Source organism: Lissotriton vulgaris, chromosome 5, assembly GCF_964263255.1.
Source record: "Lissotriton vulgaris chromosome 5, aLisVul1.2, whole genome shotgun sequence".
NCBI lineage: Eukaryota > Metazoa > Chordata > Amphibia > Caudata > Salamandridae > Lissotriton > Lissotriton vulgaris.
The window spans coordinates 1,189,246,483-1,189,390,661 of record NC_141693.1 but is presented as its reverse complement, the minus strand read 5'-3'; positions in this window follow the sequence as shown (position 1 = coordinate 1,189,390,661).

Genomic DNA, 144,179 nt, shown 5'->3' with positions numbered 1-144,179 from the left:
GATTAGGACAACACACTGACACTGATATGTATTCTTATGTATTTTTTGTTTGCATAGGTACACTTGGAAAATTCATCATGGCTTCCTGATGAAGGCTAATAGCCGAAACGCGCGTAGTAATCTTTAGCCATGTTTTTAGATTAAAATGTTAGTTGGATAAATACCCAAAACAAAGTCTCCGTACAATGAATTGTAATGTAATTTACTGTAACCTAAAAAGAACAAACCTGTACAACATTATGTATATGTAGATTATATATCACAAATATATAGGAGACAAAAACGTATGTATTTTAGACCATTATCAAATAAAATAAATATATATTTTTGTACCATGCATATTGTTAACCTATAGTTATTACTGTCTGATGTCAGTTCATATGTCCATATGATGTCCTTGTTCCTAATTTCCTGTTTTTCCAATTGATTCACATATCCCAAATTAGGAACTGTAGTCGGGGATACCCCCTTTTTCTTCCACACATTATCTCCACAGCCTGTCTGTGCGGGTGTTAACTTAGTTTGTTTTGTTTTTTATACCCTTCCCACATCTAGTACTGCACACCCTGATACCTACTTTGCGCATCCGCCTCACTGGCTCCATCAATGGTCAGTCCTATTGTTTCTCCCTCTTTCACTCGCACTCTACTTCCATCAGCAGAACACACCCCCCTTCTTTATAAAACATTTTTTCTTTTTCCCACCCTCTTGTTCTCCACCCCCACCATGGACAAACTACTCACTTTCGGGTTTTCTGATGAAGTGTTTGTCTCCATGGTGGGAGATCTAGCCACAACAGAAAACCCAGTTAGCAAAAATTTACAAAACAACACTGAATAGCCGTGTACTTTGATCTATAAATAAAGGTTTTCCCAAAAAAAAAAAAACAATTCTTCATGCCGCATAATAACTAGATTAGGTTAGTTAATTTATTACAACGCCAAAAATAACTGGACATAGACAGACACCTCAGCACGAGGGTATAAAAATAGAACTGAATTAGCATGTAGCCAAATCTACGTATCCAATTTTGACAACGTAGCAAGCAGGAAGTAGGATGCAGAGAATCAAGAAGCATAAGTGCAAGTTTTCCTGCATAGAGGGTTGATGAATATGAAGCATAAATCGATCCCTACTCTAGCTCAAGGAAGACATCTATACATAAGCATTTTCAATGGAAAGAGAACAAGGTGTCAGTGTGTGAAGTCTTCCTAAAAAGGCCCCCGACCATCAATGGGTCAAGTAGCATAAAGTCACTAGCAATAGAAAGAGCTTATTTGAAGATGCTCTCTATCTGAGGTTAAGAAAGAAGTGAGGACCTTTCCCTAATTTCAACAAACAGTTATCCAAGGTAATATTTCCCATGATACACTTCACATCATTCCATACATTCTGGGTTCTGTTCGAGTGTATTTTTCCATGATGATGTGCATGAGCCTTCATTGCATCAAGTTGTCCTTGGTTCCCATGCCTTCTCGAATGTGAAACCGTCTCTGTCATTATCACCTCCAACCCGTGTAATTGTAACTTCTTCTCTGCTTGCCTAGCTCGTTAAAACAAAGACATTATAATTCCTAAAGAATGCATACTTGACCTGCAATGGAAACGTGAGAAAGAACAGGATCTGCAATGCATATCAAATTCAACCATTAATTCTAAAGCAAGAGTTTCCCAGGACTTGCCTTTCAGGCCTATGACTTTGGCTAACCTAAGATGTGTCTCTTTCAACAAAACAATTGCTTAACCATTATTAGCATTTCAATTAATAAATGTACCTACTAATTAGAAAACATCAATTGTCGAGCACATTTAATAAGTGAGTAGTATCAGCTTCACAGCACGAGTTTCACATGCTAAAGTTTTCTGCTAGTTACATCTCATTCCTTTTGTTAATTCTCCATGACATTTATCCATAAACTAAAGCACGTCACGTAAAAGCGTTCATATTTTTAAAATTCTAATACCTCATGTTAACATATTTTACACGATTATATGCAGATGCGTTCTACACATGATTATAATGTACCCCCACAATTTAAATGAGATTTCCGCTTCATCAGCTGCATATGGGTCAAAATGGTTGGAGTGGTGCGAGCTAAGGGGGTGCTTAATTTTGTATTGGCTCCAAGTATGTGCAGTCTTAATTATTTCTGTTAATTGCCTCTGTTCAGCAGTGTTAGTAGCAGCAGCTTGTGAGCACGGGAATCTAGGGAGAGTGCAGAGACAATGGTAGGCTGCATGGTATTCTGTAGAGAGTCAGGCCTCAGAGTTAACAGTGCGTCAATCCACATCATGAACTTGGACACTGCACTCATTTGAGAGGGCTGCAAATGACTGACTCTTGGCACATTATACAAACATGGTCAGCAAATAAAATCACTAAAGTGTAAATAGGGGAGTAGCCAGAAAAACGTAAATCCCCACACATGGACCTGCACCATGAATAGCTACAACAAAATGGTTTCTCCCCATCAGGCTATCCTTTCTCTTTTCACTCTCCTCTATGAGCACTCTCTTTCTTTAATCTACTCCTTTTTCTCTCGCCCACCTCTCCCTATGTTTTCTTTCACCTTCTGCATCTTCTTCATTTAACACCTCTTCCCTTCTCCTTTTGTCTTACCCTCCTTTTCTACTCATCTCTGTCCTGCCTGCCTCCATTCTATAACCTGCTGCCCCTTCTTCTCTCACCTCTCCTTTCTTGTCTTGCTCAGTCTCTTACTTCAAATCACGTGTTTCTCTCTCCCTATCTCTTATTGATCTCTCTATTCTATTTTCTCTCTTCTCGTTTCTCAGCTCTAACTCCTCTGCCCCTTTTTCTCTTTCTTTCCCTCACACACATCCTTTTGGCTTTGTTCTTCCCTCCCACTCTGCTGCTTCCCTTTTTTCTCCCTCTCTGTCTCCCCTTATTTCTGAACAGCTGAAATAACAGTAAATATGTTTTAGCCAATTGGGTACCTCTGATTTGTGCCATTTGTTTACATAATGGACTAAAAATAAATGCAGTAAATAAACAAAAGCTATACATTAGACAAAAAAGGCATGTTTTGTATGCTTCTTCCATAAGGGTGAAAAGTAATATAAATACCCTGTGGCTGAAAAATATGTCTTAAAAGGCATAAATGCTGTTCTAGCACTTCTAAAATGATCGTTATGCATGTCTGGTTTTAAAAAATGAATGACATAGTTTCTGCAGTCTTAAAAGCCTGTTAGGAAAGCAGTTTTCGGCCTTATTTGAATTATAAATTACATTAAATACTTTTAGCATTTAGACCAGACATATTTTGATCATAAGAGAACCAAATTTGAAGTATGTATAGCAGTCTTCCCCCATGGACAAATCATTCCAGCAAGTCACATTATTAATGGAGAGGAGGGAGAGAAAGGCAGCTATAGCCTTTTAAGTTCTACTGCTAAACACATCTTTCAACCAGTGGTGCTGGAACACTAAGCTGGAAGTAGGGTTTCCTATCCTGTGGCCTAGCTATAATGTCCCAATAGGGCTCCAGGGACGGGGAAATCTTCGCTACCAAGAAGCGACCTTCTAGGGAGGTGGGATCTGCATCATTCCAGTTTCGACGTGCTACCATTTCCCAATACCTTTTTTTTATGGTGTCTTTAGTTGGGAATTGGGCCAGCTCTGCGTTCTCCCATAACCCCTTCGTGCCCATTTTTTCCAGTGATCTACACAAGTCCTTTAGCCAGCCTATCTTATGGAATTTGTCAATTTTGATTACATCCAGGAAGCCCCTCGCATAATGCGCAAGTTCGGGAGTAACCCAAATGCGCCTCCAATATAAAATAGGTTGTAACCTAGCCATATCAGATATGGCTTTCCTGCCCAAGTCATAACGCAGTGACTTCATGGGTGTACTTTTAGGGAGGCCAAAAAGGTTTCGCAGGAATTTGTTTTTGGCAAGCGTTAGTGGGGCCAAGTTGTCATAGCCCCATAGCTCGGCACCGTAAAGCGCTGCGCCAAGAGCTTTGGTCTCATACACCTGGAGTGCTGGCAAGATTGGTTTAGTCAAAGATTTTTTGTGTTCAGCACTTATGGCCCCGTATTTTTGACGGAGTTTAAGGGCCGCCATTTCTGTGTGCTTCCCCCATTTTACTCCCTTTGCTATGTGGATTCCCAGGTAAACAAAATCCGAGACCATTTCCACCCTTGTCTGCACATCACCTGTAGGAAACATGTCCATCTGTTCAGCCCTAAACTAAACACCTATCCTCCTGTTATGCGTTTTCCACAGTGTTTCTTTCCAGCATTGCTGGCAACACGTCCCATCCGGCCATTTTTTGACAACTACCCACCTCATATACAGGTACCCTTTCATCAAAACTACTTCACCGTTGTCATATAACCCCACATTTAACAAATAGCATATGCATATCTATATTTTGCATTATGTTCTCACTACAGTGAAGAACCTCTCTATGAAGCTATAAAAGAGCTACAGCATTAAAACCTCAATATTATACTAGAGGACACTGCAGCCACAGTTTTTAGTAAGCACACATTTCATTTACCTAATTATACATTTCCCTTCATATGTTTGTTTGCAACCTTCCCAACACCCCGTTTCATTTCTTCAATCACTACCTCCAACCTTTCCTATGGCTCCATCATTCATGTTCCCGGTTCAGTTTTGGTTCTTCTGAGACCTTACCCTATGTATCTCCTAAACTGTCAGGACACAATGTGAATTTATTGACCTCTATGGAGAACGTAGACTCTGTATTAGACTAAGAAGATAAAAAATTAGTCAGGATGCGCACAAAGTTGAAGCAAATATATGCCATCAAACATGTATATATGTATATAGTAGGATAGTTTTTTGTACTCTCAGGGCAATTTCCCTTTTGTTTTTAATTACGATCTTGTAAATATTGAACCACTGTATGTTTTTGTAATCTTGTATGATTAGGACAACACAATGACACTGATATGTATTCTTATGTATTTTTTGTTTGCATAGGTACACTTGGAAAATTCATCATGGCTTCCTGATGAAGGCTAATAGCCGAAACGCGCGTAGTAATCTTTAGCCATGTTTTTAGATTAAAATGTTAGTTGGATAAATACCCAAAACAAAGTCTCCGTACAATGAATTGTAATGTAATGTACTGTAACCTAAAAAGAACAAACCTGTACCACATTATGTATATGTAGATTATATATCACAAATATATAGGAGACAAAAACGTATGTATTTTAGACCATTATCAAATAAAATAAATATATAGTTTTGTACCATGCATATTGTTAACATATAGTTATTACTGTCTGATGTCAGTTCATGTCCATATGATATCCTTGTTCCTAATTTCCTGTTTTTCCAATTCATTTCCACCCTTTGGCCATCCATAAAGAAGTTCCCTTTGAAGCTAGCGTGGGGATTAAATAGCATGAGCTTCGTTTTAGCTACGTTTACTTCAAGCCCACGATCAACACAAAAACCCTCAAAAATCTTCAAAGCATGCTGCAGACCACTAGGGGTTTTAGATATAATGAGCGTGTCGTCTGCAAATAATAAAATTGGCGTTTTCACTCCATCCAGAGTGGGAGCGTCTACAGAACCAGACAACATATGCTCCACTACACCGTTAATATACAATGAGAAGAGCTAGGGGCCATGGCGCAGCCTTGGCGTACACCCCGTTCTACTTGGGACTCAGCCGTGACTTGCCCATGGCTCCCCCACTGGATTTTAGCGTGGTTTGACTTGTGTAGTCTCAACGCTAGTGATAGAATTTCCAGCGACATTCCCATGTTGGCTAGCACTTTCCATAGCAGGGATCGGGGGACTAGATCGAAGGCTGCTTGAAGGTCGATGAAAGCAGCATAGAGGCTGCATTTCCCCAGCTGCACTACCTTCCAATGGAGCAATATAAACCGAAATATCTGGTCTCTGGTACTGGTTAGCTTGCGAAAGCCAGCTTGTAAGGAGACAAGACATTATTTTCTTCTACCCAGACCATGATTTTCGCTAGGATCATTTTACCTATCACCTTTTGCACTGTGTCTATTAAAAAAGGTTCACCAATTCAGAGGTATACTAGTTTTTAAACAATAAAAATTTGATAAAACAAATTCAGTCAGGGCTATTATGAGTAACTGATCTCTTGGCATTATTCCGAGCAGCTGCTTCCAGGAATCTTGCAACACCAAACATTACCCGGGTACTACTTAATAGTTGCAAATAGGTCAAAGCGGGTCTAACTTGTACAAACCCTGCCTCCCTCAGTAACGGTTTAAAAAAAGTTTTCCTGATTTCAGCGTAATGCTCACAAAACATGATAAAATGCATCGTATCTTGGATAGAGAAGTTGTCACAACTACAGGGTAGAGAAGTTTCCGGTTTACCCCAGACTGGAAAATGGCCTAACGATAAGTGGATTAAATTGAACCTAAATCGGATTAGGAGGTGCCGATGAAACGGGATTGTGACAATTTTTAAATAGATTCTAATGACAATGATGTTAATAAAGCATAATTAGCACTAGCACAAGGTTTCATCAGTTCCCGTTCCTCACGCTCCAGAGCTAACATACCCATGGCATTCTTCTTTGTCCAGTATATGTCTTCCTTTTTAACCTCATAGCTGCTATTAAACATTCCTCCCCAGTGCTGCGCTGTCCATTAGAACTAGTGCTGAATGGACGTTCAATGGTCGTGCGCAGCACTGGGGAGGTAGTGCTGCCGTCGGCCAATGCACCGAGGCAGCACTTAAGGGGTTAATGAGCTCTGGGGACAGATAAATTTCAGGGTGTCCGAGTTTTAAAAACATTTCCTTTATGTAAATTAGCCAGGGTACCCTATCTACCCTCTCTAGACCATTACAATCTCTCAAAATCAGATGGTTCAGTGAAATCTCTTGGTTCAGCCAAGTCTTAATCCAACTAATCAGAGGGGCGACCTTCAGTTGATCGCTCACATATCCCAACCCCAATTCAGAATGGATAGAAATTGTGGGAGTAGATTGGGGGACCGCCAACAGGGATCATTGAAATTTATTCTCGGCAACCTGTATCTTTTCCTGAGGTATATAGCCCCATAAGGAGGCACCATATGAGGCTATTGCCAAGCATTTTGATTTATACACATTTAAAAGTTCCTGCATAGGTCTCGCCCCCAGCCACTTTGCAAAGCCCATAAGTGCAATTGTTGACCTAGCAACAGCGTTCGACTTTAACTTCTGCTGAGGGCCCCATGTACCTCTTTTATCGAATAAAACCCCAAGATATGTAAATACAGGTACCCTTGAGATTTCTACACCATTACAAATAAACCGTTTAAGATTTTGCCCCCTTGGGCGTTTACCCACAATCATAACATGAGACTTGGGGTTATTGACCTTCAAATCTAAAGAGCCCATAAAAGTCCTAAAGGAATCCAATAACCTCTGGAGACCAAGGCCCGTCCTAGCCAACAACACTGCATCGTCCACGTACAGGAGGACCGGTATTACAGAACCTCCTATACGCGGAACGTCCAGTGAGGCGCCCTCCAAGTTCTTGTCTAGGGCATTAATATACAAGGTAAAAAGAAGGGGCGCCAGGATGCAGCCCTGCCTGATGCCCCACCTCGAGCTAAAATGACTGGTGCAGCCCCCCTCCCTGGTAACCCTGATTGATGCTAAAAGCCCTTGATGAAGAGCAGCTAAAAAGTTTACTAAAGATGGGTCAATCCCTATGCTTAATAAAATAGCCCAAAGCTTCGCCCTGTTCACCAGATCAAAGGCCAAAGAAAGGTCAATGAATCCCAAGTAGAGCAACCCTTCCTTAGCCTGGGTGTATTTACTACATCACCGAGCTCATTAGTACTGTGAAAAATCTAAGTGTCACACAAAGATCAAGGGGCATATTTACAGGAAAATGACACAGCGCAGCACTGCAAGTGTGCCTGCTTTGCATGGATGAATATTTATGTGCAGGAAGGGACACCTTCATGCACAAAGAATAATTGACTCATAGTTTTTCCTCTTTTTATGTCTGTAGCACACATTGAAAGAGGAAAAACTATGAGTAATAAAGGGGGGTCTCCTCTTTGCACCAGTCTACACCTCCCATGAGAAGGGGTTATAATCTGATGCATTCCCAGGTTTATGAAACATGAAAATCTGGGAATGCACCAGATTCCATGAGTGCTGAGTTGCAAAACCCACAGCAACACCCATGGAATGCCCCCTTCATGCAGAGTAATGTGTGAATGTGGGCCTGTTTACAAGGCAATGAGATTCCACATAAGGATGGCTTTGCGTGGCCCTGTTAATATGGACCAGCTCTCTGCGCCACTGGAGCGCCAAATAAGTGTAGAAAACGAGCCTTACTTATTCAGTAAGGGTCTGGTATGTGGCTGGTGGTGGGTTTTGGAGCACACTGTCACATATACTATTAACCCTTTTGATGCTGATGACGGGCTTAGCTAGTCATCAGCCACGGGTGGCGTGTGCTGATGACGAGCTGAGCTCGTCATGTAACGCGGCTTTTAAAAAAAAGCCGCACAGCGCAAAAATCGCCGCAGCAGCGATGCGGTTAAAGAATGGTGTGGTCTGCACAACTTGGCTCAGCAGTATTCACTTCAACTGTTGATTCACTGAACTCAGGTGCTTTAGGAAAAGAGGATTTAATGAGTACAGTACCCCAATCTTCATCTGTATCTGATAGAAATCTAGCTGCAGAGGTGGCAGGCTCCTCGGCCCCTGTACTAGAGATGGATACGGAAACAGAAGGAGTGATGAAGATGTCCGTAAAAGACATGCTAAACTTAATATTGGATGAACTAAGAGAGATCAAGAGATCACAAAACGTGGAGCTGTCTGCAATCCATCAGAGGTTGGATAAAATGGATAAAATTGAAGAGCTAGTGTCCACTTTTCCAGCTCGTCTAACTGAGGCAGAGGAAAGGATTTCCTCTCTTGAGGATCAAATGGTTGCAGTAAAGAAAGAAACTGTAGACGTATCCAAAACTTCTAGGGCTCTTGAGAATAAGCTGGATGATTTGGAGAATTACAATAGAAGATCCAACCTACGCATAGTGGGGGTCCCCAAAGGAATTGAGGGGTCAGATATGCTTCAATGGGTTTCTACATTTCTCCAACAGGGGGTGATTCCGGAACACAAAGGAGATTTAACGATCACCAGAGCTCACCGAGTTCCTGCACACCTCCCCTCGAACTCCACGCTACCTCGGACTATCCTCATTAACTTTGCCGATCTTAGGGTTAAGGAGCAAATTCTATCCAGAGCAATTCGACAGAGACAGTTTCCGGTGAATGCCACAGTGAAATGCCGGATTTTCTCAGATATGTCTGCAGCTGCAGCAAGACGAAGGAAAGAATTCGTTAAAATTCTTCATCTTTTCAAAGCCCATGGGGCACAAGCAATGATAGCTCAGCAGTCAAAACTTAGAGTGCTCTTTAAAGGTAAATTCTATATGCTATCAGATGTAGAGGCAGCACAGGAGCTATTACATGGAATTCAAAATGGCTAAATTCGGACATAAGATAAACTACTTGCATGAGATATTTGGATTTTCTTTTTAATCATTTTTTTCTCTCCACTGGATGATGTATTTCATACACTATGTGGGGGTGGGGGTAGGATAGGGCAGGAAGGTTGAAGAGGTGTATCAACACGACACCTCAAATGGAAGGGAGAGGTTCCTGTGGCGTGCGTGGGAGGAGGGAGGTAGAGCGAGGAGGGTGCCACAGATGGAGGAAGAGGGAGGGGGGTGAAAATAGTAAAAAAATACAGTTCTTGGCACAATTCTATTTTCTATGTTCACTTTTTGGTTTGCTTGCTGAAGATAAAAGTAGTTTTTTTGATGGACTCAGAACCGAGTGTACTTTGTTTAAAAAAAAAAGGGTATGATATGCAAAGAGGGAGTAATCTTTTTAGAAAACTTTAGTAAACACTATTAGAATGATTAAAAATGGTATAAAAATTGTTTCGTTCAACGTGAACGGTCTCAATAATAAAAATAAATGCGGGCAATAGAGAAATGGGTCTTAACTGAAAATCCTGCAGTTATTCTCTTTCAAGAAACACACATCCCTCTTTCAAAAGTTGACAATTTTTCTATGTTTAAAGGGTGGGCCTCGTATCGGGGGTTCTCCTTTTTTTCTGAGTCACGAAGGGGAGTAGCACTATTCATTAATAAGAATATGGAGTTAGAGATTTTGCAATCCAAGGCAGGGAGCCGGGGTCGATGGTGTTGGGCAACATGTAAATTCAAGAATAGGCCTTCCCCTATCACATTTGTAAGCTTTTATGCTCCAATTAACGATAAGTCGAAAATCTATGAGGAAATGTTTCAGTCTCTTTTGTTGGTTGGAGGAGATATTGTGATTGGGGGGGACTTTAATATACTTATGGACCTGAACTTAGATTCTAGCACGGGTGGTAAAAAACAATTGAAACCTAAAGCATTTAAGTCCATTTCGAATAACGTAAGGACTTTAGATCTTGTTGATCCGTGGCGATCTATAAATCCCCATAAAAGAGAGTATACTTGTTGGTCGGGAAGACATAGGTCATTTTCTCGTATCGATTTTTTCCTGACCTCCTCAAAATTCAAGAATAGCTATCAAAGAATTCTACATAACGGCTTTTCCGACCATGCATTGTTAATATTAGAATTGATGTTTGAGGAGAGCACAAATGCGGTAAAACGCTGGGTGTTTAATAAATCATACCTGGCTGATGTAACATGGGTGACCCTATTGAAAAATGAGATTAATGACTTTATTGAACGAAATATGGGAACTGCTCCTATTCATGTGGTATGGGACTCACTTAAGGCGTTTATCCGGGGGATTGCTATTGGAAGGGATGCGCGGGAATCAGCTGCTTTTAGCTATACAAAGAATTTACTACAGAAGAATATCCAGGATCTGGTAGAACAAATGTATCATAATCCATCTGCTAGGCTAAACAATGAATTAAATGCTGCAAAACGTGAACTGAGCTCACATTATTTTGAAAGAAGTGAGGAAATTTTCTGTAGGCAAGCCCAAAAAACATACGAACACAGCAATTTTACGGGTAAATTTCTGGCATGGCAGGTCAAAGAACAAGCGGCAGCTAATCTAATTTATTCTCTTAAATCTCCAATTAATGATACTGATACCTCAGATGCAGCAGAGATAGGACAGATTATGTTGTCTCATTACGAGAAAATTTATACTTCGTACCATATTACGGATCAAAACAGATTAAACAATTTTTTAGACAAGCATAATCTTCCCACTCTCTCTCAGATGGACCAAGCAGCAATGGCACCTTCATTTTCGGAGGATGAACTAAAAGCTGTAGTTAAATCTCTGCCACATGGTTAGGCATGTGGACCAGACGGTTTCCCTGCAGAATTCTTTGTTATATTTTTCACCTCCCTATCTAAACTATTACTTTTATTATCCATTTCCATGTTGGATGGTGGCTCAATCCCACCAGCATTCTATGATGGGACTGTGGTTAGTTTTTTGAAAAAAGGGAAGGAAGCAAATGATCCTAACTCATATAGACCCATTACTTTGCTAAATTCGGACTATAAAATCATTACTAAATTACTTTCATTACGTTTTAATCATATTTCTTCGCAACTGATTCATTCAGACCAAAATGGATTTATTTCAGGTCGACAACTCATCACCAATACTCACTATTTGGTTGAGGCCTTAGATTATTTTGAAACATGTAAGGTGCCGGCTTTAGTTTTTCTTTTAGATGCAGAAAAGGCTTTTGATTTGGTGGTCTGGGATACACTTTTTTTTATTTTACAATTTGTTGGAATCCCCTCACAAATTATAACCTTAGTCAAAAATCTGTATCACGGTGCAAAAGCCCATGTGCTTATTAACAAATCCATGGTGGGTTCAATTTCAGTGCAAAGAGGGACAAGGCAGGGATGTCCATTGTCCCCTGTTCTCTTTGCCTTCTTCATAGAACCACTGGCGGCGGCAATCCGGAATTCTATAGATATCCTTCCACCTATGGCCTCTATGGATAAAATCAAATTATATGCAGATGACATAATGCTTCTTCTTAAACCAGAGATGCATTCACAAGCACGGGCTCTTTCTGTTTTTGCTGAATTTGAAGCACTTGGAGGGTATCGAATCAATAGGAGGAAAACCGAGATTTTAATCTGTGGTAGTATAAACCCCGAATTACACCCGGATTTTCAAAACTGCATTAATAATAGACCCAAAAGATATTTGGGTGTCTATTTTATGCCATCTGTAAGTGAATTGTACTTTTTGAATTTTGAACCCTTAATAAAAAAAGTTCGCGATCTGTTTTCACGATGGAATACCCTACCTTTGTCCATTCTAGGCCGGGTGGCATTAATTAAGATGTCGGTTCTCCCCCTATTTCATTTTTTGTTTTCCACTATCCCATGTTCATTACCGGGCTTTTTCTTTTCGAAAATTGAATCGATGTTCTCAGCTTTTGTCTGGGCTAAAAAGACACCTCGAATTGCTATATATACTCTATATGAAGAAAAAGAACAAGGAGGTCTCGGTCTCCCAAACCTTAGAGATTACTACTTTGCTTATTTTGCACAGTATCTCTCAAGATTCAAACATCCAATGTCAAGTCAAGTACTGTTTATAAATTTCTTTTTTGAAACAATATGCAAAGAAGCCAAAATCTCTTCTCCATTACCCATACCTAAATCTCCTAAACTAGTCCGATACAAGGTTTTAAATTGGTTTTTTTAAAAACGAGATGCCATGTTGAAGAGATACTCACTTTCTCTCTTTAGTTTAAAAACTCCATTTAGTGATGCTATTTTAGGTTTGGGTATTAAAATGGGGCCAGAAATTATACAAAATTGGGTCAGACTGGGGTTTACATCACTACTGAATTTCGTGGAAAATGAAGCTTGGCTAACTCCTACCAAGATGCTTTTTCTAACTGGGGGAAATTTTCTTCTTATGGGTTCTTATAATCTACTATATAAAGTTTTTGTTCAAATTGACTTAGTACAGATCAGTCAAGCCTCAGATTTATCCAATGATCTCTTTTGGTCTTCACTATTCATGAAACCAGGAAAATGGAGAAGAGTCCTAGCACAGAGTAGAGAGGAGGATCTGAGTACTAAAGCAACTAAAAAATGGCAGAAACATGAAAGTCTCTACTTAACAGTCAATATGTGGAAAACATTAAATAAGTTTAATTTCTCGGTATTGAGAGGCGCTAACTGGAGGCGAATGCTGTTTTTTAGTAAATGGCTGCTATATTATACACCTGCAGTCATTGCCAGAATGTTTAGTAATTCATCTCCCATCTGTTTTAGATGTTCTCGACCAGATTTGGCTAATTGGTCTCACATAGTAGCTTTATGCCCCCGAATTGGGGCCTTCTGGGAGGGCATTTTTTCTTTGCTTTCACTTGATATGCAATGTACGATTATTAATTATGAAAGACTGATTATATTTGGTTTTGATCCAGAACTTAATCTGGTTGAGTCACTAGCAAAACTGGTATATATTATTGTAGCGGTGGCCAGATCACTGATTCTTAAGTATTGGAAAACAGATGTAGTACCCTCTTTGGATGAATGGTATGAGAAAATGAAGAGAGTAAGGAAAAGTGAATTTGAATATGCACAAAGGATTGGGGGACTCCGTAAATTTGAAAAAATATGGGGGACGTATTTTGATTAAATCTCTATGTATGTTTTTGATATGAAATTTCTTCTTTCAGGCTTTATTCTTTCTTGAGATGATGCTATATTGTTGTATTTTTTTTTTCTATTTGTTCTTCAGCTTATCATTCTGTTTTTTGGATTTTCTGTAATGATTGTTATGAATGAACTGTCAAGAACTGAATAAAAACATTTAAAAAAAAAAAAGTGGTAGCACGCTGTATAGACAGCACATTCTACTTTGAAATGGCCACTTATTGTACAGGCATTTCACTGATAAATCTGTATAGCACACACATGATAATGTGTGGAAATAGAGTTTCAGCAAATCTTTGTCATTAACATAACACCAATTAATTGATTTCTTTAGTGGGTATTGAAATCTCTGTTTCCGCTGCACTTTAAAAGGGCTATAAAAGAAAGTATTTTTTGTTTATCATGACTGCTGATGCATATGGAAATATTTGTACAGTTCATTTACGGGTATTTACATTTAGTTGTGTGTTTAAAAAAATGACATCCTAGAGCATTTCCTTTCACACCGGGAAAGTTGTCAATGTGTTCTCCCTTTGCAGTCACAGAAAAGCAATCATCAAGGTACACATTAAAAGAATAAACATCAATTTGAGAGAAGACATAGCCTTACATTTGACCTCGGTCTCTAAAAATACAGCAAATGTGACAAGATAAAACTAACATTTTCATAGCTGCCATGTTTTCAGAAAGTAATGTGTGACATTTCCACTGTTTCAATGCACTTATGAGTGACATTCAACGTCTAAATGGGTCTAAATGCGTGATACTTAGAGTGACACTTTTGCGCAAATTACACCAACAATTAAATGCATTAAAAAATATCAGTATGAGAAATTAAACTCTTGTGAGCAATAAGAAGCTCCAAAAAGAACTCTAAAGTGCATCTTCCAGGTTATATTCCAGATTATTTTATGAAGTTACCTAAAGATGAAAGACCACCAAAAGAGTTATAGAAAAGGTTGCACTTTAGGCCAATCGCCTCAATTGCACAATTGTGCTGTACTCACGCACTTGTGTCACAACCAGAAGTAACTACTCCTCTCTGCAGTGCTAGGCCGAGCCAGGGAGTGCGTCTTTGGCCTGCATTCTGCAAGAGGGCAAGTGAACTCACAGGGGAGGTGCCACTGTAGGCTGAGCTGCTGAAGGTGTGGCTGCCTGCTGTTTCACAGTGGGCTGGTGCTGACTAAGGCCTGGTTTCATACTTTCTTGCCTAGTTGCTGCACACGCAATGCAGGTGAGCTCTGTGGCCGTACTAGGGGGCATATTATCAACCACCAGCGATAATTATCGCAGGCCGTACAAAGCGATAGAAATATTATCGCTAGCTATCGCTGAATATCATCGCCTTGATAAAGCTATATTTACCACGCATAGCGCTATGGCGATAATATTTCAGCGATAGCGGTGTTTTTAATGGAACATCGCTGGTTTTCCAGCGATTTTCCATTGAAAACAGCAATAAAATTGCTGATACAACCCTGTGGTCGTATCAGCATAATCCATTCCCAAGTATGCCTTCATGAGGCATTTAAGAGACGTTAAAATCCTGAGTTAAGGCTGAGGTAGCACGATTTTTTTAATCGCTGCACCTCCTTGTTAATATCGCAAAGTTGCCTTCACGATGTTACCGTGTTTTTTTCACAGCCAAGCCTTCTTGGCATCTCATTAGCGATGCGAGGCTGTGAAAAAACGGGCTCTACATCAAAGAAACACGTGCTAGCGTGTCCTTGATTATATTGTGAAATAATTATTGCTGATTTTCGCCCAAAAACAGACGCTAAAGCGCAACAATTATATTGCCAGCCCTTGCTAATATGCTTGTCATCGTTGTCCAACCAAGTAATGGAGTCACTGGCAGACAGGGTTGCCACCTGTACGGGTTTCTACTGGCATCACCTGTATTTTAATATCCCGGCTGCTGCAAACATTTACAAAATCACCTAAAGCCGCTATTTTGAGCCTTTATCTGAACATAGGTCCAACAGCAACTGTAAATAGAAAGCCCCTTTAATTGTGTGCTAGAATTGGCTAATAATCCATGACTAATAAAGTAAAAGAAGACCGAAAAGTCATATTACAAAGATTGCATATGTTTTCGTTTTTGGTCCTATTTAGTATCATAGACTGACCTTGCAGACTATTAAAATAACAACAACCGGTCAGTGTTTTTCTCCTGGAAAGGTGGCAGCTCTAGTGGCAGACCTGCGATGACGTTTAATTGTGCACCCACGTCAGGTCAGACCCCCTAAACATTCCCCGAGGTGAGGGCAGGCTTACTGGAAAGTTGTTGTCACAGTCCAGCACTTATGCACTCTGGATCTTCTATTTTGACGTTCTAATGAACACCCCTTATAGACTAAAACTACGTAGCTCAGGAGAGCAGGAACTCAGGCCTGAGTTGCTCTAGCAAGTTTCTGAGTTTTTTATTGAAGACTCAGCATCCAAAGTTATCGTGCTTTTGCGCATGGAATGTTACTCAAAATTATGTTCTGCGCTCTGGAGGAGCATGCAATGTTCACCTTTCCATTTCTAAGTATGTATTCATTTAGCTCACTTCAATTGAAGGACTGCCATTGGTGACAGCATAGATGTGAGTGGCAGGACAGGTATTTTTACTTGTCACTTGCCTCTCCGTTTTAGGTCTCACCTTAGACAATGTACGGCCGTTCGCTTTTGTGTCTATTACTCCTTGAAACACATCTAACAAGCATTTGCAATGCAATAGGTCTCGCATTATTTAAGTTTGAGCTGTTAGCATTGTAAATGGCAATGTTTTTTGCTTTATGCTATAGTTATTTTATTTACATAAAAAGCTACATATAAAGTATTTGTTGTTAAAGTTATTTATGCAGTATCTAAATTTAGTTTGCATAAAAGAGTACAAGAATATCTTAGGAAAAAAGTCAAACATTTTAATGGTAATTGACCAAATGTTCATTTGTACATTTTAATTTCAAAGAGGTAAGTGTAAACATCAGAAATATATTGATATGCCTAAGGCTACTCAACCCCGCAACCACAAAAAGAGCACCTTGAGATTGTTAAACCGAGCCCAGTACACTCACATTCGATACCTGGACTCACTACACAATATACTTCTTTTTTGTATAATATATCAAGAGCCATCTTCCTACAATCGCATCGTTAACGGAGAAGCATAATATGTAAAGCCATCATCATTACAAAAACAACCAACAGCAGCTAATCCGTTAGCATATTATTTTTAAACTCATTATTATGAATTGTTCAACGTATGGGTCACACTTAAGTGCATCTTGGGACTGGGAAATAGGCACGCTACCAGCGATAGTTCAAATTGTTGATGAATCCACACTACAGGCCAGCTCTATATGAGCCACTAATACTGGAGTTAGGCCTTCATTGCATCTTGATGGGACCACTAGTAGAGCTGCCAATTTAGAAAATGTCCTGTTGTTGCAGAAAGCATTCTTTTCATATCTAACTAGGTTCAGTCACTAAAGTTATTACCTGGTGTTTATGTGCTGCATAGTCCGTTGAGCCGAGTAGCTTTCAGCCAACATCAAATCTTTTGTTTCAGAAACAAACTAAAAATGCATCCCTTACTTTACGACCATGCACTGCCCGGGCATGGACACACACGTACTGTGTGCCCTCAGTCGAGGACTGTGCCAGCCGCGCCCCCTCCCCTCCCGCAAGGCAGCATTGTGAAAGAAACACATAAATCCCCAGTCCTCAAGTGTGACGTTCAAGCATTTTTTTACTACCATGGTTTACAATTCAGAGAAGGGCTAGGGGGCTGAGGAGTGGCCGGCAGGGCTGAGGAATGGACTAGTGCACGAAGCATGTTGGCTCCGGGGCCAGGCGGAGTGGGAGGGGGCCGCCCGCTGTCACTTACCGAGCAGCAGCAGCTTCAGCTCCCGGCGGGCGTCCCGCTTGTCCCTGCGGAGCTGCCGTTCGATCTCGTCGTTGATCCGCCGGGCTTCCTTCGCCTCCTCGCTCAGGCAGCACGCCATGATGGACTCCAGAGTCATTTTTTCTCCCGACATCCCACCCAGCAGCAGCCACCACCTCCGCTACCACCACCACCCAAAAAAAACAGCGAGAAGCCCCCGGCCCCCGGCCCCCACACACATACCACCGTCTTGCTTTTTTTCCTCAGGCAAACGGAACATCGCCGCCGGCCTGCGACCAGGAAGTCAGGCAGGCCGGGCGGGACAACCGGAAACAGGAAGTAGGAGAGCGGGAGCCTACCCCGCCTCCCACGGAAGAGCTGCGGCTGTTTGGAGCACCAGAGCAGGCAGGAGCCTACCCTGCGCCCCGGTGCCGAAGGAGGGAGGAAGAGTCCTGCTGCCGGGCCCTGCAGCTGCTGATGAGAGGAGAGCCGCCGCACGAAGGAAGCCGGTGAGTGGGGCATGTGTGTGTGTGCGCGCGCGTGCGGGGGCGGGGGCTGTGTATATGTGTGAGCGTGCGTGTGTGTATGTGTGTTGGAGTCTGTGTGTATGCGTGTGTGTGTGACTGTGGGGGGGAGGGGGTGTGTGTGTAGGTGCGGCGGCGAGGGGGGGAGGGGGGGTGTGAGTAGGTCCGGCGGTGGCGGCGGCGGCAACGAGGGGGGGGGAGGGGGTGTGTGTGTAGGTCCGGCGACGGGGTGTGTGTGTGTGTGCGTGCCTGTGTATGCGTGTGCCTGTGCCTGTGTATGCGTGTGGCTGTGCGCATGCGTGAATGTGGATGCGCGTGCAGGCAGCTGAATCCAGCCGGGGAGAAGCGCGTGACAGTTTCTTGTCCGTCATTCCCCCGTGTCAGCTCGCTATAGTTCTCCACCTGGACCGCATCCTTCGGATGCGTGTTCCAGGCTCGACCTAAAAAGGGCTTAGAGGCTACCTTTTCTTTACCATTGGTCGGTTCCTTCGTCACTTTCATTTCGTTTGTTTTCATTCGTTAGCAACTAGTTTAAATTGTCCTGTCAGTCCTCTGTAACCAGGTACATCATTCCATCCATGTGTAACATAGGTGATGATCTTCTATATGTTTTATGATTATCTTCTATATGTACAGAAGGATGTTTGCGGTGCTGGACATGGCCATTGAAACCCAAGAATACATTTTGATTCCTTGCATATGAATAGCTCCGGGTAAAATATAAATGACGTCGTCATGGTTTGCGTAATTTCAGGAATATCGCTTAATGCGTTTCATGTAAAATTTACAAAATAATGCTGATTGCGCTGCTATTCACAGCACAACTGTATTGTGGGAACGATTTGAAGAACCAACAGACAAGACGTTGATGCTTACTGCAATTGTGTTTTTTACACCATTTTTGTAGTGTGAAATTTGTTTATTTATATGAAGAGTTTTATATAGCGCTGGCTAGACCCGGAGGTATCAGAACGCTTTGCATGAGGATCAGTGAGTTACAGGTTACAAAAATTACATTGGTTACAGTTACAGTTACAAGTATAGGCATAAAAGAAAAACATGAGATTATACAATAACATAGGTTATTAGCACGTTGCATAGCCAAGACACGTCTTATGGGGAATGGAAAGTAGAGGGGGAAAGGTAAACAGGAATGCAGATAGAGTTAGGCAGAGCAGAAGGGGGAAAGTACTTCAGGGGCAACAAAGCAGTCAAAGAGAAAGACAGACAAAACCGCGAAGAACCGTTGAAAACACTGTCCGATGTCCGGCTGGGTGGTTGACGGCCGAGGGGGTGAACTAGAGCCAAACTCCTCTATAGCTGCAGAAGACAGCTCAACCGGGAAACGACCAATGGTACTAGAGCTCCGCAGTAAGAACAAACAGTTTTGATTTTCACCCATGGGGCATCATCATAGGTCAATCGAAGGCATTGGTCCTGGTGTAACTGGGAAGCAACATCCGCCTCGTCCTATAGCTAGCCCAATGAGAGGAGAGGTGGAAGAGACAGATCCAAAGTCAGCAGGTCTTTCCCATTCCCAGAAGCAGCAGTGAGTGTTGGACTTTTGTGCACGAAAAACCTTTAGTTCTTCCATTGAAGCCTGAAGGTCCCCCTTTAACTCTGTGCACAGATACATTGTAAATATTTTCAGGGAAGCCAACAGGTCTTCCTTGGTCAGTGCCATGCTGGCTCCGTCAGACCCTTGTTCAGGCACCTGTTTCTTTTCTCTACGGGAGTGAAGAATTGGGACACCTTTGTCAGTCCCTGCTAGGAGTCACCCGACCCCACTGCTGACTTGGGCATCTGGGCATTGCAGCACTTCTCCATTGGAGGCCCATTGTGCACCTTATTATTATTGTTAAATGAGTGCACCCTACTCCTCCCGGTATCTTCACTGGAGCGATCTTTCACTCTCTGCTTTATTGGCTTATGGCAGCACCAGCTTAGTTATCTCAAATCCTGCAGCGCAAAGCACACTATATTCCTGCGGTACAGGTAATCTATTCCGGCTGCTGTCGTTTCACTCAGGTATCTCATCCACCTCACGCTCACCTCTTCATTTTTGCCAAGTCACTTCTAGCCCTCCACTGCATCTCTTCATGATTGCAGGCGCTAGGATCAAACAACCGGTGATCTCATTTCAACCACAGCCAGGCCTGCACTCACCCCGCTGCCCGTTCACCTCACGCTGCGGAGCCTTATTTCCTCGAGACAGTTGGGCTCACCAGTGCCAGCCACTCCAACGGTTGATTGGCTCCTACCTCTCTCTGGACCGATTTGTCTGTTCAAGAGGGTACAGTAGCCACACTTCATGCGCAGTAGCATAAAGTCTCCATCTGCCGCCATCACCGTAGGGGGACACAGTACCAGCTCTCTCCCCTTGATTACTTCAGAGCCAGACAACCCACAGTTCACAGCTGCTCTCCTTTCGCAGCCCAGTCAGGCCACATGGGGCACTGAGGGTACCTCCGTGCATGCCAGTGAGTTGCTCCTCAAACTTCTCCTCCAATGTCAGGGGACAAACACCTCACCAGCAGGGTTTTTCAGTTGCAGCTCCCCCAACCAGTGATATCAAAAGGGCTGTTGTGCTCCGTTCACCAGGGGTGCCTCTGGTCAGGCGCATCATAAAGTCAGGCGCATTTCATAATTAAGAGTATGATTGTTGAGCACTGATACAGATCGCCATTACATTTAACAGATTCACGTCACTTGGGCAGCTCTTTGGGTGGCAGCCTTGACCTTGAGACCGAAGAACACTCAGTGAACAAGACCTCTTTTCTATCAGTGAATACAGACAAGTGTGACTGCATCTGCCTTTTGCATGCCACCACCCTTCTCTTGAATTGGAGGTCCCTCCCAAAGTAGCAGGGAACCGGCTGGGACCATGGGGGCATTTTGGCTCCCCCCACGGTCCCCAACATTATATTTGAGCCCCCGGGGAAAGTGTCCCCGGGATTATAAAAATTAATTATAGAGGCTATTTTTTTTTAAGGTAGATTTACCGTACGCGTACCATGCACGTACCTACGACGTACGGTGCGAAGTCTGTAAGTCGTCCCGTAAGTGTCAGGCAGGCACTTACACATCCAGTTAAACTCCCAAAAAAACACTGCTGTACCCACCACTCATATAGCCAGTCAGTGACTGAGACGCTCAGTCACACACCCATAAAACCATTTACACACCCATTTACTACATACAAAAACTCACATAGTTATTCACACACCCATAGAGACACTGTCACAGCTACTCACATAGCCTATATAGCCATTCATGAACCCAGCACTCAGACAGTCAGTTACACACACTCAGTTATGTTCCCCGCTGCCCACCAATAAAGCCACTCATATACCTATTTACAAACCACACAGCCACTCACACACTGAGTCAGACAGTGACAGCAGCATTTACACATCTACTCACACACCCACAGAGCACTTACATATCCATCACTAACAGAGCAACTGGCACACACAGTTACACACCTAAACACCCACTAACACAGCCAGTTATAAATCCATACAGCTACGTGCATCTGAGGAAACTCATACACTCATGCACATACACTCATGCACATATCCACTCAACCACTCACACACCCAGTCACCCACCCATACAACTACTCACATACTGTATTTATTGCTTGTTAAGCGCATACCCCTTTATACACCCATAATCAGATACTTAAACAGCCTCTTACACACAACCACATCTGTAGCTACTTGCTTGCATGTAGTATGTGATGTAATGTAAAGTTAAATATATTCCATATTTGCTTTTCAAATATATGCGGCGGATCTTGCGTGTTTTTTTACAGGCAAGATCAAACTCATCCAGGACTCCTTTCTATCGAGTGGACCGGTCACGTTGCCGGTGCCCGAGGCGGGTACGCCTTCCCCAGTCACGCAGGGCGCCATATTGGCTGAGTTTCCATCTCTGTCAGCCTCCGCCTCCCTAGCGCTCATGAGCAACTTAAAATCTGGGTCTCCGCTTGACCCCTGCCCAGCTAAGCTCCTGGGTAAATTGGCGGAGGTGGTTAATCCGCTGGCTCACCCTCTTCTCAACCTTTCGTTGAGTTCAGGAGAGGTGCCGCCAGCATGGAAGCAGGCAATGGTCATCCCGTTGCTTAAAAAGCCGGGACTTGACCCGAAAGCCCCAGCCAATTACAGGCCAATTTCGCTGCTGCCGGCTTTTGTAAAAATCTTGGAAAAGCACGTTCAGTCGGTGCTCTCCAATTTTCTGGAGTCCCATGAGATCTTACACGACTCCCAGTCAGGCTTCCGTTCAAACCGCAGCACCGAGACCGCGCTCCTGGAGGTTTCGGAAACCATTAAAGGGGTGCTGGATTCCGGGGGCAAAGTCATGCTGGTGTTGTTGGACTTGTCGGCGGCTTTTGACACCGTCCCCCATGAGGGCCTGCTCGCAAGACTCTTTGAGATTGGCCTGCGGGGGACGGTGCTCAAATGGTTTTCTTCCTTCTTGGCCGGCCGCCGGCAAACGATCTGGACATCATCTGACACCGCTGTAATGCCGCCTTTGGGAGTCGGGGTCCCTCAGGGCTCTATATTGAGCCCGACCCTCTTTAATATCTATATGGCCCCTTTGGCGGCGGTGGCGGAGTCATTTGGTGCCCGGATTGTGCCGTATGCCGACGACACCCAGCTCCTCTTCTTATGTGAGAGGGGTGCTGACTTTGACGGGGAGAGTATCCAGAATTGCCTTGGGGCTGTGTTCGCATGGTTCCAACTGCACAGCCTCAAGTGCAATTCCGATAAATCGGAGGTACTCTTCTTTGGGTGCGATACGGAGCCCAGTTGGCAGGCCTGGTGGCCCATCGATATGTTCCCTCCGTCCGGCTCTTCTCCCATGGCTAAAAACTTGGGGGTTAAGATGGACAAGGGGCTGACGATGAAAGCCCAGATCCTGGGGGTAACCGGCACCTGCTTCGGCCTGCTAAAAATGTTGCGGAAGCTTCTGCCTCTCTTGTCCGAGGAGCACAAGAGGCTGACGGTGCAGGCCCTGATAGGCTCCAGGTTGGATTATGCCAACAGTCTGTACTTGGGCCTGCCAGAGTATTTGCTGCAGAGGCTTCAAGTTGCACAGAACGCGGCGGCCAGGGCCATCTTTGGCCTAAGTAGACGCACCAGCGCCTCTGGGTTGCTGGTGACGCTACACTGGCTACCCATCCGCAAACGGATTGCCTTTAAGGCTCTGACCTTGGCCTATAAAGCTCTCCATGCTGTGGGAGCTAAACATCTTCAAAAGAGACTTACTTTTTACCACCCTACTCGCTCGTTGAGGTCGGATTCTCTACTTCTTGCGGCTGTTCCGCGCGTGAAGAGGGCTCGCCTAGGGGGCCGCTCCTTCAGTCTGCTGGCTCCACAGATGTGGAATTCATTACCGCTCCCTTTGCGGGGGGCGACTACTCTTCTTGATTTTAGAAGAGGCCTTAAAACCTGGCTGTTTTCTCAATAGGTTCGCCAGTCGCTCCGTTTTTTTCTGTTGACCTCTTAACTGTTTTTATCTGTGTTGTGTTATTCTGAATGTGTTATTCTTGAAACCTGTTCACCTTACCTAAAGCGCCGGGATACTCTTTTTGAGTAACCGTTGCGCTATACAAAAAAATAAATAACATAACATAACATAACATATTTAAAAAGTAATGGGAGGTGGAATGGTCCAGTGAAGGAAAAATTAACAACTATTCTTTTTAATAGCATCCATAAGCTGGGCAACATATTCTATTTTAGTGCAACGGGCATACGGCATCTGCCACAATGTGTCACCATTTCTTGCAGTTTTATTGAAACAGAGGGAGTGGTATGTGATTTGAGGGGAGAGGATGTAGGCTCACAGCTAGAGCTGTTGACTTTGAAACTGGCGAACCGAGTTTGAGTCTCGGCAACGACGCTCAACATCCTGTGATTCTAGGGAAATCACTTAATCTCCCCTTTCCTAACAAAAACAAATGTGCGCTATTGTAATGAAACTGGTGCCATGTAAAGCGCTCTGATACCCGATATCTTCGGGTGTAGTTTACGCTATATAAAACTCTAAAAAAAAACATTGGCAAACTGAAATGTTGCTTACCTCCCTTTCCTCTTTCCTCTATTTTGCATTTTTTGAGTACGGTTGTTCCACACTCTTGATGTGGTTGCTGCTATTTTTTGTCTAACAATACCTAACAGTATTTCTATAATTATATAGTGTTTTTATTGCACACTGGCCTTAAATATGTATTATACAACTTCTTAGGAACGTTGCATGTATTCAATGTGCACATTCTAAGATGACTGGCGATGGTTTGCAGTCCATGTGATGATGGGAACTTTGTGTAGTTTGCTTGCGTTTATGCCTTTATGTGCACCGTCGCTTGTTGCCCTCCACGATGTGATCAAGACCTCAAGTCAGTCGAAATGCATAATTCAGTTCCAAGGAGTAAAACTTTCAACCACCGACTTGTGCTTTGAGTGAGAATTAATTTTGTGAAAGTGGATATTTACCCCCAGCACAATCTGCTAGCACCATGCTCCACCCCTCATGGGTCTTAGGCTCCAGGAGGAGCTTCTTCGCTTGTGGATATATTTACATGATGTCGGACAATGCAAAATAAAGGAACTTAGAACTGGAGATTACTGGTGTCTGCATCTGGTCTTTTTGAATGAATTGAGTACAGGGGGTATATATATTACCTACTGGCGGTCGCCAGTAGGTAGTTATAGTTAGGACCTAGTTTCCATAGGAAATCCGCAACATTTTATTTGGAATAACTTTGGCGCCGGTCGATGAATCTTCGTGAAATTCTCCAAGAAAATGGCCTGCTCTGCTTCACTCCTTCCCTGAAAGTTTCGGGGTGATTCATGAAGCGGGGGCTGGGAAAAAAGGGTACCATAAAATGTACGATTATGAGCCTGAGCTGCATGCTGATTGGCTGTCTACCGAGGCATAAGAAAGCAGTGAAAGAACCGCAAAAAACACGCGAAGGGTGCAGGGTAGAAACATCCTGACCCCCTAGGCCTGCTCAGGGTTTTTTTGTTTTATGTAAATCGCGGTGTACGCGTATGGCAGGCGTACGCGGTGAAAAAAAACTAAGCCCGCTTTATTGTTAATTAGCTTTAACTGTATGCATGCGGGGAGCTCATGGCCCCCCCCCCCCCACCCCCGGGACATTTTTTTATTAAAAACACCTGTGTGGGGGGCCCAAGCCCCCCCAAACGCCCGGGTACCGCCACCTCCCCGGGGATGTAATATAGAAAATAGGGGGGTCCGTGATGGACCCCCCAGCCCCGAAGACCACCACCCCCCGGGGTTTTTGAATGTTGGGAGGGAGGTCGGCGAAATCAGGACGGATGTCGAGATGTGGACTTGCAGATCCTGTTGATGTGCTTGCTTGAACTGGTGGAATCTCCTCCCTGACTCTGGTGCATGCAGCACAGGTAAAATTTACAGGGTGTAGGTTTTTGACATGCCTCAGCGTGCTTGCAGTCCCGAAGGAATAATGCTTGTTCGGATTCCCTCTAGAGAGCACAACAGAGCAGATTTTACAGGTCACTTTTACAGCATTTACCTTTTTTTCACCCTCTGGAAACGATTTTTTTTCCAAATTAGTGCCTCCTTTCTTTTTGTGGGTGGATCTTCTGCCACAAATTCTTCTTTCAGGGGTGTTCTGAAGTGGATTCTTGCTGGGCAGCCATAATAAAGCAATGAAGACACAGCTCCTTCACAAAAAGGTGTTCCATCAATGAAAGTCAAAGAAGAATGATTAAAATGGGTGGGGTCTTTCAACAGTTGGAATAGGAAGGGTTATGAACCAATCAAACATGTTCTTTTAAAGTCTGGCTTTGCGTACGCTTACGGGGCTCTTACGATGCGAGTACGTACGACGTACCGCCGCGATTTGCGTAATTGCTTTTAAAAGTAATATACGCTTATTAAAAGTTAAAAAAAAATATTTTTATGATTATCCCAGATAATGTCTTCCCTTAATATTTACATTAAATACATAAATATATATTTTTAAACAATTAGAAACATTCACGCAGTACGCGTACGGAGCGCCGCACAAACGTACATGATATCACGAGGAAGCGCCGATGCGACGTGTAACGTCAAAACGTATTTGTAACGTATGCGCGGGTACGCGCAGAGTCTGATTAGCCATACAAAGTTATATTACGGTGAGAGGAGGTCTGCCACTCTTTCACAAGGATGATATCATCAGTGATGTCATTTGAGATGTCATCAGTGATGTCATAAGTGAAGTCACTGACCATGTCATGAGTGATGTAATATGTGACGTCATCAGCAGTGCATTGCGGGCGCACAAGTTATAGTTAGCAGAACTTACTATAACGGGGGAATTTCAATGGTTTTGTATGAGTGAAATGTCCAGCTAACTATAACATGTGTGAAACCTATGTTTTTTTTCAGTGAATTTCTAAGGTTTTTTAAATGCTAATTCCTAACTATAACATGTGTGAAACCTATGTTTTTTTCAGTGAATATATATATATATATGTTGAAAGGCTGTATGGGTGAGAGGGTGTTTGAGAGGCTGTATAGGCAAATAAGTGGGTGTGTACTAGCTGTATGGCTGAGTGTGTGGCTTTGTGAGTTGCTGTATGGGTGAGTGACTAGTTTTATTAGTAGCTGAATGGGTGAGTGAGTGGTTGTGTGAGTGCTGTATGAGTGAGTGGCTGTGTGTGTGAGTGACTCTATGGAGCAGTGAGTGATTGTGTGAGCACTTCTATGGGTGTGTGAATGGTTGTATGTGTACCTGATTGGCATACTAGAGGTTGTATGTGGGTAAGAATGGGTGTTTGAGTGATTCTATGGATGATGTCATCAGTGATGTCATTTGAGATGTCATCAGTGATATCATCAGTGATATCACTGACCATGCCGTGAATGATGTAATATGTGAGGTCATAAGCTGCGCATTGTGGGAGCATTAGGCATAGTTAACTCAGGTAACTATAACTTTTGAATTTCTACAGTTTTCTATGAGTGAAATCTGAGCCTAGCTATCACGTTATAAACGTTGTTTTTGTCTGAATTTCCAAGGTGTTTTTTAAATCTATTTCCTAACTATAAAGTGCCTGTACATTTTGGATTTTTAAGTAAATTTGTATGTTTTTTAAAATTGTATTTCCAAACTGTAACCGCTAACATTTGACAGTACGTGTGTGAGAGAGCAAATTAGTGTCTCAGTGTGTGTAAGAATATCTAAGTAGATTTGTAAGTGGGTGTGAGAGAGTATGAGTGGGGCTGTAATTGGATGTGTTGGTAAACTCACCTCTGCCGGCAGAGCAGTTTATCAGCAAAGTCTCCTCTAGACTTCATTCCCCAGCCACTAGTGCACCAGGAGGCCCCTGTGCGGAGTGGTTGTAAAAGTGGGTGGGGCTTCTAATAACATCTCAGTAAATCAGCACTGGGGGACCTACCAGCTGTGACAATAGCCGTTCTTGGACCCCAATGTAACTCAGCAGTCAAGGGAACTTCATCGCCCAACCAGTAGTACAGCAGGAGGCCCCTGTGCCCAGTGGTTGAGAAAGGGATGGGGCTCTGACCACATTTCTGTAATCCATCTGTGGGGTCTTACTTCGACCAACCATAGGGGTTCTTGGACCCCAACAACCCTCAGCAGCCAAGGGGACTTCATCACCCAGCCAGATGTTCCCCAGAGGCCCCTCTGCAGAGTGGTTGAGAAGGGGAGGCTCCGTTGACATTTCACTAACTTGGCTGTTTGAGATATATTATTGGCAACAATAGGGGTTCTTGGCCCCGAACAACCCTCAGCAGCCAAGGGGACTTCATCACCCAACTAGTAGTGCACCAGGGAGATCCTTGAAGAGTGGTTGAGAAAGGGGACAGGGCCTCCGGCGATGTCTTAGCAATCCAGCTGTGTGGGACTTACCTTTGGCAACAATAGGGGTTCTTGCCCCCCAATGACACACAGCAGGCAAGGGGACTTCATCCTTTAACTAATAGTGCACCAGGAGGCCTCTATGCAGAGTGGTTGAGAAATGGGGTGGGCCTCCGAATACATCTAAGCAATCCCACTATTGTGGACTTACTTGTTGCAACAATGAGGGCTCTTGACCCCCAACGACCCTCTTCAATAAAGGGGACTTTATCTCCCAAGCAGTAGTGCACCACAAGGCCCCTTTGCAGAGTGGTTGGGAAAGGGGATGGGGCTTCCTCAAATATCTCAGTTATCCCGCTGTGGGGACTTACTTGCTGCGACAATAGCAGTTCTAGACCCCCAATGGGGGGGGTCAAGAACTGCTAAGGATACTTCATCACCCATTCAGTAGTACACTAGAAGTCCCCTGTGGTTGAGAAAGGGATGGGACTCTGACCATGACTCAGCAATCCCTCTGTGGGGACTTACTTGTAGCAACAATAGGGATTATTTTCCCCCACAAAGACCCTCAGGAGCCTAGGGAACTTCATACCCCAACCAGTAGTTTACCAGGAGACCCCAGTAGAGAATAGTTGAGAAAAAGGGTGGTGCCTCCGATGGCGTCTCATTAATCCAGCTGTGAGGAACTTACTTGTGGCAACGATAGGGGTTCTTCACCCCCAACTACCCTCAGTAGCCAATGGGACTTCATCCGTCAACCAGTAGTGTACCAAGAGGCCCCTGTGTAGAGTGGTTGAGAAAGGGGGTGGGGCCTCCAACTACATCTCTGCAATCCTGCTGTAAGGGTCTTACTTGACACAGTAATAAGGGTTATTGGCCCCCAATAACTGTCAGCAGCCAAAGGCCTTCACCTGCCAACCAGTAGTGCACCAGGAGGCCCCTGTGTGGAGTTTTTGAAAAAGGGGCAGGGCCTCTAAAGCAATTCTCACAAAGCTCATTTCTGAACTTTATTTTGCCTCATTCTGCCACTTCTACATTTAATCTGCCTCTTTCTGCTCATTTCCCCTTTTTATCTTGCCTGTTTCTGCTAATTTCTGACCTTTATGTTGCCTCTTTGTGCTCATTTCTCACCTTTATATTGCCTTTTTCTGTTTATTTCACACCTTCATTTAACTTCCTTCTGCTCATTTCTCATCTTTTTTGCCTCTTTCTCCTCATTGCTGACTTAATTTTGGCCCTTTCTGGCTGTGTCTCACCTTTATCATCTCTCATTCTGCTAATTTCTGACCTCTATTCTGCCTCTTTCTGCTCATTGCTCACCTTCATCTTGCCTCTTTCTGCTCATTTCTGAACTTTATTTTGCCTTTTTGTGCGCTTTCACATCTTTATTTTACCTCCTTTTGATCACTTCTCACAACTATTTTGCCTCTTTCTGCTCATTGCTGACCTTCATTTTGCCTCTTTCTGCTCGTTTCTCACCCTTATCATCTGTCCTTATGCTAGTTTTTGACCTCTATTCTTCCTCTTTTTGCTTGTTTCTCAGTTATCTTTCCTCGTTCTGCTCATAGCTGACCTTTATTTTTCCTGTTTCTGCCAGCTTCAGACCTTTATTCTGCCTCTTGCTGCTAGTTTCTGACTCTATTTTGCTTCCTTCTGCTCATTTCTGAACTTTAATCTGCCTGTTCTGCTAATTTCTTACCTTTTTTCTACCTTTTTCTGCTCAGTGCTGAACTTTAGTCTTCCTCTTTTTGCTATTTCTGAGAAGGAGGGGGGCTGCATGGCCCCCCTCCTTCTCTTTGCACGGACTGCCTCGGGTAGGTGGGACAGTGCAGGACTCCTCCTTAAAAAAACATAAAGCCTTGGAGAGGTGGTGGTGTCAGGTGCGCCGGGGGGATCCGCAGTCTGTTCTAAAATTAAGTTAACCCCAGGACGGTTTTGGTCCCTGGAGCACGAGGGGGCCTTTACAGCCCCCTAAGCACTTTTTCAAAAGCCCCAGGAAGGTGGTGGTTCACAGGGTTCACTGGGGTCTTTGAGGCCCAACACAAATCAATTAATTGGAAGCCCCGGGGAGGTGGTGGTCCCTGGACCATTTTCAATTCACTGGAGGTGAGCCCTGTGTGCCCATCTCCATTTTTTTATTAATACCTGGATGCCCCCCGACAGCAACTTGCCCACGTGGAGCCTATTATGAAAGCAAGTTCTGGATCGTGATGTCATTAGTGATATCCTTTGAGATATCATCAGTAAAGTCACTGACCATGTCATGAGTGATATAATATGTGAGGTCATGTGCAGTGCATTGTGGGGGCGTAAGTTAGAGTTATGGATGGTAATTATAACTGATAAATTTCTATTGTTTTGTGCAATTAAATTCAGTACTTAACTATAACTTCCCTGTAACTTGTTTATATTACAGTGAATTTAGAGATTCTTTAATTTTGGTGCGTAGATGCGTGGATTCCCGTTTAAGGATCTTCATCCCTCAATATATATTTGTTCCCCCTTTAATATCTATAAAACTACTAAAACAGTGTACACCAAATCACAAAATGCGTACTTTCTGGACCAAGAGCTGGTTTTATTGCAAATATTGTGTATTTAAGTCCAGCAGTTCAGGCTGTAGTTATGTTCAAAATCCCAATGGGAATTAACATGGAAAAAACGTGTTTTGGGACTCCATTTTTTCTCAATCCCCACTTAAGGGATCACCCCATTTTTAACACAGCAACTGAACTGACTAAAGTATACATTTAGAAAATATCATGAAGCTTAGTCAAGCAGCACAAAGGTCATTGACAAAACAACAAACACTGTTTCTATGGAAATTTCTCTGAAACAATGCCCTTATTCAAGGAACATCTTGGAGCTCTCACGGTTTCAAGTCTTCATTTATTTTCTGTACAGACAGGTTTTGCCTTTCTCAATGTCGGAAACCACTGAGACTCTCACATTGTAAGTTTTCTATACACGGAAACACATTCCCAGTGGTCAAACCATTAATCACTGATAAAGTACCTCTAGTTGCCTGGGTTGCATGACTCCAGACACTTTGAATGCTGTGAATGTGGTTTAATGGTAGCTAGCACTCCCCAAAGTGGATACAATTCCACAATGCAGAGTAATCTGTTGTATGCTCGTTGATTTTATAGCATGCTTCAGAGCGGAAGTGTTTTAGAGAAAAAATCTGTTTACTCCCTTGATCGGCTGCTTCTTGCCAAATTAGAGATGTCACACCCCAAACATTTGTTATAGGAACTGGCGCTTGTGCATTTATAGTTTAGATTTGGTGCCAAGTGTGACTCCCATTTTCCCAGGCTGGCAACAGTTCTGGTAGTCCTCCTTTAACACTACCAACAAATACCACTTCAGACTGCCGAACACTTTTCAGACCAGGTGCGTCCTTGTCGTACAAGTGGCTGAAGTAGTAAATTTCTCTACAACAAAGCTTTCATTCAAGGAACACCTCGGAGCACTCGGGGTTTCAAATCTTCATTTATTTTCTGGACAGATGGATTTTGGTGAGGATTTCGCCTTTCTCAATGCCAGAAACCACAGTGAGTGTCACATTGTAATTCTTTATACATGGAAACACATTCCCACTGATCTAACCTTTAAAGTCACTGATGACGTACCCCATGTAGCCTAGGTCACGTGATTCCAGCCATGTTTGAATGCTGTGCACATGGTTTAATGGTAGCTAGCTCTCCCCACAGTCGGTACATGTTTCACAATGTAGCGTAATCTGTTTTATGCCTGTTGATTTTATAGCATGCTTCAAAGCAGGAGCATTTTGAAATAAATGTCCTTTCACTCCCTCGATCGTCCGCTACTTGCCAAGTTAGAGATGTCACACCCTAAACATTTGGTATAGTTACTGGCGCTTGTGCATTTAGTAATGTAGACTTGGTGCCAAATCTGAATCTCCTTTTCCCGCTAGCAATGGCTCTGGGAGTCTTCCTTTAACACTACCAACAAATGGTAATGATAACGTTCCCCTAGTTGCCTGGGTTGCATGACTCCAGACACTTTGAATGCTGTGCATGTGGTTTAATGGTAGAAAGCACTCCGCACAGTGGGTGCAAGTTCCTTAATACAGAGTAGTCTATTTTATGTATTTATGCAAACATATATATAAATATACCCAGTGCGGGCAGGGAAACTGCTATGTCCCTGAGGTGGGCACCCTGTGACATAGCTGGAGCCTGCCCTGGGGGATGGGGTCTCCCAGAGTTATTAATGGCTTTGAAGTGGGACTGTCCAGCTCCTGTCCCATTTGGTGGCATGCCCAGGCCCTGGGGTCACAGGGGTGTAGTCGGCCCAGGAAGAGTACCTACGCAGCCTCCCTCCCGTTCAAAATATTGGTGATACTCCGGGGGTGGCCATCCCCATAGCTGAAAACAGCCAGGGAGTGGGGCTGTGTCCACCCCTTTGCCTCAGATTTGTTAAAAAAAATTTCTCCGGGACCTGGTCTACAAAGGGGGCCAAATAAAATACAAGTGCTGAGTCCCGAGCCCCAAGATGGCTGCCAACACTCCCTGGTTGAAGTGTTGGCAGCCAATCAGATACCACCATGAGATCCTTCAGATCTGTTGACCCTCTGCATCCCTAGAAATTTATATATCTTTCTTCTTTAATAACACCAATAATACTGAAAGGATTTACACCAAATTACAAAAAGAACTCTTTCTGGGGGAAGGGCTAGCTTTCTGCCAAATTTGTGTAATTCCGTCTAGCGTTTCGGGCTGTAGTCATGTTCAATATCTTTAAGGGAAACTGCGTTGGAAAAATTCATTTTGGGAAGCCCCTTTTCTTGGCCCCTGTTTGATGAAGCACCCCAAAACTTTCAAAACAGCAGCTGTAGTGAGTGGCAAACTAGTTTTGAACATTTTGTGAAGATTCATCATACAGCTACACCATATATTTATCTTTGCATTGTAGAGGCATGTATGGTAAAGGTATATGCTTGGTAAAGGCATTGCATTCTAAAGGCATTGATGTGTGGTAAAGGTATGCGTTGAATTGCAATATAACCTTAGTTGCATGCATGTTTGTATGAAGGCATGTGTGGATGTAAGTGTGTGATGTATATGTGCGTGTGTGCATGTGAATGCATGGGTGTGAGTGACTGTGCATGTGGGCAAATTTGGCCCTGCCCCCCACTTATGCTCAAATTACAGCCTGCCACTGTTTTTACCTATCTCATTTATGTAGGATACTAGCTCTGGGAAGGAGATAGAATAAAGCCATCAGTAGCCCAGACCTAAAATGTAATATAGTGTATATGAACAAGTGCCAATGACTAAAGTATGTCTAGGTGTTTCTCTGAAACCAACAAGAGTAACTATTTATACACTTGGTACATAGATACTTAAACTCAGAGTCAAGAAAGAGCACTGTGAATAAATAAATGGATATACTCCCTTTAAGAAGGTGGAAGGCCTTCTAAATAGAGTACTTGCTGCAAAGAGTATATAGACGTGGCATGTTCTCATTTTGAGGAAAATTAAATTACAATGAGTATCACTCAGGAGAGTAATACGACTGCACTGATAACCTCATGCCTGAAATGGCCTCAATGTAATCCAAGGAATCTATTATCGAAAAAAGTTTAAAACTTTAGAATCCAGAGCAGTAGTCGCACAAATTAGTACTTGTCATAATAATATCAGAATCATTCATCTTGCAAAGTGTATTGAGAGCAATGCTGCGAATATGATCAATTTCGTAGAGGCATGGATTAAAGAAAAGGTAGCCCCAGAGGGCATCCCTCCTTATTATGCCTTCGAGCAAGTTCATCCTGTTCCTTCACTGTCCACTCTGCCAGGACTGGCTCCCTGTCTCATAGATTACTCCAGGTACGGCAGATGAGAGACTAGTAGAATATTGATGAGATTGATGTAATGTGGGGGTATTTGCTCACCCAATGATCCCGCTCCTCACCGTATCTTGTTCTCTGCTACCCAAATTATTCTCCCTACTCTACTAAAAGTACTTAATGCCTCAATCTCCACAAGTACTGTCCCGGCGGCTTGGAAACAGGCCATGGTGCGTGCTCTTGTCATGAAACCTAATTAGGACACTAAGAATCTTAATAAAGTACATAAATGGCCAAATAACAGCTTTTCTTGAAAACAATCAGTTGCTTGATCCTTCGCAAACTGGTTTCCGACCCAAACATGGGACGGAGATGCTCTGCTGGCAGTCACGGAGGAATCCAGGAAAATCTTGGATCGAGGAGGATCAGTGGCAGTCATCCTCCTCGATCTAAGCGCGGCATTTGATACAGTTAACCATGGCATCCTCCTGCAGCGTCTTCTGGATACTGGAATATCTGGCAGAGCTCTGGACTGGCTCAAATCTTACTTGAGCAACAGAGCCTTCCAGGTCTATGAAGGTAACACCATTTCCTCCAGCAAACCTCTGAGCTGTGGAGTCCCATAGGGTTCATCATTGAGCCCGACTTTATTCAACGTCTACATGGGATTAAGATCGTTACTTACGCGGACGATACTCAGCTGATGGTCTCTCTGGCTCAAGAGGGCGGCTCCGCAGCCGAGGTGGATCTTGCTGGGTGTTTGGAGAAGGTGAAAAGTTGGATGACTAAGTCTTGTCTCAAACTCAATGGAGACAAGACTGAGCTCATGTTACTGGGTCGGCTCGCGCCAGCGTCTATCGATGCGGTCTGGCCAACATGCCTGGGCCCTCCATCGGCACCTAGGGATACCATCAAGAGCCTTGGCATCTGGCTAGATAGGTCTCTGTTATTTGACCATCAGGCAACTAGACTATCTGCCACCTGATTCGGTATCCTTAGTGTTATAAGAAAGATTCTTCCTCTGCTCCCTTTTGTAGCAAAACAGACTGTGATACAGGGCCTGATTCAATCCCGTTTGGATTTCGGGAATGCCCCATATCTGAGAGAACCTGATTTTACCCTGCGTAAATTACAAGTAATACAAAACTGTGCTGCCCCAACGCTACTACAAATCCCTCGTAGTTCATCTGTCAAGTCCGGGCTAAAAAGCCTACTCTGGCTCCCCGTTTGGGAAAGAATCAGTTTTAAATCCCTTTGTATCGCCCACCAGGCTTTCTGGTCCACGGGCCCAGCTATTAACCACTCCCTGATCAACCCATACCAAACTGTCAGACAGTTGTGCTCAACCCATGCCACTCTGGCCACAGTACCCAAAATAAATAGAACTAGAGCGGGTGGCTGTGCTTTCTCTTTCAACGTGCAAAAAACACAGTTGATGGACAGAATGCAGAACAATGACTTACATTCACCCCAGTACAAAGATCTGGGCCTAAATCCATCGTTTTTTTGCACTCCACACCACCCTAGGTCAGACAATGGCTATATGCAAATCAGCCTTGACCCTGTGCCTCATGGGAACAGTCCAGCCCGAACTACCAAGCCATGTCTTTCCTAGACCGGAATCAAGCATCCAAGGGCCGGTTTCTGGCTATCAGCCTTCTTCAGCCGGGATAGCTTGACTCCAGTGATGTGGAGAGCCTGGGACTTACGTCTGAGCATACCCAGCCCACTCAGGTTGAAAATTGCAAAAAACACAGTTGATGGACAGAATGCAGAACAATGTCTTACATTCACCCCAGTACAAAGATCTGGGCCTAAATCCATCGTTTTTTTGCACTCCACACCACCCTAGGTCAGACAATGGCTATATGCAAATCAGACTTGACCCTGTGCCTCATGGGAACAGTCCAGCTGGAACCACCAAGCCAAGTCTTTCCTAGACCGGAATCAAGCATCAAGGACCAGTTTCTGGCTATCAGCCTTCTTCAGCCTGGATAGCTTGACTCCAGTGATGTGGAGAGCCTGGGACTCACGTCTGAGCATACCCAGCCCACTCGGGGTGAAAATTGCAAAAAACACAGTTGTTGGACAGAATGCAGAACAATGTCTCACATTCACCCCAGTACAAAGATCTGGGCCTAAATCCATCGTTTATTTGCACTCCACACCACCCTAGGTCAGACAATGGCTATGTGCAAATCAGCCTTGACCCTGTGCCTCATGGGATCAGTCCAGCCCGAACTACCAAGCCATGTCTTTCCTAGACCGGAATCAAGCATCCAAGGACCGGTTTCTGGCTATCAGCCTTCTTCAGCCTGGATAGCTTGACTCCAGTGATGTGTAGAGCCTGGGACTCACGTCTGAGCATACCCAGCCCACTCGGGGTGAAAATTGCAAAAAACACAGTTGATGGACAGAATGCAGAATAATATCTTACATTCACCCCAGTACAAAGATCTGGGCCTAAATCCATCGTTTTTTTGCACTCCACACCACCCTAGGTCAGACAATGGCTATATGCAAATCAACCTTGACCCTGTGCCTCATGGGAACAGTCCAGCCCGAACTACCAAGCCATGTCTTTCCTAGACCGGAATCAAGCATCCAAGGACCGGTTTCTGGCTATCAGCCTTCTTCAGCCTGGAGAGCTTGACTCCAGTGATGTGGAGAGCCTGGGACTCACGTCTGAGCATACCCAGCCCACTCGGGGTAAAAATTGCAAAAAACACAGTTGATGGACAGAATGCAGAACAATGTCTTACATTCACCCCAGTACAAAGATCTGGGCCTAGATCCAGCGTTTTTTTGCACTCCACACCACCCTAGGTCACACTCAGACAATGGCTATATGCAAATCAGCATTGACCCTGTGCCTCATGGGAACATTCCAGCCCGAACTACCAAGCCAGGTCTTTCCTAGACTGGAATCAAGCATCAAACGACCGGTTTCTGGCTATCAGCCTTCTTCAGCCTGGATAGCTTGACTCCAGTGATGTGGAGAGCCTGGGACTCACGTCTGAGCATACCCAGCCCACTCGGGGTGAAAATTGCAAAAAACACAGTTGATGGACAGAATGCAGAACAATGTCTTACATTCACCCCAGTACAAAGATCTGGGCCTAAATCCATCGTTTTTTTGCACTCCACACCACCCTATTTCAGACAATGGCTATATGCAAATCAGCCTTGACCCTGTGCCTCATGGGAACAGTCGAGCCCGAACTACCAAGCCATGTCTTTCCTAGACCGGAATCAAGCATCCAAGGACCGGTTTCTGGCTATCAGCCTTCTTCTTCAGCTTGGATAGCTTGACTCCAGTGATGTGGAGAGCCTGGGACTCACGTCTGAGCATACCCTGCCTACTCGGGGTGAAAATTGCAAAAACACAGTTGAGGGACAGAATGCAGAACAATGTTTTACATTCACCCCAGTACAAAGATCTGGGCCTAAATCCATCGTTTTTTTGCACTCCACACCACCCTAGGTCAGACAATGGCTATATGCAAATCAGCCTTGACCCTGTGCCTCATGGGAACAGTTCAGCCCGGACCACCAAGCCATGTCTTTCCTAGACCGGAATCAAGCATCCAAGGATGGGTTTCTGGCTATCAGCCTTCTTCAGCCTGGATAGCTTGACTCCAGTGATGTGGAGAGCCTGGGACTCACGTCTGAGCATACCCAGCCCACTCGGGGTGAAAATTGCAAAAAACACAGTTTCAACATGGCCAAGCTGTGGAACGCTCTCCCTCAATACCTAAGGTCCAGCCCAGAACTCACCTCCTTTCGAAAGCAATTAAAAAAGTTTCTGTTCAATAAATAATATGTTTACTAGTCTTAATATTTGCCGCAACCGCTCCTCTCGTTGCTCAGTCATAGAGCTTGGACGCCCCAGGGCAGCTACGTGCGCTTTACAAAAACCATTTTCATTTCATTTCATTTCATTTGTTGTGTAGGGCTCAAATTTAAGGTGGGTATCCTGTTCGTAAGCTGCAGATGATGTGCTGTAAGATTGAAAAGTGCCTCAATTTTTGAATTCCCCGTGTTGTTGTTGGGCTTGTTATGCATGCTCGTGAGTTAGATTGTATCCAATTGGTTTGCATGTGTGTTGTTTGCTTCTGGACTTGTAGAACCAAAGGGTAGGTACATGGTCATCTCTGTGAGGTTGGCATGATGCAACCTTGCTATTGTCAGAATCTGTGCTTCAAATACAAACCAGTGGGGTTTCTTGATGATCTGTCCAAGGCCTTTGTCAACTTACCCAAGTTAGATCATTTTACTGGGTGGGGATTTTAACTAAATTGCAGATCCTGCACCTTATCATTCACATCAACCCCTGGGAGATTCTCCAGTGACCTGGATGACTCGCATTTTCTCTGCATGGCAGCAGCACTGGGGACTGGTGGACTCTTGGTGGTGATTTCACCGTGTCGCATGAGACTACTAGTTTAATTTAGGCTTGCATGAACTTTATAATCAGTTTGATACTTTTTTATGCATCCCGACTGTTCATGGTGTGGTTCACGATATAGAATGTTTGTACAAAACTGTTTCAGATCACAAACCAGTGTTAGTCTCTCTGAATTCAGAGCACGAGCGTCCCTGCATTCTGGTTTGGCATTTGTTGGTGGAGGCACTGGATGATCTGGTGTTCAAAAATAATATTGGAGAGGCTATAAGTGCCTATTTTTCTGACAAGGCAGGGACAGCTATATCTCCTTTGACTGAGTGGGATGCTTTTAAGACTGTGATCGGAGGCTTCTGTATTGCAAAAGTGATTGGGGTGCAAAGAACAGAGGTAGGCGAGGTAGAGACTCAGGAAAAGGTACTTTGGGACCTTGAACAATGGAAACTAGGTAATTCAGTTCTTGAGTATCCATTGCTTGAGGAAAAGGAATTACTGGCAGCCCAAGTTGAGAGACTTCATTGCTTTGATGGCAAGAAATAGCTGACTCATGCTCATATAGAGTGTGATAAAACAGGTTTCCTTTTGGCATGGCGTATGATTACGAATGCCAGGGGTTTCCTAATCTTGGAGTTAGACTCAGATTCAGGTGCTAGTTGGAAGCTGTAGTGGGCTAAGGGTACATTTTAATACGTTTTGCAGTCGGACTGTACTTGCTTGCTTGTCATTTTTAACCTATTTATTATTTGTACTTGCTTGCTTGATATTTTGAAATGTATTTATTATGTGCGACTGCAGTGCTCTATTCATTATTGTAACATATCCTCGTAGCTATTGCTTGATGTTTTTTTTTGAAACAACAAACTGTGTTCAAAACCCAGGCTTAAATAAGTCTAGACATATCTAAAAATTGTCAGTTTAATAAAATAATTGTAAAAATGTTTGAAGGGCGTTGTGGTTTTTTTTTCATTCAGGGGACACAGCATTAAAAGTTTAAAAAACACTGTCCTATGAGGACGGAGCCTCTTCGCCAGCTGCAGTTTCCACTTTATCAGCGTGGAAACATTGATTGTATTGTATTTGTAAGTCGCTAGAAGAGCTAGAGCATTGATCTGAAGCCAGACCAGACATGGATGCTCAGTGATTGAGGTGGGATTACTTAATGCTGGGGTTACTGGCTATTCCAAGAATGTCTGCCTCCTGCAAGGGAACTTCTGTTCACACATGGGCCAGAGTTATGAGTCAGAAGGTATTTAACACATCTGATAATTAGCAAATGCTTTAAATAACTCAAACTTTGGTACATTTTGGCAGGTCTAACCTGGTGAAATGTTAAGAGGAAATGTGTACAGTATGTACCGTACGGTGAGGAATTTGGTCCATTAAACACCAAAACCCATATATTATTCTAGCTCGAAATAGATGCTGTTTATCGCACCCGATAAAGAACGCACCCCATGGTATAATTATTTACCGTGGTATTGTTATTTATCATTGTTTATCAGGTGCACTAAATAGCATATATACTTGCAATCAGGCCATAAGACACTGTTAGACAAGCAAACATTTGCAATATTTGGCATTGAAATGCAGAGCAGAGTTAACTTGACAAGGAGTGGGATATGGAATGTGGGCAACGATCCATCCATTTAGTGTCCCATGGCTGCTCTGACGTATTCCAGCCCCCTCTGAGATGTAGGACCTATAATTAGTTAATTTTACATAAGGCTGGTCTCTGTCAGTGGCGGATAAATGAGCAAAAACAGTGATTGATTGGAATGTCGGTGGCTGAAATAAATGCAAGCTTGTACTCATCTCACTTTTGAAATTAGGTGATGTAAGTATGATGGGTATGCACGTAGGTGGGTCTGTGCAAACTGTGCCATAGGATTCAAAGTGTAAATCACTGAGGAGGCTCAAAAAGGCTGGAAGTGCTTGTGTTCCACAGAGGGGGACTTTAGCAGTTTGGGCTGTACTGTTTCCATAGGGACAGTACCATGACTGATTTAGATATGGTTGGTCACTGCTATATTACATAGAGGTAAAATTGTGAAATCAAAGAATCCACACATTTTAGTCACTGGCTGCGATTATTAGTTTAATGATTTCACCCATCTCTATTTTTCTTGCTAAGGGAGACACCCTAAGTGTAACGGGTATGCCCATATGTGCCCCATGTTCATTTTTCTACAGGTTTCAAGCTGTCTTCTCAGCAGAGGCGAGCAAGGCACAAAAGTGCCTGGGTTTGATTGTGTCCCTTCTGTAGAGGATCTTTCCTGACAGTCTGGTTCTGCTTTACATACAAGGGTCTCTGTTTAGAGTCGTACTGTTTTGTCGTAAAGTGTATAAACTCCTCAAGAGTATGAAAGAACATCTGTACCAAAAATAGTTATTTTCACATTTTCTATAAAACATAATCCTACATGCAAAGTAACTTTAATTTGCATGAGTATGCTATTTCCAAACTGCTAGAGCAAGTTGAAATAAAAAAAATCAGCTGACATCCAAGGCAAAAATGATAACGGATATTACTTCTGAAACATCAGCCTTGGTGTAATGAGAAAGGGCATGAGGCTGCAAGGTGGGACTTTGTCTCAGTACAATCCTAAAGGATTTGCATCATGGTTTCCAGGTATCCTAGGAAAGGGGGTCAATAGGGCATGATCAGTCTCTGTCCCTCCTGACAAAGAGTTATGCTTGAAGAGCACCATCTGCAGCACAGGCTAGCGGTGAAATAGCATTGGGTTACTCTGGAGAGGGTTGAAACAGGAATGTCCGTCCATGTGCAGAGTAATGCCAGAAGAAGGGAAAGTCTGCAATTTTCGGGCAAAAAAACAGGGAGAGAACAAAACAATCTGTAGTCACAAGGGTTAGTAGAACCCCTGCCTTGAACTGCGGGGGACAGTAAAGAGTAAATAGTAGCTGAAAAGTAGAAAGGCTCTGAAAAAAGAGTGAACACTGCTTGAGCCTGCTGCACCATCGCAGTGCAGCAGATCACCATCACAGATGACATACAGTAGTCTGATCTACGTGGAACAGCTTCCTCATAGTTACAGAGAGCTGGATCTGTTCTGAGTAGTTACAGACCTCTTTATCATTGTGGTGATTGTAGATGGCAAGGTAAATCATTGTTTAATTAGATTCCTATGGATTTACACGCAGACTCCCTGTGCAGTACTCAAACATCCCATGCAGCACCCTGACAAAGTTAACGGAGGGGGAGGGTTACATGCAAAAGTCACGAATGTGCTGATAGGTATGTCTTGAAAAACATAAGATGCCAATGTAATTCAAATAGACTTTAAACATGAATGGAAGTCTTGAGAGGTGACATTTATGTGCTTGCAGGGAGTGGAGTTACTTTGGGAGATTTGATTTGATATTTATAAAGTGCAACAGTCACCCAAAGGCATCAAGGCGCAAGACACCAGCCACAACTACCAAAGCAAGTGGAAAAAAGATTAGAATTCCAACTAGCAGCTAGACTGTAAATAACCACGTTTTGAAGATCTCCCTGAAGGGAAGAAGAAGGGGAATAGATCTGAGAGCAAGGGGAAGAGAATTCCAAAGTTTGCTTGCTGCCACATAGTCCCCCCACTTTCTACTTTTGGTTCTTGGTACAGCCAGCTTCAATTGAAGTGTAGAACGTATTGGTCTGCTAGAGGAATGCCAATTGAACATAGTCTTCAACCTTGAGGGGTAGAAAGCATCCATCAATTTACGAACCATGCAAAGAGATTTAAAAACAATGCTCTGTTCGATGGGGAACCAGTGCAGGCGCTCTAGCCCTTTCCTGGCCCATTGTCTTCTGGGAATATCCAGAATGAGTCTTGCCAAAGCATTCTGCAGTACCTGCAGTTTGTGCTGCAGGCTTTTATTAGCAGCCAGGTACAAGGCATTACAGTTATCAAGTCTGGACATTAACAAAGCCAGTGCTACCTGTATCCGAGCTGGTCATTGGATCAAAGGAAAGACTTTTTTTAACATCTTATGAGCCAGGAGCATGTTGAGATGGTGCGATTCACTTGGATACTGAAGCTAAGTTTAATATCCATCAAGACACCAAGATTCTTAGCCTTTTCACTCAGGACAGGACAGCATCCCAGGGATTGAGGCCAGCAGTTACTGTTCCACTTGGATGTCCCAGGTCAAAATATCATCACTTCGGTTTTATCCCCATTAAGTTTCAAAAAGTTAGCAGACATCCAGTCTGCCACTCTGGTCATTCATCTGGAAACATTTTCTGACAGTGAGCAAGGCCCTTTAGGGATAGTAACCACAATCTTTGTATCAGCTGTATATGACACCACCTCCAGTCCCAAAGAATGGATCACAGTTGCAAGGAGTGCAACATACAGATTGAAAAGAGTATCAGGCTCAGAGATGATCCCTGCGGAACTCCACATGGTAGAACATTGGATTCCGAGTGAAAAGATTTTAAATTCACCCGATTTGAGCCTAGCATTTTCTAGCTCTTTGATTTCAGATTCGAGAGAACAATTTGATTTTAGAACCCTCCCTGTTCAGCACTACAAAGGCCTAGCAGCTCTGGATGAAGGCCTCCCATACTGTGCCAATCTCAGATATTGATCAGTTATTGGTTTGAAAGTGTTCCCTAATTTCCTGTCTTTGGACAGAGCACATTGTCCTTTAAAACGTCTGGTGAGAGTCTACATATTTTAACAACCCTATTAAAAAGCCAAAAATATAAAATTCTAAATACAAAAATGAAATGTCTTTTTTTTAAATAACATAAATATTACACATTGTAATAATCTTTATCAATCAACACAAATATTATTATTAAAATACCACACTATATTCCCACAAAAATAACAACCAAAAATAAATAACATAAATATTACAAATTGTAATAATTATTATCAATTACCACAAATATTATTATTATTAAAATACCACACTATATTCCTATAAACATAGCAGCCATCAATTAAAATATAATAGAAATCAACAGAGTTTAAATTATGAAATAATACCTTTTTGAATCAATTATTCATTTTGTATTTATGGTTACTTAAAGACCTCCCCCCTTTACTCTACAAATTAAACAAACAACACACACCTAAAATATAACTTAACAAATATAAGTTCACAATTAACATATTTATCAATTAGGCAATTAATAATAAAGTAATAATTCATTATCAATACCTTATTTCTTGATCAATTCCCACTCAGTGACCCCACAAACCCCACAACCCAAACCTAAAACTTAACTTAAAAAATAAATGTACTACACAATAGCAATAATTAATTATCGGGTAAATAATTAAAACTTACAGAAAGTACATGCCATGTGCTGGGTACAAGATGCTACTGAGTTACCTGGTTATGCAACTTCCTGAGAAGCATCCCCCCACTTACCTCACAAAATTATGAAAAGTCTGGAAGGATTGACATTGGGAAGGGCCTATTTGAGTCAGATGGGTCTTTGGCCATGTAATATCCTCACTTATTGTTCAGAAAAGCTAGTTTAAAAAAATGTCCAGTTCTCTATCCTTTATCTGACTTACCTTACCCGAGTCAGACTAAACAGAATTTCCCCGACAGCTCATCTTTCCTGCTTTTGCTGTCACTGGGAAGAGGTGGGCCTGCATCACATCCTATGGGACTGTCTCTCACTGAATTGCTCCTGCTGAACGGTCCCTAACAACAATTAATATATCACCAACTATGATGGATGAGATTCGTGGCAGGCTGTAGCTCTTGGCATGTAGATGCTTTCCAACTGAATTGGAGTGACAGCCCGTTTTGCAAATCTTGCTCTAGTGCTATCCAAGAGGGCACTCACATTACAGAGGCACACACAATTACCCTCTCTGGATCCAGCCTGGCTCTGCATGCTAGCGGGATGGTTGGAAGCTTAAAGTATGGAAATTAACAGCGAGGAATCAAGAGCAATACCCAAGCACTACATCTCAATGGAATGGGATGCTTGGATGGTTCAGCTTCAAACAGGTATAGGAGATGGCAAATAGGGAAATTCCGTGGAGTTACAAAAAAACTCAGCGAGATTCCACAGTGTTTTGCCCACCAGTAGATACCAATCTCTAAATGTACAGCTCACGTTCCTCGCACCAGGCCTCTGACTCGTTGGAGATGTGAACTGTAGCAGTGAACGCTAATGGCCTGGATATCCATCAAGAGCACTTTACGGCGATGTTAGCAACTAATTAACTAATACAATCAGCCCGAGACTCCACAAAAGTAAGCACCTAGCCATCAACAAGAGAATGGCATAACCCATCGGCAAGGAAATCCAGGCTAAAGTTCATCAGACGAGGGAGCCGAGCAGTTTCCAATGGTGATCGCCTTGTGGGGGGCAAGTACAATACACATGAGGATGAATAATTAAGACTGCCAGTTTGTGGAACTGCGATCTACTCACTCAACACCTGGGCTAGAGCACACAGTGTTTATACTCCTCATCATTCTAAATGCAAACTTCCAGCTATTTATGGATCGTAAAATATCAGCCTTCATCTCATTTTAGGCCTTCACCATTTTGAGCATATTTGAAAAATAAGGAATGGGGCAGTCAAGCAGGATGTCTAGGATCACACAAGATGCACACTGAAGCTGGTAGACCAGATTAGTTGTTAACGCTTGCTGAGCAGAATGATGGCTTGGTAATTGCGCTCCGCTGAACCCGGCCAATTGAATTGATTCTACCTAACAAATGCCACTCTCCTTCAGTTCTTCTTACTGCGTCTCTGGGGGATGCCTAAGCTCCGTCCTACCACCTGCTGCTCTGCTCACCTGTGCACTGTGAAAGTGAGCAATGGGGATCCTCACTAGCACTGGCTCCTGAATGAGGGCAAGCTCAGGGGCTCTCTGAGGCTCTGCATAATGGCAAACCACCTAAGGCAGTGACCCAATAGCCACTTGATGGAACCCACCAGTAGGCCACAGCTTGGTATCACTGCTTCTACTCCTTGCCTTTAGCCTCACTGCTGCCGGCAAAGCCCTATCAGCCATTTATTGGGAGTGTCCGCTTCTGCTGATGTCATCGGGTCTCCAGGTCGCACCCATACCTAATGTTCTTCTCCCTCCCATCTCTACTGCCTCAGTTACACTACTCTCAATATACCACAGCACCATCCGAGAATTCTCCTAACTTGATCTGTTGATTACAGCCATGCAATTAGCACTAACCGTCCCCATTACCGATCAACCCATTCACAATTCCCTTATGTGCCATCTGCCCCTTACATATTCACTTTAAAACCTTATATAGAGCACATAAAGCATTTAAAAACAAGGACCCAAGATTAATGCACTAAATACTACAACCTTTTAGACCAGGTAGATCCTTGAGATTGGCCTCATCCCATGAGGCTGTGGTCTCCAGAGTTCGTAAAATCCAGCGTGGCAACTGCTCCTTTTATTTTATGGTGTCCAAACTTTGGAATGTTGAGAAAGCTGCCGCTCGAGTAAAAATCTACTCAAGCGGCAGAAAAGGAAAGCCTGCACTGTGCATAGTAACGTTCGTGATAAACGCACAATGCGGACAATCATCCAGCACTGTGCAATCACCGCATTTTATTTCAAACTCCACCGCTTGAGGAGATCCGCGTAGTGCAGCAGAGTTTTTTTAACAAGCGAAACAGGCAAATTTATTTGTAAACTTATATATCATTTTGAAATTATGAAAAAAAATTACAATTAATAGTTTATTCACTTTTTAGAGTAAATATAGCTTAATTATTATGTATGTGTTTAACTTTTTTTAGTAAAGTTTATTTGTTATAGTTTTTAAAATGGATATTTGTTGGAAAACGAGGCAGCATCTGTGAGGCCTGCACAAATATGACTACATTTGTCCTTCACTGGGAACCAAACACCCTAATTGACTCCCAGAGGGTAGCATTGCAGAGCAGTCTGAGGCTTACTCAGGGGAGGTGGAGTGGGCTAGTAATCGCCATTTGTAAGTGTGCAGAAATAACTCTCAATAATTGATTGTCCAGTCTGTACCTTGCTTTTTAAAAGTTTAGTTTAGTTTAGTTTAGTTTGTATAGCGCAAACAGCTACCCAACAAAGGGTTTCCCGGCGCTTGTGATTCAGTGTAGAGAGAAGGACCGCTGGCTTAGATGTTAAACAGCCAGGTTTTAATGGCTTTTCTGAATCTGATGTAATTAGCCTCTGAGCGCACAGATTGTGGCATGGAGTTCCACAGAGAGGGACCAAGGTAGGCAAAGGATCTGCCTCCCATACGTGATAGTCTGATTTTGGGCACAGCAAATTTGTTCGCTGTTGCAGATCTCAGCGTCCTAAATGGACGGTAGCGTTGTACCAGACTTTGCAGATATTTAGGAGCTTTGTTTGCAGAGATTTTATGCATAAAGCATAGTGATTTAAATTTAATTCTATTCTCAATTTTTAGCCAGTGCAATTCACGTATGAGTTTGGTAGTGGGTGCATGGATAGGGATTTTACCTAGCAGTCTTGCAGCAGCATTCTGCACAGTTTGTAGTTTGCGAACTGTGGCTTTGTTGGACCCTAAGTATAATACATTGGCATAATCCAATCTAGATGTTATTAGGGCGTTAATGACAGTTCTTTTAGTATGATCTGGTAGCATCCAGCAGATTTTCTTTAGCCACTTCAAGATGACGAAGCAGGTGGCTGATGTTTTTATGGCCTGCTGGTGCATATTGAGTGTGTCATCAACAACAAAGCCAAGGTTTCGGGCCTGATTGGATGGAATCGGAGGAGGGCCCATTTCCTGGGGCCAATGTTGAGGTCCCCAGAGTTCTTTGTTTTTTCCTAGGATTATAAGTTCGGTTTTTTCACCGTTTAATTTTAGGAAATTATTTTTCATCCATCCAGCGATTTTTGTAAGCCCTATTCTCAGGGTGGAAGGATCATTATTGCCTGTTGGTGGAAGGGAAAAGAGAAGCTGAGAGTCATCAGCATAGGAGAACATTATCAGTCCGGTATCCTTAGCTATTTTGGCAAGAGGGCTCATATATAAATTAAAAAGTAATGGACTTAAAATAGAGCCTTGAGGGACTCCATGTTTAAAAGTGTATGTATCAGAGTACACGGAATTTGAGAAAATTTGAAAGGTTCTATTTTCAAGTAAGGATGTGATCCAATTTAAGGCAGGGCCACAGATGCCCATTGAACGAAGAGTTTTTATTAGTACCGCATGTGAAACAGTGTCAAATGCGGCACTAAGGTCTAAAAGCACCAGTGCCACTGTTTCACCCTTGTCTATCATTGAACGAATATTTTCTGTTACACCTAGGAGCGTGGTTTCTGTTGAAAAACCTGCTCGGAAGCCGGATTGATGGGAAGGTAACAGGTCATGTGTCATTATATAATTTGAAAGACAGCGATGGACATGCTTTTCTAGGATTTTTGCAAAAATAGGTAGGAGAGATATTGGTCGGAAATTTGCGGGAACCTTCGGATCAGCATTGGCTTTTTTTAGAAGGGGGTGGATCATGGCGTGCTTCCATTCCTGTGGGACGTACTCTTCTTGCAAGGATTTATTTAAAAGGTCTGTGATGGTAGATAAGGCTTTCTTACTAAGTAATTTTAAAATGGAACAGGGTAACGGATCTCGTGGCGAACCTGATTTTATCGTATTTAGAAGTTCGATGACAATGTCAACGTTGAGTGTTGGCCAAGTACTCAAGGAAGGGGTAGGGGGTTTATCAGAAGGGGTGGCATAATTGGTCTCTTCACTGTCTGATCTGTTATCATCACTACTGTCATAATGATCTTCCTCATAATTGTCCTGATTAAGTTGGATAGTCTGATAGATTTTATCAACTTTGTCAACAAAAAATGCGGCAAGTTGATTACATTGAGTTTTATTTAGATCAGGTGGAGTTGGTGAGGTATTTGAGCCGGCTAACTCTTTGACTGTTTTGAAAAGTGTTTTAGCTTGATTTAAAGCTGCAGTGATTTTTGAGCAGACAAAGTTGGCTTTTTCTTTACTGCACAGCTTTTGGTATTGATTTAATTGATTTTTGTATTCATTTTTTGCCTCAACTGAGTAGGACTTTCTCCATTGACGCTCAGCGTTCTTACATTTGGTTTTTTCATACTTTAGAGAGTCGTTGAACCACGGAGCGGGTGGACGTTGGTAAATGCCTTTTAGCTTAGTGTGAGGAAGACAGGAGTCAATGGCTGTTAAAAGCCATGATTGAACAGAGATTGATAGATTTTGTACTCCTGAAATGGTGCATGGTGTCGTGTCTTCTAGTAAGGTGTTAAGAATGTTAATGTCTAGCTTTTTCCATTTTCTCACCATGGCAGGCCGCGCCATAGGAGGGATTTTGGATGTTGGCATTTGAAAGGAGAATTTAATGGGAAAGTGGTCTGACCAAGGGATAGGTAGAGCTGGGAAAGTGTTTAAGTTCTGAATATTAGAAAAAATTGGGTCCAATAAGTGACCTGCAGAATGAGTAGGGCCAGAATTTTTAAGACTTAGATTGAGGGACATGAAGTCATCAATAAGTTCAGTGGCCTTGGAGCAATGCTCGTTATCCAGGTGAAGGTTCAGATCACCAATAACTGTAAAATTGGTAGTGTTCATAATGAAAGGGCCTAGAAGTTCTGAAATGTTATTTAACCAATTTGAAGCAGCACCAGGTGGACGGTAGATAAGGGCACCGAAAAAGGTGAAATTAGGTGAGAGTATAATTTTGAAGGTGGCGCCTTCACATCCAGGACATGGGAGGTTAAGAAACTCACAGGTGTAGACTTTTTTAAAAATAACAGCTATGCCACCACCAGTTTTATTTATTCTGTCAAGGCGGATAATCGCATATGAGTCTGGGAGGGCCATGGCCACATCCGGTCCAGAGCTTGCATGGAGCCAGGTTTCAGTGATGAACAATGCATCAGGGGCTTCGTCCAGTAGGAAATTAAAAATTTCAGTTTTATGTCTGGGCAGAGAGCGGCAGTTCAAACTAAAGAAAGTAAATATTTTAGAGTTGGATTTAATGCATGTAGAATTGGTTTGGGTCTCAAGCCTTTTAATTCTAACAGCATTCGTTGTTAGTGAGCAGCCGTAACAGATGTTATGTTGTCGGTTAAGGTCTAAAAGACAGCAATCTGGTTGCCTAAGTGTCCTTAAAGCTAAGAGTTGCTTTGTACTATATTTTAGTGTAGGGGAAACAATAGTACCACTAATTGTCTGGTTATTAGCACATACCGATAAAGTTGGCTGGGGAGTAGGAGTCATGGCCGCTGGACGCGTCAGTGACGCAGACGGGCGCAGACGGGCGCAGACGGGCGCAGACGGGCGCAGACGGGCTGACTCAGGCGTGACTCCGGCGCTGATGCAGGCGCGTCCACAAATCGCGTCCGCAATCGCGGAGAGTTCACGTGTCCTTAAATAGTGGTGGCTAGAGCGCTGTTAGGCTCATGCCCCTACCTAAGATGTCCGCCGTATTTTGAGACCTTGCAGGTGAGAGATCGGTGTTCAGCCCGAAAATCGGCTGTCACCGACTAAGTGCAGGCTCACGTTCTATTTAATGCAAATATTAGGCTAGTGCTGACAGGTAGGTGAATTAAAAAGCCTCGTTTTTAAAAATGCTCGTTTTCAGCAATATAGCACAATAAAACACAAAATAAGGTGCAGTCCAACTACCTCCCGGCTATTTCGCCTCAAGAGGGGTCCAAAGGTTATGGCATACAAAGAATCTCGCGTTCTTTACATTGGGGCTCCTTAAATAGTGGTGGCTAGAGCGCTGTTAGGCTCATGCCCCTACCTAAGATGTCCGCCGTATTTTGAGACCTTGCAGGTGAGAGATCGGTGTTCAGCCCGAAAATCGGCTGTCACCGACTAAGTGCAGGCTCACGTTCTATTTAATGCAAATATTAGGCTAGTGCTGACAGGTAGGTGAATTAAAAAGCCTCGTTTTAAAAAATGCTCGTTTTCAGCAATATAGCACAATAAAACACAAAATAAGGTGCAGTCCAACTACCTCCCGGCTATTTCGCCTCAAGAGGGGTCCAAAGGTTATGGCATACAAAGAATGCCATAGAAAGTAAGGGTTCATTTATTAAACACACACACTACTCAATACTATGCACCAATTTACAAATATGCATAAGCTGTTGGAATTACATTGGGACATTGCATAACACTCCACCCCTCCCGGTGGAGGGTGGGGTCTAGTACCACCACTCCCATGTATGCACATCATCTTGCCCCCAATGCAATTAGTTGAACATAACCTGGCGCGAGGGACCTGCGCACTGGCACCATCCCAGAGGCGTCCCCTCATTACCTCAACAAGCATTAAACAGGGGTACACATGCCATGGTGACACATGACCCTGATTAAGCATCTCCTACTGACCATAAAGTATGCACCTCTACATCGTAAGGGCTAACAGTATGGGTTCTTCACCTAAATGCAGCAGCAAGAATACATGTGTATGCACACCTTAGAATGACAGTACTCATAACATTTGGATATCATTAAAAATGCGTTGCAATTACAGCCCCTAAAGGCATCACAAATGATCACAGGATTCGGTAAATACAGTCAGACACCCTAGCAGGAGTGTCTAGCTACTTAAAACCACCTTGCTGATGACATCACCTTCCAAAGTGTGAAATTCAGTCCCTCTAAAAAGAAATAACCATGAGTAAATGCATTTCATTGTAATTACAACATTCCAACTCCAGGAGATGCCCTTCCCAAGACATCTCCAACTCAGCTCTTCAATCTTTGATGCACTTCTCAATGCACCCCCAGCTATAGAACAAAAAGTTCCAGCCTAGGAGGTGATGCAATCTTCGATGAGTGTTGAGGAGTTATTCCTTTCAAATCCTCAAGAAACCTAGGGTGGGACTTATCTTTTTGCTGGGGGTGAGACTGCGCTTCTCCAGCAGCTCCCCCAGCACATGTTCACACTCAAGTATGACCTTCTCCTCTGGGGCCCACCTAAACGCCAAAAACGATCCATTCCCGATGCCTTGCAAGGCATTATGGGGCGCTTCAAGATTCTGCTCCTGAATAACAGATGAGCGGCTCGCCCGCTGTGCCGAGGAGAGCCGCTGGTGCTTCACCACTTTCTGGGGCCTCAGTAGGGGGCCCGGTCCCACCTGGACCCCCAGGTGAGCGCTGACGGCTCGGGGAGCCAATCCCCGGCAGCTCCTCCTCTTTTCCGAGGTCTATTTTCACCCGGGCCCTTCACACCACTGAATGTCTTCCTCGGGGACTCCGGTCCCACCAGTGACCCCCGCATGCCTTCCTCATTGGAGTTTCAAAAACACAATAGAGCCACCCAATAATCCCCGAGGGACTGGGTATCGTCATTGAAGGGCAGCCCGGGGAGCCCAGCCCCAGCTGCCCCCGCCGGCTCCCCGCGCGGCCAGCACTCTTCTGTGATGCCACAGGAGCAGGCAGTCCTCTTCTGGTCCGCCCGCTCCGGCGGGCAGACGCGAGTCAGCTTACCCAGTTCCGCGGGTCTTCAGGGGAGTGCGATGGACCTACCCTGGCCTACTCCACATTCGGGGCCCAGGGATGGGGTCCTGGGCCCCCCTATATCTTCGGAGGGGAGTCGCGACAGCACCCCCCATCCTGGCACTTCGGTGCCAGGGATGGAGTCCCGGGCCCCCGGACATCTTCGAGGGGGCGCAACAGCGCTCCCCCCATCCTGGCACTCTGGGAATGGGCCGCCGGCAGCGGAGCCCTGCACGCTTTGTCATCAGTCTTCCTAGGGGTCTAAGGTCGCCCCTTCTGGGGGGCTTATCTCAGCCTCTGGGGGTCCGATCTTCCCCATTTCTGCATCTTCTTGCTCCTGGTGGCTTCCCCGAGCCACTGAGAACACTCTCCTTCGCTGTACGGGTCTCTAAGAGGGTGCATTCTGCAGGGAGCGATCTTCACTGGCTACCTGCACCTCTCTTCTCCATGCGCAGAGGCCCCTGCTTCTGCGCACCAGTACTGGGCTCTTCTCCTGGTACTGTTAGGGGCCTGGGGAGAATCAGGGGGGTCCTCCTTCCAACTGCACATTGCCAGACTCCATCACCTTCCACCTCAGCAGACCACAACCCGGAGAGAGCTTCTCTTCCAGTACAAGTACTTTTTAAACGTTGAGTAGGGGGCTGGCAGGAAGTCTCTGTGTGTCCTATCAAACAGCGACACATCAATTCTCTGCCCCTGCTCCCTCCTTCTTGTCCAGTCTCTGGGATGTTCTTGTGTCTCTGGCCACATGGCTCCCTTTCCCCCAGTGCTGCCTTAACCTTGCTTCAACTTGGTGCCTGGCACCCAGCGACAGCGGTTGATGGATTGGCTTGTAGCTCCACCTATCTCCCTTCCTTGTATTGGAGGGAAGATTTTCACTCAGGGAAGAAAGGGCATTAATCTAACCTACCAGGGCCAGCCCGCAGCCAGGGACTCAGAGAAATATGACATTTCTGGACGACCTAAAAGCAGTCCAAATATGACTTTGGACTCTGCAAAACGCTTCTTTTCACATCCGCTACACTGGACTTTCGTGCATGTCTGGAATCTGTAGATCTTGTGGAAGTCATTCTAGCCATGGGTTCCACCTCCCCATAAGGGAATAATGAAGTGAAAAACACAGTAAAACACACTGACTTTCCCTGGCATGTTTCCTTCCAGTGTATAAAGCCGATTCCATGTCACCACTCAATTCTGCATAAGTCCTGCCACACCATTCAATTTGTACCTACTGGACTGCGCATGCTAGGAATCTCCCCAGTGCTGCCCCTTCACGTGTGCACACGCATTTACACATGTGTCTGCATGTAACCAGCGCGGTACCCCATACTCCAGCTGCTGCGCAGCGGCCTAGTCAAGCCAGGGGGACACCAGTAAAATCTCCATGCAGTCTCCTTCATTATGAGTTCACTGTGGGTGAGTCCAAGATTATGAGGCTCCCCCACAGTAAAAGCTCAACAATTAGGTGCTCAAAAAGCAAAAAATCCTAGTGTCAGAACCACCTTCTAACATTAAAATTAATTTGATTATTTAATATATTTAATATTTATTATTTCAATATATATATATATATATATATATATATATATATATATATATATATATATATATATATATATATATATATATATATTCACTGAAAAAAACATAGGTTTCATCCATGTTATAGTTAGCTGTGCATTTCTCTCATACAAAACCATTGAAATTCCTCCATTTTAGTTAGTGCACTGCTGATGACGTCACATATTACATAACTCATGACATGGTCAGTGACATCACTCATGACATCTCAAATGATATCACTGATGACATCATCCAGTGAATAGGTGTCTTTCTGAAAAAGAAAGATTTTTTATATATGTATATCTAAAGGTCGATGGAAAAATAAATGGGTAAATAAGTGTCTAAATAATTGTTTTTTTTGTAAAATTGATTGTATAACTGACTTATTAAGTGTATCTTACTGAATACATGTATTAGCGAGTAATGTTTAAATATATAAATATCTATATCAGTGTTTTTTAAATGCTAATTCCTAACTATAACGTGGCTGAAACCTATGGTTTTTTCAGTGAATTTCTAAGGTTTTTTAAATACTAATTCCTAACTATAACGTGCCTGAAACCTATGGTTTTTTCAATGAATTTCAAAGGTTTTGTAAATAATAATTTATAAATATATTAATTATGATGTCTTTCTTTTTATACTAATTTCTTATATTTTTAATATAAATATGTATATGTATTTTATTTTTTAGATTATATTTCATATTCTTATTATAAAATACTAACAAAACTAAAGTGCAAAATATTTTTGGGATTAATTATTGCTTGATTCCGATTGCAAGCATAGCACAACTCCACCAAAGCTCTCGGGCCGTATGCTCACAATGCTGTATCAATCCTAACACCTGCTTCAAGCATATGCAAGGTTTTGACGCAGCATAAGCTCAAAAGTAATTGAATGAAATGTTATACATTTCACTCATATTTAACAACAAGGGGTGGTGATGAACAGAGTTTCTGAATTAAGCAGAATACTCTCACCCAGCCAAGAGATCAGGGTTAGATCCAACACCTGGCCACTATAGGTGTGGCAGGGTATACTCAGACATGAGTCCCTTGCTCACTGCACCATCAGGATTCAAGTAAGCCGGGCTGACGACGACGGCTGAAATGCCAGAAACCGGTCCCCGGAAGCTTGTCTCCTTTCCAGTGAAGTATTGGCTTGCTAGTCTGGTCTGCCCTGTTCCCATGATGCACTGGGCTAGGGACAGACTAATTTGCATGTAGCCAGGTTCTGAGCTGGGATGGTGCAGTGAGCTAAAAAACGGTGATGGATGAAGCCCTGATCTTTGGACTGGGTAAGAGTGGTCTGCTTAATTCAGACACTCTGTTCATCACCACCCCCTTTTCTGAATCGTTTTTGGCCACTATAGGTGTGGCAGGGTATACTCAGACATGAGTCCCTTGCTCACTGCACCATCAGGATTCAAGCAAGCCGGGCCGATGACGGCTGAAATGCCAGAAACTGGTCCCCGGAAGCTTGTCTCCTTTCCAGTGAAGAAATGGCTTGGTAGTCTGGTCTGCCCTGTTCCCATGATGCACTGGGCCAGGGACAGACTAATTTGTATGTAGCCATGTTCTGAGCTGGGATGGTGCAGTGAGCTAAAAAATGGTGATGGATGAAGCCCTGATCTTTGGACTGGGTAAGAGTGGTCTGCTTAATTCAGACACTCTGTTCATCACCACCCCCTTTTCTGATACATTTCTCTCAGGCACTTTTAGGAGGCGTTGCTGCATCCCCTCCTGCACAGGAAAGCCTCCTTCTGGCGCAGGGCTTTACAATGTAATGCACCCTCCAGATGCATCACATTCTTAATACAACACATCATGGAATATCTTTTGCACCACCGCTGTGACACAAAAGTGATGCAACGGCTGTGAGGCAAAATGGGATTGTAAATCCGCCCCTCACACATAGAAATTCACCCAGACAGTTTCACTAGCAGCGCAAAGTGAAGCACAGACTTGTAACATATTTATCTACATATGTTACATTCAAGAGCTTTGGACATACTACAGTATACTACAGGTAAACACCTTAAAGATTTATGCTGTCGAACTTCCTAATAGTTCTGCACTTTCATATTCTCCATACACTAGTAGTATATTCATTCATTCATTTATAAACTACACATTCATTCTGACAAACATATAAACACTAGCATAGAAATATAGTTCTTTCTTTGACCACTGAAGGTAGTTCTAAAAAGAACTGTTTTTTTCTGTTTTTACTTTTCATTTTTTTTTGTTTTTTCTCAACAATTTTTTTATGAAACTAAAAACAATTGAACTGGAACCCAAAAAGTATCAAACAGGAACAAAAGACTGAAAAAAGAAAAAAAAAACTAATGTCGAGGACAGCGATGCTCCCGCATCCTGCATTTCTTCAGATCAATAGACTGCTCCCTATAACACAAAAGTCTATCGCAATGAATGCATACAATTTTAACGTCTGCAAAATCAAGATCAATTTGTGGGTGTGGACTGCTTCCTGAAAATTCTGCTGCAGTAGTTGATGTGCTTGGTGCAGAAGCAGGTGGGTTCTCCTGCAACTTCCGTCTTGCAGCTCGAGCAAAGTTATTGGTGTGCAAGTTCTTCACATGTCGCACCATATTTGCTGTGCCAAAGTAGTATTTTTTAGATGGATCACCCCTTGTAGGAGTTGTTTGGAAAATTTTACAGGTTACTTTTGGAGCATTAACCTTTTTTTGCCCTTCTGGAAAAGTAAAAAATTGCCAAATTAGAGCTTCTTTCCTCTTCTTTGGAGGTTCTTCAGGAATGAAGCCTCCCTCTGAAGAACTGCTGGAAGATGAGTCCATTGCTCTTATAATGATCTTCCTTCTAGTTGAAAAAATTGTCAGAAGAAATGATTCTTCTTAGAAAGTCAAAGTCGAATGATTATGATGGGACGGAACCTTAAACAGTTACAATAGGAAAAGTTATGAACCAATCAAATCTCTCCTTTTAAAGTCACATGACTTTACGTACGCTTATGATGCGCTTCTACAGCTGTTTTGATAACAGTACGCATGATGTTCTACCGCGATTTGTGTAATTGTTTTTAAAAGCAATATATGATTGTTAAAACTGTAAAAAAAATATGTTCATAGTTATCCCAAATAATATCTTCCCTTAGTATGTACAATAAATACATAAATATATGTTTTTAACCATGTAGAAACATTGGCGCCTTTCGCGCACAGGGCGCCGTTCATGAAGTCACAATTAAACTTTGATGCAACGCGTAACATCAAACCATATTTGTACTCTATGCGCGGGTACACGCTGATTATGATTAGCAGTACATGTATGGTGTGATCACCCTCTCAGTTACAAATCAGAGCACAGGGCGCGCTAACTAGAATGATTAGAAGTGGTCACTCATTGGAGATCTGATTCTGGGCCTGCTTCTGCGCACATAATAACACCACCCCCATCTCTCTCTGTTGTTAATTGTTGGTGCACACACTCACACTTGCACATAGGCGGTGCACGCGCTCCCACACTGCCCACATGCCACCACCTGGCATGCTTGCTATCACTAAGCCTGGAAACGAATACATTAGCCAATGCGATGTCCCCCAAGGCCATCATTCTTATAGACCGCGAAAACGCTACCAATGATGCTCCTGGGCTTGGTTTGCTCAGCCCCCGGGGTTCCCATATAATCCAAACACTGACATGAGCACGCTCTCTTTTGTTTCCTTGTGGGCGTTCTCAACTTCAATTCAGCTTTCCTTCTACATTAAGGACAGTATTGTATTCTTCCTTGCTTTCTTTAAGGCAGAGACTATTATACTGTGTCCTCAGATTCTGTTATCTGTGACTAAATAGCATTCTTCGATCTTTGTCTCAACAACTGCCTTCAATCTACACAGCGGACAGCTGAGTTAACAACACAAATTCAGCTTTCCTTCTACATTAAAGACACCATTGTATTCAGCTTCACTTTCCTTAAGACAGACACAATTATACTGCGTCCACAGATACTGTTCACTTTCCCAACTTGCCTTGACAGATCTTTCTGTCAACAACTACCTTCAATCTACACAGAGGACAGCTGGGTTCACAACTTCAATTCAGCTTTCCTTTTACATTAAGGACAGCATTGTATTCAGCCTTGCTTTCCTTATGGCTGAGACACTTATACTGTGTCCTCAGGTTATGCAAACAGTGACAAAATAGCTTTCATCGATCTTTGTGTCAACAACTGCCTTCAATCTGCACTGGAGACAGCTGGCTTCACAATTTTAATTCAGCTTTCCTTCTACATTAAGGAGACCATTGTATTGAGTTTTACTTTCCTTAAGACAGACACAATTATACTGCGTCCACAGATACTGTTAACTTGTATAACTTGCATTGACAGATCTTTCTGTCAACAACTACCTTCAATCTACATTTCGGATAGCTGGGTTCACAACTTCAATTCAGTTTTCCTTCTACATTAAGGACAGCATTGTATTCAGCCTTGCTTTCCTTAAGGCAGAGACAATTATACTGTGTCCTCAGGTTAGGCAAACAGTGACAAAATACCTTTCATCGATCTTTGTGTCAACAACTGCCTTCAATCTACACTGCAGACAGCTGGGTTCACAACTTGAATTCAGCTTTCCTTCTCCATAAAGCACAACATTGCATTCAGCCTTCCTTTCTTTAAGGCAGAGACAATCATACTGTGTCCTCACATTCTGTTAACTGTACAAAATAGCATTCATCGATCATTGTGTCAACAACTGCCTTCAATCTACACTGCGGACAGCTGCGTTCAGACCTTCAATGTAGCTTTCCTTCTACATTAAGGAAAGCATTACATTCAATATTGTTTTCCTTAACGCAGATACAATTCTACTCTGTCCTAAGATTCTGTTAACTGTACAAAATACCATTCATCAATGTTTCTATCGATTAGTACCTTCAATCTACATTACAGACAGCAGGGTTCACAACTTCAATTCAGTTTTCCATGTACATTTCTCTTCACTATGTGTGCTGAGAACTCCCTTCAATCAATTCTGCGCTCAGTAGACTTCACAACTAGATACCAAGAGCGCCAGCACTACAGAAAACAATCAATACAATCTTGATTTACTTAAAATACAGACCATTGCATAATTTCCTCACATTTTCTTAATCTTTGAACACTAGGAAATTCAGCCTTCATTGATTTAATGCATACAAAATTCTACTATATGTGTTTCACATTTTGTTTAAATAAGTAACAAAAGGGGGCGTGGCCAAGATGGCGGCGTGAGCAGACGTGTGATTCCACTGCTCCCGCCGAGGGCCGATTTATAGCACCGGTTCTGGCACACCGGGGCCCACAGAACTGGGTCCGTGGACTGTCGGAATCGCGGACACAGCAGAACGGGTCCGGAGAGCTCACCAGGCGAGAGGCATCGCGCGCACCGGGGTGCCTAAAGCTCGGAGATCGTGAGGTGCCCATCCCCCACGGAGTTGAGAGCCAGGCCCGGCTCTGAGCGGAGGAGTGGAAGCCGAGCTGAAGTTTCCAAGGCCCCAGGCTCGGCGGGCTAAGGCAGCTGATACCCTACTCCTTGGGCGATCGCAAGTGTGCCGCATCAAGGCCCGCAGCAGCGGCCAGGAAAGAACAGAGTGAGGTCCCGTGGCCTCGGAGACCCGGGGAGCTGTCGAGCTGCAAAGTGGCGACGAGAGACCCGGGGATTGGGAGAGAAGGCCGGTGGTGCAGCGGCGGCGGCCCGGAGTGTGGCCAGCGTGCGGTGGTCCCTGGCGACCGACCGGAGGGACTGGAGACCACGAGGCGGCGGAGTGCGCCCAGGAAGGAGTGAGCACCATCAAAGAACAGGCCTGTCCAGGGGTGTGGGTGGCAACTCGACGGAGACGCATGAGGCCCGTGTCCCGCTTCTCCGGAGAGGACCGCACGCCGTTTGAGGGTGCCTGTGGATGCCGGAGTCACTCACCCCGGCGGTGTGGCAGGCCATTTGGTGACTGGAGTCTGCGGCCACTGCTTCAGTGAGACTAGGGTCAGGCGCCCACCAGTCTGAGAGCTGTGATGAGGTGAGGAAGACACCGCGGGGGCCGACTGCGGCTGTGACAGGATTGCCCGGAGGAGTGTGTGGTCCTTTCGGGGGTGAGTGGAAGTGGCCGGTTGCCCCAGGGGTTGCACGGGCTGGCGCGGGAGGTCAAAATTCGAGTGCTGGCCAGATGAAGAGAGGCGAACACGCCAGACTTGGCGGGCTGTGGGCATTGACACTGCAGCAGACCTGAGTCGCCCTGCAGGTTCAGCAGGGAGGAGGTCCTAGCCTACAGCTAAAGGGCGCAGAGCTGCCGGGCAGAACACTTACCAAGGTCAAGGGATGTCGGCTGGCAGGGCGCCCGCGGCAAAACGGTGAGAGAACTCTTTGCGAAAACGCAGACCCCCCCACATAAAGACACTGCGTTTTCAGGCCCGAAGAAAATGGAGCAGAGCACGGACAGCGGATCAGAGCCCATCATGAAGGCATTTCTAGAATCCCTTTTTACATCCCTACGGGATGACATTCAAAGCTTCAAGGCAGAATTTGCCTGCAAAATTAAGGAAGTGCAGTGTGAGATGGACGGCATAGGGGAACGAGTGGCAGACCTTAAGACCAAAAGTGACAATAAAGATACTGAACTGGCGGCCCTGCAGAAAGAAATCATCCGCCTACATGACCAACAGGTGGACCTTCAGCTTCACATGGAGTACCTGGAGAATCGCTCTAGACGCCACAACATTCGTATTTGCAATGTTGCCATGTCCGAGGCCACTCAATACACATTCCGCTATGCTAGGGAGCTTTTCAATCACGTGCTGGGGCGGCCATTAGACTCGACCCTCCAACTCGACAGGGCACATAGGACGGGGCCACCCCCGGACATACTGGTGTGTGTCCAGGACTATCGCACCATTCTGGAGTTGGAAGATGTTTCAAGATGGCATAGGCATAGTACTTAGTAATAAATTGTGACTGTTTGTCAATATTTAAACGTTTATTTGTAGAAAAAAATGTTATTGCATGTTTTTCCCTTTTTATCTGTAACGTCAGTAGCTTGTTCCTAGAAACAGATATATTATAACACATATTATTCCTTTTCTGGCTCCTTTTACCTTATATATAGTGACTTTTTATATTATAATATTGATACTGAACTTCACTCGAGAGGTGGTGCTAACCCGTCGACGCAAATCCTAAACATTTACAATCAACGTGACAATGATACACTTGTTATTATGTTTTCCCCTAGAGATCACATACTGTTAATATGTATATTATAACATTAACAGTCTTAGTGATCCTAGTGGAATTCACAATCCGTCGTCACAAACAGTAACGATAAGTAAGCAACGTTACCGGCTTGCGGCTTTCAGTCTATTTTCCCCTTGTGATTAAATGCTGTGAGAATATTTTCATATTATTATTCTCAACGTTATGATCTCAGAGGAGTTTATGACCCGTCGTCACGAAGATCTAATTTTTTCAACTCGGGGGGGAAAGAAGTTCAGTAAATAATTACCACTCAAAACTATTTCATTATGGATGTTCTGTTAAATACATAACTTTATTTTCCTTTTCTTTTTACTGCAACAATGGTATCAATCGTTATATTATAATAGATTGTCCTATTGCTACAGAAGAGGAATGGGAGATTTTTCAGCGCCATCTGTAATATAATTATCAAATATTTATAAAAACTTGATCAGATATTTTTATATATATTAAAATATAGCTATCATGCATACTTTGTTACTTTAAATATTTAATAAACCCTACATTTCTGAATATTATTTTCTAATTTCTATTCTTATTTGCGATTCCTATTCACCTTCTCCCTAAAGAATATATAGGACCTGTACTCTATATTATAAGAGTAACATTCTATATATTCTTTGGTATGTGATTTATTAGCGGAACAGTCTGCAACTTGTAAACTATGACAGCATGTTTCTGAATTGTACAGAATACACATTTAAAAAATAATAATGCATGCATTTCTATGTAATATGAAACAATTTAGATTTTACTGTTTTACTGGTTCTCTCGATCTGAGATAATTTATTGCGGGAGTGTTTGTTGTAACACTTCTATTCTACTTTATCTAAAAGTAACTGAAGCCCTCTTACATCAACAAGAATGTGGGGCAACACTTTTACAAACTGTAGCACAAAAATGAACTATATAGCTACGCTCGCTTGGGGACCGGAGAGCGGACGGAAGGGAGCCGCCTCCATCGCCCTTAGTGCACCGCATGTTCATGGGGCACCCGGTGCTAAATCCTTTGTAGACCACCCAAATCTTTTAAAGGGCTTTTGATATATCGTCCCCCAGGCCCCAAAGCGGATTTCCTGGGAACTATTCATGCTGGGCTTGAGCTTAGTTTGCATTCAAAATCCTTTACAGTTTTAGGAGAAATGAATTTTCATCTAGAAAAAATGCAAGATAGAGACACTGAGGAAATGCTGGATCTAACGTCGGAATATGGGCTTAACCAGCTGATCCAGGGTACCACACATACGGCAGGCCATACGCTTGATGGTCTGTTTACCAACGATCTGGCCTCTCTAACATGACCACCCTTCCGCTGATTTGGTCGGACCTTGAAGCGATCCTTTTTAAATATAAACAGTTAGCTGGTAATAATTCAAATAAGGAGAAACCAAAGATTACAAGCAGGGCCTGGCATAAAATAGACCATACTACCTTGGTCCATGAACTTGGTGGCAGCGAACTGGAGGTGGAAAGGGATGTTGATCTGGCAGCTAAAAAATACACTCATTGGCTGGAAACTATCTTTGCGAAACTAGCCCCTAATACTGTAATCAATAAAAACAGACAAACACCCTCGGCCCCTTGGTTCTCTGAAGCCTTAAGGATAGATAAACAAGCTTGCAGAAGAAAAGAAAGAACCTGGCGGAAAAATGATGACTCTATAGAACAAAATAGATATAAAACTATGATCTCTGCCTTCAAGAAAAAGTTGGTTGTAGAGAAAAGTCACTACTACACATCTAAGATTGAAAACGCTAGTGGGTCTAGCAAAGAGCTTTTCCGCACAATGAAAAATTTAACCACAGTAAAACAAGATGACCCTATTATTCTTAACCAAGAATTTTGTGACGCCCTGGCATCTTCTTTTAAATCTAAGGTGGAACATATCTATGAACAATTCACCCATTCAATTGCAGAGGATAAAGCATTTGGCTCCTCTCCATTCTGAATATTTTTATGGGTTTAATTTCTCACTGACCTCCTCAGCTCAAATCAGTGATTTAATAACCATGAGCAAGTCGGGATCTCCAGAAGATCCTTGCCCTCTTAACATTTTAAAAACTGTTAATAATCTTATTGGCCCTCATCTCACTATAATATTTTACCAAATGATAGAGCAGGGAGTCTTCCCCACTGAATGGAAAAATGCTTGTATACTCCCCCTGTTAAAAAAAAAAGCAATTTGGATGCCTTGGATACCGCAAATTACCGTCCAATCTCAATAATTCCTCTTCCTGCTAAGATAATCAAAAAGATCATAAATGCCGAACTGTCCGATTTTATGACCACCAATCAAGTTCTTGATCACAGCCAGTTTGGCTTCAGAGCAAGTCACAGTACGGAGTCTGCTCTGCTCAAAATAACAAGGAAATTTGAGTATCATTGGACATTGGAGGGTCGGCAGCCTTGGTGCTGTTGGACCTGTCCGCTGCATTTGATGTGGTGGATCACTCTCTTTTGATCCATTGTTTGAGAGAGATTGAAATAGGAGGTAAAGCCCTTGCCCTGCTGACTTCATTCTTATCTGGGAGAACTCAGTCAGTACATCTGGGAAAATTTCGGTTGGCATCTTTCACTCTTCCATGTGGGGTCCCACAGGGCTCATCGTTGAGCCCTACACTCTTTAATATTTATGTAGCTGTGCTGGCGTCTTTGATTAGAAGTTTTAATCTTATCCCAACTTCCTATGCTGATGACACTCAGTTGGTGATTTCTACAGTGAACAAGGATATTGATCACTCTCTTAATCTCTATGATGTCCCTTAGTCATTGGATGAGCACTCATTGTTTAAAGCTGAATTCTAATAAAACAGAGGTGATAATATTTGGAAATCTCTTCCCCCCATGGTTGCCAGTTTGGTGGCCAGACAGTCTTTGAAGCCCGATCATGCCAGTGGATAAAGCTAGGAATCTCGGGGTTATTATAGATGGAAAGTTCAACTTTAAAAAACAAGTCTCTAAGGTAGTGTCCCTCATTTTGGATGATAAAAACCATCAGGAAAGTGCTGCCATATATATCCAAATCATGCTGAAAATCTCTAGTAACCTCTTTAGTGTTGAATAATCTTGATTACTGCAATAGTTTGTATGTCAAGGTTCAATCAACCTTACTGAAGAAACTGCAGGCAGTGCAAAATGCGGCCACAAGACTGATATTGGATATTCCAAAATTCCAATCAGTCAGAACTGCAATCAGAAAGCTTAATTGGCTGCCTGTCTGTCAAAGGATAACATTTAAGAGCCTCTGCATTGCTCATAGAGCATTATACAAACAGGGGCCGAAGTTTCTGGAGGACCTGTTTAGATGGTATACTCCAAACAGAGTGTTGTGTTCAGCTAATACCTACCTTATGCAGCCATCTAGCTACAAAAACATGAACTGGGGTGGAAGGAGTTTCACCTTTAATACCATCAAGGAATGGAATTCTCTCTCGCCGTATCTTAGTAAAATCACTCATCATCTAGAATTTAGGAAACAACTGAAGACTAGGTTATTCTAGTAGCAGTTTTTCTCAGCACCACTATTTTTGAGTCCGCTTAGTGCCAAGACACCTGCGGTTATTTGTGCGCTGTATAAATTCCATTAACATTAGCATTAACGTTAACGCTTAAGTGATATCTTATGAAATTCCATTTTTAATTGTCACCCCTTTCATATATACTGCAACAGTTTCTTTAGAAAGTTTATTTGTATTTGCTTAATAAATACAGTTTCAAACTTAGACTGAATTTTTTGCTGTGCAACCACACCTTCCCATCATGAAAGTAAACACCACATTATAAGTAAATAGTAGTACTAAGAAGTATGTCACCTACAAACTTGATAAAAGAAAACAGCGCAAAACACTCATTTTTCCGCCATCAATTATACACCACACAGCAATTATATTAAATGGCCCAGAAACATATATACCAAATTGTTTACCTCATAATTCCTCTCCACCACCTTATGGGAACTGTACACAGTGGTATTGCACCGTTACAACGCAACTTTTACAATGGAAGTCTATTACAACGCAACTTTTACAACGCTGGTTCCATTACATCGCATGTCTTTACAGCGCATGACATTACATAGCAGATGCTATCACAACGCATGCCATTACAACGTAAGTATAGGTAAGTATATATTTTTTTTATTTTATTTCATATTATTTAATTTATTTAATTAATATTAATTATAAATAAATATATTTATTTATGTTTTTTAATATTATAAATCAAATATATTTATTTTAGTAATTTTAAAAATAAGTAAGAGTATAGGAGTATATGTTTTGGGGTACTGAGGTATATGTTTTGGTGTGTTGGGGTATTTTTAGGTTTTAGGGTTGGGTTTGGTTTTTGGGGTACAGGGGTATTTTTAGGTTTTAGGGCTAGGTTTGGTTTTTGGGGTACAGGGGTATTTTTAGGTTTTAGGGCTAGGTTTGGTTTTTGGGGGTAAAAGGGTATTTTTAGGTTTTAGGGCTGGGTTTGGTTTTTGGGGTACAGGGGTATTTTTAGGTTGTAGGGCGGGGTTTGGTTTTTGGGGTACAGGGGTATTTTTAGGTTTTAGGGGTGGGTTTGGTTTTTGGGGTAGAGGTGTATTTTTAGGTTTTGGGGCTGGGTTTGGTTTTTGGGGTACAGGGGTATTTTTAGGTTTTAGGGCTGGGTTTGGTTTTTGGGGTACAGGGGTATTTTTAGGTTTTAGGGCTGGGTTTGGTTTTTGGGGTAGAGGGGTATTTTTAGGTTTTGGGGCTGGGTTTGGTTTTTGGGGTACAGGGGTATTTTTAGGTTTTAGGGCTAGGTTTGTTTTTTGGGGTACGGGGTAGTTTTAGGTTTTAGGGCTAGGTTTAGTTTTTGGGGTACAGGGGTATTTTTAGGTTTTAGGGCTGGGTTTGGTTTTTGGGGTACAGGGGTATTTTTAGGGTTCACTTTTTTAAACTCGACTTTAAATAAATTAAATTAATTAAATTAATTAAATTAAATTAAATTAATTATATTATTTACAATAATACATTAATTAAATTCAAATAATTAAATTAAATTAATTACATTTTTAAAATTAATAACATTTATTAAATTAAATTATATTATTTACAATTTATAAATTAATTAAATTACATTAATTAAATTAAATTACATTAATTATTATTTCTAATTTAATAAAATTAAATTAATTATAGAAAATTAAATTATATTATTTACAATTTCAAAAATAAATAAATTAAATTAATTAAAATAAATTAAATATATTAATTTAATTACACATTTAATATTAATTAAATTACAATAATTAAATTAATTAAAAACATTTTTTTTCATTAATTATATTTAAATTAATTAAATTAAATTAATAAAATTAACTTTATTACATTTTTTAAAAAAAGATATACTTACCTATACTTACGTTGTAATGGCATGCGTTGTAATAGTATCTGCTATGTAATGACATGCTTTGTAAAGGCATGCATTGTAATGGATCCTGCGTTGTAAAAATTGCGATGTAACGGTCTGCATTGTAAAATAACGCGTTGTAACGTCATGCATCCGTACACTGTTAACAGTTTTCCTAACCTACCCTCTACTACTTTCTTTCCCCATACTCCTTTGGAAAATGCATCACAATATCACTGACAACAGTGAACCGTACCCACCAAATAAGGAGCAAACTTGTGTTCGGAACTCTTTAGCTAATAAAATGTCGATGTTCTCCAAAGACGAGCAAGGAATGACTGCTAAGCCTTCTACTTTTAATACTTTACAGCCAATGAACATTAAACTTCGTAAAGTCCCGCTTGGAGCACGTTACCCTAATACTCCCCGAACAGGAACTTTTTCTACGACTAACGGTTCCTATGAAAAAAAAATTTATAAATCTCCAGCACAGTAAGTATTTCAATTAGCAACATATTGTGGTGAACTTCAAACCTCTGAATTCACACAACTGATCCATGAACTGTTTATTTTATTTATTTATTTATTTGTATATTTGTAGAGCGCAACCTATCACCCAGAGGGCATCGTGGCGCTTTGAACTTCGGCGGAAACACCACTCACTGCTCAGACAATTTTCGGAAACAACTGTTATTATAGTAATAGGCAGAAAAGTAGTGGCTGTACAAAAAAAAAGTTATATTTCCCTTGGATTCTCTACAAGACAGAAACAAAACCAAAATACTACATTTGCAACACCTTTGCACAGTTTTCTTAAATAAAAAGAGGCCCCGGAGGTGGGGAGGGGGGAGGGAATCGAGTGGAGGAGAAAGCGGTCCCTGGAACTCCAGGGGGCCATGAGTCCCCCGTATACATATAGTTAAACATCCGGGGGTAGCGATCCCCACGCAGGGGAGACCCTCTAGGCCCCCCATTATAAAAAACATATTAAGAGAAGACATTATCTGGGATAATCATAAAAAAAGTTTTTTAAGACTGTAAAAAAGCGTATATTAATTTCAAAATCAATTACGGAAATATCGCATGTACATCGTAAGAGTAAAGATAGTTTGAAGAATTATACATTTTATAAAACAATATAGCACTACACACTAAAGAAGAAAAGTCAACACAATTATTGACCCCTCTCCCAACATTTAAAATCCCCTGGGGGAGGTGATAAATTAATCGAGACTGAATACGTTAGTACAGCCTACTGTGCTTACACTACCAGAAAAACACAACAGTACAAAGCCCAGATTTCCATTGTAGTGATTTCTTAGTTGCAGGTCTAGTTGTCAGATCGACACACACTCTCTCATGGCTGGTATACACCCACATCACACCTATCCAGCACATCCGTCACTACACACATGACCCTATGTATAAAAAAAGACGGGGCGCACGTGTTCTACGCCCTTTTAGAGTTCTTCCCAAAGCACCGAACAAGGGGCCCACTACAACATGCGTGGCCTCTTTGGTCACTGAGTTAGTGGTGCCCGAAGCACTGAGCGGGTGAAGAACCTGCGATGATGATGATGGGAGCACGAGTATGTCATTAGCCATGGAGATATCAAGACTCGGCACCATATATGAGACTTCTTTGTTGGAGATCGGAACTGCCTCATGAAGAAGGAGTCTTTTCCATGAAAAGGTGAGCAGTGAGGCCGAGAGTATGCATCGGAAGGAGGCAAAGGGTTGTAGCTGACTACATACAAAAATGCGACTTAGCATTTTAGACGAACGCACTCCTACATAATGTATTAATTTACATGTTTAATTTTTTTCCCCAATAGCAGTAACGTTTTTATAATCGCTGAAATGTCCGGAATATATTCACAATACAAACAGTTCGTAGAAATCTGACAATTAAACGTCTATAAAAGCGCAATATTATCTAACTCCAAATTAATAAAGCAAGAATTACCAATCATAACATCTTTCTTTTAATATCATTTAGATGTACAGCTTCAGGATGGATTATGTAACACGGACAACGGCAATAGCACAAGGTGAGCAAACAAGCTTGTTTCTGAAACAACAACAAGTTATCTGTCAAAGGAGAGAATATGTAGTATGCAGCAGGCGCAAAAAAAACACTGGGCTAATGGGGCATCAGCAAGGATGAGATAGATTCCTAGGCCCACACACACTCGCACCCAAGTACGTGACAGGTCTTTTAAAGACATTTTGCTTGTTAATGAGGCTTTGGTAATCCACCCCCGCTTACAGCCCCTGCAGCTCCACTCTTCTTTTTAATTGAAATAAAGCCCCCACCCCAAATTTTTTCTAGCCCCCCCACCCCTGATATTTTTGACGCAGTAGGCACTTTCATATAGACACCACTTGATCGCGGCACTATAACAGAACTGAAATGTACTAGGCACACTGCACACGTAAAACTGTAGTTTTACCTTCATTTGTGAAAGGAGACAGTGGGTACTATGCAGCAGTTTCACTGTCTAAAATGTATAATTACCTCCGAACAATGCCAACAGATAGGGTACAACAGTCTGACAAACAGATCTACAAGCTTATTACGCCACTTTTGTGTCACTTTTAACATGGGAAAAGTGACGCAAGCAGCTTTTAAATCTACATCTGACTTTTCAAGTAAAAATCTCAACTCCAGCCTCTGCGAGACAGTTTTAATGTTGTTTTCTCTCTCTTTCTCGCTCTCTCTCACTCTCTGTGACATCATTTCCCTTTATCTTTTAAAATTATAGACACTGCTGTCTGCTTTGACGTCTAGAACAACAGTTGAACTCAAGTTATGAACTCTGGTGGCCGCAGTGTTTATACAACGGTAAGCATAGAGGCCTAGATATACAATGCCTTCATTACAATGCATTTGAAGTAAGTCGGCATATTTACAATACCGTTCTGCCACTTTTGTGTCAGTAACGCAGTTGGCACTTCCATATAGACACCACTTGATCGCGGCACTATAACAAAACTGAAATGTACTAGGCACACTGCACATGTAAAACTGTAGTTTTACCTTCATTTGTGAAAGGAAACATTGGGTAGTATGCAGCAGCTTCACTGTCTAAAATGTATAATTACCTCCGAACACTGCCAACAGATAGGTTACAACAGTCTGACAAACAGATCTACAAGCTTATTATGCCACTTTTGTGCCACTTTTACCATGGATAAAGTGACGCAAGCAGCTTGTAAATCTACGTCTGACTTTTCAAGAAAAAATCTCAACTCCAGACTCTGCGAGATAGTTTAATGTTGTTTTCTCTCTCTTTCTCTCTCTCACTCTCTGTGACATTCCGTAAAATCCGCCCATTCCTAATCATTTCTCTTTCTCTTTTAAAGTTATAGAAAATGCTGTCTGCTTTCACATGTAAAAGCAAAGAAGTCTTTAAGTTTTGAATTCCAATGGCTGCAGTGTTTATACAACGGTAAGCACAGAGGCCTAGGTATACAAAGCCTTCATTACAATGCATTAGAAATAAGTTGGTGTATTTACAATCCCGTTGTGCCACTCTTGTGTCACTGATGCAGTAGGCACTTCCATATAGACACCACTTGAACTCAGCACTACGCACGTAAAATCATACTGTTACCTTGACTTGTAATGCTTGATCTCATTTACTCACATCTACATAATTCTAAACTCTATTTTTCTTTTTTCTTTTGCAGATTACCAATCCAACGTCCTTTGGAGTCCACTTCACAATTTGTTCATAGTATTGTTTTTTTAAAGTTATGTTTCTAGTTTTTAGTTATCATTAAGTTTTGTTTACAGTTATTCTTTTAATAAAAGTTAATTAAAAAAAAATTACATACTTCTTTTTTTTGTGGGGGGGTTGACGGTCCACAATAACAATAATATTTATAATGTTGATTTACTATAGTAAGATGTTAAAGAGTAAGATTGAAAAGTACTGACTTATATTTTCTCTACTACAACAAGGTAAAGAAATCAAACTAATACGAAACAATGTGTACCACATTTACAAACCTCTTGCAACATTTTCCCATGCAAACCTACCACCCTACAAGATTAAGTTTGGGCCTCAATGACACCCCTCAAAACACGGAAACAATCACCCCACAAAAATTTCTATATTGTATGAGAGGGGCTGCGTGCCCTCCGCCTGGTGCCCTGGATTCCACCATGCCCAGACCCTGTTCCTGCAGTGTCCTGGGGGGAAACAGCCATTACAACGCTGTCATAACCACGTGTGATCGTCACCACGAAGCCATTAGCACGCATATGGCGTTACCAAGCATGCCTTTACCACGCATGCTTTTACAACTAGTAAACATTTACCACACATGATAAACGCATAATCTTAATAACATCTTTGTGTTGACGATCATGCGTTGTAATGGCTCTGGCTTCCGTCCTTCAAATCAGTTTTTAGGTATACGTGTGACCAAGTCATAAGATGGGAAGCCAAGGACAAACACTGTGGTGTCTGTGCCAGGAAATCTCATGGATCTTAGAGAAGATAAGCAGAGAGTAAAATGAAAGTAACAAGTATAATAAAAATAATGGAGAAAAACTACTAAAATGGCGGTGGACGGAATATGTAATCAACGTTTCGTGCCTCGACATTACATTTCAAATAAACATAGATACATTATGTTTATTATTAATATATTACAAAAGTATAGCAGCGGAGAACACACACGGCCCGGGAAAAGAAAGCTGTAAATTTATTACCTGAAATGAGGAGAGGCTTGCTTGGCGAACTTGAAGAAAACGAAAAAAACGTGGGCTTGGAAACGAGGCTGCGCATGCGTAGAGAGTACAACTGATGCACAAAAAAAACCATGAAAGTTTTACATACTATCATAGAAATATAGATTTTTTTTGACCAGTAAAGTTAGTCCTTAAAAATAACTTTTTTCTTTTTTTTTTTAGCCCCAATGCCCCCACGATCGCAGATGGCTCCCCGCGTCCTTCGTGAGCCTGCATTGCTTTATCAGAGACATCACCTTATATGCTACTCTCTCTTTCAGAAAACAATCTGCTTTCTTGAAAGAGAGAACAGATTAACTTGCTCTCTTTTTCAAATAGGAAAGTGGTTTCCCGTGGTAAAGTGAAAGTGTCGATGGTACCGCCCTACCTTACCAAACAGCAGTGTCCCGGAAGTATGCACCCCGAGACACTGCAAGAACCGACCCAGGGTGATGGTGGACCCCAGGGCCACCAAGGGTTCCAGGAGGGGGGCAGCGCTCCCCCTCCCAACATTAAAAAACCCCGGGGAGTGCAGGTACCCGGGGCTGGAAGGTCATTTTACATATTACTGCCCCAGGAAGGTGGCGGTCCCCGCGACGTGTAAGGGGAGAGAGAGAGGGAGAGCTACACACCTTAAAAAAAAAATAAAAAAAAAAAGCCTTGTCGGGGATGACCGTCCCCAAGACTGAGGGGAAGAAGATATTAACCCCCCCGCATTCTACAAAATAAAACTACAGAGGGGTGGAGTTCCCCGGTGCTCGGGGCACTTTACAAGCCCCCCACCATGAAAAATATTAGCCCCGAAATGTGCCCCCCGGGACCTAATGAATAAAACAGGCTTCTATTTTTTATTTCCCTTTCCCACCACGTATGTATACCATACGCGTACATCCCAATTTTTTATTTAAAAAAAATAAAAATTGAGCCTAAAGATCCATGTACGACCCCCTGAGCAAGCCTCGAGGGTCAGGATGTTTCTACCCTGCCCCCTTTCCTTATTTCTCAACTTTGTTTTACTGTTTTCTTATGAGTCCCTTCTAGCGAGGAACAAGATGGCTGCCAAAACTTCCTGGTTTGGTGTGTTCACGCACAGTTGACAGCCATTCAGCATGCAGCTCGTTCTCGTAATTTCCGTACGCGTGCTGTACTCCGTCTCTAGATAGCGCTATGATTTTACTGGTATTTTCTAAGGAACTACTGAACGGATTTACACCATTTAACAGAAAGCACAATCTGCAACCCGAACTCTACCTCTCTGCCAAATCAGGTGTAATTCCTTTTAGCCGTTCGGGCTGTAGTCCTGGCTAAAGGTCCCTATGGAAAATTGCATGGGAAAAACACGTTTTGGGACCCGCCTTTTTCTCAGCCCCCACTTGATGAATCACCCCCAAACTTTCAGGAAAGGAGCGTAACCGAGCATGCCATTTTCTTGGAGAAATTTGCGAAGATTCGTCCACTGACGCCAAAGTTATTCCAAATAGAATGTTGTGGATTTCCTATGGAAAGTAGGTCCTAACTATAACTACCTATTGGCGACCGCCAGTAGTTAATAAATTGATATTTTTACAACTATATTTTTGACATCGATATTTGTTTCTGATATTTTTGTACGTACCTGTTTAAGTATGGGGAGTCAATATTCTTTCATTCTATATTTTTTCATCTATATGTTTTACATTGATATTCTGTCAGTGAACCCCTCTGCCATGTATATATATATATATTCACTGAAAAAACCATAGGTTATAGACCATATATAGTTAGGAATTAGCATTTACAAAACCTTATTTTACTCACACAAAACCATTGAAATTCGCATATATAGTTAGTTGCACTAACTATATATCGCGCACCCGCAATCCACTGCTGATCATGTCACATATTACATCATTCATGACATGGTCAGTGACATCACTGATGACATCACTGATGACATCTCAAATGACATCACTGATGACATCACTGATGACAACGTCCAGTGACTGTATGTTTCTGTAAAGTTAAAATATGTCTTACATATTGAAGAATGAGTGGATGTATAAGTGTCTGGATGAAGGATTTAGTAGGTGCATGACTGACTGTATGAGTGAGTGATTAAATATGTTTCACCGAGTGCATGGGTTAGTGACTAAACTGTCTTAATTTGTGCATCATTATGTCTGTTGTTCTGTAAACTGCTGCATGTGTTGATCAGTAGCTATATGAGTAACTATATGGGTTATTGATTGGTTGCCCAAGTATTTGTATGGGAGACTGAGTGTGTGTGTGTGGGTGGCTGGGAGGTGTATGACTCTGTGCATAGATGTGTGAGCAGTTGATTCACTAGATGTATGGGTTCAAAAGTGCATGTGGAAACCGCTGTATGGGCGGTTAACTGTGTGCATGAGTGTATTGGTGAGTGAATGGATATCTCAGTGCTACATGTCAAAGTAAGTACATATGTAAAACACAGTACATGTGAGAGTTGACATATATAAATAACTGTGCATAAGAGCCAGTGAATGTGTGAGTGGCTGTATGGATCATTGTGAACTTGTATCAGGGATTGTATAAGAGAGTAAATATGTGTTAGTATATGTTTGAATAAGTAAGGTGTGTATAACTGTATAGTTGAGGAAATGGAGGTGTGATTGATTCTTTGCATGACTGACTAGGTGTGTGAGTAACTCCATGGATGAGTGACAGTCTGTGAGTGTCTGTTTACACTGAGTGTATCTAAGGTTATATTAGAGTCTGAAGAGGTTCATCTTATTATCACATAAATGATGTCATCAGTGATGTGATCAGTAATGGCAAATGAGATGTCATCAGTGATGTCATCAGTGATGTCATTTGAGATGTCATCAGTGATGTCATCAGTGATGTCATTTGAGATGTCATCAGTGATGTCATTAGTGATGTCATTTGAGATGTCATCAGTGATGTCATCAGTGATGTCATTTGAGATGTCATCAGTGATGTCATCAGTGATGTCACTGACCATGTCATGAATGATGTAATATGTGACATGATCAGCAGTGGATTGCGGGTGCGCGATATTTAGTTAGTGCAACTAACTATATATGCGAATTTCAATGGTTTTGTGTGAGTAAAATAAGGTTTTGTAAATGCTAATTCCTAACTATATATGGTCTATAACCTATGGTTTTTTCAGTGAATTTTCAAGGTTTTGTAAATGCTAATTCCTAACTAAGGGGGTCATTAGGATTGCGGTTTTTCCGCATCCTCGGGCCGGCGGAAGCCACCGCTGGCCCCGAGGATGCGGAAAAACCGCAGCGGACTGACCAAGGACCCACCGCCACATTAGGATGGCTGGTGGGTCCTGGTTTCCGTCCGCAGCTTTTCCGCCGCGGCTGGCTTACAACCGCGGCGGAAAAGCTCTGATATGGTGACGGTGTCTCTCAGACACCGTCCGCCATATCAGGATGGGATTTTAAAGGTGCCCTTGCGGCGGGTTTTCCGCCGTGGAAAAGCATACGGATCTTCACCTAGGGGGCCCGTTGCGGGCCCCCTAGGTGAAGGGGGGGTGGGGGGTGCACATGGGGGGTACCTATGGTACCCCCCTGCATTTGAATGCAGAAAGCGGCAGGCACCGCGCGGTGCCTGCCTCTTTCTGCATGCAAATGCAATGCGTGCATTTTTAACATTGCCGCGGGTGCAGTTTGAAGCTGCACTCGCGGCAATGTTAAAAATAGAGGATGTGACCGCCAGGGTGGCGGTCACATCCTAATCGCACAGGAGGGGACTCCGCAGCCCATGCGGACGTCCCCTCCTCCTCAATGATCGCGGACGGACGCAAGTCCGTCCGCGATCATAATCGGCCCCTATATATGGTCTATAACCTATGGTTTTTTCAGTGAATATATATATATATATATATATATATGTATATATATATATATATATATATATATATATATATATATATATATATATATATATATATATATATATTTATATATATAACATTTCTATGGCAAAATGAAACCCCTCATTTTGTTCCTTTGCAAATTAAATGTTTTAAGTGTTAACACGTTATTCCAATCAAGATGACTTCAGGTGTGCCATACTTTTGTCATAAGTAAGACTGTTAGCGCTCTAGTTGTTCTTTAGAACACTCTGGGACATTCTGTCACTGGGCTATAGTTGGGCTACATCTGGCTGATATTTGGGCTACATTTGTTTTTTTTTGTCTCTGGTGGCCATCTTTGGGCTACATTGGGCTACATTGGGCTACATTAGGGCTCTAACATATATATAGCCCAATGTAGCCCAATATATATTTTTCAAAGTTAATTTTCGTAAAAACCACTGGAGCATATATCTTGAGACATAGCAAAGGCACATCGGGCTACCAGTCCCTACAATTTTGCCAAGTTTTGTGGAAATCTATTCAGCCGTTCGAGCTAAAAGTGAGTCCAACCGCCCTATGGAAAACTCAATGTTAAAAACATGTTTTGGGACCCCCCTTTTTTCTCAAACCCCGCTTGAGGAAACCCCCCCAAACTTTCAGGGGACGCTCAGAAACAGAATGTGCCATTTTCCTGAAAATTTCAGCCAATTCCGTCCTTAAACGCCAAAGTTATTCAACATAGAATTTTCAGAAATCCCTTTTCAAAAAAATCCTAACTATATATACCTACTGGCGACCGCCAGTAGGTAATATATAACATTTCTATGGCAAAATGAAACCCCTCATTTTGTTCCTTTTCAAATTAAATGTTTTAAGTGTTAACACTTTAATCCAATCAAGATGACTTCAGGTGTGCCATACTTTTGTCATAAGTAAGACTGTTAGCGCTCTAGTTGTTCTTTAGAACACTCTGGGACATTCTGTCACTGGGCTATAGTTGGGCTACACCTGGCTGATATTTGGGGTACATTTGTTTTTTTTTGTCTCTGGTGGCCATCTTTGGGCTACATTGGGCTACATTGGGCTACATTTGGGCTCTAACATATATATAGCCCAATGTAGCCCAATATATATTTTTCAAAGTTAATTTTCGTAAAAACCACTGGAGCATATATCTTGAGACATAGCAAAGGCACATCGGGCTACCAGTCCCTACAATTTTGCCAAGTTTTGTGGAAATCCATTCAGCCGTTCGAGCTAAAAGTGAGTCCAACCGCCCTATGGAAAACTCAATGTTAAAAACACGTTTTGGGACCCCCCTTTTTTCTCGGCCCCCGCTTGACGAAACCCACCCAAACTTTCAGGAGACGCTCATAGACAAAATGTGCCATTTTCCTGAAAATTTCAGCCAATTCCGTCCGTCAACGCCAAAGTTATTTAACATAGAATTTTCAGAAATCCCTATTCAAAAAAATCCTAACTATATATACCTACTGGCGACCGCCAGTAGGTAATATATGAAGTTAGTCAAGACTAAGGCCCCCACTGCTAATTAGGATGCGACCGTGACCCCGGAGGTTGCATTCCACATCTGTGACATTGCAGTGGGCAGTACTGTATGCAGCACCCCAGCAGGATGTATGAAGTTACAACGCATACTTTTACCTCGCATGCCTTTACAACGCGGTTTTTACATTGCATGCCTTTAAAACGCATAGTGCTTTGGGGCGCTGGATAGTGAATACTTTAATTTACTATTCCAACTCCAGTCCCCGTGGATAGTAGGGAAGGTGTTGGATAGTAAATTAAACCTATTCCCTGTCCTAGAGCGCCCCCAGCGCAATGTGTTGTAATGGTTTGCGTTGTAAAAGTTGTGTCATAAAGGCACTGCGTTGTAAAAGTTGCATTGTAAAGGTTGTTTACCCCCGCAGCAATGCCAAAGAGGCATTTTGTGCATTGCCATGCATAACGTGATAGGCACCATGCATTACCTGCCACCTTGTGCATGGCAATGTATGGTACCCCCCAGTGCAGCCACCCACACCCCACCCCTAGGGCCCCCAACAGGCCCCCAAAGTCATTCCCTGCATGCTTTTCCATGGCGGAGTCTCCGCCATGGAAAGGCAACCTCACTGCAGTCACCATATTGTGTGCCTTTTCCGCACAGCAGGTAATCGTGATGATTGCGTGCTGGCGGAATAGTGGCGGACGGCCATTCGGGCGGTGGCGATCCGCACACCTTCATAATGACCCCTAAGGCTCAACTGTGACTTTCTGGCCTTTCTGAGAAATTTAGATGTACCTAACCCTTCTCAACTTGTTCCACTTTGCTGCCTCCATCAAGGTCAGGTCTTCTGTATTGCTCAATTTTACTAGTATTTCACTCAGAACGTCCTACAATCTATATTGCTAATTTGAAGAAGCTCAATTTTTGCATCTAACTTAATGATGCATTCTACATTTATTTGACATGCTTTATTGACCTGATATCTAGATCTTCATTAACCAAAACCAAAAATGTATAGTACTTAAATAATTATTAAGTTCACCAAGCAGCAGATCTCCCAGGAAGTGCGCAGAGGATGTATCACCCTGGCAGAGCCAGCGATCTGCTTTTCACCAACCTTGTCTCATTCCCTTCTTAATAGTCACTTCCTTAGTGCGAGCCATGCCTCTTCCCCTCCTCCTCTCTTATATTTCAGTCCCTTCTCTTTTCTTGTACAAACGTTCGTAATTTCCACAGCCTAACGTAGACTGCCCAGGGTAGCCCCTGCCCTGGGAGGAAATATATTTGACACCTTCTCTTCTGCTCCTGTATAAAGTGAAGCAGCAGGAGGGCTTTTAATATTCACAGTTCAAATATTGTGATACTAATAAAATTGTATTTTATATGCACCTCTTCCACAGCAGCACACCTCCGAGTGACCCTGGCAGACACTGCACACTAAAGCACACAAGGAAAAAGAAGGGAGGGCGCTGGTCAAGCGCAGACAGGTCAAGGGTCTCGGGGGCAACCTAGATGCAGAATTGTGGGCCTGCATCCAAGCACAATATCGTGAAAGCTGGGCCTTTCTGGAAGAAGAATCCCAGACCAGCAGCTGCCCCAGAACATGTCTGGGCAACAGAACTATGTGCAGAGACTCACAGGTGCATGTGTGGAGCTGCAAGTAGCGGTGTGCCACAGGCAGACATGCTGCATGTCTCTCGTCAGTGACAGATTTGAAACAAGGCCTGCATGGGCAATGCAACTGTAGAACACACATCTAATTTTAACTAGGCCAAGCACAGTTAGACATGCACTGGGGAAGGCATACATGCATCATGAGGCATACGAGTAAAAATGGTGACTTTGGGAACCAAACTGTCTTCAGGTGCTGAGCAGAAATGAACATGTATAATTAATTGTGTGCAGTGCAAGAATAATGGATGCTTCAGGATTGAGGCTCCCTGTTTTTCATTTTTACTAATTTTTACAGATAAATACAGACAGAAAACTATTTATTTTCCTGTCTGTATTTATTTTTAAATGTGGATAAAAACGGGAAGTGGGTTGTTTTTGAGTGATTCTAAATGATATCAGTCATGACTGTTGGGCCAATAGTTGTGCCGATTGACAGGCAAGCGGATTACAAAAATAAAGGAAATTTAATTAAGAGCCTTAAGCAGCAGTAGATTTGCACAACCTTGATGCTAAAATTTGCATGATTTCTTATAAGTGCATATGTTATCATCGGAGTGTGTATATATCACTGAAACCTGAAAGGCGGTCAGGCACAAGTGTACTTTAAGTGGTTAAATAAATGCAGAAATATACACATTTCAGCTTAATTTTTTCACAAAACCAAAAATAAATATGGATAAATACTGGTAAAATTAGCAAAAAATAAATATGGATAAATACAGACGGAAATGACAAAAATGTAAATACCATAAAATAGGGAGCCCTATTCATGATGCATGCACTCAGCCAGATATATACAACATGCATTGATAGATGGACATGTAGTATGGAATGTGTAATGTGCATTCACAACTAGAAGTGCATTTTACTGTTAACCATATAGGTTTGGCGCTAGATATGCCATCCACCGCTAAACACCCACAGAGTGTAGAATCTCATTTTATAAGGTTTTAAGGGGGGGTAAACTCCACCACGCCCCAGTTATCAATGTTTTTGCTGAAATCCGCGTTCTACGTAGACCACGGAGTGGGAAAAGCTGTGCGAACTCTGCCAGTGGAGCGGAGTTTACAGCTGACTTCTAATGTCAGCCTTTTGACAAGCGTTGGGATAATAATTTCTATTACAATAAAAATTACCCACACTGTAGAACCAAGCATTGCTTCTGAAGATAACTACATGAAATTAAGCTGTGACCTAATGTGCACATGATCCCATTCTATGCTTCAGTATGTTTACAGCTTTAATTCTTATTTGGTACTTTAACATTGATGTGTAATGTCCCATCACATCTCAAAGTTACTTTTCAAAGGCAGCTCGTGAGAATATATTTTCTCAATATGATAAATAAATACGCCTTAAAGGAAAAGTTGTTGATGACCTGCATGCATAATCCTCATTTTAAATTCGCCTGAGGCGTGTAAGGTAAATCTGGATGTTTTGATTTATCAGATAAAGCTTGTGATACCTAATCCAAAGGAATTTATGCGCCTTGACATGCTGTAGTAAACTGAAATGACTAGATATTATAGTTAATTAAAACTGGAAAACTTTTATTTTGCTTTTCTGAGATGTGCAAAGTCAATGTTTACTGCTTCAGACTTTCATACTCGATTATCTACATGTGGATGTACTATGGCTATCACATAGAAATGCTTTACAAGCCTGCTGATGAACTCTGGTTGTTTATTTAAATCTTTTTATTTAGTACCCCACCCATGTTGAACCCTTTTTTTGTTATTTGGGGTCGTTCGTGCTTAGGCCTCTATAACGTTTTTTCACATAACTTATATCTACCAAGTTTGTTTCCTTTTTTTACATCCTCCTGGGAATCTCAAAGGTACCCAGGATTTGTCGATTCATATGGAGGCGACTATGAAAATAACCAAAATATATCAACATTTTGGGGGTTTCTGGAAAAATAGGAAACAAGTGCCTAACAGAAATATGTCGGTTTTTTTCCTAAAAATTGTATCAAAGAAAGGTTGCTTGTGTTAAAATCACAATTTTGCATTTTACAGACTATCTTGAACATGCAGAGATAAATAAATAAAAAAATATTGACCACAGTTCTGACATTTTCCAAAGAGGTACCCCATTTTTCATATGTTTTGACCCTTCAACCTACTTCCAGTTTGTGATAGAAACCAGTGTCAAGTCAAATAACTTTATTTCGATTCCATAAAGGAGTCATAAAAGTATACACTAATATAAAATACATAGATTGTCATAAAAACCACAATACATATTTGCATATTAAGGATTTACAATACATTAAAAATAACCTTAATCATGTATATGGAAAGAACATAAAGTGCAAAGTTAATTTCATCAACAGGCCAACAGAAGAAACATTTGTGGATAGTTTACCTTGGGTAGAAGTCGTATAAGTCCCAGACGGATATGGGGCTGTCTCCTTTTTGGGGTGGGTAGGATAGTAGAAGGGGGACAATGTTCCTATGTCTAAATTTTACTAGGACCAGATCCCCACTAATATCTTTGGTTAGAGACCCTAGCCAGCCCACCCTCCTAACACTCATGATACCTCCGTCATGATTGGGTGCAAGTGGTCTGTTTTTGGAAAGCCAGAATATGACCTTGTTTAGAAGCTCCTGATGGCTTTCCAATTTCCCATGGCAGGGTGCCGGTATTCCTGATATAACAAGAACAAATGGGGCAGCTTCAGGGGGCAAGTGTATTGGTGCTGCTCTACATGGATCCGCTCTGGCAGCAGTATGTCTATTAAACCCAAGTTTAGGAGCGGCTTTGGTTATAACAGGTTTTTTAGGAAGCTGTGGAGAAGTTTGGGCATGTTTGCTTAGGTTAATAGGCAGGGAACCTTTTGCGGTATCGAATATGTCAGAACCATTCGGTATTGCCTTCTTGGGGATGGACGGAGAAATAGTTGTAGTATTTATCTCTTTTGTTATAGAGATAGCCGGAGGGGCTCTTTCCCAGGTAGATGGATCATTAGTAAGTGGTGGGAGGTTGGCTAAAATGATCCTCTCAATGCCCGTTATTCTATCACCCAGGGCATGAATTTTTCCTATCAGTGGTGATACGATAGAATTAAACAATAACTCTATCTTAGACAGTAGAAGTACTTGGTCTACATAGGTCCCACTCTCCGCCGTGATTAAGGGGGGGTTGGTGACTGGCGATATAGGACCAGCACACGATTTTGGTGTGTGTAAATGATTTCCACTTTCAATCCTAATAGGGGAAAAAATGCTGTTGCTTTTAACAGGGGATGGGGATGCCACTGGGGCATACTTAGTGCTGCATAAAGAATTTATTTCCTCCCAAAAAGATAAATTCTGGGAACTAGCAGGGTTCAATGGGGGAGATTGCCTGATGTCTATCAGTTGTCGCGACTCGTTCACGTCTTCACAAAGAGTAAATAGTGATCGATTGGTCCCAGTGAAGTTCAGGGTCCCCTGGCCTGGGTCAAGTATGAGAGAAGATTTCTTATTGGACCCCTTACGTGCCATAGTGCAACCTTCTAAAAACCGCTTTCAGGAAAAGGATACACTGACCAGGGAGTAGTGAGGGTGTAGTTCAAGCAATGTACTACCTCTGGTTGAGATACCAAGGGGGGTGGCCCGTCCCGTCCTACTCGGGCCTTAGAGGGCCCGCCCTTACACCCGCGCGCGTCCCGTGGGACTGGAACGATATGTGGATTATTAGGACAAAGAGGCGGGGCCAGCCGGGGAAGAGTACCAGCTGTTGATGATAAGAGGGAATGCTGGTACTCGCAGTCCCTGGCCGCCGCACCCGCTGATTTCCCACAGCAAAACAATGTCAGCAAGGAGGTCCCCCACAGAGGAGCAATGTCAGGAATAGCAGTCCAGTTGGGCAGGTATTTTTCCTCTGGACCTTCCCCTGGTCCCTGTCATGGCAAGCCTCGAGCCGCGAGTCGCCCCCACAAAGCGGGGGCGCCGAGAAGTTATTGCAAAAGGCAGCAAGCTGGAGGCCACTAGAGGAGGGCAGTCCGCAAAAATAATACGTAAAGCCCACTCACCAACAAACTTCCTTTTCTTCCCGCACTTTGCCACAGGGGGGGCAGGGATAAAGCAAAGCAGCAAGGGGGATGGGAGACGTAGTCCACCTGCACCGTAGTCACCACACAACAGCTTTTATCATTACGAGCAAAAAGCTAGAAATCTCAAAAATCGGCCTCTGCAGAGAAAAAGCAAATGTCTGATCCAAAGCGCGCTGCAGTGTCAGTAGAGAAAACCAAGTCTCTTAGGGCGTGAAAAGCATGCTGCCATCATTGTGAGGAGGAACACCGTCTTCAGAATTGACAACTCAAGTCCGCACCCGTTGAGTCCGTCACTCGTTGGAGCCGCCAAATCTATCACCTCCTGCAAGAGCCCCGCATCACAGGATCTCCCGTGATTGTCACCGTGAATGCCTCAAGGAGAAGTTCCACAACGGCCCGGCAACACAGAAGGCCGCCAGTGCAGCTGCAGCCACCCGCAGGTCTGTCCCTCGTTAGAGCCGCCGAATCTATCAGCAACGCAAGAACCCCCGCATCGCAGGGTGTCCCGAGAATGTCCAGTGAATGCCTCGAAGAAAAGCTCAACAACGGCCCAGCAACACAGATAGCCGTCTGGACTTGTCTGTAACTCCCTATCACCACTGACCGTATCTACGACTACTCTGCTACTCCACCCGACCAGCCCAGCGTACGAACCAACATCTCTCTGGAGACCCCACACCCTCGTATCAGCAGTACTTTAAAAAGAAATATAAAAGTGCGGGGACTGATTCTTTAGAGTACGTTTTCAGACTATCTTGAACATGCAGAGATAAATAAATAAAAAAATATTGACCACAGTTCTGACATTTTCCAAAGAGGTACCCCATTTTTCATATGTTTTGACCCTTCAACCTACTTCCAGTTTGTGATAGAAACCAGTGTAAAAACCCATGCGTGATCAGGAAAAGTTATGTATCTGAAAAGTAAAATTCCCAACTTTAGCAGAGGCTCATTTGTGTAGATCCCTCAAGGTTTTTTTCCCAACCAAACTAACTGTTGAAATAAAAAAATACATATATAATTTTATGTATATATATATATATATATATATATATATATATATATATATATATATATATATATATATATATATATATATATATATATATATATGTTTTTTATAACTGTATAAGTTTATTTAACAAGTTTATTTAACGCATATCAATACTGCATTACAGCATATATATATAAATATAAATATTGTAAATAATATGTATATATCATGAATTTTATTTATTTATGAGATAATATATATATTTTTCCTCAGGATGTTCTGATTGTATATAGAATACTCAATGAATTAGGTGTATATTCTGTGTAGAATTTTTTTTTGAATGTCAAGATTAGGGCACTGTGCCTTATATTTTTACAAACTAAGATAAAAACACAACTGCTTGATGACGGACAGAATGAGAGACATTAAGGAGTTAAGGTGGGCGGATTGCTTTTCTAAGAATCCGCCCCTTGGTGATTCAGAAATGCCATAAGTACCCTTTTTGATGTCCAGTAACGTATCATGTGATCAAGCCTCTGGCTAGAGGCGAAACGCGTCATGCAGGACAGCTTGGGTGTTAATAACTTTTGGATGGAATAAAACACTTACTTTTTGCACAAGAACCGGGTCTGGCTTGTTCGTTTTAAACCAGTTGGAGCAGAGGAACTGGGATGCAGGCAGCATCCAGCGATACAAAGTCTTCATTACCTACTGGCGATAGCCAGTAGGTATATATAGTTAGGATTTTTTTCCTATGGGATTTTTGAAAATTCTATGTCGAATAACTTTGGCGTTTGAAGACAGAATTGGCTGAAATTTGCAGGAAAATGGAACATTTTGTTTCTGAGCAGCCCCTGAAAATTTGGGGGGGTTTCGTCAAGGGGGGGCCGAGAAAAAAGGGGGGTCCCAAAACGTGTTTTTCCCATGCAATTTTCCATAGGGCGGTTGGCCTCACTTTTAGCCTGAACGGCTGAATGGATTTACACCAAACTTGGCAAAATTGTAGGGACTGGTAGCCCGATGTGCCTTTGCTATGTCTCAAGATATAGGCTCCATTGGTTTTTACGAAAATTAACTTTGAAAAATATATATTGGGCTACATTGGGCTATATATATGTTGGAGCCCAAATGTAGCCCAATGTAGCCCAATGTAGCCCAATGTAGCCCAAAGATGGCCACCAGAGACAAAAAAAACAAATGTAGCCCAAATATCAGCCAGATGTAGCCCAACTATAGCCCAATGACAGAATGTCCCAGAGAGTTCTAAAGAACAACTAGAGTGCTAACAGTCCTGCTTATTACAAAGGTATGGCACACCTGAAGCCATCTTGATTGGAATAATGTGGTAACTCTTAAAACATTTAATTTAAAAAGGAACAAAATGAGGGGGTTCATTTTACCATAGAAAGTATGATTAGCGAATATATGACAAAATCCCGCATACCATCAGTCCGCAAAAAAAATCCCGCATGTACTATTAGGCTGCAAAATAAAATAACGAAAACTTTTAGAACGAATATGCCTTTAGCATACACTAAACAACTAAACTACCCTAAACCCTAAAACACTACCCCCAGCATGACCCTACGCTACACAAACAGTACAACACTACCCTAAATCCTAAAACACTACCCCCAGCATGACCCTACACTACACAAACACTACAACACTACCCTAAACCCTAAAACACTACCCCCAGCATGACCCTACACTACGCAAACACTACAACACTACCCAAAACCCTAAAACACTACACCCCAGCATGACCCTACACTACGCAAACACTACAACACTACCCTAAACCCTAAAACACTACCCCCAGCATGACCCTACACTACACAAACACTACAACACAACCCTAAACCCTAAAACACTACCCCTAGCATGACCCTACACTACGCAAACACTACAACACAACCCTAAACCCTAAAACACTAGCCCCAGCATGACCCTACACTACGCAAACACTACAACACTACCCTAAACCCTAAAACACTACCCCCAGCATGACCCTACACTACGCAAACACTACAACACTACCCAAAACCCTAAAACACTACACCCCAGCATGACCCTACACTATGCAAACACTACAACACTACCCTAAACCCTAAAACACTACCCCCAGCATGACCCTACACTACGCAAACACTACAACACTACCCAAAACCCTAAAACACTACACCCCAGCATGACCTTACACTACACAAACACTACAACACTACCCTAAACCCTAAAACACTACCCCCAGCATGACCCTACACTACGCAAACACTACAACACTACCCTAAACCCTAAAACACTGCCCCTAGCATGACCCTACACTACGCAAACACTACAACACTACCCTAAACCCTAAAACACTACCCCCAGCATGACCCTACACTACGCAAACACTACAACACTACCCAAAACCCTAAAACACTACCCCCAGCATGACCCTACACTACGCAAACACTACAACACTACCCAAAACCCTAAAACACTACCCCCCAGCATGACCCTACACTACGCAAACACTACAACACTACCCAAAACCTTAAAACACTACCCCCAGCATGACCCTACACTACGCAAACACTACAACACTACCCAAAACCCTAAAACACTACCCCCAGCATGACCCTACACTACGCAAACACTACAACACTACCCAAAACCCTAAAACACTACACCCCAGCATGACCCTACACTACGCAAACACTACAACACTACCCAAAACCCTAAAACACTACCCCCAGCATGACCCTACACTACGCAAACACTACAACACTACCCAAAACCCTAAAACACAACCCCCAGCATGACCCTACACTACGCAAACACTACAACACTACCCTAAACCCTAAAATACTACACCGCAGCATGACCCTACACTACGCAAACACTACAACACTACCCAAAACCCTAAAACACTACCCCCAGCATGACCCTACACTACGCAAACACTACAACACAACCCTAAACCCTAAAACACTAGCCCCAGCATGACCCTACACTACGCAAACACTACAACACTACCCTAAACCCTAAAACACTACCCCCAGCATGACCCTACACTACGCAAACACTACAACACAACCCTAAACCCTAAAACACTACCCCCAGCATGACCCTACACTAAACAACCACCACAACTCTACACTACACTAACACAACACTACACTACACAACACTACACTACACTACACAATCACTAACCCACGAAAAAATTAACACAAACCCACTTACCTCTCTCGTCATCGTGGTTTTCACAACGCAAATGCATTTACCATACATGCCTTTAAAACGTAATTCTTTGTAAAGGCATGCGCGATAAATGCACATGCGTTTTGAAAAAATGCGGGATAATGGTATGCGAGGTCAATGACCTTGCGGGATAATGGTATGCGGACTGAAAGTCTGCGGGATAAAAAATGCGGGAAAATGGCTGCAAACCATGATTAGCAGCAGACTTCCCTGGTGAGCACTAGCTTTACTACAGTGATCTAATGAGCAACTAGAGTGCTAACATTCAGAATTTATGGCAAATGTGTGACACATCTGAATGCCTTCTTGATAGAACCAAAGTAAACAAGCATTGAAAATGCAATAGATCTCGCCCTCGTTTAAGTTAAAGCCATTCTGTTTGTAATGAGGTGGCTTTTTAGCTTTGCTTTTATTAGTGTTTTTAAAACTTTCATGTAAATAACATGCATATGTATGCATATATGTATATGTATGCATGCATTTATATTCATATAGATATGCAGATTATATATGTTTATATATGTATATTACCTACTGGCGATAGCCAGTGGGTATATATAGTTAGGATTTTTTCTCTATGGGATTTCTGAAAATTCTATGTCTAATAACTTTGGCGTTTGTGGACGGAATTGGCTGACATTTTCAGGAAAATGGCACAGTTTGTTTCTGAGCAGCCCCTGAAAATTTGGGGGGTTTCGTCAAGGGGGGGCCGAGAAAAAAGGGAAGTCCCAAAACGCGTTTTTCCCATTAATTTTTCCATAGGGCGGTTGGACTCACTTTTAGCTCGAACGGCTGAATAGATTTACATGAAACTTGGCAAAATTGTAGATATGGTTTGCCCGACGTGCCTTTGCTATGTCTCAAAGTATGTGCTCCAGTGGATTTTGAGAAATTAACGTTTAAAAAAATATATATATCTGTGACAGCACTCCGGTTAGCGCCCCGGTTCGCGTACCTGACGCGTAACGGAACTTCGCGAAGCGAAGCTGATTGGCTCTCCGGTGTCTGTCAACATTCTAAACAGTCCGGAGCGGCCGCCATCTTGTCTCTCGGTACGATCGAGAGACAAGATGTGTTGAAAAATGAAGGGGGAAATGAAGGAAAGGGGGCAAGGTAGACCACTCCTGACCCCCCAGGATTGATGAGGGGGATATTAAAGTGCCCCGCGGGGCAATACATAAAAAAAAATTTTTTGGGGCGATTTTACGCCGTAGAGGCGCGTCCCGGTACGCGAACCGGGCAGCGAACCGGGCAACTCACCGGGCAGCTAACCGGGCAGCTAACCGGCAGCGTAGCTGTCAACATTGTAAACAGTCCGGAGCGGCTGCCATCTTGTCTCTCGGTAAGTTCGAGAGACAAGATGTGGTGAAAAAAGAAGGGGGAAATGAAGGAAAGGGGGCAAGGTAAACCCCTCCTGACCCCCTAGGATTGATGAGGGGGATATTAAAGTCCCCCGCGATTTTTCGCGGTAGAGGCGCTTCCCGGTACACGAACCGGGCAGCTAACCGGCAGCGTAACGGGAGTCCGCCATCTTGTGTTTTTGGAGCGTCCGGTTCGCGTACCGGGTAGCGTCCTGGTAAGCGTAACAAGGGGAAAACCAAGAGAAACAGTAAAAAAAAAATTAAGGGAATAGATTTCCAGCAAACTTGGCAAAATTGTTGGGACTGTTTGTTTGATGTGCCTTTGCAAGGCCTCAAGATATGTGCACGTGTGGATTTTGTCTAATTAAGGTTAAAAAAAATATATATATCTGTAAGCGTGCTCCGGCACGCTTACGTTACAGGTTTTGTTTGCGCTGCAGAGCCGATACGTCACGGTTATGCAACGCGTCATGAGGCATCTCACGTGGCTACGTGATACGTCACGTAATAAAGAATATATTTTACAGCTATAGATATTAGCTTTTAAAAAACCAATGAAATTCACTGAAAAAACCATAGGTTATAGACCATATATAGTTAGGAATTTGCATTTACAAAACCTTGAAAATTCACTGAAAAAACCATAGGTTAGAGACCATATATAGTTAGCTGGACATTTTATTGACATAAAACCAATGAAATTCCATATATAGTTAGTTGCACTAACTATATATCGCGCACCCGCAATCCACTGCTGATGATGTCACATATTACATCATTCATGACATGGTCAGTGACATCACTGATGACATCACTGATGACATCTCAAATGACATCACTGATGACATCACTGATGACATCTCAAATGACATCACTGATGACATCATGACACACCAATACCAGTTACTACATACGCACTCACTGATTCCTACGTCTACATACACATTCACTCATTCACCCATACAATCACTCATACATACAGTCACTCATTATTACAACACTATCATATGCACTCATACACCTATGCAGACACTCACACACTGCCACTCATCCATGGAGTTACTCACACACCTAGTCAGTCCTGTAAAGAATCAATCACACTTCCATTTCCTCATCTATACAGTTAAACACAGAACACCATACTTCAGTGACATCACTGATGACATCACTGATGACATCTCAAATGACATCACTGATGACATCTCAAATGACATCACTGATGACATCATGACACACCAATACCAGTTACTACATACGCACTCACTGATTCCTACGTCTACACACACATTCACTCATTCACCCATACAATCACTCATACATACAGTCACTCATTATTACAACACTATCATATGCACTCATACACCTAGTCAGTCCTGTGAAGAATCAATCACACTTCGATTTCCTCATCTATACAGTTAAACACAGAACACCATACTTTTCACACATATACTAACACATACTTACTCTCTTATACAATCACTGATACAAGTACACATTGATATGCACAGAGTCACACACCTCCCAGCCAGCCATACACACACTCAGTCTTCCATACATCCACTCATTCTTCAATATGTAAAACATATTTAAACTTTACAAAAACACACAGACACAAGAAGATGTCATCAGTGATGTCATTTGAGATGTCATCAGTGATGTCATCAGTGATGTCATTTGAGATGTCATCAGTGATGTCATCAGTGATGTCACTGACCATGTCATGAATGATGTAATATGTGACATCATCAGCAGTGGATTGCGGGTGCGCGATATATAGTTAGTGCAACTAACTATATATGGAATTTCATTGGTTTTATGTCAATAAAATGTCCAGCTAACTATATATGGTCTCTAACCTATGGTTTTTTCAGTGAATTTTCAAGGTTTTGTAAATGCAAATTCCTAACTATATATGGTCTATAACCTATGGTTTTTTCAGTGAATATATATATATATATATATGTTTTTTATAACTGTATAAGTTTATTTAACAAGTTCATTTAACGCACATCAATACTGCATTACAGCATATATATATATATATATATATATATATATATATATATATATATATATATATATATATATATATATTCAATGAAAAAACCATTGGTTTTAGGCCATATATAGTTAGGGATTTGCATTTACAAAACCTTATTTTACTCGCATAAAACCATTGAAATTCCATATATAGTTATAAGCGCTAACTATATATCGCGCACCCGCAATCCACTGCTGATGATGTCACATATTACATCATTCATGACATGGTTAGTGACATCACTGATGACATCACTGATGACATCTCAAATGACATCACTGATAAAATCACTGATGACAACATCCAGTGACTGTATGTTTCTGTAAAGTTAAAATATCTCTTACATATTGAAGAATGAGTGGATATATAAGTGTCTGGATGAAGGATTTAGTAGGTGCATGACTGACTGTATGAGTGAGTGATTAAATGTGTCTCACTGAGTGCATGGGTTAGTGACTAAACTGTCTTAATTTGTGCATCATTATGTCTGTTGTTCTGTAAACTGTTGCATGTGTTGATAAGTAGCTATATGAGTAACTATATGGGTTATTGATTGGTTGCCCAAGTATTTGTATGGGATACTGAGTGTGTGTGTGGGTGGCTGAGAGGTGTATGACTCTGTGCATAGATGTGTGAGCAGTTGATTCACTAGATGTATGGTTTCAAAAGTGCATGTGGAAACAGCTGTATGGGCGGTTGACTGTGTGCATGAGTGCATTGGTGAGTGAATGGATATCTCAGTGCTACATGTCAAAGTAAGTACATATGTAAAACACAGTACATGTGAGAGTTGACATATATAAATAACTGTGCATAAGAGCCAGTGAATGTGTGAGTGGCTGTATGGATCATTGTGAACTTGTATCAGGGATTGTATAATAGAGTAAATATGTGTTAGTATATGTTTGAATAAGTAAAGTTTGTATAACTGTATAGTTGAGGAAATGGAGGTGTGATTGATTCTTTGCATGACTGACTAGGTGTGTGAGTAACTCCATGGATGAGTGACAGTCTGTGAGTGTCTGTTTACACTGATTGTATCTAAGGTTATATTAGAGTCTGAAGAGGTTCATCGTATTATCACATGAATGATATCATCAGTGATGTTATCAGTCATGTCAAATGAGATGTTTTCAGTGATGTCATCAGTGATGTCATTTGAGATGTCATCAGTGATGTCATCAGTGATGTCACTAACCATGTCATGAATGATGTAATATGTGACATCATCAGCAGTGGATTGCGGGTGAGCGATATATAGTTAGCGCTTATAACTATATATGGAATTTCAATGGTTTTATGCGAGTAAAATAAGGTTTTGTAAATGCAAATCCCTAACTATATATGGCCTAAAACCAATGGTTTTTTCATTGAATTTTCAAGGTTTTGTAAATGCAAATTCCTAACTATATATCCACTATAACCTATGGTTTTTTCTGTGAATTTCATTGGTTTTTTAATAGCAAATATGAAAAGCTTTAAAATGTCAAGTACGTGATAGATAAAAACATTTTCGTATTTATGCACGCTGATGTGCTTTGAACGCTGCACCCCCCCCCTCCCCTCTTTTGTCTTAGTAGTACTCTCTCTTTGCAGATAGTGAACGGTAGTTAACGCAAGCCTTTGCCCCCGTTGTAATCCGTCGTGCCTGCTTGTCTCTCCATTTGATTGATTGTTGTCCAAGCATTTACTGTTTTAGAATTGGTTCTCTTTGGATCATTCTCTATTTACAAACAAGCACAAAGTCGCAATACTCTGTTTAGTCTTTGCAGATAGTGAAAAATCGTGTAAAAAAATAAAAGTAATCGAGCAAAATCAGTAGGCCACTAATTGGATCTCTTTTTGACCTCGCTAAAATAGAAATATTAGGAACAACCCTTCATGAGAAATACGAAAATAGTGAGATGAACTGAGCTCCACACCATGAGGGCTGCAAGACAGCTCGGCTCCATCACCCATCCCGCACAAAATAATGACAAACCCTATGCAAATATTAAAAATATAGACAACACACCAGCAAAGAAACAGGGTAAAACATTTTATTAAAAAACTATTTACATAACATTGGTTTATAAGATGATGTCAGTAGTGGACCGATGTGTGAATAGATCGAAAGCAGCACAAGGCTCCAAGATCCGGATGGCAAGCTCCTGGATGTTGGGTGCCATAGTTCAGAGTTCTGAGTTTGAGCCTTTTTCAATGCCTGTGCTTTGTTGAATCAAAATGGCGGCTTGACACAAAGCTGACTCAAGCGTTGCTACTGATGCTAAGCAGACCAAAACTGGTTTTCAGTTTGTACATTTTTCTAGATTTTTCAATCCAAGTTTGGTTGACTTTGTAGAACGATGGCTTCAAATTTTCAACATACGGTGTGGTGGCGCTGACTGGGAGGGGGCGCTTCGCTCCTGCCCCCTCCCCAAGTAAGATTTTCATACGTGAAAGTACGTTAATGGTTTTGGTCCCTGAGTTGCTTCGATGTCACTGCCATTCTCAAATAGCATAAGTTCTGGATGTTGGGTGCCATAGTTAAGAGTTCTGAGCAGTGCTTGTAACACTGTCTGAAGCTTATTTCCACCTACTGCAGCTTCACTATTCTCAAAGTAAGTGAGTGTCGTTTGTGGACCTGACTGCATTAGAAAACAATGTGATATGTTACCTTCCTAAACAGCTTGACGGAGGCCCCTGAGGGGCGGTGTGATGGCCATGGACTCGGATAAGACGCTTGGCTCCGACACCCTCCCCAAGTCTTATAGCACTGGTGTAGCCTGAGATCGCCCCCGACATAGGCGGCCGGCTCCCGGGGTCCGGCGGAACTTTTTGCCTTTTGATGACTCTTCAATTCTGGACCTTGTCCCACAATCCGTTTCACCTGAAGACAAGCTGTAGTGGGGCGCCCCTTTACCGTTTTAGTTGCCATTCCGCCCGCTTTTGCTACACTGTGCCTCTTCCGCCATTCAGCTGTTTACCGCCCGCTCTTGCGACTACAGCGTCTCGCTCACCATGTAGTTGAGTTGCTCCCGCTCTTGCGGTGCAGCGATAGGCGGCTGCCACATGGCTCTCAAAATGGCGGCCGGCTCTTCGGTTTTGGGCCTGGTCCACTAAAATGGCCCTGGGACACATTGGAACTCGGACGCTTCCCTGATAGGGCTTGGGTCCCATTCTCGAAAAGCGTCCCCTCAGCCGTGAAGATTCTACAAAAGTCTTGGGGGCCTCCGACTCCCGCAGGCTTCTGGTGGGGAGCGGCTGCCATGATTGCTCGTGGAATGGCCACGACGGAGCTACGAGATGGTAGTGGTCTCATGCTGACGCCAGCTTTAGTCTGAAACATCCAGAAACACTGTAGACTACCAATTCGATCAGTTCCGGTAGCGCCCCAACATGACCCGGAAGAGAAGAACTTGCCCTCCCCTCTTTGACTGATGGTTCTTGTTGCCTGTCCCCTCTGTTGTCATTTAACAGAACTTTTTGGACTGCTGAAAGGGGTTGTGTTCTGAACGCTGGTTGGTGGAGACATTTTGACTATATTCTTGACCTACGTTGTCGCGTAATGCGTTATATGACACGCCGCGTTAGCGCACCCGGAAGTGATCCGAGGCGCAGCGCGTAACGTAAGCATAACAGGTCATGTGACTTGTTAATAAAACTTTTCATTGGTTCATTTTACTTTTGTTAATTTAATGATGAAAAGCTTGGTCATATGACCTAAAAATTACGCTTTTTATTGTTTTCGAATATTTTTTTTTCAAACATATGTTATAATATTCCAGGCTAATGTACTTTCCCGGAAAATTTACAACTGTCTTGCAAGTATAGTCATAGTCAAAATCCTTTATTCGACTGTCAGAAAAGCAGTCATAAAAGCACAAAAATACAATATTATACAATTCATGCAGTAAACATTGCATTGCAAGTAAAATATATTCCTTTTTCGAGAAAAAGGGCGTTTCTTCCTTCCATGACGGAACCGTTGAGTAAAAGAGATTCGGCCTGCTGTCTTAGTCGCCGATACGCCTGATTATCAGATTCTTATCGATCACTTTATGTTGCAGACATGAAAAACACAACTGCCCTTGACCATTTATCTTTACTGCGTTCCTACATATTATACCTTTTATCCGTCATGTAATTGGACTGCTTTATTTCACTTGCCTTTTACTGATTCGAAAACAGTGACTAAAAGTAAAAACTTTACCAATGTAAATACTACTACCGTGTTTTGTTTTAAAAACCTTTATTGTGAAAATGTCAGTATACAAATACGGGCCTATAACCACGTGGGCCGGCCACGGAGCAAACTGAAATCGTATATGATGAGGAGACATTTACACTGTAGAGGAACGTAACGAGCGGGCCATTAGGTTGCAAGAACTAAGGTGTCTAACAGTTGCGGAATCGGTGGACATACATTTTGTAATTAAAATAGGACAGGGCCACTTACAATAACATTTTCTAGATATACATTTGCGGGCAAGGAGTTACGAGTCCCATTTATACCGGCGCCATTTTGGGCGAGGCCGGGCAGGTCCAAGATATAGTCAAAATGTCTCCACCAACCATCGGCCAGACCAGAACCCCTTTCGGCCCTTTATGCTACAAGATGGTGTCTTCCATTCAGAAAATATTGTTGGCAGCATTTTGAAAGGAAACAGAAACAGCCGTTCTCCTAGTGAGTTTCACATTGTTACATTTAGGAAGAATGTTGAAGAGTAGTATGTGGAAAATCTGAAGCCATTTTTCTACAAACTCTTAATCAGACTTGGATGGAAAAAAAAAACATGAAGAATGTACAAACTGAAAACCAATTTTTGTCTGTATAGCATCAACAGTAACGCTTGAGTCAGCTTTGTGTCAAGCCGCCATTTTCATTCAATCAATAGCGTCCCCCTGCACACATTCAGGGACCTGGTCGTGTCTTCAGATGAAACGGATTGTAGGAAAAGAAGCAGAAAGGAAAAGGCAAAAAGTTCCGCCGGACCTCGGGAGCCGGCCGCCTATGTCATGTGCGACCTTTGGCCACACAAGGGCAATAGTGAAGCTGCAGCAGATGCAAATAAGCTTCAGACAATCTTACAAGCACTGCTCAGAAATCTCAACTGAGGCACTCAACATCCAGGACTTGCCATTCGAATCTTGGCGCCTTGTGCTGGTTCCGACCTATTCACACATCGGTCCTGGATCTCGGCGCGTTCGACTCACTGTACCGCAACAGTGACCGCAATTCAGCTGGACAAGCCGCCATTTTCATTCACTCAATAGCGTCCCCCTACACACATTCAGGGACCTGGTCGTGTCTTCAGATGAAACGGATTGTAGGAAAAGAAGCAGAAAGGAAAAGGAAAAAAGTTCCGCTGAACACCACCTTGGGCAATAGTGAAGCTGCAAAAGGTGCAAATAAGCTTCAGACAGTCTTCAACTTACTCTGATTCTTATAATAAACTTCAGATAGTCTTACAAGCACTGCTCAGAACTCTCAACTGAGGCACTCAACATCCAGGACTTGCCGTTCGGATCTTGGCGCCTTGTGCTGGTTCCGACCTATTCACACATCGGTCCACTACTGACATCACCTCATAAGCCAACGGGGCACCCCACGCCGACTTTCGGCGCAGCATTGTAGGATGGCCACACCAGTGCGGCAACTTGCTGGACACAACATCGGGGCCATCCAGATCTCGGCGCGTTGGACTCACTGTACCGCAACAGTGACCGCAACTCAGCTGGACACGCCGTCTTTCGGCGCAGCATTGTAGGATGGCCACACCAGTGCGGCAATTTGCTGGACACCACCTCGGTGCCATCCGGATCTCGGCGCGTTCGAGTCACTGTACCGCAACAGTGACCGCAATTCAGCTGGACACGCCGTCTTTCGGCGCAGCATTGTAGGATGGCCACACCAGTGCGGCAATTTGCTGGACACCACCTCGGTGCCATCCGGATCTCGGCGCGTTCGAGTCACTGTACCGCAACAGTGACCGCAACTCAGCTGGACACGCCGTCTTTCGGCGCAGCATTGTAGGATGGCCACACCAGTGCGGCAATTTGCTGGATACCACCTCGGTGCCATCCGGATCTCGGCGCGTTGTGCTGCCTTCGGCCTATTCGCACATCGGTCCGCTACTGACGCCGCCTCACGTGCCAACGGATTTTCTACGCTTTTTGTAGCCCTATGCCGCATAACAGGTCATGTGACTTGTTTATAAAACTTTTCATTGGTTCATTTTACTTTTGGTTTCCTAAAGATGGAAGGCTTGGTCATATGACCTAAAAATAACTTTTCATTGGTTTAGAACATTTTTTTTTCCCAAACGATGAAAGCCCCACCTTGTTTCTGGATCATTCAGACTGAAGCTGGCGTCAGCATGAGAGCACCACCATCTCGTGGCTCCGTCGTGGTCATTCCGCGAGCAATCATGGCAGCCGCTCCCCACCGGAAGCCTGCGGGAGTCGGGGGCCCCCAAAACTTTTGTAGAATCTTCACGGCTGAGGGGACGCTTTTCGAGAATGGAGCCCAAGCCCTAGCAGGCAAGCGTCCGAGTTCCAAGGTGTCCCAGGGCCATTTCAGTGGACCAGGCCCAAAACCGAGGAGCCGTCCGCCATTTTAAGAGCCATGTGGCAGCCGCCTATCGCTGCACTGCAAGAGTGGAAGCAACTCAACAACATGGTGAGCGAGACGCTGTAGCCGCAAAAGCGAGCGCAACTCAGCTAGATGGCCGCCACCTGGGGAAGCCCGTTCACGCCGCCTCCCCCACCCCCGGGCCGCCGCACGCCAATTTTCGGAGCAGCATTGTAGGATACCAAAACCAGTGCGGCAGTTTACTGGACATCACCTGGGTGCCTGTCGTACATGTTGTGTCAGCCATGTGACACTGGACATAGTCCCATCAACATCTCAACGCGTTCTGCTGCCTTGGGACTATTCGCACAACAGACCGCTACTGACAAGGCCTCACCCCGCACCACCCGGGACGCCCCACGCTGTTTTTCTGTGCTGCATTGTAGGATCCCAAAACCAGTGCGGCACCCAGGCGACATCACCTGGGTGCCGTCCAGAACTCTGCACGTTGTGCTGCCTTGGGACTATTCGCACAAAAGACAGCTTCTAACCATTGTTGCTTTTTGTGTTGAAAAATGTTTAAATGTTTTTAGTTTTTGTTCCTTTCGTTATAGTTAATAGTTAATAAAGTTTTATAATCTTACTTTGTTGGAGTGTTATCTATTTTTTTAAAAACGGGTGAATGGGGCCTTGAATCGGGTTATTGTCATGTGTGGGCTTTGGAAGTGTGCTGCTGCAGGATCGGACATTTCAAACTCAAATGCACGTTCTTTTTCTTACCTTTCCGAAGCATGGAGCGCAATAGCAGGCAGAGAAAGGGTGATGCACGTGTTGAACACTACCTGACCTGGCAAGTTGCTGGCAGTGCCCCCCCGCCCGCTCCTGAAAGAGGGCACACACACACCGCCGCCCCGAGTACTTCACAAATCTTTTTTAAGACCATGCGCTTGTTCATGAGGCTTAAATGGTTTATCACCTCTTCTAGAACCCCTGCATCGACCCTCTGACGTTTCCTGGAAAAATTACCATGTAACACAATACCAAGCCCTGTCAGCTGAAACCCCCAAGGAATCGCGGGGCATATTATCAAGGGGGTTTATCTCCGCTTTTTTGGCTTTAAAAGCCAAGAAAGCGGAGATAAAAATATCTCCCTATTACCAAGCTGTCGCTAACACCAGTTAGTGACAGCTAAAAGGAGAAAGCGACCATCTTGGGCCCCGCTTTGCATGTCAGTGATACTTATCACTAATGACATGCAAAGCGGGCGTGCCAAGATGTTAGCGACTGGAAACAGTCCCTAACATCGCTATCTCCTATTACCAACTTTTGGAGATATTCGCGCTAAGAGCGAATATCTCCAAAATCTAACACTTGCCCTGAGCAGTTCTTAGCCATGTTATCCAATGGGAGGTGGATAACATGGCTAGGAGCATTTGCTCGATAATACATGAATATCGCTGACTTTTCTGCGATAATAGCAAGGTTTATCTGCGATAAAAATCGCCGATGTGCGGCGATAATTTTTGTCTCTAAACAAATAAGAGACAAAAATTATCGCTAGTTGTTCGTAATATGCCCCCGAGTTTTTGCTTGCAGAAATCGGGAGGCGGGAGACTAGCACTGAAATCAGTAGTCACACGCCTGAATCGGGAGGGTTGGCATGTCTGAATTCTCTACAGCTGGGGCCATAAACTACATCCGCAGGGGTAGGTGATAGCCTAGGTCCGGCCTGGACAATCGGACACAGAGGAAGAGGAGTGTCAGAGGGTGCGGTAGTGAATAGGGTGAAAGAGAGGTGTCGGGAGGGCACAGGGTGTGATTCTCAGAGAAGAGCAGCGCAGATGGGGGGAAGTATATGGCCCATGCATGAGAGACAGAGCGGGGATGGCCAGTGCGTGGGGGAGATGCTTGCGAGGGTGGGAAGCCATGCTGAGGATCGGCGGCGTGCAGAGAGTGGGCCTGGTCAAGGCATCTAAAATGGCTGCCGTGCACAACAAAATTGTGGCATTGGACAAAAAGGCAAGATGGCGCAGACAATGTTTTTCAATAAGGATTCATTTATAACAAAATATTTACTCGCAGTGACAAAATGGTGCTCAACACTTCCTGATTTCCATCAAATCGAACGTTAACAAACGTCACGCAGCAAAAAAAAAAAAAAAAAAAAAAAAAAGCTCACGCACAGAGCAGTTTTTAACCATGTTATCCAATGGAAGGTGGATAACACGGCTAAGAGCATTTGCTGGATAATGCATGAATATCGCTGACTTTTCAACGATACTCATGCATTGTGGCCGATGTGCGGCGATAATTTTTATCTCTAAACAATTAAAACGAAGCACAAAATGGCGAATTCCCGTTTCGCTACCAGTTTGCGGCCCAGTTCGCGGCCCGTGAAGCGCTTCTACCGTGAAAAATCATTTTTTTTTTCTTTTCCCCACGGGACCCTTTAATAACCCCAACAACATTCCTAGGGGGTCAAGAGGGGGATACCTTGCCCCCTTTCATTAAATTCCCCTTTCGTTTTTCACCTCTTCTTCTCTCTCGATCCTACCGAGAGACAAGATGGCGGCCGCTCCGGACTGTTTAGAATGTTGACAGACACCGGAGAGCCAATCAGCTTTCTGCACGCAAAGTTCCGAAACGCGAAAAGTAAGCGGACCGGATCGCTGCCCGGAGCGCTGTTACAGATATATATCTTGATTTAAACGTTAATTTCTCAAAATCCACTGAAGCACATATATTGAGACCTAGCAAAGGCACATCAGGCTAACAGTCCCTACAATTTTGCCAAGTTTCGTGCAAATCCATTCAGCCGTTCGAGCTAAAAGTGAGTCCAACCGCCCTATGGAAAACTCAATGCAAAAAACGCGTTTTGGGACCCCCCTTTTTTCTCAGCCCCCCCTTGACGAAACCCCACCAAATTTTCAGGGGCTGCTCAGAAACAGAATGTGCCATTTTCCTGAAAATTTCAGCCGATTCCATCCACAAACGCCAAAGTTATTAGACATAGAATTTTCAGAAATCCCATAGGGAAAAAATCCTAACTATATATACCTACTGGCGATAGCCAGTAGGTAATATATATATACATATATATATATATATATATGCTGTAATGCATATATATATATATATATATATGTATATGAAAGCTCTCTCCCTCCCGGTCCCGGGTGGAAAATAACGACAGCACACGTGGGAATTTCGTTGTTAGCAGTCTTTACTCGCACAGACGCGTTTCGGAAGCAACGCTCCCTTCCTCAATGTTTACACCGTAATGCGCGACCTGGCGCCATTTTATTTCAACATTACAGACAACACGTGTTGGTGGGTGTAGAGAGAGGACTGACGCAAGAGCGCCATTTTGCTAGTACAAACAGTCCCTGTATTAGCATGCATGAAATTAAATGTCACATTTCATTTGTGATTGTTAATGTCAAATAAAGCATTTATAAAACCCTCATATATTGTAACGAGGAATTTACAACATAATTGTGCCGTGGATCGGCAGGTAACTCTCTCCTTAGTACAGTGGGTAATGGACAGTAATCTCGCCGTGGATCGGCTTGTGGCAACTCGAAGGTTGCCATTTAAATTTCCATTGACCCCGTGTCCAAATTCAATCCCCCACAGTGTTGAATGAAAATTATCAAAATTATTAGAAAAGTTGCTAAGAATAGAACCATAATCCAGAAGTTACCAAGAGTACTAAACAATTGTCAAATACGTGGTGCCATGATAGTGAAAAAGCTCTTAATTCATCCTAAAGCACACTTATTCACAGAAGAACACATATTTTGAAAACCGAAATCCTTAAGCTGTAATAACATCAAGATAGTCCTCACTTCGGATACTGCAGTATTGACATTTAGCTCCCTAAATGCACAGTAAGTTCCTCCCCACTGTTGAGTCCCAGGGGGGCCTTTGTCTGGCAGTCTATAATATAACGGGATTCTAACCTACGAAGTTTCTGTAGTTTATCCCCACCCCTTATGTTTTCAGAAATTGCATCCAAGCAGAAGTATTGTAACAAATTCCTGTCGCCCTTATGTTTGATTGAAAAATGTCTTGCGACAGGGTATGTGAAGTCTCTGTTGACTATGGCTCGCATATGTTCTAGGATACGCAGTTTCACGGGGTTAATAGTACTGCCAATGTATCTAAGCCCGCAAGGGCAGAGGAGGCAATAGACTGCAAATGGGGAAGTGCAGGTAAGGAATTGATTGATCTTCTTTTTCTTTTTGCAACCCACAAGTTCGTAAGAAAGAACCCTTTTACTGTTGGCACAGGCCTTGCATCGGCCACAAGGGAAGAACCCTTTTGCATCTCTCAATTTCCCTGTACGTGTGGGGATTGGTGACAGGTGACTATGTACCAAAGTGTCCCTCAACGAACGTGCCCTTCTAAAAGTAATTAAGGGATTTGCAGGGATATCATTCCCAATGATATTGTCTTTCTGCAATATATGCCAATGTCTTTTCAGGATGTTCCTCAATTGTTGACAGTCTTGGGAATATGGTGTTATCATCCTGAATTTATCTGCATCATTAGTGGGTTTATGTTTCTTAACAAACAAAGTCTGTCTGGGTTGTGTCCTTACTCTGTCTAGGGTGTTACATAACATCTGCTTGTTGTACCCCCTGGCCTCGAATCTATTGATACTTTCCCAGGCTGCTAGTTCAAAATCTTCATTTGTGGAGCAGTTCCTTTTCAACCGCAGAAGCTCACCATAAGGTATACTCCTGATGAGCTTCTGGGGATGATTGCTTGACGCGTGTAGCGTGCTATTCCCTGCTGTGGGCTTCCTATAGAGGGAGGTTCGAATGTTATTGTCCACGACTTCAATCTTTAGATCTAGGTAAACCGCCTCACTCACACTTGCATGGCCAGTGAAAATGAGGTTACAGTTGTTATCATTTAACACTTTGACATATTCCCAAGCAGTCTCTATTGAACCATTCCAGACTATGCACAAATCGTCGATATAACGATACCATGAGACGATACAGTCTGACCACTGTTTTCTGTCGGGACCCCAGGCTTCCTGCTCCTCCCACCAGCCCACGAATAAATTCGCGTAGCTGGGGGCGAAGCAGGAACCCATGGCGGTACCGGACAGCTGTCTAAACAAATCATCCTGAAATAAAAAGATGTTATTAAATAAGCAGAATGCGATTAGCTCCATCAACATAACATTATGTTGGGCATATTTCAGTGGTCTTTTCCCTAGGAAATACTTGATCGCCTGCATTCCATGTGCATGTTCAATGCTCGTATAGAGACCTGTGATGTCAAGGGTCAATAGACAATAGCCTGGTTGCCATTCAATTGATTCGATCTTTTGGATAAAGTCAGCAGTGTCTCGGATATAGGACTTTAGACTCAAAACCATCTCAAACAGGAAATAGTCCAGAAATTTGGATAGATTCTCGGTTAGGCTGCCCATGGATGAAATAATTGGGCGCCCAGGTGGTTTGTCCATCCTCTTATGTACTTTGGGTAAGTAATAAAAGGTGGGGGTGATGGGATGTGTTGTTTTCAAGAAGAGATACTCTTCAGTGTCAAGCATCTGTTTATCATGCCATTTTTTAAGTAGTCCATGCAGTTCTTCAATACTGGACTGGTATCTTTGCTTAGTAGTCAATTCGTAACAAGACTTGTCCTGCAACTGACGCATTGCTTCTTGGACGTACTCTGCTCGTGAGAGAATGACGACATTGCCTCCTTTATCTGAAGGTTTGCAGATTATTGATGTGTCATCCACCAGTATCTTTATGGCCATTCGTTGTTTGGCAGTTAGGTTGTGCTGACGTCCGCAGGGTTTTTTATGTGTACGCATGCGTCTGAGATCCCTTATTACCAGCTCTGAGAAAGTGTCAATCATATCGGTTTGTGTTGGAGGAACAAACCTAGATTTTAATTTGAGTCCACTAGTGGGAGCCTCTTGTTCGATATCCACAGCCTGTAATCTCTGAGTCAGGCTGTCCGATGGTGCGGGTATCGTGTCTGCTGTGCTCTCCAGACGTAATTCTTCCAATAGTTCCAAAGTGGTCAACTCATTCACTTTCAGTAGGTCAGTATCTTTGTACCGGGATCGGATTATTTTGGCTTCATCCATTGTTGGTTTGGTTTTAAAGAATTTATGCAGGCGAAGTCTTCTGACGAATTGGAATAGGTCGATCCTTGTCTGTGTATATTCGAGGTTACTGTCCGGGCAAAAGGTTAGTCCCAATTTAAGGACTGATTCCTCTGATGGTGAAAGTACCCTTTCTGAGAGATTAATGATAGTAAGATTATCCTTTGTAGTATCCTTAGTAGTTTCTGAGTCTACCATCTGGATCCCCTTTTGGGTCGCGTCCTGCGCGCACGGGGCGCCGCATCCGTTGCTCTTCCTCTTCCTCTGCCACTTGCGACCGCCCCGTCTGGTTTTCCTTCTTGGTCTTCTGGGGGTTTGTTCTTCCCCCCCCTCAGCCAGGTTAAGCGCATCACTTGTACCTCCGTTTGAAAAGGGGTATCCTCAGTCTGTGGCAGAACTCCAGTGTCATCTCCAGACTGTTCACCTTCAGTGACCTCAGATTCTGATGTATATATATATACCCAAGATGTCTCTTCCAGCAGAAAGAAACAGGCAGCACACGGGGCTCGTGGAACATCAACCTTTTATTCTCTGTTCAGACCATGGGCATGACGCGTTTCGGGGGTTTTTCCTTTATCAAATGCCCCCCTGGTCGACTTGTGTCTCTGTTGCCTGCAGTTCAAAGTTAATTTCAAATGTCCGTCCCACCTTCTGAAGTAGTGTGGGTTGCCTGACAACCACGGCATGGAGTCGCCTCTGCCTTTGGTAGTAAACTGCATTTCCCAGCATGCAGCAGTGTAAGCATGCCGGCGGCGATACCAATTACCGGCTCGATTTTCTTGGTGGGTCAACAGCCGGTGTGCCATGTCGTCCGCCGGGAGCTGTAGCAATTGTTCTGGGCTCAGGTGATGATTTTCCACATGCCTCTCCCCCTTCCTCGCACTTCAGACTGTCCTGGAAAAGGAAACGCCAATGAAGTAGGGGCGTAGCTCCATACAGGTATGGACTGTATTTACAGCATTGTCCATTACAGGCTTGATGCGGGGTAGTCAGAGGGTCTTCCATGTCACGACCCCCATTAGACACTTGCGGGGGGTGCACACCTTGCGTGGGGTTGAGCACGAGTGCTAAACACTGGCGACACGCTGAATTTACCCAAGATGTCTCTTCCAGAAGAAAGAAACAGGCAGCACACGGGGCTCGTGGAACATCAACCTTTTATTCTCTGTTCAGACCTTGGGCTAGACGATAAATATATATATATATATATATATATATATATATACACTCCAACCAGAAAATTCGTGCAGCGCCTTCGCACGAAGCCCAGTACGCAGACACAGGTGAATAAGTCCACAGCCAGTCTTACTTCGATATTCTTCTTTCTTTATTGCATGATAAAGTGCAGAGGTGCAACAAACTGCCAAACACGCTGAATTTACCCAAGATGTCTCTTCCAGAAGAAAGAAACAGGCAGCACACGGGGCTCGTGGAACATCAACCTTTTATTCTCTGTTCAGACCATGGGCTAGACGATAAATATATATATATATATATATATATATATATATATATATATATATATATATATATATATATATATATATATATATATATATATATATATATATATATATATATATATATATATATATATATATATATATATATACACATCACGGACAAGTAGCTCACACATTTCAAATAGTCCTCTTGCAATTCGGTATCTACTTCAAATCTCACCTGCAGTGAGCTGGTGCTGCAATCCGAGTACGTTGAACAGAGGCTATGACATCGCTGACCCCCTCTCAGACTATCTACATAGGCCCCCCACCCCTTCCCCCGTTCTCTTCCTGATGCCGTTCAGCCCCCTGCAGGGGAGGGCTGCCATAACAGAAGACTGGCGTGCCCGCGACATGGCTACAGAGAGACTTTGATCAGTGGGGGAGGGGCCCACACACTGTGTTTCACATCGCTACAGAACTCCGTCCTACCTGTATTTTGTATGGTTACTCAAAGTTAACCATGTTAGACCTTCCCTTGCCTAATGCAATTCATGCCCTCTCACCTCACAAATCTCCGGTATGCCTGTCCCAGAAGCATGATCTTAAGATGGCAGACCTTCCTGCAATCAAAGCGCGATCAACACTAACACCCAGAGGAGCACCCGTTTCCCTGCCAGGATGGGGCTCTGGCCAGTCAGGGCCAGTCCTAATCACCGCCGTGGGGGACCCCTGTGGCTCCGGGGCCCTCCCATTCTGAGCTGTTGGCGCACTACAACCCCTCCCGCGTCCTTCTGTTACCTCTATCCTTGTAGCCTATGTATCTATTCTAAACTGGTTTCCTGAACATTGAGACCTGAGCAACATGGCTGATACCCGGTGGAGTTGCTAGACAAATAATGAGTAGATTTGCCCTGGTTTCCCCCTTGACCGTCACCTACCCAGCCGGACATCGGACACAGTTCTTCCTCATCTTCCTGTTATGGCTCCTTCCTCCCCTCTTTTCCTCCAAATTCTCTCATCCTTCTGTTTGTTGACTGTACCATACTACACTATTGTAATTGATGTAATTTGTAATGCAATGTTCCTCTTGTATAGCGTGCTGATACCTCCAGGTCTAGCCAGCGCTATATAAACCTTTTTAGATATACATTGTAATGCAACAATCCTCTGGTTTTGCACTCTGATACATCCGGGTCTAGCCAGTGCTATATAACCTTCTCAACTCAAAAAAAATAAACTAAAATCTAGTTTTCCTGAATGCTGAGACCTGTGGAACATGGCTGATGCCCAGTGGAGCGGCTAGACAGCTGATGAGGATATTGGCCCTGCTTTCCCCCTTGACCGTCAACAACCCAGCCGGACATTGGGCACAGTTCCTCATAGTCTTCCCCGCTATTACTCCTTCCTCCCCTCTCTCCGACGAATTTTGTGAATATTTGTTTATGTGACTGTATCTTACTATGCTCTTCTATCTAATGTAACTCCTAATGCAACAATCCTAAATGTAAAGCGCCCTGATACCCTCTTGGGTCTGGTTCGCCCTATATAAAACTTTATAAATGAATAAATAAAATATTTGTTGTTGGAACACAGTTCCTCACTATGTTTGGGATGAGATTCTATGGGGCCGTATTACATCCTCTGTTGGATCATCAGGCAGGTCATGCAGGCAAGAGGTAGTGACTACACTTATCGTGTCCCTCCTCCCAGACGCAAGGGTTCAATCTTGCATGCCCAGACCTGGTATCTGTGTCGAGAGCATATAGATTCAGACTGGTTGGTCCCTTAGATAATTCACCAGAGGTTCCCAGATATCTTTCTACCTATTATGCAAAACTCTATCACACACGTAAAAGAGACCTGACATAGCTGCCTATTTTGAAGACACTGCCCTTGGGTGGATCAGCGATTCACACGAGAACTCCTATCTGCTCTTCTTGGAGAGGGCGAGATCCGGGCAGCAATAATGGGTTTGCGATCCCGAAAAGCCCAGGGACCTGATGGTCTGCCAGTGGACTTTTATAAATGCTATATAGACAAATTAGATGTATTTCTTAAACAGCTATTTGATGAAGCCAGGAATAGTGGGACTTTACCTATAACCATGAGACCGGCATGATCATATCCTTACTCAAGCCGAACAAAGAGGCCAGTAGCTAGCTGTGAGTCCTACAGGCCTCTATTGCTCATCAACTGTGACATCAAGATCCTGGCCAAAGTTGTTCCATACAGGTTGACATTGCTGATGGAGGGACTGGTCCTCTCCGATCCGGCAGGTTTCATCCCCGGCATGCCACATCCCATAACTTGCGCACAACATTTGCGTTTACTCCATGACATAGATCCAGAGATCAGAGCAGCAGGTATATTCCTGGAGGCCACAAACGCTTTTGATTCCCTGGAATGGGATTACATGTTTGCAATTCTGGGTAGGATGGGATACCCGAGCCCTTCCTTACATGGATAGGGCTGCTATACACCCAACCTGAAGGTTTTATACAGATTAATGGCCTATACTCCCCTCCGGTTCCCATTATGCAGTCAACACAACAAGGATGCCCTTTATCCCCGCTGCTATTCGCCCTCGCCATAGAACCTCTCGTGGTCAAAATACGACAACAGTACAGGGAGTATGCCATACCATATCCCACACAGCAGAGACTAATATCGCTGTACGCAGATGATGTCACTCTTTATTTACGGGAGCCACAGACTAGCATTAGCCCAATTCTGCGGGAGTTCATCAGATTCGGTGCATTCTCCAGGATAGGAATTAATTGGAGCAAAACAGAAACCTTTCCACTCATGCCTAACAAGGTTCAGTTCACCCCCGATTTCCCTTTGAAATGGTGTGAAAACGAAAAAAAAGTATTTAGGCATGACAATAACCTGAACTAAGGAAGAAAAGCTCTGTGTGAACTATGGCACTGCCATTGACACCATTACTAACTGGGTGACCTGTCTGATCACAATGCCATTTTCTCTGGCTGCAAGGGTAGCCATAATGAAAATGAATATACTACCTAAATTGCTATATTTATTTATTAATAAAACCTATAACCCAGGGCGCCCTTTTTTTGGCACCCTCCGGTCAGTTCTCATCAGGCTAACATGGGGGGCTGGCGCACCATGAAATAAAAAAAATATTTAAAAGGTGTTTGAAAACACAGCCATTTGTGACAAAAAATGTATTTGTAACTTCTTATCACAATGGCTGATTTACAAAATAAATTTACCATTACACCCACTAACCATTCTGGTTGTGGGGCTATATAGGGTTTACAGGTTCCCCAAGAACCCAAATTACCCAGAGCCAACTACTGAACTACAACCTACAATTGGATGTCATTGTGTACCGGGTAAAGTGCAGTTCATATGGTAGAGGGAAAACTGGGCTTTAAAGAAACCTATGTATTTCTGAAATAGGCACCAGATACAGAGTTTATGAGCAGTATTTATTCACACATCTCTGAATTTGTCCTACTACCATGTGATTCAGAGGGCATTTATCAAAATGTCTTCTTTCTTACACATTGCTTTATATTTCAAAAGCACAAATGCCCAGAAATACATTTGGTAATAACAAATGTTCTACTATTCTGTATTTTGAAATGTCTCCTGGAAAATCAGGCATCCTTCTTGTGCAGTTAGGCCTAGAGTTAAAAAAAGGGCCCTAAACACAACATGGACACAGCACATTTCTTACACTAAAAAATATCGCTTTTTCCAATTTCTGCAGCTGTGCATTTGTGCCCTAGATCAGCAGGCACCAATGGAAAGCTAGCAAACCTGTACATTTTTGAAAACTCCCACTAGGTTTTATACCCAGAAACCTTTGCAAACCTCACTCGTTGACAAAAAAATCCAAATGGTCCTGATATTTCTGTGAAGAAATCTTCTGGAATCTGTGGGAAGACCCACATTTCCTTCCACCCTGTATTTCCCGAAGTGTCCAGATAAAGATGGCACCTGTAGATAGAGATAGTGCCCGCTACAGGAAAGGCCTCAAAAACACAGCCTGGACACATTACATTTTCCAACTGGAAACAAAACCTTTATTTCCAATCAGCAAGCTGAGCATTTTTGGCACTAGCTCAGCTGGCACCTAAGTAAACCCAGCAAACCTTTTTTTTTTAATTAGTCACCTGGGGCCAAGCATATTACAAGTTTCCTCACCACCAGAGGACTCATGTCAGTTCTCATGCCATGAAACTGCTGGTGGTTTGGAGACAAAGGGGGCCTGCAGGGCCCCCTCTTACCTTGTGCATGGGGTACATGTAGTACCCTTCATGTGTGCATGCATCCCTATTCCTGCATATGCAAAAACAATAGTTGATGGACAGAATGCAGAACAATGTCATACATTCACCCCAGTACAGAGATCTGGGCCTAAATCCATCATTTTTTTGCATTCCACACCACCCCAGTTCAGACATGGCCATATGCAAATCAGCCTTGACCCTGTGCCTCATGTGAACAGTCCAGCCCGCACTGCCAAGCCATGTCTTTCCTCGACCGGAATCAAGCATCCTAGGACCGGTTTCTGGCTATCAGCCGACTTCAGCCACGATAGCTTGACTCCAGTGGTGTAGAGAGCATGGGACTAACGTCTGAGCATACCCATCCCACTTGGGGTAACAAATGCAAAAACAACAGTTGATGGACAGAATGCAGAACAATGTCATACATTCACCACAGTACAGAGATCTGGACCTAATCCATCGTTTTTTTGCACTCCACACCACCCCAGTTCAGTCAAGGCCATATGAAAATCAGCCTTGACCCAGTGCCTCATGGGAACAGTCCAGCCCGAACTGACAAGTCATGTCTTTCCTGGACTGGAATCAAGCATCCTAGGACTGGTTTCTGGCTATCAGCCATCTTCAGCCAGGATAGCTTGACACCAGTGGTGTGAAGAGCATGGGACTCACGTCTGAGCATACCCATCGCCCTCGGGGTAACAAATGCAAAAACAACAGTTGATGGACAGAATGCAGAACAATGTCATACATTCACCCCAGTACAGAGATCTCGGCCTAAATCCATCGCTTTTTTGCACTCCACACCACCCCAGTTCAGAGATGGCCATATGCAAATCAGCCTTGACCGTGTGCCTCATGGGAATAGTCCAGCCCGAACTGCCAAGCCATGTCTTTCCTGGACCGGAATCAAGCATCCTAGGACCGGTTTCTGACTATCAGCCGTCTTCAGCCACGATAGCTTGACTCCAGTGGTGTGGAGAGCATGGGACTCACGTCTGAGCATACCCATCCCACTTGGGGTAACAAATGCAAAAACAACAGTTGATGGACAGAATGCAGAACAATGTCATACATTCACCCGAGTACAGAGATCTGGGCCTAAATCCATCGTTTTTTTGCACTCCACACCACCCCAGTTCAGACATGGCCATATGCAAATCAGGCTTTACCCTGTGCCTCATGGGAACAGTCCAGACCATCCTAGGATGCTTGATTCCGGTCCAGGGAAGACATGGCATGGCAGTTCGGGCTGGACTGTTCCCATGAGGTACAGGGTTAAGACTGATTTGCATATGGCCATGTCTGAACTGGGGTAGTGTGGTGAGCAAAATAACGGTGGATTAAATCCAGATCTGTGACTGGGGGTGAGTATTTTGCCATTGTGCAACATTCCGTCAATCAATTGTTGTTTTTGCATTTGTCACCCCGAGTGGGACGGGTATGCTCAGACGTGAGTCCCGTGCTTTTAATGCCACTGGAATCAAGCTATCCTGGCTGAAGACGGCTGATAGCCAGAAACCGGTCCTGGGATGCTTGATTCCGGTCCAGGGAAGATATGGCTTGGCAGTTCGGGCTGGACAGTTCCCATGAGGCACAGGGTCAAGACTGATTTGCATACGGCCATGTCTGAACTCAGGTGGTGTGGTGAGAAAAACGACGATGGATTAAATTCACTGGAGGTGAATGTTTTGCCATTGTATAACATTCCGTCCATCAATTGTTGTTTTTGCATTTGTCACCCCTATTCCTGCATGGCATAGACTGCACAGCCCATGCCATGCAGGAACGTGTATCGGTGGTCCCACGCCTGTGCAGTTCTAATGCTCACATATGAGCCTCTGACTGCACTGACGTGGTACCAGCCCAGTTGCCTTCACTTTTGTAAGTATGTTTACTGGAATTGTGTGTTAGTAAAAGTTGAATAAAATACTTTTTGCCATAAGAAAGCCATAATTAAATTAAATGTCAGTGCAGGCTTTTGAGAGTGTTCTATTTGTTGTTGCTGCTGGTGTAGCAGTATGATTTAAGAAGTGAGCATAACTTATCTACCTGTTTATAAGAGTGTGAAGTAGCATGATATACATAAACAGCAAGAGCAAAAATTTAATATTTATTGTTTTTTCTGTCCAACAATGTTCCTACTTTCAATATTCTCCACATATTTCAGTTCTCTTTGCAGCACCCGTGCTCCATTTAGTCCGCTCTGTGTAATACTAATCTTTACTTTCTGTGTCAGGCTCTTTGGTATAAAGATTGAATTTAGCCATTCATTTAAACAACGTTTTATATGACAGGCCATGATTTTTTTGCATTCATTCATCTTTGTGTCTGCCACATCATCTCTTTCTAATTCTTCCCAGGAGGTGTTTTGTATTGGCTTTAAATGAAGAACAGAAACAAATTTCTCGTCTGTTTCCACATGGCTCAATAGCTGTCATTCCAGTTGGCTTATATGTTGGAGGTGTCTATTTAGTTTACACAGTTCCAAAATCTTCACTTATTTGTTCCTGTCCCGTTGGCATCATTTCAGTAGTTTGTTCTGAAGGGATAAATTCAATAAAAAGAGAATTGTCATGGTATGGAAATAATAATCTTGTTATAAAAAAAGTGAAAACACACCTCTATGTTAATACATTTAATTCATATCGTTTTACACATACGTAAAGTACAGGGAGAAGAGCTGCAATCAGCATGCATTGTTCATAAAAACAATCATTATGTTGAATGACAGAAAAAGGAAGACTGAAAGCCACTGCTGACAATCTTTACAGAGTGTGTTGTTGCTTCTGCTCTAGCACAAAATAATCCACTCCTTTTTATCAATGATATCCTCAGTTAATAATGGATCAACAATTAGAGACTCAATCCATTTCTGAATTGTAGCATATCACTTTCATTTTCAAAGTTGTTTCATTGAGGATAGTAAAATGGAGCCCACAAGTTCATACATTTCATTTTGATTCTTCTTACTACTGTAGTCAATTGATTCATGGGACACAAATTTAATTGGAATCTCCCCATTGTTAATTTACCCCTTCGGCCCTTATGACGAGCTCAGCTCGTCATGAGGCACAGTGGAGCTGTGCTCATGAAGAGCTGAGCTCGTCATAACTGCTGCGGAATGCCCACGCGGGCTAATTCTCCTCCTGTGCGGGCATTCCATGGGAGTAGGCGGAGTCGTGACGAGCTCAGCTCCTCATGAGCACAGCTCCACTGTGCAGCATGACAAGCTGGGCTCGTCACAAGCAACGTGGTGCCATGAGCGGCCCTCCCCCCCGCCACACCGGGGGGGACTTAGCCCCGCATAGAAGTTAGTAATCATACTATAAAGCTACCCTCAAGTGCACTCCCTTTGGAATGTATTCTATAAGTGGGAGTGTTTTTAGGGAGGAGAAATGAACCACAAGGGAGTCTGTCAACAATATCTTCATGCATTTTTGCTACTTGCAACTCCTGTGTGCTGCTGTGCAATGCTGTGATGTTTAATATTGCTTCCTAGTGTTTTTCTGTGGATCAGCCAGCATTACTACAGTGAAATTAGCTTTTTGCTATTAGTCACAGTATAGGCATATTATCATTAGATTTCTACAGTCCCTAATTTAAATACTATGCAATTGAGGTGACGTATTAATATTTAAAAATAAGCCTGTAACATGCTGAAGGGTTTATTTTGCCATGTTGATTAGAGGTTTTTACACTGTTACAGTTGAGCTACAATGGTAGGTATGAGGTTATGTTTGGATTGCCATTAGTCTCAATTGCACAATAGGTGGTGCAATCAACTTGTGGAATTTCACATCCAGAACTGGGTCCATGGTGTACCATTTGCCACTGACTTAAACACAAGTTACATATGACCTTTGAGTATACTAATTCGGCCATGCTATAATATGGAGCAGAGTGACTTTACAGCTGTTTAGCAGGGGTTTTGCACACAGCTGAAAAGACAGAAAAGGCAAACATCTGGTGGTAAATCAACAAAATATGGTCCTTTCTACAAGAAGTATGCTTTTCTTTATTGTCAGAATTTCCTCAGCTCCATATTCTTGCCTCATTTTTATTTCCTTGTGATTATACTTACCTTTTTCATAAATTATGGTAAAAAATTTAAAGTAGTCTCCATGTGATCCATTTTTTCAAAGTTTAACAGTTCCAAAGATTGTTTATATGTCTGCACAATATCATTCTGCAATATTTGAAAAGCTTCCATATTATATATTGGTTCCCAATACTACTTTTAACACTATGGCCCTGGATAAACTTAAATCTGGAGAGACCTGTCCCTACTCTCTCTCTTAGATCTTCCCAAGAGACGAAAATGCCTTCATTCAACAGATCTCCCCACACTGTAATCCCAGCGTCTCTCAGATTTAAGTATATCCAGATAAAAAGCTGGGTACAAGCCCAGTGCAGCCGTAATACATCATTGGGTAAGGGTAGTAACCTGGAGGAACAGCTTGTTGTGAGATCCGTGGGGAAAAGAGAGGTCTCAGTGTGGTATTGGGCAATCCAGGAGGAAGTGGATGGGGTCTTCAAGCTTGCAGATGAGTTAAGGGGAGAGCAAATGGATATACAGTGTTATCTCGTATTGCAGGACCCATTTAAAACCCTTTATAGAGTAGTTAAACCTGCTTGGTTGAAGCGGAACCATCTGTTTACTGCTCATAGAGCGTATTTTTCCCCTCTTAGGTTATCAACATTTTTGAAAGGGAAAATTTGTAATAAATGTGGGTTGGTTGAAGCATCAGATATACATATGTTTAAGGATTGCCCCTCCATTTGGCTCTTTCGGGAAAATGTGCGGGAGAGCATTTTGAAAGTACCAATACATATAGATCTGCCCCTGATAATCTCGGCCTTAATGGTAACATCGTAAGACCTGCTAGATCTTTGGTATTCTATGCAATTTTAATGGCCAGGAGACAAATCTGCAAGTATTGGATAGATCCAGCCCCACCAAACCACTCAGAATGGTTAATCTTACTATTTGAAGTATCCAAGATGGACATGGCTAGATCATGCAGTAAAAAAAAAAAGACACATTTTTAGACCTGTTGATTCAATGGAAGTAGAGTGCCCGTTTTTTTTGTTTTTTTCCGGGTCCTATGATTATGCCTTTTTGAATACTCTGCTGACTATCTTATGCTCACAGGCTATTGATATGGTCCATTAGGTTTGTTATAGACCTAGTTGGAGTAAACCCAACCTCACCCCCTGGCACCCTCCCGACCTATAAAACGTACCTTTGCCCGAGTCTGTATAAGAATGCTAAAGACTCCTGAGCTCAATCAGTAAAATTACGAATAGGCGGGTGGATTAATCAGGAGGGTTGAAGGCAAATGAGGAGGAAAAAAACACTATGGCCCTAATAACTAGTGTCCTAGTGCTTATTAGGTAATTATTACACCCAGTTTTATAAGATAATACTATAAAAAAGGGCCTGATGTAGATCTCAGCGGATGAGCAGCTCCATCACAATGGTAATGGATATCCCTTTTGCTAAAATATAAATTCTATAGAATATAATGGGATTTATATTGAGGTGGAATGGATATCTGTCACCATTGTGACGGAGTAATCCATCCACTGAGATCTATATCAAGCACTAAATCCCCATCATAATTGGAATTTTTATGTTGATTTTAGTAATTTGTACACCAATATCATATAGTGTGGTATTTACAGGGACTTTTTCCCCATCAAATTTTGGAAGGCGAGACATGCCTAAACATAATGAGTGAATCCTTTAAGAATGCCAATTTTATGATACTCTGTAATTACTGGGTGTGGAAAACTGTGCCCTTGATATACAACTAACCACTTTAAAAACAACGGTTTGTACTGGGGTACTTTAATCTGGGTCACCGATAAACAAACCCAATATTTTCCATTCCAATGTATGTAATTACTGTTCATTTGATTTAATTAATTTTTAATCATCTACATTAGTAGTAAAAAAGCATTGTCTTCCAAAATGTTAACTACTGCCAAATGCAAAACCTATACCAAAAGTTCCTCTGGTCATTATAATTTGGTAATAATTTCACTTATAATAACTTGAATTTAATCACAAACTATTTGTTGCATTTTTCTCATTATACATTCTTTAAATTGCCAGAATATTATTTTTAAAATACATTTATCAAATGCACTTTTTGTAAATAATATAAATCCATGCGCTAATATAGGATGTTAAACCCATCTCTCATGTTTTCTTGTGATTGTAATAGAAAGTATCTTGTACCGTTAGAACAATCTACAGAGACTCAAAGGAGCATGTGCAGAGCGGTAAGTAGTGGGTGCCACAGCAGGCATGTTGCATGTCCCTCTTCAGTGACAGATTTGGACCAACGGCTGCATGGGGAATGCAACTGTAGAACACACATCTAATTCGAACTAGGCCAAGCAAAGGTAGACATGTACTGGGGAAGGCATGTACATGCTTCATGAGGCATTTCAGTAGAAAATAGTGACTGCTGGACTTGGCCCTTTTTGCAGGGTCATCTCTAAACCTTTTGCCTTTCTTCTAGGCTTTTCTCTGACATGATGTTGGTGGTTTTAGGCCTCTGGGCACTTTAGTACTGCTGTGCAGTGTAAAGTGCGTGCTTTCTCTGTGGTACATATGGTAAGATTGGTCTAAACCTGTTTGGTCTAGTTTATTTACCTGTCAGTCCCTTGTAAAGTGGTATCTCATATACCCATGGTTGGTAACGTAAATGCTACTGGAGGGCTTGCAGCGCTGATTGCACCACCCACCAAAGTAGCTTTGCAAACCTGTCTCAGGCCTCTGCCACTGCAGGGCCTGTGTGCGCAGTGTTACTGCCGCTATGACGTGAGGTAGGGTGTTAAAATATCGATAACAAAAATATAGCTGACATAAATATAGTTGCAAAAATATCGTTTACAAAAATATCGACACCCTATACTTAAACAGGTAAGTACATAAATATCGACTCCAAAATATCGTTGTAATTAATATAGATGTAAAAAATATCGACTTTTTAAAATAATTAAAATTACATTAAATAATAAATAAATATAAGTACTATTAACAAAATACATTACATTACTTTTATTTTATAACTATTTCAAACAAATTTACTACACTTTTTAATTATAAACTTAATAAATGTGGACATATAAATTAATTTTACACATTACTTTATATAACAACAATAATACATATATATAATTAAAATACCCCTTTACCCAAAAACCCAAAACTGACCCTGAACCCTAAAAATACCCCTTTACCCAAAAACATTTTCACTAAAAAAATCCTGTACACACACCTAAAATTAATTAAAAAATTAACATAATTAATGACATAATTATTATTCAATTAACTAATTAAAATTAATTAACTATTATTTATTACACTATTTATATTTATTTAAAACATTAATTAATCTATTATTTCATTATATTTAAAAACCCCTTTACCCAAAAACTGAAAACTGACCCTGAACCCAAAAAATACCCCTTTACCCAAAAACCTAAAAACTGACCCTGAACCCTAAAAATACTCCTTTACCCAAAAACTAAAAACTGACCCTGAACCCTAAAAATACCCCTTTACCCAAAAACTGAAAACTGACCCTGAACCCTAAAAATACCCCTTTACCCAAAAACTGAAAACTGACCCTGAACCCTAAAAATACCCCTTTACCCAAAAACTGAAAACTGACCCTGAACCCTAAAAATACCCCTTTACCCAAAAACTGAAAACTGACCCTGAACCCTAAAAATACTCCTTTACCCAAAAACTAAAAACTGACCCTGAACCCTAAAAATACCCCTTTACCCAAAAACTGAAAACTGACCCTGAACCCTAAAAATACCCCTTTACCCAAAAACTGAAAACTGACCCTGAACCCTAAAAATACCCCTTTACCCAAAAACTGAAAACTGACCCTGAACCCTAAAAATACCCCTTTACCCAAAAACTGAAAACTGACCCTGAACCCTAAAAATACCCCTTTACCCAAAAACTGAAAACTGACCCTGAACCCTAAAAATACCCCTTTACCCAAAAACTGAAAACTGACCCTGAACCCTAAAAATACCCCTTTACCCAAAAACATTTTCACTAAAAAAATCCTGTACACACACCTAAAAATAATTAAAAAATTAACATAATTAATTACATATTTATTATTCAATTAACTAATTGAAATTAATTAACTATTATTTATTACACTATTTATATTCATTTAAAACATTAATTAATGTATTATTTCATTATATTTAAATTACTTCCCACCCTACTCCCCTATAAACCCACAACCCGCTACGGAACTATTAATACTAAATTCAACTGAAAATACATTATTAAATAATAATATACTACTAAAAATACTACTTTGACTAAAAATAATCATTAAAAACACTACATTACTTATAATTATTTAAAAAACGATATTATTGTAAACTATGTTTTTGTAAACGATATTTATTACAACTATATTAATGTTAACGATATTACTTACCTGTCTGTCGATATTTTGGTCAGACGATATTTTTGTCATCGATATTTCTTCCTGTAGATATTTTTGCGGCGATATTTATGTTAGGCGATATTTTTGCGGCGATATTCCTGCTCTGTACCATGACGTGACACCTAAAGTGTGTGCCATGTCTGTGACACCCCTTTTACTGCATGACCCCCTTTTATTGCATGCCAGTCTCCCCTAAGGTAGGCCCTAGCTAGCCCTATGGGCAGGGTGCATTGTAGGTAAAAGATAGGACATGTACCTTAAGTGTGTGACATGTCCTGGTAGTGCCAAACAGTCATTTTGGTTTCTCACTACTGTGGGTCTGCCCTCCCTTAGGAATGCATTGGAGATTCCCTGATACATGTTTCAGTGGTAATTCCTGATAGGAGAGGAGCAGTGTGGTTAAGTTTAGTGTATTTGGAATGGTAATAATAAATGCTGTGCAATGGTGTGCGCAGATTTATTATAACTATTTTAGAAATGCCACTTTTAGAAGTTGGCATTTCTGCGTGCTATGTGTCTGCCTGCCTGATGTGAATTGCATGTCTGGCTTTTGAGTGACAGGGGATGGGAGGTGTGTGTGGCTCCAGGAGGGGCAGTGTGAGTCAGCACTACGCTGAATGGGACTTCTACATTGGGAGAAGTGGGATGAGTAGTCGCCTGACCCCGAATAGGATTGTGCCTGCCCTGTACAGTGCTGGCTCCGCCCCCTGTGGTGTGTCTGATCACAGAGCTCCCACCTGACAAAGGGGAAGAGGAGCCTGGTAAACAGAGCACTCCAATTTCCCCCTGAACCAGTTTTTGCTGGTTTCCCCAATCCCTGTACTAAAGACAAAGGAGAATATGTATATAAAAATAGGGGCTGTGACCCCTTGATGTGGTGCTGTTCCTGGACTTGTTGGGGTCTTTCTGTTTCTGGGGGCCCAGAAGGAGCCACCACAGGAGCTTGCGTCCAGGATGGAGGGCCCTGTGTGCTGGCCTCCCTGGGCCCAGCTATGCCCCATGTACCTAAGGACTTTTAGCACCTTGTGAATGCTATCTTTTTATTGCCCAAAAGAAGAGGAGCATGTGTGACTTAGAGCGCTGAGCTGCAACTTGTTTGGAGGGAATCCCGACATGGGGATCCCCCCACCATTACGCCAGGAGAGCGGGTGCCCACCCTGCATTTTGCTTGCTGGGCGGGAGTCTACCCGCTTTCTGACGATTAAAATTGCGGATGCCTACCCCGCATTTGGTGCTGTCCTAGCAGGTGCCCAACCCTCGTTTGGTGTTTTGTTGGTGGGTGCCCACCCCGCCTATGTGGTTATTCCTAAAGCGGGTACCTACTCCTCATTGCTGATTATCTGGTGGGTGCCCACCCCGCTTGAGTGCTTATTTAGCGGGTGCCCACCCCTCTGTGGTGATGTATGCAGGCGGGAGCCCACCCCGCACATTGCCTCAAGTAGGAATCAAGAACGTGACCCGGAAGTCAGGCAGCCTTGCCTGGCTGTGGGTGGGGCCTCGCACCATGTAGGAAGCACTAAGGACTCTTGGAGGCAGGGCTCCTGCAGCTGCAGTGTGAGCCCTGTGTGTCGTGCCCGTCGAAACGAGACTCCAGTGAGTATGGGAGAGCCCCATGGTGTGCCTGGAGGGGACCGGAGTGCGGGAGCAGCCGCGAGAAAAGACGGGCCCTCCATGTGTATCCAGGTGAGTGGGGCTTGAAGTTGCCTAGTGTGGGTGCCTCCCCCTGCAAAAGTCGGGCACCAGAGTCATGTTGGGGCTCCCCAAGGCAAATTGTCGGTGCCTGGAGCCCGGATGTGCCGTGCTGAGTTCTTTTGGGAGGGGCACTTGCCATTTAGGGGCCCCAGTGGGGGCTCAGTAGGCAAAATGATGCCAGCACAATTTTTCCCCTCAGGGTACAGTGAGTGCCCATGCCTACCTTTAGTTTCACATGCAAAAACAACAATTGATGGACAGAATGCAGAACAATTTAATACATTCACCCCAATACTGAGATCTTGGCCTAAATCCATCGTTTGTTTGCTCACCATGCCCTTCCAATTTGAACCCAGCCATATGCAAATCAGTCTTGACCCACTGCCCCATGGGAACAGTCTATCCCAAACTGCCAAGCCAGGTCCTCCCTGGAATGGAAACAAGCATCCTAGGACCGGTTTTGGGCTTTCACCCCTCATCAGCCAGGATAGCTTGATTCCAGTGGCATGGAGAGCGTGGGACTCACGTCTGAGCATACCCTGTCCCACTAGGGGTGACAATTGCAAAAACAACAGTTGATGGACAGAGTGCAGAACAATGTCATACATTCACCCCAGTACAGATATCTGGGCCTAAATCCATCGTTTTTTTGCTCACCATGCCATTCCAGTTTGAACCCAGTCATATGCAAATCATTCTTGACCCTGTGCCCCATGGGAATAAGCATGGGCGGAAAATCCATTCCGCTCATGGATTTTGCGGATTTTTGGTAAATTTGCAATCCGCAAACTCTCGCAAATTTACCGAAAATCCGCAAATTCGCACGCAGCGAATTTGTTTGCTTGGTGATACAATATTGCGGCGTGCGGCGTTCACTTACCGTCATTCAGCGTTTGCCGAGTTGTTTTTCTCGATATTTCTGCGCCATTTTGGATCTTGCTGCGGGATCCCGCGGGAGTTTGGCGACGCATCGTGAGAGTTCGCAATTGCGAACATGTAGATGCGGCGGGCAACAACAATCTTGCACTCGCGAAATTACAAAATTTGCAATTCTGCACAAGAAATCCACTAGCAAGCAGCATAAACCTTCTGAAAATGATGATTTTTATCGGAATAACTCCTCAGGTTGACATTTGCCTGCACTTTTTGGATTTGAGGCCTTTTTGACTTTCTTTGGATCTCTTTGGATTAGAAATCAACTTTCACAAGTAAGTTTGTTTAGGGCATTACAGTTGCTGTTCTGCAGAAAAACAAGTTTTGCAAAACTGAAAGCACTCAGCAGGTGCAAAAGTTCACTCATCATTAGTAACCATTCCCTGTCGTGCTTCCTGAGGGGCCCCTCCAGAGTTCAGTTGCCTATGTTTGTTTGGGGCATTACAGTTGCTGTTCTGCAGAAAAACGAGTTTTGCAAAACTGAAAGCACTCAGTCAGCAGGTGCGAAAGTTCAAACTCATCATTAGTAACCATTCCCTGTAGTGCTTCCTCCAGAGTTCAGTTGCCTACTTGCAACTATTCTATGACCCTGCTCTGACCCTCACAGCAGGCTCATAGAATAGCTACAAGTAGGCCACAAAGGTCCTGGAAAAAAAATTGCACTGCAACAGAAAGCAAATTACAGATAATAAAGCAGGTGCCAGACAGGTAGTTTAAATTCAGTGACACATTAATCAACCCCAAATTAATTCATGTCAGTTGAAGCAGGGCAGGTGTGCTTGCTTTCCCCCCCATAATCTACAGTGATGAATCAGAGGGTGGCAGTGATGTACCAGAGGGTGGCTTGGGTGAATCAGAGGGTGGCAGTGGTGAAACAGAGGGTGCTGTGATTGAACCTGTGATGATGAACCTGACTGGAGAGCACTCTGCCGGGGACTTACTTGTTTTGCCTGTCATCCCACAGCTCGCGGAACCCGCTCCGCGGGCCCCGCATCGCGCTGTGTGATCCTCTGCAGCCCGGAGTTTGGAGGAACAGCTGGGGGAGTCTACTGTCGGGGCTGCGAGCGGCGAGCGCTCAGGAGGGACTTCAACTCCCAGGAGCGCCTGCCTGCCCAGAGGACCAACACCTGGGCCGCTCTCCCCGACCCCTCCCACCCTTCCACCGACCGTTTTTAAACAGCATTTCCCTGTGGGCGAGTGGGACGCTTTGCTGACTGGAGAGCACTCTGCCGGGGACTTACTTGTTTTGCCTGTCATCCCACAGCTCGCGGAACCCGCTCCGCGGGCCCCGCATCGCGCTGTGTGATCCTCTGCAGCCCGGAGTTTGGAGGAACAGCTGGGGGAGTCTACTGTCGGGGCTGCGAGCGGCGAGCGCTCAGGAGGGACTTCAACTCCCAGGAGCGCCTGCCTGCCCAGAGGACCAACACCTGGGCCGCTCTCCCCGACCCCTCCCACCCCTTCCACCTCTTGCTACATTAATCCAATACTACTCCCGCAGCGCGGGAGAGCGCGCGGGAGAAGCCCGGGACAAGGGCGGGACCGTCTGTGGCCGTCCGGGGCCGCAGGAGGCCGGGCAGGGCCACCCATCTAACATTTATTCTTTCCTAACTGTGTTTTTTATCTGGTTTTAATATTTGGTATTATTTTATCTTGAGGTATATATCATGTATATTCATTAATTGCTTATTGAGACCCGTGAAATTCTAGATTCTTGTTAACTTTCTTTACAAACATGCCCCTAAGGTCGGGTAAAGAAAGACAGGTTCAGGTTTCCACTTCTAATGGCACCTTCACCGGGACTATTGACCAATTCTTCACACGTTCTACTGCCGTTTTGGAAAAGGAGATAGCCTTGGTTGAAAAGCGACTTTCGCTTGATATTATTACGGGTAAACGTTCCTCACTTGGTAAGATTAGTGCGGACGTCCCCCCTGTCCCACTTACATTGCTGACTACAAATAGTAACGATATTAATGCGGAGTCGTTATTGTTAACTGCTCCCGATAACTATTCTGTGGAGGTAGTGGGGACAAACCAAGAAAGCGTCTATAACACTGCACAAGGCAACCTATCGAATGGTGGGACTACCGTTTTAGACCTGGTTAGTGAGAAATCGGGCCTTTCGGACTCGCATAATCTTAATGTCAGTATTGAACATATGGACTCCACTTTCAGCTCACAACATATATCTCCCCATAATCGTGGGAAGCGTAAAAGGGTAGATTCACCAAATATTGATGTACAAACTGAGGGTGCGGAAAACTTTATATTATCATCTCCCCCGCAGCCACCTAATACTAATCTGACTGTCCATTCTGAGGAATGTAATCCTACAATTAACATCTCTGAAGAAATCTTCCTGGCCAAGACTGAGTTACTACTTAAATCGCTTCTTTTACCACTTTTTGAAAGGACTAGATTGTTAAATGATAAAATGGATGCCTTAGACAAATTGGTTAAAGATAATATAGTGTCATCGAATAAAATCCTTGCTGGCCTAGTACCAAAAGGATTGAATTCCCTTGCCCCTCCCACTAATATGCCTACTACCACGGCCAATAATAACATAGGGACCAATAGTAATCATGGTAATAATAGTAAAAATACCTCCAAAGTGGGGTTATCTATCTCCAAATCAGCACAAAATAAAACTGCACCAGTTCCCAAAAAAGTAACCTTGGTGAATTCAACTGGGCTAAAATCTGCTGTAAATTCGCAGAATCTGAGAAACCCTACTCCTACACAGAATAAGGCTTCAAGTCATCACCCCAAATTTATCCCAAAGAAGCAGTGTGTGAATCTCCCTCCGGAATCAGTGCCGTATACTATTATTTTAACTGGTGTGGCTCCCCTTAGTAGTGGCACGAGAGAAACACACAAGGATCTTTACAATAAGGTCATATTTTGGCTTAATAAAAACCGTCCGCTTCCCCCTGATCTTAAACCTGAAATCCTTAATGTAAGGAGGGTGGACTGGGTAGGCTTTGAGAAAAAAGACCTTGAGGGTGACTGTGTGGTTATTAGTTTTAGAGACCCATGGGTTGCTGAATTAATCGGTAGGGAAGCAAGATTTGGACGAGTTGGAGATGTGCAAACACTATCACTGCATTATTTTTATCCTACCTTATATGCCACTAGACCTCAATCCCCAATCCACCACAATAGAAGGGATAGGTTTAGAGGCAGATTTCAATCTGAAACTCCGATCTATCCAATGTTTTATCCTCGCCTCGCAAATCGGTTTGCACCATTGTCTGGGCTAGAAGGTGTAGATTGACAAAATGCTGATTCTTTAGATATTGTGGTACCTGAAGTTGTAGTAACCCAGTCCCCAAATAATTTGAAAATCCCTGGAATGGAGATTGCTTTAGGATCCATTAATGTAATACAGAGGGAGGTAGAAAGGGATATACACCCTAACTGTACACCTAGCCCTCTGAATATTGTAGAAACTATGAGTCCAATGGTACCCATGGGAGAGAATCCACCTCATATTCTGACAGTCTTATCATGGAATGTAGCGGGATTGAGGGGGAAATTGTCAGAGGCTGAGTGGTGCTCCTTTATAGATTTACACGATATAATTGTTCTGCAGGAAAGTTGGTCTACAGAGCCTATTTATCGAGTTGGCTATCTTAACTATTATAAACCTGCCTGCAAAGGACTGAAGGGACGTCCATCGGGTGGCTTGGTCATTTGGATAAAACAATCCTTAGCCTTTGCAATAACAGTCCACCCTACTGTGAGTAATGATGTTCTGGCTTTGAAATTATGTGGTGTAAATAAACAGGTTTTTTTCCTTATTAATATTTATGCAAGAGGGTTACCAGGAGGGAAGCCCGCGAGTGTGATAGCTGAACTGGATTCTGTATTAAACAGTATTAGTAGAGATAAATGTGTTATGGTGGCAGGTGATTTTAATTGTTCTTTTGAACCTTTTCCTAGCCTTGTCGATGGGGGTTATGGGGAGATTGACCAGTTATGGAATATCCCCCAATTAACTATTCCTCCAGTTAAGAAAGTCACTGAGGCTGCTATGCAGTGGTTAGGTCTGTGCCTTGACTGGAATTTGCGTGCAGCAAATGGTAGGTCCAAATCAGATACAATGGGAATGGTCACATTTGATAATTCCCTGCACTCTAGTCGCATTGACTATTTTCTGTTAAGACTAGAATATTGGAAATTATTGGAGGATATGGTGGTGGTCACGAGACCTGAAAGTGATCACAATCCCCTGGTCGTCAAGCTATTATCACAGGAGGGTTTGTTTTTGGATCCTGCAACTAGCATCTATACAGCAGAGGCTGGTCTTACGAATGACTGTAGAAGGGTAAGATGGGCCAGGTTACTAGATAACCCCTCTATTATCAATAAGGTTGCCGATGAGGTCAAAATTGCAACAAACCTGATAGTACCCTTATTAGAAGAAGGAATCTTACCTGATCAAATTGGGGTGATTCACGAGTCTCTTTTTAATAAAATTAAATCTTTTTTTATTGAACCAGTTAAAGGAAGGATAATAGTGCAATCCAAGTCTAAGTGGTACGACAAGTCTTGTCGAGCCGCCCATAGCTCTTTGTTATCTGCTATTAAATCTAAAATAGCCAGGGATATAAGGTTGGCTAGGGCAAACTACAGGAAAATACTTAAAGAGGCCAAAACTAGATGGGATGACCAGCGTTGGTTGGATTTATACCAGGCAAGTACCTCATCCAACCAAACAAAATTCTGGGAGGTTGTTAAATGGGGTGGGACGGGTGATATGCATGTTCCTGTTAATTATATTCCAGCTGAGCAATGGGTCAAGCATTATGAGGCACAGTTTAGTGTCGCGGAACGGATCTCCCTTAATAATAGGGAAGATGCCAGCGTACAGTTCCCTGTGCCATCTTATGATCCCATTGTTTTTACCAACTCAGAAGCTATCACCGCCCTTAATCAAGTGCAGAACGGTAAAGCCCCAGGTATGGACTGCATTCCTGCGGACCTTTTTAAATATGATCAATTGCATTGGGTCCCGTATATAACTCTTCTGGCAAATGCAATAGCTAGAGGGACTGAGATTCCCATCTCATGGAAAGGGGCAGAGATTCTGCCCGTGTTTAAAAAAGGGGACAGAACAGATGCAGGGAACTATAGACCCATCAGTCTTATTGATGCCCTTCAAAAGGTTGTAGCTCGAATGTTGTTAGGAAAAATTCACACTTGGATGTCTGAAGCAGACATTCTGTCTCCTATGCAGGCGGGTTTTAGGGAATACACTAGCACAGTTGACCAGATATTAAGATTTGTTATGATTTTCTGGAAAACTGTATTCCTGAGAGGTGGCACGATATATGCTGCATTTGTGGACCTCAAATCAGCATTCGATTTGGTCCCAAGAGCAAAGATGTGGTCAGCCCTGAGAAGGATGGGTGTGCCTGCCGCACTCCTTGATCTCACAATCAGGATGCATGAGGGAAATTTTGCCAGGGTTAGATGGGGGCGGCAGGGTCAGGTCACAGACACCTTCCCCGTGACACGTGGAGTGAGGCAGGGCTGTGTCCTGGCTCCTACCCTGTTTATACTCTTTATCAACCAGGTGGTGAAGTTTCTCACAGACACTCCGACTGACGCCCCTTCCTTAGGTGGGACTAAATTTCCTCTTTTAATATTTGCTGACGATACACTCATACTGGCTAAAACTCAGAAGGGCCTGCAAGTGGCTATAAATAAATTTGTGGACTTCTGTACTGAGAATGACCTGGAAATTAACATCAATAAAACTAAGTTCATGGTCTTGACAAAAAATAAACTGAAGAGGGGGTATGTTACCATGAATGGGTCTAGTTTGGAGCAGGTTGAAGCTATGACATACCTTGGGGTTTCAATCGACTATAGATTAAGATGGAAAGAACAAGTGGCTGCGCTTAGTTTGAAATTTGCTCGCCTGTCCGGTTGTTTAGTGAAGGAGCAGCGATGCTCTCTCACTAAAAGAGTTTTACCGGCTCTTAAAATCTATAGCGCCAAAATTAGTTCAGCGATTTTATATGGGGCTGATATTTGGGGCTATGTGGACCTGTCTGTTTTAGATAGGATTCAGAGCAAATTCCTTCGAAACCTTGTCAGCCTGCCCCCTTCAACACCAGTCCTACCATTATTAATGGATATGGGCCTGTATTCCATCAAACTCCAAGCCCTCTACAGGATGGTAGCTCTGTGGAGGCGCATATGGTCTACACCAGAACTTGCCATGTTTGCCCGAGAAATACATGATGTGAGAATGCAGCAGGGGGCCGGTGACATACCGTGGTTTAAGCAAATTAAGACCGCTTTGATCAAAATGGGTCTCCCTTTGCTCTGGTCCGAGCCGGGCTCTAATACCTTCCCTACAAAAAAAGACTTCAAGCTGCTTTTCTGGTCAACGGTAAAAGTAGATCATGTTGTTCTAATGGAGAAACAGAACTTGACAGGTCAGTTTCTGCTTCATAAAATAGTCCCTCACATAGAGAACTACTGGGATGTTATTCCTAAAACTTTAGATAGAAAATTATACCATCAGTTTCGTGTAGGAACACTCCCTTTGAGGGCTTTTACTAATGGTTGGCAGAAGACAGAATCATCCCTTTGCCCCTGTTGTACCGTTTGCAGAGAAACATTGGGTCACTTTTTATTTGTATGTACAGCTTACAGCGACCCACGATGTAAATGGTTGAAACCAGTATGTTCCAGACTTAATACCCGAGTAAGTAGCGAAGCTTTGCACATTCTGAGAACAAATACTGCCGAATGGCTATCCATTGGAATGGCTAAATTTCTTGGATGGGCTTGGCTAATCAGGATCAAGTCAGTTCGAAACTTATCGTCTTGAATAATTTTGTATAGTATGCATCTGCAATATACTATGGTCTGTCCAGAACTGATGTCCAGTTTTCTTACATATACAAATGTATACTTGTAAGTTTTTCCTTGTATATTTTTAGTAATTTTTTCCTTTTTGACGTCTATTAATGTATGTTTAATTGGGAATTTTAATCTAAACAATTACTGTTACTTTTTATTTGCTTGTTAGTATTGCTTTGATATTTTGAGATTTTGTCAAATTAATTTGTATTGATTGTTTTGTATGTGTGTCTTTTATGAATAACAATTCGCAATAAAGACGTTAAAAACTGAAAAAACTGAAACTGAACCAGACGTAGAAACAACAAAGTCGCAACCGTTGCGAGCCGACAAGTAAGTTCGCAATTGCGAACTGGTACAAAACCCTCGCAAACTGGCAGAAACCCTTGCGAACACAAAAAAAATCCGCAAATTTGTGAGAATTCGCGGATTTTGCGGATTGTGAGTTTGCAAATACGCAAATTCGCAAATGCCAGATTCGCAAAATTCGCCCATGCTTACATGGGAACAGTCCAGCCTGAACTGCCAAGTCAGGTACTCCCTGGACTGGAAACAAGCATCCTAGGACCGGTTTCGTGCTTTCAGCCCTCATCAGCCAGGATAGCTTGATTCCAGTGGCATGGAGAGCACGGGACTCACGTCTGAGCATACCCGTCCCACTCGGGGTGACAATTGCAAAAACAACAGTTGATGGACAGAATGCAGAACAATGTCATACATTCACCCCAGTACAGAGATTTGGGCCTAAATCCATAGTTTTTTTGCTCACTGTGCCATTCCAGTTTGAACCCCGCCATATGCAAATCAGTCTTGACCCTGTGCACCATGGGAACAGTCCAGCCCGAACGGCCAAGCCAGGTCCTCCCTGGACTGGAAACTAGCATCCTAGGACCGGTTTCAGGCTTTCACCCCTCATCAGCCAGGATAGCTTGATTCCAGTGGCATGGAGAGCACGGGACTCACGTCTGAGCATACCCGTCCCACTCGGGTGACAATTGCAAAAACAACTGTTGATGGGCAGAATGCAGAACAATGTCATACATTCACCCCAGTACAGAGATCTGGGCCTAAATCCATCGTTATTTTGCGCACCATGCCATTCCAGTTTGAACCCAGCCATATGCAAATCAGTCTTAACCCGGTGACCCATGGGAACAGTCCAGCCCAAACTGCCAAGCCAGGTCCTCCCTGGACTGGAAAAAAGCATCCTGCTTCATCATGTTTACAGCTTTAATGATTTTCTGGATCTTTAACACAGATTTGTAATGTCTCGTCAAATTTCAAAGTTGTTTTTCAAAGACAGCTTGTGAAAATATATATTCTCTCAATATGGGAAATAAATACACCTTAAAGGAAAATGTGTTGATGATCTGCTGCATAATCCTCATTTAAATTCCCCTAAGGGGTGTAAGGTAAATCTGGATGTTTTGTTTCATCAGATAAATCTTGTGATACCTAATCCAAATTAATGTATGCACCTTGACGTGCTGGACTTGGCTGAAATGACTGGATAAGATATTTAGTTGAAACTGAAAAACATTTATTTTGCTCATCTGAGATGTGCAAAGTAAATGTTTACTGCATCAGACTTTCATTAATCCATTATCTACATGTGTATGTGATATGGCTACCATATAGAAATCCTAAATGATATGCTTTTCAAGCCTGCTGATGTACTCTGATTGATTCATCAACTCTTGCTCTTTAGGCCCTCCCATGTTGAAAGCTTTTTTGGTTATTTTAGATAGTTCGTGCTTAGGCCTCCATATCATTTTTCTACATAACTTATCGCAGCCAAATTTGTGTCCTTTTTTTACATCATCCTAGGAATCCCAAAGGTAGCCACAATTTGTGGATTCCAATGGAGGTGGCTATGAATATAAACAAAATATAGCAACATTTTGGGGGTTTTGGGAAAAATAGGAAACAAGTGCTTAACAGACAAACGTAATTTTTTTCCCTAAAAATTGCATCATAGAAAGTTTGCTTGTGTTAAAATCACAGCTTTCCATTTTCCTGACAATCATGAACATGCAGAGCTGAGTCCCAAAAAATGCATTTACCTACAGTTTTGAAAACTGCACACACAGAGGAATCTAAGTGGGATGACTTGTGTGGCTCCCACTAGGTTTTATACTCAGAAACCTTTGCAATCCTCAAACTGTGACTAAAAAGCACATATTTTCCTAATATTTCTTTGACTAAATCTTCTGGAATCTGTGGGAAGACACAAATTTCCTATCACCCAGTATTCCCCAAAGTGTCCAAATAAAGATGCCACCTGTAGATAGAGATAGTGCCAGCAGCAGGAAAGGCCTCAAAAACACAACATGGACATATTAAATTTTCCAACTGAAAACTAACCCTTTTTTTGCAATGCAGCTAGTTGAGGATTTATGGGCCTTGACCAGCTGGCACCTAAGGATACCTAGTAAACATGTACATTTTTTGAAACTAGGCATCCGGGGCCAAGCATATTACAATTTGGCTCACATAATAGCCTTTGTGCTGCACTGCTGTGGGACCAGCATTGCTGCCTTCTCTTGTGTAAGTATATTTACTGGTGTTGTGTGTTAGTACATTTTGGATCGAAAGCTATTTTGCCATAAAAAAGCCAAAATGAAATAAAAAGCCAGTGCTTGCTTTTGAGAGTGTTCCATTTGTTGTTGCTGCTGCTTGTGAAGAAGTATGCTTTAAGATATGAGTACACCTTATCTACCTGTCCATAAGAGAGTGAAGTAGCATGAGAAACAGCAAGAGCACAATTCAATCATTGATTATATTCTCTGTCCAAATATGTTCCCACTTTCAATATTCTCCAAATACTTCAGTTCTCTATGCAGCACCAGTGCTCCATTTAGTCTTCTCTATTTAATACTAATCTTTAGTATAAACATTGAATTTAGCCATTAATTCAAACAACATTTCATATGTCAGGCCATTTCTATAGCATTAATTCCTCTTGGTGTCTGTCACATTATCTATTTCTAATTCTACCCAGGAGGTGTTTCGGATTTGGCTTTAAATGAAGAACAGAAACTCATTTCCGGTCTGTTTCCACTTGGCCAAATAGCTGTCATTCCAGTCGGCTTATGTTTTGGAGGCAGCTATTGAGTGTACTCATTTCCAAAATACTCACTAATTTCTTCTTGCCCCGTTGACATATTTTCAGTAGTTTGTTCTGGAGAGATAAAGTCAATAAAAAGAGAATTGTCATGGATTGGGAACTATGATCTTGTTACTATGAAAGGGAAACACACATTTATGTTATTCCATTTAATTCAGATAGTTTTACACATACAGAAAGAACACAGAGAAGAGTTGCAATCAGCATGCACGGTTCATAAAAACAATCATTATGTGAAGTGACAGAAAAAGGAAGACTGAAAGCCACAGCTAGAAATCTTTACAGAGTGTGTTGTTGCTTCTGCTCTAGCATAAAATAATGCACTCCATTTTACCAATCAGATCCTCAGTTAATACTGAAAGAGCAAGGAGAGACTACATGTATTTATTATTGTAGCCTATCACGTTCCTTTTCAAAGTTGTGTCAATGTGAATAGTGAAAGCCAAACAAGTTCCTACATTTCATTTTGATTGTTCTTTCTACTGTAGTTAATATGGCTGAGATACCCGCCACCCCCTCTCAACACAATCCCCAAGAATTGGGAAACCGGAAACAGTTCTGAACTTTTGGAAGGCGGGAGGGAGTTACCCTCCCGGCCGTATTTATTAAAATATGAAACAAAATCAAAAAACATTAAAATAACAGTTTCATATCATGTACAATTTCATATCCACATTACGATGTTTGGCTAACCTTAACACATATCTAATACAAAGGTTCTCCTAGCCGATACTAACATCCTTACAAAATGCATTTCAAATTGAAATTGTACATCCTAACGTTAAGGGCCAACGGCAAGGTCGTAACCGGTGTCAGATCCCTAAACCAGAACTCCCCCCTCACTTGTGAGGGGCGGCCGCACAGAGGACTGCACCTCATGTGCCATACCAATTTCCCTTGTCTTGACGGGGGCCCCTGTTAACTCGACGCCATCTACGTGGTCGTCCGAGGACTCGTGTGAGGTGTCTAGAAGGTAGCGTAGACCCCCCTCCCCACCCCACACAACTTACCACATCTGCCGTCGCAGATGTCCTGGCCCCGGGAAATTCCCAGGAGGGGCCCGTAGCCCCTCCTATCCAGGGAGGGGCCTTGACCGCCTTCCCTTTCCTTTAGGCGTCCCGTCCTTTAGAAGGGACCGCCTCCCCGTTGAGGGGCCAATGGCCACCTCCCCCCGGGCGCTCCCATCCGTAATGGGTGACACCCCCCCCTAGGGATCTTCCAATGACTGCTCACCGATCATGACCTTACCGCCCGACCAAACAATAAATACGACAAGATTAATTACTAAAGAGAAAAAGACATTCCTACTTTAAACAGATCAAGTATAAACCCTCTAAAACATTACTAATCACTCTGATGCAAGTCTTTAATAAAGCATACTGCAAAGAATTATCCACTTTATTGCAACCGAATCACAAACTTTATTCTGAAACAACCTGCAAGAAAACAACTACTACGTAAAATGACTTTATACCAAAACAACTTGCTGTCTTCAGGGGATGGTGGGTGGGTTCAAAATTGGCTCTTCGTTCTGTCTCGAGCTCACGTGCAGCGAGGAGGTGCAGCTTCAGAGCACAGGAACAAGAGGATGCTTCCTTGGATTGTCGCTCCTTTTATTCTTCTTTGGGTGGGCGTAAACCCGCCTCCTCCTGCCTCCAGGGGCGTGGCTGACGGCTTCAGTGTCTAGGACAACCCACTCTTGGGCGGGAAAAAGCGCGCCCCGGCTACGCCGCTTTGGGCATACCAGCCGAGACGCGCCTCCCGCCCAAAATGGCTTCCCGGGGGGATCGGGGTACTCCACCATACGTTCGGGGGAACCGAGTGGTCGCCCCTTTCCATATGGCTGAGATACCCGCCACCCCCTCTCAACACAATCCCCAAGAATTGGGAAACCGGAAACAGTTCTGAACTTTTGGAAGGCGGGAGGGAGTTACCCTCCCGGCCGTATTTATTAAAATATGAAACAAAATCAAAAAACATTAAAATAACAGTTTCATATAATGTACAATTTCATATCCACATTACGATGTTTGGCTAACCTTAACACATATCTAATACAAAGGTTCTCCTAGCCGATACTAACATCCTTACAAAATGCATTTCAAATTGAAATTGTACATCCTAACGTTAAGGGCCAACGGCAAGGTCGTAACCGGTGTCAGATCCCTAAACCAGAACTCCCCCCTCACTTGTGAGGGGTGGCCGCACAGAGGACTGCACCTCATGTGCCATACCAATTTTCCTTGTCTTGACGGGGGCCCCTGTTAACTCGACGCCATCTACGTGGTCGTCCGAGGACTCGTGTGAGGTGTCTAGAAGGTAGCGTAGACCCCCCTCCCCACCCCACACAACTTACCACATCTGCCGTCGCAGATGTCCTGGCCCCGGGAAATTCCCAGGAGGGGCCCGTAGCCCCTCCTATCCAGGGAGGGGCCTTGACCGCCTTCCCTTTCCTTTAGGCGTCCCGTCCTTTAGAAGGGACCGCCTCCCCGTTGAGGGGCCAATGGCCACCTCCCCCCGGGCGCTCCCATCCGTAATGGGTGACGCCCCCCCCCTAGGGATCTTCCAATGACTGCTCACCGATCATGACCTTACCGCCACAGGCCGAATAGTTGACCGGCTATCCGGACCCCCACAAAACTCCTACGTAAAGGTCATGCTGTAAACTCCTTAACCAGGCTACGAGGTCTCCTATGAGTAAGGAATTCCCCACCGGGACAAATGGACCCCATCTTCTAGATACATATTGTCCCCCCTGATACAACCATGAGGAATCGAATGCAATGTACTGGTACGGAACAGTCTACCCAGCTTGTTATTCACCTTTTTCACAGAATGATTTAATGCAGACACTGAATTAGCCCCCCCGCCACACTTTTCGTGGAATCATATGGGACCATGCAATCGTGCACCCTGGAACTCTTCTCGCCAACCAACTTACTGTGGATAGTATCGCCTCGAGAAGTAGTCGTCTACCAGTGGTCACCAAATCATTGCCCCCAAGATGTACTATGAGTATAGATGGCGGTGACCTTGTCCGCCCTAACAAACCCTCGAGAAAATGTTGAAACTGGTCAATACAGAGCCCGCCCCTTCCGTAGAAGGTCACCCTGTACCCGTATTCCCCAGCTGCGTGAATCATGTCACCTGCTTTGAATACGTCCGCGGCACGCCTCACGTATGAGTGGCCCACGACCCACACCACTCTTTCCTCAGCCGGTGATCTCTGACCGCTGGTTCCCAGGTGTCGGGTCGACTGCACAGTCCGCCCCGCCTCGTAGGTTTGCGAAACTGTAACCAAACAAAGACAAGAAGCGTGAGTACATGATAATAGCTTCACAACATGTGCAACCGCACATACCTTTTGTAACAATTCGAGGACCAACGCCCCAACTGTTTCACTTTTTCCACACTCAGACCCCTGGCTGTAGCCTCTGTAGCAGCCCCTATCCGGAAGGAATGAGTCCCAAACTCGCCCGGGTTCAAGCCCGCGGCCGAAATTGCCATTGCAAGCACCCGCTGGAACTGAAACCTTGTCAGTGGGGTGGCATCTGCGTGCCTCAGCAATGTCCCCCCCCATGATGCCGCCCTCTGCGCCAAATACTCCTCAACGCATGCAACCGGGCACATGGGAGATCCGGGAATCCGCTGGACTACTACACTGTCCCCGATCGCCCCCTGATCGGTCTTGGACCTGACAAACGAGACAATCATCGTTTCCCCTTTCACTTGAATGTGCTCTCGGCACAAACCACCCCCCATATCCTGCTTGTTTCTTGCCACCAGTTCGCTTACCCGCATAGCCCCATGGAATGCTAATGCAAAAGCGGCCTGGAATAACACTGTTTCCGACTGGGATGAACATGTTGCAGGGAGTACGGACAGTAACAGGGCCAACCTATCCAGACCTATCGGGTGCCTTTCATCTATTCTGCGACCCTCAAGGCGTTGCCACCCACGCAGCGCTTTCTGTACTACGAAAGACGCTGTAGGATCCTGGATACCATGGGCCCGCGCCATGAAGGAAATGGCGGCCCGATGCCTCTGGGCCGTAGCCACCGATTTGCCTGCCCTGCGTAATGACAGTAAAAACTCTATGACAAATTCTTCCTGGCCCCAAAGCTCCCTCCTAGCAGAACCCAAAAAGGACCAATAGGAACGGAACGCCCCTTCATATGCCTTCCTTGTCCTGGGTGCTAAACTCTCTCCCACGAGGTTTTGTAGTTCAGGGCACCGAGAGACCAGAGAGCTTCGGGAAATGGTGCCGCCACCGGGTCCGCTGTGGGCAGAAAACCCCAGAAGGCCTGCATACGGAAACGAGAAAGCGCATCAGCAGCCTGATTCAGCACCCCTGGCACATGCCTCGCTCTAAAGAGCACGTTCAATTGCATACATAGTAAAACAATTTCTTTGAGCAACCTCAGAATCCATTTACATCGTGCTGCCTGACTATTGATACACTCAACCACGGTCATGTTATCAGACCAGAACACCACAGAGTGATCCCTAAACCCCTCAGGCCATGTTTTCAAAGCCACCAGAATAGGGAACAGTTCGAGAAAAGCAATGTTACTTGTAATCCCACACTTGTGCCACCATGGCGGCCACCTTTGAGCCGTCCAGTGATTGCCAAATATGGCGCCATAGCCTATACTGCCCGCCGAATCTGTCCACAGCCCCAACTCCTCGGAGGACACCGCCGGCTTGGTCCAGACAACCCGACCATTGAAATCCGCCAGGAATGCCAACCAAATGCGCATGTCCTGGCGAATCTCTGCCGAGAGCCTCGTGCGGTGGTGCCCCTCTTTAAGACCGACCATGGCTTGTGCAATCGAGCGGGAAAAAGGGCGGCCCATTGGCATTATCCTAAGGGCAAAATTCAACTGACCCACAGTCTGTTGCAATTGATGCAAGTTCACCTTAGTTTCCCTAATGCATGCCTCAAGCGAGGCCCTGAATTTCCGCACCTTTTCTTCTGGCAACCGGAAGCAACCTTCTTCGGAATCGAGCTCTATTCCAAGAAACTCGAGCGAAGTTGATGGCCCCACAGTCTTACATGGCGCCAATGGCACACCAAACTGCCTCATCAGATCACAAAATTCTTTTAAAGCCTGTGCACATTCTGTATCCCCGGCAGCCCCCAGGAACAGAAAATCGTCAAGGTAATGCATAACATGCTGAAACCCCGTCATTCTTGTGAATGCCCATTGCAGGAAACAACTGAATTTCTCAAAATAAGCACAAGATATGGAACAGCCCATTGGCATACATTTATCCATGTAATAGCGCCCCTGAAACATAAAGCCCAGGAGACGCTGATCGTCTGGGTGTACCGGGAGCAACCGGAACGCTGACTCGATGTCTGATTTGGCCATCAGCGCTCCGGGCCCCAGGCGATTCAACATGGCGACTACATCATCGAAGGATGCTTACCGCACCGAACAAACCTCCGGGTCTATCGCATCATTAACTGACAGACCTCTCGGAGCTGACAAATTATGTATCAGTCTAAACTCACCCGGGTCCTTCTTGGGGACCACTCCCAAGGGTGAACAAACAAAATTAGGAACTGGTGGCATGTCGAATGGTCCCGCAACCCGACCCCGGGCCACCTCTTTCCCAATCTTCGCTTGCACCACCGCCGTATTATGCAGGACCGATAGTTGGTTCCTACAATGCGCTTTACCCTGAAAATTCCCCACCGGGATGCGGAAACCATAGGAAAAACCGTCTCGCAACACCCCAGCGGAGACATGATCCGGGTATTCACTGAGCCAAGGAATCATTGCCATGGTATCAACTGGTGTAGGTAAAGGCGCCCCTCGGACTATGTCAGACCTGTTTGGCGCTTCCCCTACTTCCGTTATCACCCGTTTTGGCTCTGCACATGGTCTCGGGATGCGAGGACTGTCCACACCCCCCACAGTCGTGCCTAAACTTGCATGACCCCTGGGGCCTCGTACACTTTCCCCTGTTAAAGTTCCAGCATACCCCTTTCTTACCTGCATTGCCATTCGACCTTGGGTGATGCTCATTACTTGCCCCCGCCCGAAAGGGCGCCCCAGATGAATGGCGGGAAAACTCACCCCCGCCCCCCCCAACAATGGCGCCTTTAACATGCCTGAGTTCTCCATTTTTTGCCAAGAAATGGAGTCGTAACAATCCCACGTCAGGCACGTGTCGAACTCCTTGGCCTTGCGAAAAATATTATCATAGCAAAACCACTCATTGCCCGCATATGTCTGAGAAAATTCCATAATACGTGTCTGGTACACATGTAACTCGGCCAACAGTTCAGGTCTCCGTTCCCCCATAATTGAAGTGAATATGCCAAATGCTCTGCCCCAATTACCTATCGTCTCATCGACTCTAAAAGCGGCCATTTTGGCACGCCAAACACTCGGATGCATAAGCTCTTTCTGGACTTTCACATGCTCAATCTCGTAATGATCAGTTAGCAAGGAAAACATGTTTACATATTTCTCAGCCCATATCCGTTCTTTGATTTCCATCGGGATATGCTGAGCCAATTTCTCCCTTCTTGAGGGTACCGACCCCTTCCCCGCAATCGGCATTAGCTGCTTACCTGAGCTAGAAGCTGTAACCGCCGTTGCTGCCGAACTCGTGCCAGCTGCTGGTTGACCTACTGGAGCCTGCGGGGAAACAAACGGACAAGGTGGTCTCGCGGCCTCCCGTGACTGCCGCAACTGCCTCATTAATTGCTTGGCCTCCTCGGCCGTGTCCCCCGGAGCCACGGAACCCCCGCTGCTAGTACCCAACCATGCCGCCAGCTGGGCGGCCAACTCTGGGGGCATGTCCCCATCGTTCACTGGGGTAACCACCACGGGGATCCGCTGGCCCTCGGCGGGAGCCGGAGCGGGAATCTCCGCTGGCCTAGGAGGGCTCGCCGGGGGAGCCTCCGGAACTGGGACCTCGTCCTCATTTGCCCCATTCCTGGCCCTCTTCCTTCTTCCGGCTGGGACCTCCGCCGGGTTGGATCTTTTCGGCCTTCCCGCACCGTCCCTGGCCGCCATTTTTCTCTTCATCTCTGCCATGTCTTTCACCAACATCCGGAGCATTTGGTCGGTGCTGACCTTCTTTGCGACTCTCTTGCCCGGCATTTTCCCCACGTAGGTGAAAGGTCCTGGACGCGATTTGCAGTGCTAGAAGAGCAAAGAGAGAAATTACAAATTTCAAAATTGGCTCTTCGTTCCGTCTCGAGCTCACGTGCAGCGAGGAGGTGCAGCTTCAGAGCACAGGAACAAGAGGATGCTTCCTTGGATTGTCGCTCCTTTTATTCTTCTTTGGGCGGGCGTAAACCCGCCTCCTCCTGCCTCCAGGGGCGTGGCTGACGGCTTCAGTGTCTAGGACAACCCACTCTTGGGCGGGAAAAAGCGCGCCCCGGCTACGCCGCTTTGGGCATACCAGCCGAGACGCGCCTCCCGCCCAAAATGGCTTCCCGGGGGGATCGGGGTACTCCACCATACGTTCGAGGGGACCGAGTGGTCGCCCCTTTCCATGAATTCATGAGACAAAAATATCACTGGATGCTCCCCATGTTAAATTCATTATAATGTAAAGTTAGTGCAATCCTTTTAGAGTGTTTTCTATAAGTGGGAGTGTTTTTAAAAGGTGGAAATGAACCACATGTATTTTGCTAGTTGTATCTCCTATTTGCTGCTGTGCTATGCTGTGATATTTAATATTGTTTCCTAGTGTTTCTCTGTGGGTCAGCCAGCCTTCCTACAGTGAAATTAGCTTTTGGGTACTAGTCACAGTATAAGCATGATAACATTAATTTGTTACTGGCCCTAATTTGAATATTCTGCAACCTACCTAGTGGGCGACATAGACGTGACCTAATTATTTTTAAAATTCAGCCTTTAACCTGTTGAATAGGGTTTTTTACACTATTACAATGGTAGGTCTGAGTCTATGTTTGCTATAGCATTGGACTCAATTGCACAATAGGTGGTGTAGTCAACTCGTGGAATCTCACTCCCAGAACTGGGTCCATGGTGTATCATATGCCATTGACTTAAATACAAATTACATATGACCTTTAAGAGTATACTAATTCAACCCAGCTGTAATGCGAAAGAGTCACTTTACAGCTAGTTAGCAGGCGTCATGAGCACTGCGTTCTACAGCTCTGAAAGACAGAAAAGGCAAACATCTGGTGGTACACCACACAAAATATGGTCCTTTTTTACAAGAAGTATGCTTTTCTGTGCTGGCAGAATTGTCATCATCTCCATATGCTTGCCTTAGTTTTGGTTAATTGTGATTATTCTTACCTTTTTTGTATTTTTTGTATTTTTTTAAAGTAGTCTTCATGTAATCCTTTTTCCCTAAATTTAACAGTTACACAGACTTTTTTATATTTCTGCACAGTATCATTCTACAGTATTTTAAATTGACTTCTGTATTATATATTGGTTTCAACACAAATGTTAACACTATGGTCCTCATTTCTTGTGTCCCAGTGCGTGTGAGGTAATTATTACACGTAGCAAAATCCCATATTCTGAGGTTCAGACTTTTCAGGATTATTTGATATTACTAGAAAAAAAGGGCCTGATGTAGATGTCGGCAGATGGGCTACTCTGACACCACAATGATGGATATCCCATTTTGTCAAAATATAAATCTGATAGAATATAATGGTATTTATATTTCGGTAGAATATATTGTGACGGAGTAACCCATCCACTGAGATCTAAATCAGGCCCTAAATCCCCATCTAAATAGGAATTCTTATGTTGATTTTAGTGGTTTGTACACCAAAATTCATATAGTATGGTATTTACAGGGACTTTTCCCCCATCAAATTTTGGAAGGCGAGACATGCCAACATATAATGGGTGAATCCGTTGAGAATGCTGATTTTATGATACACTGTAATTACTGGGAGTGGGAAAACTGTGCCAGTGATATACAACTGACCGCTTTGAAAGCAACTGTACTGGGCTAACTTAGTCTTGGTCACTGATAAGCAAGCCCAATGTCTTGCATTCAAATGTATGTAATTACTGTTCATTTGATTTAATACATTTTCAATAATCTACATTTTGTAGAATTGTATTTTTTATTATAGTCTTCCAAAATGTTAACTACTGCCAAATACAAAACCTAAACTAAAAATTCCTCTGCTCATTATAATTAGTTCACTTATATCAACAAAAAGACATTTATTAAAAAATGTTTTTGTAAATAATAGAAATCCATGTACTAATATGGTAAGTTAAACCCATCTCTCACGTTTTCTTGTGTTTGAATATAAAGCATATCGTTAGATAATGAAAGTTAAACACATTCATTTCTTTTCTTTTTTTAATGTGTCTATCTATGAACTAACGGATTATTTTTTTGTTATTTTTATGATAATCATCAGCATATTCATAGCTCTGATTCATATTTCTAAAAACATACTCCACAACTGTTATTTTTATTAATATAGAAGCACCTTTTCAAATTGTGGATATTATAGAAATAATACACAAACAAACATACACTCCCCATCACACACACACATAAGCTCCACTGTATGTATATATGTATTTTATTGCACCTAACTTAATGCTACAATCTATTATTATCTGACATGCTCTGTTGCCTCTGCATCTAGATCGGCATTTAAAAAATGTATGATCCCCATAGGATCCACAAAAATGGTTACCCATGGGCTCATCACTAGCAGACTCGACTACGGAAATGCACTCTATGCCAGCGGCAACCAGAAACAGTTCAAGAAACTACATAAAATCCAAAACACCCGCAGCCGGACTGGTCATGAATATCCCCCACCACAGTCACCTCACGCAACACCTCTGACAATTCCACTGGTTCCCAGTCAACAAGAGAATCATCTTCAAGCTCCTCACACAGTTTCGGGGTTTCACCCCTCTTCAGCCAGGATAGGTTGAATCCAGTGGCACAGTGAGCCTGGGACCCACGTCTGGGCATACCCGGCGTACTTAGGTTGAGAAAGCAATAAACCCACAATTGACGCCCAGTCAAGAGATCTGGGTTAAATCCATCATTCTTTTACTCACCATGCCACCCCAGTTTAGACCTTCCCATATGCAAATCAGTCTTGACCCTGTGCCTCATGGGAACAGTCCAGCCCGAACTGCCAAGCCAGGACCTCCCTGAACCGGATATACGCATCCTAGGACCGGTTTCGTGCTTTCAGCCCTCATCAGCCAGGATAGCTTGATTCCAGTGGCATGGAGAGCACGGATGCTTCTTTCCAGTCCAGGGAGGACTTGGCTTGGCAATTCGGGCTGGACTGTTCCCATGGGGCACAGGGTCAAGACTGATTTGCATATGGCTGGGTTCACACTGGAATGGCATGGTGAGCATGAAAACAGTGGATTTAGGCCCAGATCTCTGTACTGGGGTGAATGTATGACATTGTTCTGCATTCTGTCCATCAACTGTTGTTTTTACCTTAAGGGATGCTGGCATGAGACAATAAATTGCAGAGCTTTCAGTTCGGATTTATCACATCAGTGGCTGATCTCTATTGTAGGTACATAGCATACTAGGACCGGTTTCGGGGTTTCACCCATTGTCAGCTAGGATAGCTTGAATTCAGTGGCATAGAGAGCCCAGGACCAACGTCTGGGCATACCCGCCGCGCTTAGAGCAAGAAAGCAAAAGGCACACAATTGTGAGCAAAACAACGATGGATTTTAGGCCCAGTTCTCTGTACTGGAGTGAATGTATGACATTGTTCTGCATTCTGTCCATCAACTGTTGTTTTTGCATTATTCACCCCGAGTAAGACGGGTATGCTCAGATGTGAGTCCCGTGCTCTCCATGCCACTGGAATCAAGCTATTCTGGCTGATGAGGGCTAAAAGCTCGAAACCGGTCCTAGGATGCTTGTTTCCAGTCCAGGTAGGACCTGGCTTGGCAGTTCGGGCTGGACTGTTCCCATGGGGCACTGTGTCAATACTGATTTGCATATGGCTGTGTTCAAACTGGAATGGCATGGTGAGCAAAAAAACAATGGATTTAGGCTCAGATCTCTGTATGCAAATCAGTTTTAACTCTGTGCCTCATGGGAACAGTCCAGCCTGAACTGCCAAGCCAGGTCCTCCCTGGACCGGAAAGAAGCATCCTAGGACCGGTTTTGGGATTTCACCCCTCTTCAGCCAGGATACCTTGAATCCAGTGACACAGTGAGCCCCGGACCCACGTCTGGGCATTCCCGGCGCACTTAGGGCGAGAAAGCAAAAGACAATTGTGAGCAAAAAAACTTATGGATTTAGGCCCAGATCTCTGTACTGGAGTGAATGTATGACATTGTTCTGCATTCTGTCCATCAACTGTTGTTTTTGCCTTAAGGGATGCTGTCATGAGACAGTAAATTGCAGAGCTTTCAGTTCTGATATATCACATCAGTGGCTGATCTCTGCTGTAGGTACATATCAAAGGCTGCCTGCTTTTTTGTAAATATTTTTGACGATGTTGTGTGATAGCAACGCTTGGATAGAAAACATATGTGCTGTAAGAAAATCAAAGTGAAATGCTCTGAAAGAGCTGTTTCTTGAAAATGATCCAGTTGTGGCTGCTGCTACTGGTGTATCTGTATGCTTTAAGACTTGAGCGTACCGTATCAACCTGGTGAGAGGTAGCATGATACAAAGCAAGAATCCCTCATCAATTATATTTTCTGTCCAATTATATGTTTCTCCTACTTTCAATATTATCCAATTAGGTCAGTTCTCTGTGCTGCAGCAGTGTTCCATATATTTTTCTCAATGTAATACCTACCTTTTCTTTTAGGGGCTCTTTACTATAAACTTTGAATTTTAGCCTATATAAACAATGTGCCAGGCCATTTCTTTGACATTCATTCATCTTCCGGTCTGTCACATCATTTTTCTAATTCTTCCCTGTAGGTATTTGTCATACGCTTTAAATGACGAAGAGCAACAAGGCATTTCTGCTCTGTTTTCACATGCCCCGATACCTGTCATCCCACTTAGGTAATGCTTTAGAGACATAGTTTACTCGGTTCCACAATACTCACCAGTTTGTTCCTGTCCTATTGGCACATTTGGAGTAGTGTGTTCTGGAGAGAAGTAAAAAAAGGAGAATTTAAAATAGATTTGAATAGATTTGAAAAAATTATATTAGCATAGAAGGAAAACACATTTAATTCAGATAGTGTTTACACATACACAGAGAATAAAGAGAAGAGTTGCAATCAGAATACTAGATTCATAAACAGAATCATTATATTTGGGTGGCAGGAAAAGGAAGACTGAGAGTAACAGCTGAAAATCTTTGCAATTAAGGTATTGCTTCTCTTCTGGCATTAAAGGTTTTCCTCCATTTAGTGGATCATAATCTTAATTATCACTAGACAAAGAGGTCCAGCCATTTCCTATTTGTACTCAATGACTTTTTTTCAAAGTTGTGTCAGTGAGGAAGGTGAAGGGAAGAGCATATGTTCCTACTTTACAGTTTGGTTATTTGATTTCATGTAGGTAATAAATCCATGAGGCCAAATGTCATTGGATTCTCTCCGCGTTAATTTAATGGTCACCTCTAGTGCCCTCCCTTTGGAACCTTTTCAATAAGTGGTTGTTTTTTCAGAATGGAGAATTAGTCACAAGGTTGTCTGACAGCAAGTACTTCATGTTGCTGCTTGCAGCTCCTGGTTGCTTCTGTACTATCCTGTGATTTTCAACAATAAACTGCATTTTTTTTAGTTTAGTATGTCTTCAGTCAGTGTGTTTTTTAGGAACTTGTTGATTATTTAGACTTTTTGTTTACTGTTCATTAACTGTATAACGTAGCATCCTCATACCTTCAATAATATTTGCTTGTAAAAATACAATGGTCTTTTATCTGGCTTAATGGTTATGCAATCACAACATTATTACATTTGTAGACAGAAAGCATACAATGTAATTTAAGATAAACCATGGTTTGGTTGAATCGAAAAGAGAGGACTGTAGGTGTCCTCTCCTCACCCAGTGGATGTCCATTTACCATGCCCACTTATCTCTCTTACATCCTTTGACTTCCTGCATTTTCCTTTGCTCACTGTTGCATGTTTTCATTTTCACCTATTTCTCCCTCTAATTCTTTTTTGCCTGTCACTATTTTATGTCTCTGATTCCCTCTTTGTACAGTGGCGGCGCCTCCACTAAGGTAGATAAGAGTTGCACAAAATAACAAAGAAAATGATAATAACAAAAGTTAATATCATTTTTTTGTATCTGCCTGGTTAGGGTGGGGTGGGGGTTGGCTCTCATGGCATTGGGGTGGAGGAGTGGTTGCTGAACTCTTAAGTGTACATGACAGTTTGGCCGGCCGTCTTGGCCCGGTAAACAGTCATGCACCCTTTGCATGTTCTTCACCCAGGCTACATGGCAGCCTAGCCAGAGAACATGCCCAGGGTCCCATTACCCACTAGAGCGCTGGACCACAACACTTAGACCAATCACAACTCTGCATTGCAGGATAGCGATTGGCTATGGGGTGCCTGGGGCCTTCCTCGTTGAGGAGCGGCTGCTCTGGTTAGTTAATTTTACATTTCCTTTATATTTTCCCCCGACCTTCTCCACCCTGCCTTGCCAGCCATGTACCATACTGGCTACCACTGGCTTTTTTACCATTTCTCTCTAGTCATTTACTGTTTTGTTTCTAGTCTATAGATTTGTTCCTATTTCTCTTAACCTACACCTTTTTTACTGCCTCCTTTTAGCCTCCCCCACCTGGCCTCCAGATTCTGAGGGTCCCAAGGGAAAATATAAAAATGTTCAAGTTTGCCCAGAAAAAAAGTAATGTACATGAGACTTACCATGAAATAACAGAATAAAGTAGGTATGCTATGGCTTCTATTTGTTAGAAATAATTTTAAAATGTAATGGACATTTTTGAGCATTTGAGTTGGGTTGGTTATGTCAGTTAGAGGTGCTTAAAGATTATGACCCAATTTATGTTAATATGGTACACATAAAGGTAGAGTAGGACACCTCCTACATAGATTTCCAGAATACTAAGGCATCGGCCCTATACACTATTAAAGTGCAGAATTGTATTGAACATATATTTTCTCACATTATTAAGTGCAGCTGAATATATAAAAGTGCATTATTTGTATCTCCTCTAAAGAAAATAGGTTCTCCCTAGAACAAGGCCTTAGCCTACATCCAAAGTAAATGTGGGATTGAGCTGTTCAACTTCCCATCTTGGACAATGTGTAATTCCAGTGGGGGCCAGGAGTAACATTCCTGCTCTTGGTAAAGTGGAAAACAGTCCGATTTCAGTTTCTGAATGCTCACAAGCATATAGCTTGGTGGGTGTGTGAGTCAATGCAATCCTCCTCCCCTGTCTAAGCGCCTTGAGACCCTCCGGGTATGTAGTGCGCTATACAAATTCTTTGACTTGACTTGACTTGACTTGACTGTAACATCCACGTTGTACTGCTTCAGTGGCAATTTTCTACTGAAGAGTTCTCCCCCTCGTGGCAGGTGAATCAGAAGTAGTACAGCCATTTACACCTGCTAGGAATCATTTTGTAAATACCTGCTTGGAGTAATTCAGGCATTTTTAGCTGCAATTTGACATTTACAGGCAGAAAAACCTTTTGAAAATTTGACCTTTTTTTCAGAACGTGCTCTAGTGATTAAAAATATTCACCCCACTAAATCATTTTTATCTCATAAAAAACTTTGCACCCAGTATATAGGTCTCGCCACCAAATTATGAGGTAATTAACATTTAGAATAGTAAATATATACTTATATTGATGAGAATTTAGTTGGCTATATTAATTCTTTGTAGGTCAACGATTGTGAAGCTCAATATAGTGCTACGCAACCTGACACTGTTCTTATATACAAATATATAGGCACAGTTGGCTTAAATAGCTCGCCTATAATTGTGCAAAAAAATTACATCTGCCATCTCTCTTCATCCATTTAGTCACAGGTTCTTTCTTGTTTTCTATTTTGTTAATGGGTTATTGGTCAAGGAAGTAACTACCCACCTTGAGCAATAATCACAGTCCTCGTCAGAGTGAACCCGAAAAGTCACTAAATTAACATGAGCTAATCCCCCCGGTAGGGAAGGCACAGAGCAGTCAGGCTTAACTTAGTGTAAAAGTAAGGTATTTCTGCAATACCAAAACGAGAGTTAAGTCATAACATAGCATACATTCTATTATGCAGTCTATGGATCGGCCTCCAGACTACATTTCTGGCTCGGGACTAGAGATATATTTGGTAGCACTGATGAGGTGCTACATCTGCAGTGAAAACTATCTGACAATTCTCCACTAATGCTGACACTATGGATACTGAGCACAGAAAGTATGGGCCAATTGTGGCGT